We start from the raw sequence: 144,179 nt of genomic DNA, 5'->3' as shown, positions 1-144,179 counted from the left end.
AAAAGAGAGAGGAGGATAAGGTCGAAGTCGAGGAGAAGTCGAGGGAGGAGTGGGGAGACGTCTAGTGGAGAAAAGAGGAGACGAGAAAAAAAAGGAAGAAGTGAAGGGAGGAAAAAGGGAGGAAGGGGAAAGAAAACAAAAAAGAAAGAGGGGAAAAGGGAAGGGAAAAAGGAGAGAGAGGGGAAAAGGGAAAAGAAAGAAGGAAGGGGGGGAATCAACCCGACGGTAAAAACAATTGTATCGGCTACTGGAAATTAATAAAGAGCGATGGTTGACCATAAAAAAGCTAAAAAAGTGACGCTTAACCTTGTTAAAGACCGTGATAACATACACCATATGTTGCGTAGGACAAATAACATAAGCCCAGGATTATTAAATCAATGATTCGAGTACAGTAGTCTAAACCATTGATTCATTGCAAGGCCAATTCCTGATCCACTCACTCAAGCCCTCAGCAGCCTCGCGCAGACAGAACAGAAAAGAAAGATGACACGCGCCAACGAACCGATCACCCATTTATACAGATATACAGTGGCGGGAAACCAACAGCGGGAAAGTATAGTGGGCGGCAACCCTATCGCCCAATCACAGATAACAGTAGGTGCAGGAGTAGGCCATTTGGCCCATCGAGCCAGCACCGTCATTCAATGTGATCATGGCTGATCATCCCTAATCAGTACCCTGTTCCTGCCTTCTCCCCCTATCCCCTGACTCGGCTATTTTTAAGAGCTCTATCTAGCTCTCTCTTGAAAGCATCCAGAAAACCTACCTGCACCACCCCGATAGAGAAGGTCCAGGACAGAAAGGTCAGTGTGGGAATGGGAAGAGTAGTTAAAATCGTGGGCAACTGAGAGCTCCCATAGGCGTTGGCAGACTGAGCATAAAGGGCCTGTCCCACTTACGTGTCCTTGGCACGGAAATTACGCGACCTTGGTGTTGTGTTGAGGCGCACGGGCATCGTATGGTCGCACGTGGCCGGTCCCATTTAGAAACGCGGAGCGGTATGTAGTTGTGCACGACATCGCGTGGGGCTCCAAAATCTTTGTAGTGAACAAAATCTTCGCACACCAATGGCTTGTCGTGGAACTGACGTCCAAAGTGGGACGGGCCGAAGACCCTGGCATAACACAACGTCTCACCTTCAACAGCAGCAGAAGCAGGCAAACAATCGCCGAGCTCGGCCTGGGGCTCACGGCTGTTGTGGTCCGGATCCGCCCCCACTTCTACTCCCAGAGCGGGGCCAAGAAAATTGGAGATAGACACAAAATGCAGGAGTAACTCAGCGGGACTGGCAGCATCTCTGGAGAGAAGCAATGGGTGACATTTCAGGTCAAGACCCTTCTTTTCAGACTGAAGAAGAGTCTCGACACGAAACATCACCAATTGCTTCTCTCCAGAGATGCTGCTGGTCCCGCTGAGTTACTCCAGCTTTGTGTCCATCTTCAAATGACGTCACGCGCTCCAGACAGCTGTGCGTACGCATGTAATCACGCCAGACCTTTGCGGGACCATCCCGGCTCAACGCGACCACCAGGTCACGTAATTTGCGTGCGAAGGACATGTAAGTGGGACAGGCCCTTAAGTATTCAGTGAGCCAGTCACCGAGTCTACGTTTGTTCTTGCCAATGTACAGGAGCCCACAACAGGAACATTGGATACAGAGGATGTGGTTAGAGGAGGTACATGTGAACCTTTGTTTCACCTGAAAGGACGGTCAGGGTCCCTGAATGGAGTCAAGGGTGGAGGTACAAGGACAGGTGTTGCATCTCCTGCGGTTGCAGGTGAAAGTACCTGGGGATGCTGTGGTTTGGGTAAGAAGGGATGAGGGACCAAGGAGCCATGGAGGGAGGCGAAATGGGGTGGAGATGGGAAGATGTGATTAGTGGTGGGATCCAAGCCTTTATGCTTTCTTCACTGGTTCTTTTTTGTTTATACTCTGCAGATGCGTCTAGTTATTGTGTTGTATTATAATTCTCATGGATATCGACACTGAGGTTTGTTAAGAATGAAGTAAAACTGCCATGTCAATCTAGCGTTGAGGATTATTGCTGCCTGGCATTCATGATACAAGTTATGTCAAAACCTAAATTCCTATTTGTGCTTTTGCACCAATGAGATTAGAAAATCATGCCATACTAGCTACTTCACTGCTCTTTAATCCAATGCTTGTGTTAATGCCCATGACTCCCAAGTGTAAAACTCTCTTCCTATATGTTTAAACTTGATATTGACATATAGTGCAGTGTGTAGATACCAAGGTGAACTGAACAGACAGGGTGAAAACAATAAAAAATATTGTTTTAAGGCATGTTTTTTTTCTTACCACAAGAGGATAATTGTATGTACATTTTTTTGTTGCTAACCTATTCACTGAGACGATATATGTTGTATTGTGTTAGGGATGCTTTGTAAATGATTTACAGCACAGGCCATGTAACAAAACTATAATGGTCTTTGTATAATCCATAAAAATCAGAATGTAATTGAAAAACTCAGCTAAGATTTTTAACAGATAGATTTACGATTAAATGGTAACATTGCAGAAACTATTGCCTCAACCTATATTACTGCACTATATAGGAGCAGATGATATTCCTTCTGGGATTCATCATAGCATATAGCTGCAAAATAATATTCCACCCATACCATCCTTAAGGATTCAACAAGACACGGATCAATAAGGTAGCCCCAAATTGTCAAGAATGCTGTCACAAAATTGTACAAAAAATAGAATGTTTTTGCAGTGCATCTTAAGCGAATATTACTATGTGCCTATTTTTGTTTATAACAATCAAATAATGCAGTTCAGAAATGATTAAATGTTTTTGTGTTATATTAGTTAGATAAATTAGTGCATAGAGAAATAATATAATTGTAAAGATGATTTGGCCATGAAAATATTTACCCGAGTAAACATCTATTGCACAGACTTATGTTTAAGGTTTCACGTGAGTTGAAAATCAACGAGTGGGGTGGTTTATGCTTATTTACCCAAAATTGGAAACACTATCTCAGAAGATATGACATTTATACCATGCCTTGTAGTAAATATTTTTAGTACTCTCTGCCTTGAACACAATACCACCTTTTTCATTTGCCTCCTACCACTTGCAATTTTGCTACAGACCAACCTCATTACCCAACACCATTATTTTCCAACTATGGACATGGATTCTCAACAATGAGGTCTTATGGATTGACAAGCATGTTTTTGGTGGTCCTTCGTTTAGTGATCATTTACAGACTCTTGTATTCTGCCCACATTCTAACTCGGCAAATACAGTAGCGCGTTGCAGAATCTGCCCCCTTTGATTTTTATTAAATTGAAATATGAAAAAAAATGTACAATGGGATTTTTTGCATAGCAATTCAGAAACAAATAGCTTGTAAATTATATTACTTATTTTTTACAATATCAATATCAGCACAAATTACTCTCAAAACATTCATTCAGACTGGAGATAAATCGGAGACTTAACCTAATATAAGACTGATGGGTGTTTGTCACATAATGGCTCGATTACAAAATATCATAATTCAAGGGGTATTTTCTGCACCTTACACACAATACATTTAATGAAACACTCAAAGGTTAAAAACAATATTGTTGATGTGGTGGACAAATTGAATTGAATACAAGGAATTTGCCTTGATGCTTTGCTCACAAGTAACAACACAATATACAATAAACAATCAAAAATAAAACATTATAATTTAAACATGTTGGTTGGTGTGGACAAGTTGGGCCGAAGGGCCTGTTTCCACACTATCACTCTATGAATCTATGTGAACAATAAAATAAAATACCAGAATTAAATGTAATAGTTATTTTGTATTCGCAACATTGTCAAGAGCAAGTACAATCCTGAACTGATGCTACAAAACTCAAAGCACATACTCAGAGCCGTTAACTTGAAAGGCCATTGTTAACCTCTTTTCTGAACCTATCAAAATTCTCAGCCTTAACATCAGTATTTGTCTGGCAAAACAACAACTCATTTGTAAAGCCCAGCTTGACAGAACTAACCACAGGATCAACAAATAGCATGGTGAAAACTATGCTGTTGATCTTTCTGATCCTTCTCAAAGAAATATCAGCATCAACATAAATATAATTTTGGTCATGACAGGACAGTCATGAAATTAAATTCAACCCGTTATTTTCATATCTAAAAATATTTAAACTGTGTGAGGTGCATAAAAATATATCTAACGACAGAAATGTTATGTTAATGGGTGAAAATATTTAATTAATCACATCCATGATTTGGAAGTCATGTTCTAAGATCCTGGAGATGTATGTATCTTTTATGGACTTGGCTTGAGAAGGTAAGTTATTTCACATATTTTTCTATTCATCATGAATAGACATCAAATAATATTGAACATTTGTAGGTTAGTAGATTAACCAGAATCTTCAAAAAGCTGTTTAGCTTTCTTTAGATCCTACTTTTTAAAATATTATTATCAAATAATTTCAGAAATGGGTAAGCTCCATATAGAAAGCTACGTTCATAGTCTGCATGTACTCATTGAAAAACAACTAAATGCATTGTACATTATTTTTTTTTCTCATGATTCAGCTTTTGAAGCTTTTACTTTATTTAACAGTTCAAACCAAAATGTTATCTCTTTCCACAGATGATGTCTAACTTACTGAGTATTTCCAGCATTTTTTTTGGCTTTTATTTCACATTTCCATCATCTGTTTTTTCTTTATTTCCACAAATGTCATTAATTCTTACAGCATATCATTGCAGTTCACATGATTGTTCAGAGTTAATAATTATTTTTGGAATAGTGCATGTAATATTACTTATCAGTCCATTAATGTTCTCTTCTTGATTTTGGAGCATAACATTGATCACTTATTTATTTTCCACTGCAGTTTTAAAACTAGTTTTGTGTGCTAGAACATGCTACTAATTTATAACAGGAACCCCACCATACCTGCAGCCATCCCCTCCCTCCAGAGAACTACCCTTCAATTATATAAGGCAAACATCCCACTTGAATCACCAAGCAAGGCTAACCGAATGCAAGAAAACAAAATACACAAGCCTACACCTTGAATGTTAGGTTTGACCTTGTGCTGCGTGACATTTTGATGGAAGCCAAAAGTCACATAAAATAATGAGATTCTTGCAAGGCTGATAATCAGCAGGACAAACAGGAGACAAGTTACCCTTGAGACAATATTATCATATGGAGTACACAAGAAACATCAGATCCACTGTAAAAATCAATGCTGAAATCTCATAGGGCTTTTCAGCACACTTAAATTCTGACCAGCATCTGGCATGAGTGCAAGCATTTCTAAATGTAAGGAAAAGATTAACTTTATTGTTAGCAGTAATCCCACATTGTGGTAATATTTCAATACCTTTGGATCAGATAAATGTCATCACTGCATGGGAGATTTTATTCACTATCTAACTGTACCCAAAATCCCATACACCCCATTGTAATCTTCATGAAGGAACTTCTATGAATTACACAATACAGAGAAGAATAAAATTAATTGAAGGAGATATAAGTAGCTGTCTCAGTTATCTTTAGTTGGCCAGAATTCTTCTGAGTGAAGTAATACTAGTCAAGGCCGACTGGGCAGCACAAACTAGAAAATCTTTAAGCGCAAATGCTATAAACAAAATAACATCATTAAAAGTTCCACAAATAATGTAACATAAGACATCACAAGAAAATACTGAGGATTATACAATATAATATATACAAAATATCTGGACTATTATGATCTCTGAATGCCAACAACCTTGTACATCTTTAACTCTTAGGTGTCTCAGTAACTTTCGAATCATGCAGTCGTACAGAATGGGAACAGGCCCTTCAGCACAACTAGTTCATGCCAATTAAAATCCCCATCTAAGCTAGTCCTATTTGCCCACATTAGGCCCATATCTCTTTAAACCTTTCTAATCCAAGTACTTGTATAACTGTCTTTTAAATGCTGTACACCTCAAATGCCTTCTCTGGCAGCTGATTCCATAAACCTACCACACTGCAAGTGAAAAAGTTGCCCCCGAGGTTCCAATGAAATCTTCCCCCACTCACCTTAAACCTATGTCCTCTGGTTCTTGAATTCCATCCTTGGCAAAAGTATGTGCATTCACACTTGATTTTATACACCTCTATAAGATCACCCCTTAGCCTCCTGCATTCCAAGGAATAAAGACCTAGCTTGCCCAATCACTCCTTATATGTCAGGCCCACATGTCCTGACAACATCCTTGTAACTCTTCTCTGTGCCCTTTCCAGATTAATGACATTCTTCCTAGAGCAGGGTGTCCAAAATTGAACACAATTCTCCAAATTTGGCCTCACCAATGTCTTGTATAACTGTAACATCATATCCATATTTCTGTACTCAGTGTCCAGATGGATAAATGAATGAATGAATGTTGATTGGCCAAGTATGTACAATTACAAGGAATTTGCCTTGGTGCTCCGCTCACAAGTAACAAAACGACATACAGTAAACAATTTCGAATAAAACATAAAACATTAAAGCATTAAGAATAAAACATTACAGTTTTGTATAAATAATGATCTCCAAATGCCAACAACCTTGCACATCTTTAACTCTTAGGAGTCTCTGTAACTTTAGAATCATAGAGTCATACAGTACGGAATTAGGCGCTTCAGCCCAACTTGTTCATGCCGATTAAAATCCCCATCCAAGCTATTATGAAAGCCAATGTACGTAAAGCTTTCTTTACCACTCTATCTACCTGTGATGCCACTTTCATGGAGCAATGTCAAAGGACAAAGACATTTATTGTCACATACACCAATTGGTGTAGTGAAATTTGAGTTACCATGCAGCACACAAATAAGATAAACACAACACTATATCATCACAACACTTAACATAGAACATAAAAACATCCCCCCACAGTGGAGTCAATATTTCCCACTGTGAGGGAAGGCAACAAAGTCCAGCCATCTTCAACTTCCTTCCGTTCACCCGTGGTCGGGGCCTATCGTGGCCTTCACAGTCACTGCAACGGTGGCCTGATGTTTCAGGCCCTCTTGCCGGGATGATGGAGTTCCAGCATTGGAATGGAAGAACACACTCAGTGGCTTGGAGTTTCCAAATCAGCCGCTTCCTACCGGAGACCGCTGCTCCCGAAGTCCACAGGCCGAGCTGGGTGGAGCTCCAATGCTGGCGACCTCAGCGAAAGATCCCAGGCTCCACGATGTTAAAGTCAGAGGGTGCGAAGATGCGGCTCGGAGGAAAGTTGCATCTTCGACCAGGTAGTGACTGAGAATAACAGTTTCCCCCTTTCCCCCTTTCCCCCTCTCCCCCCCCCCCCCCCCCCCCCCCCCACCCCTCACATAAAAAATACTAAAAGACCTCCAAAACAAAACTTTTAAACAGACTAATAATAAGAAAATGGATGAAAGGATGAACAGGCGCTGGTGAGGCTAGATGGTCACACTAGATGGCGCCACCACTCGGCCTCATACTCCTCGACAACACTCCCATTGCCCTACCATTCACTGTGTAGGTCCTGCTTTGATTTGACTTAACTAAGATCCTGGTGTAATTTTTAAAGAACCATCTCACTATCTACAATATTACCTACCTTCATATGGCTCTCAGATGACTGGAGACAGGTGAAAATTGCCACAGGTACCTTGTGTCTCAGAATGAACTGTAAAGAGTCTGCCTTGCAGCAGGGAATAGATTCCAGAATAAACAATGACAACCTTGACATCAGGTTGAAGAGGCGGAGAGAGGGTTGCACCTCAAACAAAAATTCTGGGTGAAGAGTATGCCGTGATAATCCCAAGAATGTCATCTTAGACAGAGTGCAAAAAATGTGGTCAAGGCTTTGGTTGCACCATTACAGGAAGGATGTGGATGCTTTGGAGAGGGTGCAGAAGAGGTTCACCAACAATCTGCCTTGACTAATAGCTTTGAGGAGAGGTTGGACAAACATGGATTGTTTTCTCTGAAGCATTGGAGACTGAAGGGAAACCCCTTTCTCCTTCCATCTACCCATAACCTTTGATACCTTACTAATCAAGAACTTATTAATCTCTTCTTTAAAAATACCCAATGACTTGGCCTCCATCATTTCTTTTATTTTTTAGTCCTCTTGAGATAAATGCTAACATTTCATTTGCCTTCCTTCCCACAAATTCAACCTGCATATTAACCTTTTGGGAAACCTGCACCAAGTCCCTTTGCACCTCTGATTTCTGAAACATCTTCCATTCATCTATGCATTTATTTCTTCTATCAAAGTGCATGACTGCACACTTTGCCACCCTGTATTACATTTGTCACTCCTCTGCCCGCACTTCCAACCTGTCCAAGTCCTCCTGCAGAAACCCTCCTGTAATTCCGATCTTCGCTATCTAGGGTATCATCAACTTTAGTGTCTTCTGTAAAATGACTAATGATGTCCTTTACATTCTCATCCAAATTATTGATATAAACTACAAATAGCAGTGGGCTCAGCAGCGACCCAGTGGCACACACGAGTTACAGGCCTCCAGTCTGGAAACCAACCTTCCACCAAAACCCTCTCCCTTGCATGAAGGCCAATCTCTATCCAGTCGACAAGTTCTATCTGGATCCTATGCGATCTAACCTTCTGGAGTAGTCTACCATACGCAACCTAATCAAATACCTTGCTGATGTCCATATAGAAAATGTCTACATTTAACCTCTTTGGTTACTTCTTTAAAAAAATAGGAAGACAAAATCTCACATGTACAAAACCATGCTGACTATCCCTACTAATCCCCTGTCTATCCATCTGCTATATATCCTATCACTCAGAATCCTCTCCAGTAACTTGCCCAGCACAAAGGTTAGACTCACTGGTCTATAATTCCCTTGCTTGCAGGCCTTCTTAAAGAGAAGCACAACAGTTTGCTGACACCTCACCCATGCCTAATGATGATTCATATTTCACTGCTAGGGCACCTGGAATTTCTACCAGGTCCTCTGATATATTTAATTTAGTTCATTTAGAGATTCAGCATGGGAACAGGCCCTTCAGCCCACTGAGTCTGCAACGACCAACGTTCACCTTTACACTAGCTCTTGTTATTCCAATTTCTCATCCTGCACTCTAGGAGCAATTTATAGAAGTGAATTAACCTACAAACCTGGAATTTGGAATAGAGAGGAAACCAGAGCACCCTGAAGTACAAATCTCACAGAAATCATGGAACATATCATTAATTGCTTACACATGCATTAGAATCCATCCTAAATCTCTGAATGTGATTCAATTTTGGCCTTCAGTTCCTTCATGCCTCCCACAAAGCTAATCAACAACCATCACACATTTACTTTGGAGACTTTGATGCTCTTTGCTGTTTTTACTTTGGAATCTTTTGATGCTCTTTGCTGTTCTTTCCTTAATTAAAACTTAATTTCATCCCTTGTTAAACTCAAAAATTGGAATTGCTTTGCTAGAAAGGATTGTCTATAGCTGTTGACATTATTGGATAGACTGCAAATACTGAGCTGGGAGTGAGAGGCAGTTGTTACCTCCACCTCTACCAGTATTATCAGTCACTATTCATTTTTAACACTATTATTATGATTCATGCTGTATTGTATGTTTATCTCATGTCCGTTGTAAACTCTAAATAACCCATTAAAACATATTGGGTGACACAGTGGCACAGCTAGTGGAACAGTTACCTCACAACTTAGATATCCAGGTCCAATCCAGACCTCCAGAACACATTCTCTCTGTGGCTTCATAGATTTCTTCTGGGAGCTCCTGTGTCCCCTGCTTCTAAGACATGCAGATTGCTAGGTTATTTGGCCAAGGTTAAATGCCCCCAGTATGGCCCTATATGAGTGGTACAATCTTAGAGTGGGAGGTTGATTTTAGGGAGAATGTGGGGAGAATATTAGGGTATTGGTGTAGGTTTGATCTGAATTGGTGCCTAATGTTCAACATGGGTGTGGTGGACTAAAGGGACTATTTCTGAGACGTTTGGTTCTATACAGTAGCTCAGCCTACATCTTATCCTTCCTTCTTGGAGGATTTCTTGGAATGTATGCTGGATAGTTTTCTAAACCAACATGTAGAGGAACCAACGAGAGAGCAGGCTATCCTAGACTGGGTATTGAGTAATGAGGAAGTGTTAGTTAGCAGTCTTGTTGTGCATGGCCCCTTGGGCAAGAGTGACCATAATATGGTTGAGTTCTTCATTAGGATGGAGAGTGACACAGTTAATTCAGAAACAAGGGTTCTGAACTTAAAGAATGGTAACTTTGAGGGTATGAGACGTGAATTGGCCAAGATAGACTGGCAATTGATTCTTAAAGAGTTGACGGTGGATATGCAATGGAAGGTATTTAAAGACCGCATAGATGAACTACAACAATTGTTCGTCCCAGTTTGGCAAAAGAATAAATCAGGGAAGGTAGTGCATCCGTGGATAACAAGGAAAATCGGGGATAGTATCAAAACAAAAGATGAAGCATACAAATTAGCCAGGCAAAGCAGCCTACCAGAGGACTGGGAGAAATTCAGAGTCCAACAGAGGAGGGCAAAGGGCTTAATTAGGAAAGGGAAACTAGATTATGAAAGAAAACTGGCAGGGAACATAAAAACTGACTGCAAAAGCTTTTATAAATATGTGAAGAGAAAAAGCTTAGTTAAAACAAATGTGGGTCCCTTGCAGTCAGAAACAGGTGAATTGATCATGAGGAACAAGGACATGGCAGACCAATTGAATAACTACTTTGGGTCTGTCTTCACTAAGGACGACATAAATAATTTGCCGGAAATAGCAGGGGACCGCGGGTCAAATGAGATGGAGGAGCTGAGTGAAATCTAGGTTAGTCGGGAATTGGTATTATGTAAATTGAATAGATTAAAGGCCGATAAATCCCCAGGGCCAGATAGGCTGCATCCCAGAGTGCATAGGGAAGTAGCCCCAGAAATAGTGAATGCATTAGTGATAATTTTTCAAAACTCTTCAGATTCAGGAGTAGTTTCTGAGGATTGGAGGGTAGCTAATGTAACCCCACTTTTTTTTTTAAAGGGAGGGAGAGGGAAAACGGGGAATTATAGACCAGTTAGTCTAACATCGGTAGTGGGGAAAATGCTAGAGAGTTATTAAAGATGGGATAGCAGCACATTAGGAAAGTGGTGAAATCATTGGACAAAGTCAGCATGGATTTATGAAAGGTAAATCATGTCTGACGAATCTTATAGAATTTTTCGAGGATGTAACTAGTAGAGTGGATAAGGGAGAACAAGTGGATGTGTTATATCTGGACTTTCAGAAGGCTTTCGACAAGGTCCCACATAAGAGATTAGTATGCAACTTAAAGCACACGGTATTGGGGGTTCAGTATTGATGTGGATAGAGAACTGGCTAGCAGACAGGAAGCAAAGAGTAGGAATAAACGGTTCCTTTTCAGAATGGCAGGCAGTGACTAGTGGCGTGCCGCAAGACTCAGTGCTTTGACTCCAGCTATTTACAATATCTATTAATGATTTGGATGAGAGAATTGAATGCAACATCTCCAAGTTTGCGGATGACACGAAGCTGGGGGGCAGTGTTATGTGTGAAGAGGATGTTAGGAGGCTACAAGGTGACTTGGATAGGTTGGGTGAGTGGGCAAATGCATGGCAGATACAGTATAATGTGGATAAATGTGAGGTTATCCACTTTGGTGGCAAGAACAGGAAGGTAAACTATTATCTGAATGGTGGCTGATTAGGAAAAGGGAAGATGCAACGAGACCTGGGTGTCATGGTACACCTGTCATTGAAAGTAGGCATGCAGGTGCAGCAGGCAGTGAAGAAAGTGAATGGAATTCATAGCAAAAGGATTTAAAAAAAAAAAATTTAAATTAGAAGTAAGTACAATAATATGGTACCATAGGTACCTAGTGTATATTGGCATGTTACAATTCATGTACCGCTTCTTATTATTTTAATTTTAACAATAAAAAGGAAAAAGAATAGAAAAGAAATAGAGAAGTGTGTGATATCAGAAAGTGAGAAAAGGAAAATGAGAAAAGAAAGAAAATGAAGAGAAAAGAAGCAGAGGTAGTAAGCAGAAGAATAAAGGAGAGATAGCTATTTGTTGTTCTTGACCACCATTCACCCAGTCCTGAAACAGATCTTTTCTATATTTGTGCTGCACCATATGCTTCGAAGAAGTCGACAAATGGAGAGCAAATCCATTGGAATTGGTCTACTTTGACTGATAGGAGGAATTGCATTTCTTCAAGATGTAGGGTTTCCAACATGTTTGAAATCCACATTTTAAACGTTGGTATCGCTATATTTTTCCAAAATGTTGGTATGTTTTTTTGCCGTTATTAAACCATAATTAAGGAATGATTTTTGAAACATATTCAATTTATTCTCGTCTTCCAGTAATCCAAATATAATCAATTCAGTGTTAGGATCAAGTTTGGACCAATAGTGAATAATCCGGTATTTAAACCATCTCTTATGGATAAAACATAGAGACAATGGGACAGATTGGGAATTAAAAAGGTAGACGACATGTATGAAATGGGAAATCTGTTATCATTTCAACAATTAAAATTAAAATTTAAACTGAATAACAACCAATATTTTAAATATCTACAGATATGTGTTTTTATTAAGAAATAAATACAAAGATTTCAAAGTATAATTTTAGATCCACTGGAAGAAGTAATGAATATTAAGGTGGACTTACAAAAATTAATATCATATCTATATAATAATATTTTAAATAGAGAATTACCATCAACAGAGGCAATTAGATAAGAGTGGGAAAAACAACTAACGATAAAAATTTCGAAAGAAACATGGGAAAAGTATTTGATATACATACATAAATGTTCGATTAATGCTAGACACAATTTAATCAATTTAAAATACTACATAGATTATATTATTCAAAAAATAGACTGAATAAATTCTACCCAAATATCTCTCCCATCTGTGATAAATGTCTTTCTCAAAATGCCAATATTACACATTCTTTTGTTTCTTGCACAAAACTTCATAAATTTTGGTGTGATATTTTTGATATATTCACAAATCTATTTAAGATAAAATGGAACCTAATACTGAAAACATTATATTTGGAGTACTGGGAGACGGGAACAAATTAAACATATCCCAAAATTCATTCTTTAATTATGGGTTAATAACAGCAAAAAAAAAACTTAAATTTTGGAAAAATGCTACTATACCAACGATTAAAATGTGGATTAGTAATATTTTGGACAGCGCACCTGGAAGAAATGAGACTCCTCCTAATAGATAAACAAGACCAATTCTTAACGAGTTGATCTCCATTTATTGATTTCTTGGATTCATGTGGTGCAACGGTATCGTAAAAATTAAAGGTTTCAGGTATGGGTGAAAGATGATCACCAATATAAAAACTCATCTCCTTGCGGCTATTTGATAATCTCCCTCCTGCTCTCTCTTCTTGCTTATTTATTTTCCTAACTATCTCTTTCACCCCCTTTTGATTTACACACACTACACTTTCCTCTATTCCTTACTATCTCTTTCTTTCTTATTTCTCTCTTTAAATTTTTTTTTTAAAGAAGTTGTACAGAGAATGTATTATGTTAACATATTTTTGGCACCTGTAAAAAGGTACCACTGCATTGTACTTACTTCTCAATAAAATTCAAAAATGAAAAGGATCAAGTTTTATCTTAAGTAATTTTGTGAAATTTCAAAGATTTTGCTCCATAATTTGTGTAATGTTATACAAGAAACAAAAGAGTGTGTTATAGTAGCATTCTGAGATAAACATTTATCACAAATGGGGAAGTATTTGGGTAGAATTTGTGCAATGTAGTTTTCGAATAATATAATCTGTGTAGAATTTTAAATTCAATTAAATTATGTCTTGCATTAATCAAATATTTATGTATATATATATCAAGTGTTTTTCCCAAGTTTCTTTCAGGATTTTTATCAGTAGTTCTCGTTCCCATTCTTCTTTAAGTGCCTCTGTCTGTGGTAATTCTATATTTAAGATAAATATGATATTAATTTCCTTGATTCAGCCTTATTGTTCATTGCTTCTTCAAATGAGTCTAGAGTTAAAGTTTGGTATCCTTGTATATATTTTTTCAGGAAGTCACGAATCTGAACATATTTAAAATATTGGTTATTTATCAGCTTGTAACTTGATTGTAATTGTTGAAATGACAGCAAGTTTCCCATTTCGTACATATCACCGATCCGTTTAATTCCTAGTTTTTCACATTGGTTATATGTTTTATCCGAGAAAGATGGTTTAAATGCTGGAATAATAACTAATGGGGTTAAAAGTGATAGATTTCTTAATTTTAAAGTTAATTTTATTTGTTTCCAAATTCGTATTGTATTATGGATGATTGGGTTCTTCTTGTATATTGTGTTGTTCATTTTTATCGGGGAGAAGAAGATCGCTCCTCTATTAAAAGGAGAACAGTCCTCTTTCTCCATTTTTATCCATTCTGGTTGTTGGGCAGAATTGTCCAACCAATAGATTATATTTTTCATATGCACTGCCCAGTAGTAGTACAAAAAGTTCAGGAGTGAAAGTCCCCCAGCATATTTGGGTTTATACAAATGTTATCTTTGGATTCTATGTGATTTATAGTCCCAAATGAAAATTGCAATATTAGGGTCTAGCTTTTTAAATAAGTTTTTTGGTATGTATAAAAGTATTGATTGGAATAGGTATAATATTTGTGGTAAAAAAAATATTTTTATAGCGTTTATTCTGCCTATTAAGGACAACAGCAATGTTTTCCAGAATTTAATCTGTGCATTCAATTTAGTTAATAACAGCTGAGTTGATAACAGTCTATGTCTGATTTTACTTCCCCAGTTGGGAATCTATTGAAATGAGATTGTATGAGCACAAAGTCATTGAATTCACAAATCTAACTGTCTGGTTATCAAACCATCCATAAAAATGGCCACAAAATAGGTATAATCACTTGGCAACATTTGTTACATCATTTTATGGCCATGTTTGAAATGTCAAACACCTATTGGAAGAAGAGTCACTCTGGAATATTGTACTATTACGATGGATAAACACATATTTAGAGGGTAGGTGCATATTTTCCATATTGCGCCTACCCTCTACTTTATGAATAGAAAGAAGCAATGTTGACCATCAAGTCCATATCAGCTCATAAAGCAATCCCATTCCACGGTAATTCTCATGGTAACCTATTCATCCCACTTTCCTAATAATTTCCCCCAGATTCCACTATTTACACACAATGGACAATATTTACATTCGTCAATTGGCTGAATAACTCGCATATTTTCAGATAATTTCACCCGGGTTCAATGCTGTCCGTACGGAGTTTCCACGTTCTCCCTGTGACAGTGTGGGTTTTCTCCAGGTGCTCCGTTTCCCTCCCACAGTCCAAAGACGGCAGGTTTGTAGGTTAATTGCCTTCTGTAAATTGTCCGTAGTCTGCAGGATAGAACTAATGTATCATTGATTGCTGGTCAGCATGGACCCGGTAAGCCGAAGGGCTTGTTTCCACACTGTATCTCTAAAGCTAAAACTAAATGGGATGAAACTAGAGTATTCAGAGGAAACTCGCACATTCACTTCAAAAATGTGCAAACTCCACACAGTCAATACCTGAGATCAGATATGAACCCTGGTTTCTGGAGCTGCGAGGCAACAGTTGTAATCGCTGTGCTTCTCTTTGAATCAAGTTTATTCTTCAGCTGAATCAAATGCTTGGAATATATAAATTGCCAGCTACCCCACAGCTTTAAATCAACCAGCAAATGCTCTTAAGTATCATCAGTAAATACAAATTTGCCAATAATTGAGTTGGTTCTGTGCCGGATTTTGACTTGGATGTTTTGCCAAACTCTGGGATTTGTGAACCTAAGCTGATTAAACAATCAGCCGTGACAGTTTAATGAAAGATTTATTTTTGAATGGTTTTACTCACACATATCATTAGTGAATGGTGTAAAATGGTAAAGGATTTCTTTTTGAAGAGTTTCATAAACTTTACAGGTGAGTTTCTACTCAGAAATACAACTTACCTATGAAGTCATTATTCTATTTCTAAACCCCTTTCATTATTCAGTGGTTATAAAAAGCACCCAGCTAGCAACAGTAGAATAACTTTAGCAGATATACTGAATTTTCCATTAACTATTGTTTTCCAGAAATTGAATTATTGAAGATCTTCAATAATGGTTGCTTATAATTTTAACCATTACAATCAAGTCTAGTTAAATGTTGGCAATGATGAGCCAACCTGTTTGGCTCTTGCCAGCCTCTCTGCTTCTGATCCAATCTCCAGCACAGCTGCTTGCTCAGGCTGAACTCACCGGTGTATAGACACCATATGTTGTATATGAACTCCAGCACATCGGAGCAGCATGCACAACCATCGCAAAAATTGTTATTTTCTACTTACAGTATAATTTCCACATCTTCCATCACTATGCTGTTCCTGTCGCTAAAATCTTCATCCACACCTTATAATTTTTAAGTGTAACATTTAAGATGACATCCTCTTGCTTCCCACAATCACTCAATTCAATGGAAGACTTTGACATTCATTGGAGATATAATGCTTTCACCCATGGATCAAATGCTCATTATGGGCTCCACCTGTTTGAAATACGCCTGCTGATGGGAGAGGGGGGAGACTGCAAAATAGCAAAATGTATAATACAATCGCCGCATTTTCCTCCTATTCTTTATTCCAAAAATGCATCTGAAATGAATTCTTAACATATTTTGAATTATTACTGTAGGGCGGATTCTAGCAAGGTCATTCAGTGCAGTGTGGATCGTCAGCTTCTCTGCACAGGACAGCCAGTGTTCTTTGAAGTGTGCACATTATTAGTAATGAATTTCCAGAAGAACTGACAAATTTGCTCTCCCTAATGTATTATGTAAACATCTTACATAAAACTGCAGAGGATGCTTCATATTAAATTCTCCTATCAATTCCTTCAGCTCCTCACAAAAATAATAAATAGAATTAAAAGTGATATTCCTACATCCAATGACAGTTAATACCTGTTTTAAGATAGATAGGTTTGTGACAGGATGAACTTCTTAATTTAAAAGAGAAAATAATTTCAAATGAGTCTCTCAGAAGCAAGTGGCATTATGTAAAAACAGAACAGACACTAAAAAGGATTTCAATGGCTAAAAATGACAAGTCTAAAAATATTTGGTAAATCTTGGCAAAAAATTGAAGTAGTGACACAAATCACCTTGAAGACTGAGCAATTCTTCAACACTGAGAATAATGATATTTGCACCTTCTAGTCCCATACGCTCATGTCAAATTTCTATTCATGAAAATAAGTTTCCTATTTTATAAGATGTAAACATGCTCTCTGGATATCAAAAATGTCTACTCTGAGACCATTGCATTAGTTCAGGAGTGCCTGGGATGTTGGTGCAGTGTGAGTTAGGACAAGAAGTGAAACTGTTTACTAGACTATTGAACACTATGAGGATGAATAAGCAGCCGAAAACTGCATGTTCCCTCAGGAGCATTGCTAACAAATTCTTCAGAGAGCTTCTCATTGTAAATTCATTGTGCTTTCAATTAGAGGATAGAAATTAAGATACCCTTAAGATCTGTCACGTGAACTTCCCTTATTCGGAATTGGAGCCATTGGGGAAATATTTCTCCTAACATTTGTGATTGACAAGAGATTCAAATTCATTTAAACCTCGACACTCAGCCTGTCTATTTTTAGGAGAATTGGTTCCTAATGTGTCTGATCAGTTTTTTGGTGAATTAATGTGAAATTGTTCTGTTGAATTCTTTGATGGATAGAGGCCTCTTTTAACAAATAAAATAGCAGTTCTGAAATAATAAAGGACGATGAAAATAAAGCAAAAGGTTGTTTAGAAGGCTAGTAATTGCATTGAAATGATCAGTGGCAACAATTTAAAAAAGTGACTACACAGTTGCAAACCATAAAATAGATTGCATTAATGGGCAAATCTTAAAAATCTCTCACAGAAAGAAACATAAGAATTATTTCAGCCAGAATTATAACGCTTTCCAATATATAGTTAAAATTAATTCAGATACAATTTTCACCAGTCTGCTCTTTATTCACCTTTGTCTATTCTGTAAACTACATGTGTCCTGATTCTTTGAGCCATATCTTGTGACAGAAAAATAAATCTTCCAGTGCATTTTATACTGAGAAAGGAACACATGAGCATGGTGGATAATAAATGAGCTAAAGGTAACATTGAGATGGAATCCTCTATTTAATTAGAATATTTATGGCAAGTGGTAGTTTCTTTTTTTTAGAATTATTGCTTTTTGGCAAACACTAGCTTACTCTTCCAGTAATTAGGCTGTTTTTTAACGTAACTAATTTGAAGCCACATTTCACATTAGTCCCGTATGATAAATTACAGGCCAATCCATGACTCAAAGGATTTTAACTGCAATTTATATCCAACGCTGATGAGAAACTGAGTTCCAACCAGTCTCAGAATGCGTTCAACTTCTTTCCCAGTTAGTTTGTCACCACTGAAAGTGTGAGTATGTCTCCCCTTTTTTTCTTATTGTTAATTAGCTTGCAAATGAACTGTACTGGATTTCACCAGCCACTGCAATATTTTTTATCTTGGGTTCTCTCTAATTTCTTCATTATTTATAAAATTCTATTGTTCCTACATTCATCCTAATTTGACACAATCTGCAAATATCACCTGCAATGCAAGAGATGCAGAGGAAAAAAAGATTGGAGGAATGTGGGTCAAGCACAAATAAATAGGACTACCTTACATAGGCATCTTGGTAAGCATTGATGAGTTAGATGCTGGTTAGATGCTGCATGACTATGACATAGGTGAATGAATGATGTCAAACAAGTTACTGGAGAAATTAAAAAAAATCCTAATCATGGTACGCTATACATTAAAAGCCACAATCAAAAATAAATAGCAAGGTTTAAGTCTCTGAATATGCCACTGTATTCAACTAGTGCCACTGATTGCACCTTGAATCTTTTCATTAGTTTATACAATCAGACCCTTCCATTGTATTTTATCTTGTAAAGATATAAAATGGACCAGATAGAGAAGTTAAAGTAAATATCTTGACAGTGATAGATGGGTGTAGTGATAGGAGAAACCTAGATTTCCATGGGTAGATATGTTTATTAGGATGAGTGGCCTCCTAATCTGTTCTCAACAATGTGGTGGAATCCAGGATATTACTTTTCTTTCACTGAAAGGCTCGTATCTCAATATGGAACTTTAATTCCTAGCCTCATATCGAGGCTGAACTTCATAGATTATCTGCACTACATGATGATATAGTGAACCTTCTTTGGTGTTATCATTACCAATGAGTAATAATGATTTGTCGCAAAAAAGAACTGCTATCCTATACTGTAGGATTGGATAGGTGATCAAATAGTGTGGTCCTCATCTTCATTCTGGTGACTCAATTCACACTCCTGCTCCCACTTCCACCCTCACCTTGCTTCTTCCAACCCTCCTCCCCTCACCTTCATCAACCCCATTCTGCCCCTCCCCTTCCCCCTCCCACCCCCCTCCCTTCCCCCTCCCATTCTCACCTCCCTCGTCCCCCACCCTCACCCCCACTTCCCCTCCCCCTCTACCTCACCCCTTCTCCGCAACTCCCCCTCCCACTAGGAAGAAACCATGGATAGAGGCAATTCATTAAAATGGGCAATTTTGTTTTCATTTTCCATTTGTAAAGTAAGATTAAATGCTTATAATCATTAAAAAACAACATTGATTTGAAGTGCTTGTTAATGGCCCAGGAATAAGCTAAGACGAAAGGCTACATTCTGCAATGTTACATCAGCTGATTTATTGGATATGTTTTCAAGATAATGAACATGGAAGACTGATGTGCTCTGTGGGGATATTATATATTTTAAAATTTAAATGTTCAAAAGACAATTTTTCATTGGATATCAGGAGACAGGGAGAACATTCAAGTCCTATAATGTAGCTTCCTGAGGTAAACATGAAGTGCACACATTTTCATGCACGATGAAGAGTTGACTTGCCGTGCCATGCAAGATGGCTCTTCCTTAATAACCAGCGAGCATTTGAAAGCAAAAAAAATCAAAAGCTGTTGACTTTTCATTTGAATAATATGTGTGGGCAGTCAGTATTAATTTAATGAAAGGTCATAGAATTATTGAGAAAAGAACGAGGAAACATTTTACTTTTGAGGCCGACTGAAGCAAAAGATTGATTGATCTTTAAAATCTAATGGTCAGTATCTGTTGGCATAACATATTATAAAATGAAATTGAAAGAGGGATGTAGTTGTGCAGGTGCATGGTTCCTTGAATGTGGAGTCACAGGTAGATAAGGTGAACAAAAAGGAATTTGGTACATTGGTCTTCATCAGTCAGAGTGTTGAGTACAGAAGTTGGGAGGTCATTTTGAAGTTACGTTGGTGAGATTTATAAGGATGTGGCCAGGATTCCCAGCTATAGAGAGAATTTGATTCCTTGGCGTGCAGGAGGATGAAGGGTGATCTTATAGATTGAGTAGATGTACAATCTCTTGCCCAGAGTAGGGGAATCGAGAACCAGGGTGCATAAGCTTAAGGTGAAGGCGAAAAGATTTAATACGACTTTGCGGGGGGCACTTTTTCACACAAAAGGTGTTGGGTGTATGGAAAGAACTGCCAGAGGAGGTAGTTGAGACAGGGACTATCCAAAAGTTGAAGATCCTGGGGAACGGCTGCTAATGAGCAGCTGTCCGTTCAATTCACTTTTTTTAATTAGTTTTTAGTAAATTTTATCCTATGTTTGTTGGGGAATTTGACTTTTTTATGTGGGGGGGGAAGGGGGAAACTATTTTCTAGGTCCCTACCTGGTCAGTGAGGCAGCTTTTTCCCCGGGCTGCACCGTCGACCCGTCGTTGCGGCCTTCCAGCGGGAGTGGAGTGGCGTTTTCCTGGCGGGGTCCGCCCAGCACCTTCAGCTTCGGTGGTGGCACAGCACTGGAGTGCTATCGCGGAGCAGATCGGGCGATACCTTGCCTGGGTCGCCGCGCTGGGTTGCCACGCTGGAACTCCAGTATGCTGAGACTGCCATGATCAACACCGTCGAGCTGCGGGATTGTGGTGCGGCCAGCCACGGACGGCGGCGCCGACTTTAACATCGGGAGCCTCGGAGCACCAACCGACGCGGCCCTGTCGGCTTCGGAATGCCACGGACTCCGGTAGGGAATCGGCCGTTCCAGCCGTCCCAGCCGCTGTGAGGACTCTCCTGACGCCGGAGCAACACCACCCGGCGAGAACGGCCAGGAACATCAGGCCTCCGTAAAGGCAACTGTGGAGGCCTCAATAGGCCTGACTATGGGAGAACTGGGGATGCGGACTGGACATTGTGCCTTCCCCCACAGTGGTAACCATTGTGGGGGGATGTTTTTTTGTGTGTAAATGATTATTTTATTCTATGTCCAAGATGGCTGCCGGAAGGGAGAGTGAACGCTGGCGCGCTTTAGCTGCCGTTGCTCTCTCTTCATATTGTGTTTTTGATTTTTGTCTTTGGATTGAATTCTGTCTTTTATTTGTGTACTGGTGATGTCTTTACTATTTATTTCATTCCGCTTACATGTTTTTACTCTATTTGCTAAATTTTGTAAGGTGTCCTTGAGACTCTTGAAAGATGCCCATAAATAAAATGTATTATTATTATTATTATAACGTCATGTGATAGGAGCAAAATTAGGACATTTGGCCCATCCAGCTACTCCGTTGATCTCCCAACGGCTCAGCACTTCAACTCCCCCTCCCATTCTGAATCTGACCTTTCTGTCCTGGGCCTCCTCCATGGCCCATGGGCAGAGTGAGTCCCGCCACTAATTGGAGGAGCAGCACCTCATATTTTGCTTGGGTAGTTTACACCCCAGTGGTATGAACATTGACTTTTCCAATTTCTGGTAATACTTGCTTTCTCCCTCCTTCCCATCCCCAGCTCACCCACAGCCTACTGTCTCCGCCTCTTCCTTTTTTCTTCCCCCCACCCCCACATCAGTCAGAAGAAGGGTCTCAACACGAAACGTCGCCTATTCCTTCGCTCCATGGATGCTGCCTCACCCGCCGAGTTTCTCCAGCATTTTTGTCTACATTCAATTATGGCTGATCTATTTTTTCCACTTAACCCCATTCTCATGCCTTCTCCCCATAACCCATGATACTTGTACTAATCAAGAATGTTGGGGTTTTGAGGGGACATAAGTCCAACAGAGAACTACAGATTCCTCCAAATTCAGGGCAAGAAATGCCTAATGGTGGTGGTAATTTTCTGAAGTAGTCAACGTGGAACACCTAGAAACATAGAAAATAGGTGCAGGATTAGACCATTCGGCCCTTCAAGCATTCAATATGATCATGTTGGGTCATCCAAAATCAGTACCCCGTTCCTGCTTTCCCCTCCCATATCTCTTGATTCCGCTAACCGTAAGAGCTAAATCTAACTCTCTCTTGAAAGCATCCAGTGAATTGGCCTCCACTGCCTGATGTGGCAAATAACTCCCTGGGTGAAACCATTTTTCCTCATCTCAGTCCTAAATGGCCTACCCCTTATTCTTAAACTGTGACCCCTGGTTCTGGACTCCCCCAACATGGGGAACATTTTTTCCTGCATCTAGCCAGTCCAATCTCTTAAGAATTTATATGTTCCTATAAGATTGCCTCTCATCCTTCTAAATTCCAGTCAATACAAGCCCAGTTGACCCATTCTTTCATCATATGTCAGCCGCCATCCCTGGAATTAACCTGGTGAACCCAGGCTACACTCCCCCAATAGCAAGAATGCCCTTCCTCATATTACGAGACCAAAACTGCATACAATATTCCAGGTATTCTAAAACGCAAATCCTCTTGCAAGAAATGCCATTGGCCTTCTTCACTATCTGCTGTACCTGCATGCTTATTTTCAGTGACTGATGTACAAGGATACCCAGGTCTCATTGAACCTTCCCTTTTCTTAATTTGACACCATTCAGATACAATCTGCCTTCCTGTTCTCGCTACCAAAGTGGACAACCTCACATTTATCCACATTATACTGCATCTGTCATGTCATGCATCTGCCCACTCACCCAACCTATCCAAGTCACCCTGCAACCTCATAGCAACCTCCTCGCAGCAAACTCTGCCACCCAGCTTTATGCCATCCGCAAACTTAAAGATGTTACATTTAATTCCCTTATCTAAATCGTTAATCTATATTACTAAAAGTCTGATCTTGACCACTTCCTGTTTTTCTGTATATTGATATTAGAAAAACGCTGCCACTTACGGCTGTGATTTTTGGGCATCTTACTCGGAGTCCCATCCGCTGCACAGGACAAGAGGATTTTTCTCATCGATGAAAAATAAAAGAGTTTATTTTAGAATATTAGTGTTTAAAAAAGTTGAGATTCTCTCTCCTGAAGTCCAGGCCCCTTCCGGAGGGACTATACAACCCGGATGTTTTGAGTGCCTCAGTCAGTCTCTGCAAGATGGGAGAAGTGAGAGGGTCACATCTCTCAGTCTGAGCTGTGAATAACACTCCACACATGTCTACTAAACTGTGAATGCCCTTAATGTGGTTTGAAAATGTAGTTTGAAAATGCCTCAGTGTTTTTTGCTTTGAAAATGCCTCATTGGAAAGTGGTTGGTTATGCCTCTGCTCTGAAAGTGCCTTATTGGAAAGTGGTTGGTCTTGCCTCTGCTTTGAAAGTGCCTCATTAGAAAGTGGTTGGTGTTGCCTGCTATATAATTAAAATTCTAATCTTGACTCCTTCCTGTTTGTGCTGTATATCGATTTTAGAAAAAAACGCTACCACGTACGGCTGTGATTTTTGGCCATATTACTCACAGTCCCCATCCGCTCATCAGGTGCTGAGGACCCATCGATGAAAAATAAAAGAGTTATTAGTGTTTAAAAAATGTTGAGATTCTCTCTCCTGTCAATCACGCCATGAAGGCTACACCCCTTCCAGTGGGAGGGGGAGGTACTATAAAACCCGGAAATGTGGGCGTGGCTTAGTCTCTGCAAGATGGGGGAGGGAGACGTCATGACTCTCTGTCTTTAGTGGCCTTGCACCCTCCTTGAAGTGGCATGACACTGCACTTGAATTTAGTGGCCTTGCACCCTGCTTGAAGTGGCATGAAACTGCACTTGAATTTGGTGGCATTGCACCCTGCTTGAAGTGGTAAGAAACTGCACTTGAATTTGGTGGCCTTGCACCCTGCTTGAAATGGAAATTCAAGGAATAGCCGTAGGTCAACTGCCAGCCCTCCAGCCGTGAGTGAGTGAGCTGCCAGCACAACAGGCTTGAGTGACTGAGCCGCAAGCCCAAGAATCCATCCGGCCACAATGTCCATACTAGCCCTCTGGAAGCCAGTCCCTTCAGCCCACAACGCCCATACTAGCGTTCCAGAAAGCACCCCCCCCCACCCTCCCCCCTCCCGCCCCCCCACTGGCCACCGATATTGGTGGAGAGGTGGAATATTGTGTTGTGGAACCAGCCCTCCTGTGTGAACATGGGACCCAACGGCTCCCACTTAGTCTAGTATATATTGTAAATAACTGGGGTCCCACCACTGAGCCTTGTGGCACCCACTAGTCACTGCCTGCCATTCTGAAAAGGGCCCATTAATTCCTACTCTTTGCTTCCTGTCTGCCAACCAGTTCTCTAACAATGTCAATTCCCTACCCGCAATACCATGTGCACTAATTTTGCACACTAATCTCTTGTGTGGGAACTTGTCAAAGGCTTTTTGAAAATCCAGATACACCACATCCACTGGCTCTTCCTTATCTATTCTAATTGTTACATCCACAAAACATTCCACAAGATTAGTCAAGCATGATTTCCCTTCATAAATCCATGCTGACTTTGACCGATCCTGTTATTGCTTTCCAAATGCGCTGCTATGACATCTTTAATAATCGGCTCAAGCAACTTCCCCACTACTGTTGTAAAGGGCTTGTCCCATTTACGTGATTTTTTTCGGCGACTTGCCGGCACCCATCCTAGTCGCAGCAGGTCGCCAAAAATGTTCAAAATGTTGAAAATACAGCGGCGACCAGAAAAAGGAACATGTCACAGGGTGACGCCTGTATGGTCATTAGTAGTGGCCCAAAGAGTCGTACCTTTTTCGGGTCGCCGCTGGATTTTCAACATTTTGACATTTTTCGGCGACCTGCTGCGAGTGTGACAAGTGCCGGCAAGTCGCTGAACAAATTGTGTATGTGTGACAGGCCCTTAAGGCTAACTGGACTATAATTCCCGTTTTTATCTCTCCTTTCTTTCTTAAAAAGTAGGGTTACATTGGCTACCCTCCAGTGTGCAGGAACTGATCCAGTCGAGAGAACATTGGGAAATGATCACCAATGCATCCATGATTTCTGGGGCCACCTCCTTGAGTACTCTGAGATGCAGCCCATCAGGCCCTGGGGATTTATCTGCCTTCATTCCCGACAGTTTACTTAACACCATTTCCTGACTATGTGGATTCCCTTCAGTTCCTCCCTCCCACTGGACCTCAGTCCCCTAGTATTTCTGGAAGATTGTTTGTGTCTTCCTTTGTGAAGACAGAACCACAGTACTAGTTTAACTGTTCTGCCATTTCTTTGTTTCCCATTATAAATTCACCTGTTTCTTACTCTAAGGGACCTACATTCGTCTTCACTAATCTACAGTGTGATCCTTCTGCCATCAATGCCGAACTCCTGTGTGGTTCTGATGTCTGGACTCGAGATTCTCAACACCCTTCTGAATGCTCCTACTCCTTTTATTGGCTATGGACCAGGGCCACCCAACAGGAGGTGGGGTTAATGCACTTTTACATCACAGAAGATTAGAACATATCTTTAAATATAACAAGATTCTTGACCCGAAACGTCACCTGTTACTGTTCTCCAGCTGTCTGACCCGCTGAGTTACTCCAGCATTTTGTGTTTATCTTTCTTTGAACATCTTCCACTGGTTTGTCTGCCTGGTAATCTCTTCCCTTGACAGACACTCTATATTGAACCCTGCTACAAGACTCTGTCAAAACAGCCTAAAATCTGTGGAGCAATACAACAAAGCTTATCATTTCAATTACAGAGCTGGAGAATAATGCAAGAGCCAGCTTTGATCACTATTTCTGATTTGTAAAACATTTGAGGCATTGATAAGTTTTTCATAGCATCTCTCATCACATTTGATATACTCCAATTGTGAGCTACCTGCAGTTCAAGCAGTTACACGCTGTTAAAGAGACTACGTAAATACACATTGTCAATGCACGCGGTTTGAACATAGTGTGCGTGATGTTTTCAGAGCCCTCTAAACCTACCTGTCAGTAAGATGAGTTGTATGAGCTTCACGATCATGATGGAATGTTTTTTTGTCATTGATGGCTGATGTAGTTGAGGACAAATGAACTCTTAATTTCTTTAGACTGGGGAGTCTAAATACTTCACAATTGACAGGGAGAGCCTTGTGAATGTTAATGTAATTGAGTTACCATGGTTACTGATGATGGCTAACATTCAAATCCATCCATGTCTGATGACATTTTTCAGTTCCTTGCTAAGCTGGACTTTGAGTGAAAGTGAAATGACAAAAAAAACATCCTCTCCTCCTCCCATTTCATCAGGTGTCACACGTATGGTGCAAACTGAATGGCATTGAACTCAAAAACTGAAATTGTCAGTTATGTTTGTGCTTGCTGACAGAACCGACTGTAGATTGAAGGAGGGGCAAATATAGAGATGGAAACAGTCTGGGATGGCAAGTATAGAGAATGTTACCAATGTGTTGAAGGCTTATTTGCACTTAAATGGGGAAGAAGTATCAGAGCTGGATTATTCATAGGACATCAGAGCTGGGTATACAAATAGGACATGAGCCAACTCTACTAATTGCTCGCACAAATTTCCAAAGTGCAGTTTCATTAACTAATTGTACTGGGATGGTCATGGTAAAGTCCTAGTTATTGGGAAGGCAATTGAAATCACTTAAGGGCCTGTTACACTTACGTGTCCTTGGCACGCAAATTACGCGACCTCGTGGTCGCATTGAGGCGTACGGGCATCGTATGGCCGCACAAGGCCGGTCCCACTTAGAAGCGTGGAGGGGTACGTAGTTGTGCGCGACATCGCGCCGGGCTCCGAAATATTTGTAGTGAACTTGTAGTTGGCTTTTAGGTGTCCCGGCCTTTCTGTTAGTTTGCATTTAAGCGTCCCATCCTTTCGGTTATTAGGCGATTCGTCTTCGGACTCTTTCGGTTCATTGGCGTTTCAGCCTCGTTTCTATTCGGTTCTTTGGCTTCCGCTTCTTTGCTTCGGCCTCTTGTCTGTCAGCGCCGCGTCCGGTTACCACGGTCCCAGCACCGAGCCTTGCGGTACCCCACTAGTCACTGCCTGCCTTTCTGAAAGGGACCTGTTAATCCCTACTCTTTGTTTCCTGTCTGCCAACCACTTCTCTATCCATGTCAGCACTCTACCCCCAATACCATGTGCCCTAATTTTGCCCTCAATTGCTGAAATGAATTCACTCACAGCTGTGTACATCTTCCAGGTATTGTTTGCACTGGCTTGAACAATCCCCACTGTTAAATGGATTTCAGTGCTAAAATATTTTTCCTTGTAAATCGGTTTCAACAGCACTTTCTTTAATAACTAGCATATCTTCCCCTGATCTCTTGTATGGAAAAAGCAGGATACATGATCTGAAATAAAGCTTTTATTTGGCAGTTGGTGAAGGCAGCTGCTGTGTCAAAAGAACAAAAGGAAAATTCTGTGAATGATGGAAATCAAATAAAAATTAAAAATTAGAATAATGTATCGTGAAGAAAGACACGAAGGCTAGCGAACTTAGGACATGCAACGTTCCAGGAAAATAACATTTCATCAGAGTACTAATGATCAGTCATTGATTTAAGATGTTAATTGTTTCTATCTGCAGACAGTGTCTGACTTGCTGAAATATTCAGTTTGAAGAAGTGTCTCGACCCAAAACATCACCTATTCCTCTCGAGAGATGCTGCCAGACCCGCTGAGTCACACCAGCCTTTTGTGTCTGTCTTTGCTGAAACATTTCTGTTTTTATATCCTCATTTTAAAAGAATTGGTCTTCATACCCACTTCTATCATTCTTAAGAAAAGGAAAGAGAGGAAGATGACTGAACTTTATTGCCTTCCTTCACAGTGGGAAATGTTGATTCCACTATGGTGGATGTTTATGTTAAACTCTATCGTGTATTGTGTTATTTTTATTTGTATGGTTGTATGGTAACTCAAATGTCACTGTACCAATTGGTGCATGTGACAATAAATATCAACTTGAACTTGAACTTGAGATGGCAATAGTGCAACCAATTGTTCTCCTATTCTGATTTGAGCAAATAAAGGCTCAACATTTGGGCTTGTTACCCACATCCCCTATTTGCCTGAACCTATATCTCCCGACTGATAAAGCCAGACTTACAGGTTCAGAAGGTCGTACAACAGAGCAGTAACAGGAACTTTATTGACACAATCAAAAATGGGAGCGGCACAAGTACAAGCCCATTCAGTAACTTGAAAAATGAATACTAATAAAAGAAACATTAACAAACTGAAACAAAAGAAAAATGTTCTTTAAATACAAAAGTAAGATGAATGAAAAGAAACATTCCAATGCTTTTGGATGGTTTAAATTATTAAACTAAGCACAAAGAACAAACCATGAAGCTTACCGTATTTTTTCCATTGTACCCATAATCAATTGAACTGTATTCAAAGGAATAGACTTGGAAGAAACTTGTCTGGTCTGGTGCGAGATTGGAAAGGAAACAGTTTAAATGCTGGGCAATCTCAGCAAGGTCACTACGGAACTCCACGTGAAGTTACTAAGTCAGGCCATTTGCATTTGCTGGGCAGGTTGCTAGCAATTTTGGTATATTACACCACAACAAACTAGGTGTCATGGTCTCACTCAAGAATGAGTGACACAGACTATGACTAAATGTGGACTGATTTTACTCAACATTTACAACAGAAAATTGCAATTGTCGTTGTGTAATGTGCTTGGCTTTAGTGCCTGAATATTTAGTTTGTTATTTCTACTTTCTGAAGACATAACAGAAATGGAAAATTGATAATTACTTGCATCTGAGGTGGAGGTCGACCTTTTTGGAAAGTGTTCCAAACAGAAACTATTTATTGTGATTGTGCAAACAAACTGTTGTGCCACAAGGTTAGAACCTATTTTTCTCTTTTATGCCTGTACTGAGTTTTATTAATATACAAATCTGTTGTGTTGAGAATGACTTGGTGCTGATTTGCTTTCTGCAAGCATCTGTCGTTCCTGCAATGCATTCTGGTACTGTGCCATTTCCATTTCAGCAATTCGTTCCTATCAGATGATATGATGTTACTTAAAAAACTTAACAGCTTCTTCTGGACTGCTGAAGGATTGTTTAGCAATTCCACCATGTGATCAGCCAGGATTCAGTGTAGTATCTCTTTCTTCTTCTTCACTTATTTTATCTGCCACAGATATGTTAATTATATCTTTTATCACCTGAGCTCTGTTCAGCCCAGCAGACTCTTGGATCTCATAATGTTGGATCTCACACTGGTTTTGAAAACTGAGCAATCAAATAGCTAACAACATTCCTTATTAGGCATACGATCAGATCTGAGTGAGTGCTGGGTTTGTGTTTGATTAATTTTCGTCTGCCTCGCTATGTAACCCCACAAGCTTGAATTATTTCTGAAAAAAAGTTTGGACACTTAACTCCTCTTTTAGTAAACTTATTTATATATTACATTTAGTTTGATTTAGAGATACAGCGCGGAAATAGGCCCTTTGGCCCATTGAGTCTGCGATCACCTTACACTAGGACTATCCTACACACGGGGAACAATTTACAGTTGAATAAATGCATACTCTATTGTCACATGTGACAAGTCACAGTGGAATTCTTTGCTTGCATACCCAAGGTATGTAATGCCCCTGTCCCACTTAGGAAAAATGAACGGAAACCTTTGGAGACTTTGCGCCCCACCCAAGGTTTCCGTGCAGTTCCCGGAGGTTGCAGGTGGTTGCCGGAGGTTGCAGGTAGTGGAAGCAGGTAGGGAGACTGACAAAAACCTCCGGGAACCTCCGGGAACCGCAAGGAAACCTTGGGTGGGGCGCAAAGTCTCCAAAGGTTTCCGTTCAGATTTCCTAAGTGGGACAGGGGCATAATAGTCGCCAAATAAAGGTTGCCGACAAAGTTACAGAGTATCCCGTGCCAGGCCCACTTTTGTTCTTCCCCCCACCACCACCCCATGCCGGGTCCTCCTTTAATTGATTTTCTGGTAAATTCATTTTGCAGTGTGTTAAGGCTGTCTGGAAAGCTGGAGCTGTGTGGAATATGACCAGCCTCTCAAAACACTTCCCCCATAATGACATACTGAGATTTACAGCATTCTCCTCATCATCTGATATCTAATTAACAAGGAAATCTAAACACAGCACCTTTCTGCAAGTGTACCACAAAGAAACAAATTTTGGATGAAATAGAAACATTTTATTTGGCGTCTTTCATAGGTTCAGCACATCACAGATGGTTAACAGCTGATGAACACTTGTGGTGAAGTCACTGATGGAATGTTGTAAAGGTGACAGTTAATTTACTACAAGATTCTACAAATTATAATAATCTGATGATTTGTCTTGGCATCATTGATCATGGGGGAAATAGGGCTTTATGTTAATCCACCATCTGGAAACTGATAATGGGTAGTTTACACGGGGCGACTTGACGCAAGATGTAGCCAGAGTGGAGTGGTCGTGGTCTAGCACGATATCACACGATATAACGGGGGGGTAGACCAAGAGTTCCCACGGTACTCGGCAATTCTGTCATTTGTGCGAGTGACTTGTCCGTCTCCCGATCTTTCCTGAATGAACATCGTGGACTGTAGTGTAGTTAATCACGTGGCACAAATGATGTTACTTTGTTGTCACACACTCTATTCGTTTTTTTCACCCGAGCTCTTTAATGAGCTGAAGAATAATCTGTGTTTTTTTAGACAAATGTTGTTTGGTGTGATGCACCTTCTCTCAATATGTGCAAGAAGTCGTCTTTTTATTTTGTCAAATATGAATAAAGACTGTATCTCACATTGACCGTGATTATTGTGTTATTTTATGATCTACTGAGAGGTGAAACTTTCAGTCTGAAGAAACTTTCAGCCCGAAACGCCACCCGTTCTTTCTCTCCAGAGATGCTGCCTGTCCCGCTGAGTTGCTCCAAGCAACTGGTGTCTATCTTCAAAGGACTGACCAGGACACACTCTCTCTCTCTCTCTCTCTCTCTCTCTCTCTCTCTCTCTCTCTCTCTCTCTCTCTCTCTCTCTCTCTCTCTCTCTCTCTCTCTCTCTCTCTCTCCCCCCTCTCCCCCTCCCCTCTCTCTCTCTCACAGAGGCATGAATGGATGAACTCCGCGGGCCAGGCAGCATCTACAGAGAGAAAATGGACAGACGACCCATTCTTCAGGCTGCCTTATGTCTCTCTCCCCCCCCCCCCCCCCCCCTCCCCACCCCCCAACCCCCCCCCCACCACACACACACGCGAATGCTGGAGAAACTCAGCGGGTGCAGCGGTGCCGAAACGCTGTCTATTTTCCTTCGTTCCATAGATGTTGCTGCACCCGCTGAGTTTCTCCAGCATTTCTCTCTGTAGATGCTGCCTGGCCCGCGGAGTTCATCCATTCACGCCTGTGTGAGGGAGGGAGGGAGGAGAGAGAGAGAGAGAGAGAGAGAGAGAGACAGTCCTGGTCAGTCCTTTGAAGATAGACACCAGTTGCTTGGAGCAACTCAGCGGGACAGGCAGCATCTCTGGAGAGAAGTAACGGGTGGCGTTTCGGGTCGAGAGCCTTCTTCACACTCTCCCTCCCTCACTCTCACACAGGCATGAATGGAGGAACTCCGCGGGCCAGGCAGCATTTACGTTCCTTCTCTCCAGAGATGCGGCCCGTCCCGCTGAGTTGCTCCAAGCAACTGGTGTCTATCTTCAAAGGACTGACCAGGACTGCCTCGCTCTCTCTCTCTCTCTCGTCTGTCCATTTCTCTCTGTAGATGCTGCCTGGCCCGCGGAGTTCATCATCCTTTCCCCCCTGTGTGATTGGGAGGGTGGGAGAGAGAGAGAGAGATACGCACACACAAGGTGGATGCGAAATCTTACCTGCCTGTTTCAGTGACAGACACCCACCGCCAGTAAATGAAGACACCCCCATCTTTCAGACAAAAAGAGACACACTGACATTAATGAAATGCTTAGCTAGTTTTATTAGATTTGTATGTAAATAGCAAACTGGCTGGATTCACTCTATCCAACTTCCGGGTTCACCGTTGGCAGGAGTTCCCACGGTGACCGCAAGAGTTACTACGGATATCGCACGGGACACTTCGTTCATAAAATGTTGCAATGCTCAACCACAAGTGCACAAGACACTCTTGGACAAATTCAAACACGTTTGAATTTTCTCCCGAGTACCCAAGGTACACGATTAACTGCCGTTAGCGCCACGGTGGTCCACGAATGCCGTATTGTTACCGCACGAGGTTCCCACGATGTCAAACTCTGGTTACCTCTTGCGTCAAGTCGCACCGTGAAAAGGGGGTTTAACTCTGACAAGACAGGACTCTTGTGGCACTCTGCTGAAGCCTCTACCACTATTTTTACACTTAAGTCTATCGAAAATTATGATCTCTCCAACAAAACAAATGTACTTCTGATAGAATATAGGATAGATTTAAATATTTAACTCTCTTCCAAAAACAGCTATCCTGAACCAGATAATTTCAATAGTTGGACGGATAGAAGGATTCCATAACATCTCTTAGATTTCACATTTTCCTTTCCTCCACAAAGATTATACATAACTGTTCAAATGAATTCTGCTTACAAACCATTGGTATGAATATTGAATTATCCAGTTTTAGGTAAACAAACCCTGCTCCTTTCTTCCCCTTCCCTTGTTCCCTCTCTCCCTGTGCCCCACCTGGAGATGCACCCATTTCTCCCATTCCCTTGCCCCTAATACCAACATCGCGGCGCTGCCTTAGCAGCTGCGGCTCGCCTGCAGTCCATTTGTTTTTTTCTTTTTTTGGTGTTCTTTTGTCCTGTTTTAGTTATTTTTTAGGTTTATTAGGTTGTGTATGTGTGTGGGTGGGGGGGAGAAACATGTTTTTGGTAACTTCCTTCGGGGGGATGCGACTTCTTTTGTCGTATCCCCCGTCTCTGTCTCCGCCTGCGCCGAGGACTAATAGCTGAGCTGGCAGCCTCGGAGTTGTGGCGTTCCAGCAGCAGCGGCGACCCGACCTCGGAGCTGTTGCATTATGGCGGCAGCGGTGGCCTGACCTCGGAGGACAGGCCACGGGCCCGGTGGACAACATCGTCGGGAGCTCGCAGGTCACAGGTTGGTGACCTGTTTTTACTGGAGGGCGGCAGCTTCAGCAGCTTCGACCGCCTCGGGCCGTGGAGTTTGAACCAGCCCGTTCGCGGTGCTTGGATTCAGCCGCGGGGCTGACTTACTTACCATCGCCCGGCGGGGTCACAACATCCGAAGCCTGGATCGCCTCGGCGCAGAGGGAGAATAAGGAGGGAAGAGACAAAGACTTTAAGACTTTTGCCTTCCATCACAGTGAGGAGGTGCCTGGGGAACTCACTGTGGTGGATGTTAATTTGTGTTTATTGTGTGTTTTTGTCATTTTTATTATATGTATGACTGCAAGGCAACAACATTTCGTTCAGACCGAAAGGTCTAAATGACAATAAAGGCTACTTTGACTTTGACTTTCCACATATACTGTACTTCTTCCTATAGTTTAGCTATCACTTCTCTTCTATACTTAGCTCCTTATCTTATACCTTTTCTCTTTTCATCTCTGGCTTTAGTACAACCATCTGCCAATCTGTAAAAAAATACTCTTCTGTATCCATCAATCACTTGCCAGACTTTTTTCCTGCCCCCACCGTCTCGTCCAGCTTTCTCCCTCTGACTACAATCAAACTAAAGAAGAGTCACAACCTGACATGTCACCTATCCATGTTCTTCAGAGATGCTGTTGGGCTCAGAGTTACTCCAGCACTTTCTGTCTTTTTTGGTAAGTCAGCAGCCATCGTTCCTTGTGTCCAAATGAATTATTTTGTTTCTGTTTTGCCAACTTTTTTTTTCTTTAATATTCTCTTGAAACACTAATCCCTTATTTTGGGAGCAGCTCTTCTTCCAGCTGTACTTTGCCTGTGTTTTAATCATTAGTGGTTCAGCCACAATAAATGTTGATAGATCGTTAAACTGAGTAGAAGCATCATGGTGCAATGCAGTCCTGCCCAAAGATCGTAGAGGGACAAGATAGACCACTCCTCGAAAAACGCGTAGTATGACGTGTGTGACCGTCGACGCCATATTGTTAAGCATTTATTGGGCTGTAATGGCGTCCTCAGCTAAATCTACATCTCACTGCTCCGCTATCAAGTATTCTAATCGTAAATCTAAACGACCCAACCTGTCATTCTTTAGGTTCCCCAATAAAAAAGAAAGGTGAGAAAATATTTTTATTATTTTCAGTCGATATTCTGTCGTGAAAATGGTATTTTCTGTTCTCCCATCAACGGCCATTGGGAAACATTAGTCGGTACATTAGAAAGTTCTTAGACTTATTTTTAATAGTTCTTTACTCACCACAATAATAAAGACAATTTTAACACTTCTGTACGTTTTTGGTTTTGTTTTGTAAGGGATTAGTCTGCACAATATGGCCCGCGGACACATTAGGTCCAGTGACCAGGAGATTTTTCGAGTCCGAGAATGGGCGGCTGTTACCCATTATATTCCTCGAACATAGGGACATAGCAAACAACACTCACATACATTCAAGATATCACAAGCCCGCCGTGAAGAAGGGGTGCAATCAAATATTATATAACTCTGCTCTATCATCTTTGGGTGCAATGGTGGGTCGGCGAGTTCGGCAGCAGCGGCGGCGATGATCGCAATCAAAGATACTAGTGGAGCTCTGCTCTATAATCTTTGGTCGTAATGGGACGGCTGCGCGTTATAATGTGCTATCGTTCCACTCTCCCTCTCCCTCTTCCCCCCTTCTCCCTCTCCCCTTCTCCCTCCCCCCTTCTCCCTGGCCCCCCCCCCTTTCCCCTTCTCCCTCTCCCCCTTCTCCCTCTCCCCCTTTCTCCCTGTCCCCCCTCCCTGTCCCCCTTCTCCCTTCCCCCCCCCCCCCTTCTCCCTCTCCCCCCTCCCCCTTCCCCCTCCTCCCCCCCCCCCCTTCTCCCTCTCTTTCGATCTCTCTCTCCCCTCCTCTCGATCTCTCGCTCTCCCTCTCTCTCTCTCTCTCTCTCTCTCTCTCTCTCTCTCTCTCTCTCCCCCTCTCTTCGCGCTCTCCTTCCCTTCCCTCTCTCCCACCCTTCCATCTCTCCCTCCCTTACCTCTTCGTGAGAGTTGGCAGCTCTGCTATGCCTTGGGTCCAAAAGAGGATAGATAGAAAATACTTAATTGTCTTTGTAAGAAGATTTTAATAAGCTCTTCTACATTTAAGGTAAATTGACATATTAGAGGCAAAACACATTTTCAATATACAGGTCTCTCCACACAACTGAAAACAATTGCATTTAAGTGATATATCATCCATTGTTCAGGCAAGTAGCACTAGGTTACAATAAACTTCCTGCATATTCCAGGAATTCATCTCATAAAAATGGGAGAGGCTTAAATGCATTGTAAAATCATAAATCCATGTTGACTTGGACTAATGCTTTTACTGCTATCCAAATGCCCCATTATTACATCTTTAATAATTGACTCCAGCATCTTTCACACCACCAAAGTCAGGCTAACTGGTCTGTAATTCCCCATTTTCTCTCTCGCTCCTTTCTTGAAAAGTGGGATAGCATTAGCTATCCTCCAATCCACAGGAACTGATCGTAAATCTATTGATCGTTGGAAAATAATAGAAACATAGAAATTAGGTGCAGGAGTAGGCCATTCGTCCCTTCGAGCCTGCACCGCCATTCAATATGATCATGGCTGACCATCCAACTCGGTATCCCGTACCTGCCTTCTCTCCATACCCTCTGATCCCCTTAGCCACAAGGGCCACATCTAACTCCCTCTTAAATATAGCCAATGAACTGGCCTCGACTACCCTCTGCGGCAGAGAGTTCCAGAGATTCACCACTCTCTGTGTGAAAAAGGTTCTTCTCATCTCGGTTTTAAAGGATTTCCCCCTTATCCTTAAGCTGTGACCCCTTGTCCTGGACTTCCCCAACATCGGGAGCAATCTTCCTGCATCTAGTCTGTCCAACCCCTTAAGAATTTTGTAAGTTTCTATAAGATCCCCTCTCAATCTCCTAAATTCTAGAGAGTATAAACCAAGTGTATCCAGTTTTTCTTCATAAGACAGTCCTGACATCCCAGGAATCAGTCTGGTGAACCTTCTCTGCACTCCCTCTATGGCAATAATGTCCTTCCTCAGATTTGGAGACCAAAACTGTACGCAATACTCCAGGTGTGGTCTCACCAAGACCCTGTACAACTGCAGTAGAAACTCCCTGCTCCTATACTCAAATCCTTTCGCTATGAAAGCTAACATACCATTCGCTTTCTTCACTGCCTGCTGCACCTGCATGCCTACTTTCAATGACTGGTGTACCATGACACCCAGGTCTCGCTGCATCTCCCCTTTTCCTAGTCGGCCGCCATTTAGATAATAGTCTGCTTTCCTGTTTTTGCCACCAAAATGGATAACCTCACATTTATCCACATTATACTGCATCTGCCAAACATTTGCCCACTCACCCAGCCTATCCAAGTCACCTTGCAGTCTCCTAGCATCCTCCTCACAGCTAACACTGTCCCCCAGCTTAGTGTCATCCGCAAACTTGGAGATATTGCCTTCAATTCCCTCATCCAGATCATTAATATATATTGTAAATAGGTGGGGTCCCAGCACTGAGCCTTGCGGTACCCCACTAGTCACTGCCTGCCTAATGAAGAACTCAACCATATTATGGTCACTCTTGCCCAAGGGGGCAGTACAACAAGATTGCTAACTAACCCTTCCTCATTACTCAATACCCAGTCTAAAATAGCCTGCTCTCTCGTTGGTTCCTCTACATGTTAATCATATGTATAAATATATATGTATGTGTATATATATGCATGTATATGTATATGTGTGTATATATGTATGTATATATATGTTTATATGTGTGTATGTATGCATATAAATGTATCCATATGTGTGTGTGTATTTGTATGTGTGGATATGTATGTGTATATGTATGTATGTATGTGTATATATGTGTGTGTATATATGTATGTGTATATATATGTGTGTGTAAATATATATATGCATATATATATTATTACTATATAATTATATATATAATTGCCTTTATGGTTTATGTATATCATCTTACAAGACAAATAAATTAATAGCGATTATTTAAATCAAAGTAGCTTCTGATACATGAGAATAAACTATTATCTCTAACTTGCCTCTCACACACAGACACACATTCATATAAATATATTAAATATATATACGTTAAATTTAATTTTTTGCAGTGTGTGTTAAAGCAATACAATGCAAGGGAAACTACACAAAGGAGGGGTCTGTTCCCGCTACAAGATACTTGAGGATCTTTGCTTTGGATCAAAGATTATAGCGGAGCTCTATAATCTTTGCTTTGAATCACAGCGGGTGGAATACCGGAAGTCGAGTGTCGCTGTAACAAATGGCGGCCGTGACGTTCCGTTGCGTACTACACGTCAGCCCATTGAATTTCGAAGGAGTGGTCTATCTTGTCCCTCTACGATCTTTGGTCCTGCCCATGTGCATCATTCCAGCACCGATAAGCAATGGCCACAAGTAGAATCCTTTGCCACCTTTTCGACCACAACCTCTCCCAACTTCCCTATCACAATCCCTCCCCCCACCTCCCAAACCTCCCCTACCATCTCTCCCTTCCCCCCATCTCCCCTTCAGCCCCACCATCCAGCTCTCCCTCACTGCCCTCCAACATCTCTAATTTAAAGATACTAAGATCAGTGAAGTGGCTCCAATATCACCTCTGGCTGACAACAGATCAGCCCAGAGCAGCAGTCAAAACTCTAAAGGCCCTGCCCCACTTACGTGTCCTTGGCACGCAAATTACGCAACCTCGTTGTTGCATTGAGGCGCACAGGCATTGTGTGACCATGCGGCACCGGTCCCACGGAGAGGCGCGGAGGGGTATGGAGTATGGCACTCCGGGATTTTGTAGCGAACAAAATCTTTGCGCACCTCTGGCCTGACATAGCGCGTATGCACACAAGCGTATTGGGGTCGCACGCAAGCGTCTAGACGTCATATGCGTGGCACATGGCGTTGCATCAGTCGGCCCGCCTTTTTTGCTTGAGCAGTAAAAGCGCGCGCGATTTGAAAATCCTCACCACACTTACTGCGTTTCTTGCCACGGAGTGAGGGCCTGTTCAGCAATTCAGAAACACCATCAAAAAATGATGAACTGTTCATCCATCTCTTTGCTTTCTATGTGTAGTAAGGAACTGTAGATGCGGGTTTAAAATGAAGATAGACACAAAAAGCTGGAGTAACTCAGCGGGTCAGACAGCATCTCTGGAGAAAAGGAATAGATTGCATTGCTGTTGTAGCAATGCAATCTGTATCTCTTTCATGATGATCATGGAATAGCAGCCAGCAACCCCCTTTATATGCGTAAATGATGTCACGCGCTGTGTGATGCATGGAGAAGCGCAAAGGTCGAGCGACTTCCGCTTCCGGCCTGTCGCGCCAATCGCACGTAAGTAGGACAGGCCCTCCACTGCAATTCGTTGTCTCTGTACTGTACACTGCACAATGACAATAAAAGTTGAATCTGAATCTGATCTGAATCTTAACTGTCCTTGTTCGTATTGGTCAGTTCCAGCTTTTCAAATACAATTCATGTTTAACCGAGAAATATTATCTATTTGGGATCCGATTAAATAGAACACGTTGGTGCACTATGCCCTTGGACAATGATAAGAAATGTAATAATTGACACTTAAGGCAAATGTTAAATATTTTGAACAGAAAGAATCATGACAAATTTGTGACCTTGTAAATGAAAATCTTGGAGCCTCTTTCACACAACTTGTTGAAAAAGCAGCCAGCCAGCCAAGACTGCAGATCATGCATCAAATCAGCTAATACAAAACCACTGTTGCTGCTGAATGAAATGAAAATGCCCGAGGGAACTCGTCAGCTCAAACCTCATCAATCGTGCTTCCAACTTTATTTGCAATGTGGTTTTCTACCATATCCGAATGGTTATTGTTTGAAACAAATGCAGCACTTGCACTGCCAAGAAGCCACTTTGTGGTAAATATTACAAGCATTTGTATGAACTTTGCAATGAATAGTGATCAAATCTTTCAAGGAACAATTAAATTTAATGCTAATAATAACATTAGACCACCAGTCATTCTGTCACATATCAACATAGAGGGATGCAGCTTTATAAAACATTGGTTAGGCTGCTTTTGGATTTTTGTGTGAATTCTGGTCACCCCACTGCAGGAAGGGTGCTGAGATTTTGGAGAGGGTGCAGAAGAGGTTTTGGAGGGTGCTGCCTGGATTAGAGGGTAATGTCTATAAGGAGATGTTAAACAAACTTGGATGGTTTGAAACAACAGAAGTTGAGGGAGACCCGATAGAAGTATGGAAAATTATGAGAGGAATAGACAGAGTAGATAGTCAAACCTTTTTCCCCAGAGAGGAAATGTAGCTTTAAGATCCAAGGGAACAATTTTAAGGATATGTCAGGAATGACATGGGTGGTGGTGGAAGCAAATATGACAGTGTTTTTTATGGCTTTTAGATAGACACGTGGATATGCAGGAAATGGAGGAACATGGATCATATGCAGGCAGAAGAGATTAGTTTAACTTGGCATCATGTTTGGCATGGACATTGTGGTCTGGAAAAGCCTGTCGGTACTGTTCTATGTTCCAACAACGATGCTGCTTTGGAGGACTAAAACATGATGGAATGGAGTTGATGCAAGTACGCTTTATTGGTTTATTAATTTTCAAATTTGAGTCGTTTTAAAAAAATATATATATATTAATTTTTTTTTTTTAAATTAGAAGTACAGTAAATTACAGTAATACACTTCACATATATATTATTACGTTTGTTGTATCACTTCTTTTTTCGAGCTTTAAAAAAGGTAGAAATAAAAGAAGTAAGGAAAGTGAGCAAGAATCGTGAAGGTGCAGGAAAGTGTTGAGCGAAGAAAGCCCCTTAGGGAAGAAGTTAGAGAAGGAAGTAAAGAAAGAAAATAGACCCTAGAAAGAAAAGAAAAAAAAGGAAAAACAATCGCTCTATTATAACACAAAACTCACAAAAAAGGATATACCAACTGTGTTTTTATTTTTTATTTTTTATTTTATACCCCCCGTTACCAGATCCTGGTACCATTTATATTTTAAATTACTATTGCACCTTATGCTTGTAATAGTTCCATAAATGCAGACCACGTCTTTTGGAAGTGGTCTGCTTTGCCTGCTAGGAGGAGTCTCATCTCTTCCAGGTGTAGTGTTTCGAACATGTTTGAAATCCACATTTTTATTGTTGGTATTGGAGCATTTTTCCAAAATTTGAGTGTAAGCTTTTTTCCCCATTATTAGCCCGTAATTAAGTAAGTTCTTTTGAAACACATTTAATTCGGAGTTACCTTCTGATATTCCAAAAATGATCCATTCTGCTTTTGGTACAAGTTTTATTTTAATTAATTTTGTGAAGATTTCAAATATTTAGTTCCAGAATTTTTGGATTTTTATACAAAAAACAAAAGAGTGCGCTATGGTAGCTTCTTGTGACTGGCATTTATCACAAATGGGTGAGACATTGGGGAAAAGTTTATTTATTTTAGTTTTTGAATATTATAGTCTATGTAATGTTTTAAATTGAATTAGAGTATGTCGTACATTGATCGAGCATTAATGCACATATAGTAAGTGTTTATCCCAGCTCTCTTTTGAAATTTTTATAGCTAGTTCTTGTTCCCAGTCTCTTCTAATACCATCGGTTGTAGGTATTTCTATATTTAAAATAATGTTGTATAAGTATGGTATTAGATTTGCTGATTCCGCCTTTGTCTTCATGGCTTCATCCAATAAGTCTGGGGGCATGTTATGATAGTCTTTTGTGTATTTTTTCAGATAGTCACGGATTTGAAGATATTTAAAATATTGATTATTTTTCAAATTATATTTCAGTTGTAATTGTTGAAATGATAATAATTTTCCTAATTCATACAAGTCTCCGAGCGTTTTGATTCCCATTCTTTCCCATTGTGTAAATGATTTATCTATAATTGAAGGTTTAAACAACGGGTTATTGACTATTGGCATTAAAACAGATAGATTTCTTAATTTTAGATTCTGTTTTATTTGTTTCCAAGTTCTAATTGTGCTATCTATCATTGGATTTTTATTATAATTTTTGTTATTCAGATTAATTGGTGAGAGGAGAGTCGCTCCTGTATTACACGGAGAGCAGTCCTCTCTCTCCATTACAATCCAGTCCACCTGCTGGGCAGAATTGTCCAGCTGGTGAATCATATTTTTAATATTTACTGCCCAATTATAGTACATAAAGTTAGGGAGCGCAAGACCACCCATCTCTTTTGGTTTACAAAGGTGTGCTCTTTGTATTCTGTGGGATTTATAATCCCATATAAAATTTGTAATGTCTGAGTAGTTTTTTGAAAAACTTTTTTGGAAGATATATAGGTATTGATTGAAATATATATAGGATTTGTGGTAGAAAGATCATTTTTATAGCATTTATTCGACCTATTAAAGACATCGGGAGCGTTTTCCAGAATTTGATTAGATTATTTTGTTTCTTAATTAAGGGGCTATAATTGGCATTAAACATAGCGTGATAATTTCTAGTGATTTCAATTCCTAAATATTTAAATTTTTCTGTGGCTATTTTAAAGGGGAATTTCAAGAGATGTGTTGAGTCTTTCGGTTTTATCGACATCATTTCACTTTGTTCCAGTTTATTCTGTATCCTGAGAAAGATCCAAAGTCCTCAATTAGATTTAATATGTTTGGTATACTGATTTGGGGTTTTGTGATATACAGTAGTACTTCGTCTGCGTATAAGGATATTTTGTTATTTGTGTATTTTGTATTATAACCGTAAATATCCGGGTGTGTTCTGATTTTTTCAGCTAAAGGTTCAATTACCAGAGCAAATAACAGCGGTGATAATGAACATCCTTGTCTATTGCCCCTTGATAATTGGAATTCCGTAGATAGTATATTATTAGTTAATATTCTAGCCGTGGGTTTGTTATATAATAATTTTATCCATGCGATGAAGTTCTCTCCCATTTGAAATTTTTGCAATACTTTAATCATATTCTACTTGATCAAACGCTTTTTCTGCGTCCAATGAAATGATAGATAACTCTTGTTCTTGAGGTTTGTGAGAGTGCATTATGTTAAGCAGGCGTCTCAGGTTATTAAATCAATGTCTCTTAGGTATAAATCCTGTTTGATCCTCATTTATTAATTTACTAACATATTGACTTAGTCTTCTAGCTAGTGTTTTCGCTAATATTTTTTGATCCATATTTAACAAACCAATAGCTCTATATGAGCCTGGTTCTATATCTTTATCTTTTTTAAGTATTAATGTGATCGTTGATTCTGCTAGTGTTTCAGGTAAGATTTGTTCTTTAAAAGCGTATGTATACATTTTCTGTAGACGTGGTGTAACAATGTTGTAAAAACATTTATAAAATTCATTACTGAATCCGTCTGGTCCTGGTGTTTTTCCATTCTTAAGTGTGTTTATTGTGTCTTCTATTTCCTTAGATATAATTTGTGCTCCCAGTTCCTCTTGTTCCTTCAGTTCTAGTTTTGGAAGGTTACAATTGTCCAAAAATTCTGAAACTTTATTATTCTCTATTTGCGTTTTCGATGTGTATAAATTCTTGTAAAATTGACCAAATCTTTTATTGATATCATTAGGTAGTGTTAATAATTCCCCTCTATCTGATTTAATCTTTAAAATTGCATGATCTTTTTCCAGTTTTTTCAGTTGGCGTGCCAAAAGTTTATGGCGTTTATCCCCAAATTCGAAATGTTCTTGTTTTGTAATTTGGAATAATCTTATAACATTCTCTAACAATAATTTATTTAGCTTAAATTTCAGTATTAAAATTTTATTATGTTTATCCATAGTTGAATCTTTAGCATTATCTATATCTAGTTGTCTGATTTGTTCTTCTAATTGTCTTTGTTCATTCTTATTCTTTTTGTTTTGAAAAGCTTGATATGAGATAATGATTCCTCGAATAAATGCTTTGAAGGATTCCCATAGTAAAGTTGGCGATATATCTGATGTATCGTTTGTCTCAAAAAATAGGTCCATCTGTTTTTTTAGATATATACTCCCTTGTGGGTCTTTCAGAATTTGCGAGTTAAACCTCCAGAATGATTTGTTTGTAGACATTCCTTCTAATTTTAAAACAAAAGTTAGCGGGGTCATTTGAGTCGTTTTGAAGTCCAGTTTACCGAATGTCCTCTCTCTCTGGTGGAGAATTTGTTACAAAACATACAATTAAAATGCCTGTCACTTGTTTGGAGTGGTAGAATTAAGTGGCTGTCCCACTGCGGCGAGCCGTCTTTTACCTTTCTGTTCATAGCGAGTATGAATTTCAGACAGCGCTTCCCCTGGCCCCCGCCTTTGCGATGTGTTCATGTGTGCGTGTGCGTGCGCGGTTGGTCGATCCAGCTCGCAGTTTCATCGCTGACGGTTGATCCAGCTCAAGGTTTTCCAGGCGAGTGCCCTCGAGCTTGAAGGTCGAAGACAGTCCCTGAAAGGTTGTGTCAGTGGGACAGGCCCTTTACTACATTTACCACTTTGCATTTTATTATTCTCATGGCTACTTTCAAATCTCTCTGTGGCCTCAACTTTCTTTTTCTCTAGCCCTATAACCTACCAAGATATGTGTAGTCCTCCATTTCTGACCACTTGATCATCTTTGTGACTGCATACTAAAGCATTTGCAGATATGCCTACGATTGTTGAGACTAGGCCGGATTCCCTCGTTAAATCTTTCTGTCTCTTCAACTCTAGTTCCTGCTTTAAGACAAAACATACCTCTATTGATGAAGCACATAATTATCCACTTACTTAGCTCAGTGTTCTTTTATTTTGTTTGATAATGTCCCTTTGAAATGGTTTGACAATTTTGCTGAGTTTTTGAAGGCACGTTAACAAAATGCAAGTTATTGCGTGTAACGGCAATTTCTTAACTTTCCAATGTCCAACTTTTAATTACCATTACTACTACTCGGGAATGGCAGAGTGAAAGAACTTACATAGTCACCGATAGTAAAAACAAATCTTCCAGTCATTATTTCCAGTTTAATTGGTCCTTTATTGAAGTATTAATACAGATAACAGATGAATATATCCAATCCTCTTAATTCTTATACAAGCTGTAACTTTTTGTTCTTCCTAACTGTGTTGGGTGGTAAGAACTGTTGTCTCTTTAATCCCCGAGGCTAAACTGATCTGACCTCTCCCTGTGACTTCGCTAGCCTCCTAAAATGTAGACACGCCCATCTACATATCAAGTCCCTCCCCCAAGCATACAAAAAATATACAGCTAGAAATATCTATACAAAATACTATAATATACTAACAATAACTAACTTAAGCATGAATGACTCCTACATTGTGCGTTCATTATCAGTATGACCATTGAGGCACCTTTTTGCCTTAGTATTTAATCTCACTGGGGTGCAATATTATCCATTTCTCCCAACGCCAACATGGCAGATTGGTCAGCTATAAGAACTACAAAATCAATATTTGACTCCACAGTCTAATCAGAGATGTAATTTTTACTATGGGCAGTACTTTCCCCAAATGTTCTTGAAAACATCACTGATTTCAGCACATGCGAAACAAAATAATAGTACAAGAATATGTTGAGGATCTTAAAAATTCTGAGGAATTAATATTTCTTCCACCTGCTTTGCTTCTGATTTCTCTCTATTTTTTCTCTTAATACTTGTATTGCCACTTTGGCAGAACATCTTGTATTCATGTAGTACATGTAAGGTATGGAAACATTAGTAACATTTCACATCAGAAACCATATGAAAATATAAAATCAAGACGATTCATAAGCATGTTACAATTTAGATAATCTCCTCGTCATTGCCAGTTTTCCACAGCTCTCAATTATTATTAAAACATATATAATGACTATGTAAGACCTGGGTTAGGGACGGAAACCTGCTTGGCGAGAATAAATCATGGCATTCGGGAAACATGGAACTGGATTTGACAGGCAGCAGCATGTTCAAGGGAAATAAGGGCTTCCTCCGTGACTTCAGCTTCATTTGCCAGTCCTGATCAGCAACTGGTTGATTGTAATTGCATGAGAATGGTACGAAATGAGCAAATTCCGCAATTCGATTTTATTAGCCACAACTTGTTTGGATTCCAGCTGGAAACTGACAAGTACAACTAACATATTGAAGTTGAACAACATGAAAACATACCAAAGAACATTTCATTTGAAAGAAGCAAATTAAATAAAAGTGCTTACCTTTCATCTGTTAATGGCTGTCGTTTGATTGACTTTCTATGACTGATGGCTAATTTGTCCTTTTAAATAAAGATACTTTGAAAGTAATTTCGTCCCAATTCTTTTGAATTCAGTTCTTCAACAAGGCTTTTCTTTCACAGCCCAATTGTGTTATGGTTTTTTTTTCCCATTTTCAATAGATTCAATTTCCTTTTCCCTGATGACTGCCTCTTAAGAATTGAAACAAACCCCCATGTAGACAGTATCATACCAAATAATGCAACTGTGCTCATGCTTCATTTGCTGAACAATTCAGAAGTCTAAGGCCATGATGATTTTTGTATTTCACCCTTTTACCTCTTATTTTCCCTGGATGAACAAAGCTCCTTCCAGCTGCTTCAGTTACCAAACAAAACAATTCAATTTATTTTAACAGGCAGCTGGTTAACTTCACTGAGAAACCAATGATGGTGTCATCTCCCAGCAAAAAAAGTTTATTTTAAAGTTATATCATGGGACTTACTTTAGAGATGAGAAAATCCAACTCTCAACCACTAAATATATATGTCAAACCACAATTAAAACTGTCTATCATCAGAAACGTTATCAGATTCATAAACGTTTATGTTACCATTTTTCACAATGTAACTATGCGGAACAGAATATGTACCACCTATTAAGAAGAATGTACATTGCCAATTTCATTCAATTCTTGCACTTTTTAATGCACCCGATAAGGCTTCATCATTATTTTCAAAAAGTCATAGTCATAAAAATATATAACTAGAAAACAGGCCCTTCACCCTCCATTTGCGCATGCATCATCAACTGCATGTTGACACTATTCCTGCATTGATGTGATTTCGTTTTTTTAATTCTCCCCAAATTCTCATCAAGCGCCTCTCCAGTAAACTACACAGCAGAGACAATTTACAGTGACCAAACCTATCAACAATTACCTCTTTAGGATATGGAAGGAAACCACTTGGATGAAATCTAGGTGATCACTGGGAGAGCTTACAAACTGTGCACACGGAGAGTACTGGAGGTCAGGATTGAATGGAAGTCTCTGAGGAGGCTGCCTTACTAGTTTTGTCAATGTGCCACTTTGTGCCATTGCCGAACTACAACCAACTGAACAGCTTTGGCAGTATTGCATTTAAACACAAAAAATATCTAACAATCACACAGCATAGAAGAGGTGATTCAACCCATTGAGTCTGTGATTACCATTTAACCTCATTCTGCTAAACCCTACAAAACCCATCTCATTGAGTAGATTTGCAATGAACAGTGACATGCATTAATTTCAGAAATTAACTTGCCTTTGCATAAATAATCTTGGCTGATGCTCCACTGCAGTATCTATGGAGGGTAGCACCATTGGAATAAATGTTAATCCAATGTCCTCTTTCCATAGCAAATATGAAAGGTCCTGCAGTATTATCGTGAAGAACAGGAGAATGCTGCACATCATGTTTTTCATCATTTATCCCCCATTCAACAACATTGAAACAGTTTATCTGGGATCCTACTCCATCCAAGTTTGCTGTCACATTTCTTATCTTATAAAATAGCATGAGTAAACCTTGAGACAGCTCAAAGAATAATCACCATTCAATTAGTTCATGATGAAACTAGAACATCCACTTTCCTTTCTGATTCTCATACACTTTACTTCAAGTGTCCAAAATTCCATTGATCTCAGACTTCAGGATACTTGCCAGCGGACCCCCCATAAATTCTGGGGCAATGAATTCTAAAGCTGTATTACCCTCTGAGTAAATTATAATGGTGACTACATTTATGACCAATGTACTTCATTGGTTGTCACATGAATGGAGGTTTTTTAAGGTCGTAAAAGATAGTACAGGTGCACAACCTTTTATCCGAAGTTCCAAATAACGAAAAGCTCCGAATAGCGACATTTTTTCGGTCCTTGAAAAAAAAGGTCCTTGAAAACGTTCACCGAGGGCGGCCCGCAGAGGTGACAGCGGAACCTCCGGTCGGTCCTCGAAGAAAGGGGAACTAAATCCCCATTCATAAAAGAGAAGGTGATGGTATATTGCGCGGGAGGGTTAATAATTGACAATCTGCTGCTCCCTGCCCGTTGAGTTTAAAATGTTCCCACGGTAGACTCACGATACACAGTGTATCGTGAGTCTTGCGTGGGAACGTTTTAACTCAGCGGGCAGGGAGCAGCAGATTGTCGCTCCCTTCAGTTTTACCCCACCTACACCCCTCTGCTTCCCGGCCATGTGTGTGACCCCTTCCCTCCCCTCTCCAGCTCCCCGCCCATTGCACCGGTGCGGGGGTTTTGCAACGTCTTCACGTCGGAGCTAGTGCCAGTCACCGGAGACGTCAGGACCAACGGGACACCGACCCCCAGGCCCACTGCAAGCACGGAGATCCCAGAGACCCACAGCCAGCAGCAGCCCAGCCCCGCTCCAACTACAGAGGAACATGCTCCCCGTAGGGACCGAAGCTGATGGTGTGCAAGGTGCGTCTTGGTCTTGAGGTTGCGGATGAGGGGGCGCAGCTCGGGCTGTGACGTCTCCGGCCACCTCCTTGTACAGGAGCTGAGACTGGGAACTGTGGGGTTGTTTGCAGTTGCAGAGGGAGGGGGTAAGGGCGGTACAGTTCCCAGTCTCAGCTCCATTCTAGGGGGTGACCGGAGACGTCAGGACCAACGGGACACCGACTGCAAGCACGGAGATCCCAGAGACTCACAGCCAGCAGCAACTCTAGCCCAGCCCCGCTCCAACTCCAGAGGAACCCGGGTTGCGGATGAGGGGGCGCAGCTCGGGCTGTGGGCGAACTGCCACGTCGCTGTAGCGGCCCCCATCGGGGAGCGGGTTCTTTTGGTCCTGACGTCTCCGGCCACCCCCCTGGACAGGAGCTGAGAGACGTCAGGACCACCAGAAGCCGCTCCCCGATGCGCCGCTACAGCGACAAGTGGCAGTTCGCCCACAGCCCGAGCTGCGCCCCCTCATCGGGACACCGACCCCCAGGCCCACTGCAAGCACGGAGATCCCAGAGACTCACAGCCAGCAACAACTCTAGCCGAGCCCCGCTCCAACTCCAGAGGAACCCGGGTTGCGGATGAGGGGGCACAGCTCGGGCTGTGGGCGAACTGCCACTTGTCGCCGTAGCGGCCCATCGGGGAACGAATTCCTCTGCAGTTGGAGGGACAGGGAGACACCGGCTTTTGAGAATGGTGGGCAATCACTTCCAAAGATCTGCCCACACAGTCAGTACACCTCTCCTACACTTGTCTCCCGCACTAAGATCATCTCACAGAGAATAATCTCAGCCTAACCCTCCCTATTCTCTCCTATTCTGCAAGAAAAAACAACATTGAAGACTCAAACTCGCGATCGAGTAACTGCCGGGATCGAGGCGCAAACTCGCGACCTTGCGGATATGAGCCGAGCACTCTACCACTACGCTAAAAATCTTCCATTCCGAAAGCCGAAAAATTCTGAATTACGAAAAGTGCCTGGTCCCAAGGCTTTCGGATAAAAGGTTGTGCACCTGTAATTGAATAAAATCATAGAAAACAATGTTTTGGTCCACCAAGCCTGTGCCCACCATCAAGCACTCATTTAAACTAATCCAACACCAATTCCATTTATTCTCATCACATTCCTATCAACTCCCCTCAGATCTCACCATTCACTTGCACCAGTGACAATTTACTGCAGCCAATTAAACTATAAACTCACAAGTCTTTGGAATGAGGGGAGACAAGCAAACTCCACACAGACAGCACCATGGACCATGGACCATGAATGAGCCAGAGTTGCTGGAAACACTAGAGACTGCAGATGCTAGAATTTTGAGCAAAATTCAAACTGGTGGAAAAAGTTGGTGGGTCAGGCAGTAAAGGGCCATGGGGGGAAATGGACAGAATACGTTTTGGGTTTGAAGTCTTCTTCAGACATCTATCAATTGATAGTAGACGTTAGGAGAAATCCTCCTCCCCTCAACCCACTCACCATCAACAACACCACAGTCACATCTGTGGAGTCTTTTAAGCTCCTGTGAACCATCATCTCCAAGGACTTTAAATGAGGAGCTACCATCGACTCCACAGTCAAAAAGGCACAACAGAGGATGTACCTCCTGCGGCAGCTGAGGAAGCACAATCTGCCACAGCCAATGATGGTCCAATTCTATATGGCCATCGTAGAGTTTGTCCTCACCTTCTCCATCATGGTCTGGTTTGGCTCAGCCACCATGCACGACATCCGGAGGCTGCAGCGAATCGTCCGATCAGCTGAGAAGGTTATTGGCTGCAACCTTCCCTCCATTGATGAACTGTACACTGCAAAGGCCAGGAAGCGAGTGGGTAAGATCATCTCTGACCCCTCTCACCTTGGCCACAAAGTCTTTGAATCATTTCTGCCTGGAAGGCGACTCAAGACCGTCAAAGCTGCCACAACCAGACATAAAAACAGCTTTTTTTCCATGAGTAGTAGCTCTACTCAATAACCAAAAATCTGTAGCCTCCTTTTGCTCTGATATTTTATTTAATTTGCATGTTTAATCAATAATGTTTTATTATTAATGTTTAATGTTTTATGTGTCATTCCTAACTGTCACTGGATGTTGTTGTCATTTTCGGGCAGAGCACCAAGGCAAATTCCTTATTTGTGAATACTTGGCCAATAAACTTATTCATTCATTCATTCAGCAGCAATCTTTGTCAGCAGTTTTTTCCTTGCCTGAAGCACTGGAACTGTGAAGTAGCAGTTCCACCAGCTGCACCACTGTGCTGCTCTGAGTCTTTTCTATATTATTGAACCTAGTTTTACTATTTTTCATCCACAAATTAACAACTGATTTAATTAATAAAATTAGTTATAAATCCCCTTAAAGAAATGCTCGATAATTGTCTTAAACCTGTCGTCTGAAAAAGCATTACCACCTTGACCCTGCACTTTTCCCCTCACAACCACCTATCTCTCCCCTCTCCCTAAACTATATTTCTGGAATCATTTGCTCCCTGCACAATTGTAAAATTTAGAATTTATTCTTCAGCAAGAATTAAAATGATTCTGGCTCATTATCATGTTAATTTTTGATGTGCACCAACATTATCAGCTACAAAATACATCATTGTGGATATGTTAATGGTATCAACTGAGGTATTTGCCACAAAATTATCATTAGAATACCACAATTAGTAAACAAACGGTAAAATTATAATTGTTATTTAAGTCACTAAATTATGCTAAATTAATAATTAAACAAATGAAACTAGATTAATGCTGGGTTCTCTTGTAGACAGGTTACAGTTTCAAATAGCTGGTCAGCAACCTACATTTACTACTTTATAAGTACCATTCAATACTCACTGTTGCTCTGTAAAATTGTGCAATGTTATTATATGAATAATTCTGAATGTTGGCAGAGGTTGCTCCAATGGTTAAAAAAAGGGGAAAATGAATCATCCTATATTTCTGCTTAAAAAAAAGCTAGCAAATTTCTTGTAGAACTGCCAATGTTATTCATTATAATAGGTTGGGATTCTTGAGCCAATGTGATTATCTCTATCTTTTTGACTGCATTTCTATGGCAAACTCGTCCTGAAGTCCAGTGACAGAATCTGAAGTTCCACATGTTCTCACCAAGAACACTGGGAAATCTTCCCAATGAACCTGCATGTTCATTCACCCTATTCATTTATATAAATAGGGGTGGCTTTGAGTTGGAAAAGCATATTTTAAATTAGCAATTTATGTTATTTCATTGGTTCCTAACGTTTTATAAAGGTTTAAGTGCTGTTTTGTTATTTATATTTATCAAATACTTTTTAACATTTGGACAGTGTTACTTTTTTTGGTGTTCTTAAATGCTTTTGAGGATATTTTGACCATCTGTTCTTCATGAGAGTATGCTTTAACCTACTGGCAAAAACACTTTGGTGGTATTCACAATCAGCAAGGTCCATACCGGCAATTATCAGGGGCTTGTTGACTTCTTGGAGCAAATTATTGTTGGCGAACTCACTCAAGAAGTAATTTGATAATTGATCCAATCTTGACTTCCACACCATTTTCCATTTCTCCCCATATCTCTTGATTCATTTGTAGCTTAAATGTCTATGTCCCACATTCAATATATCCATTGAATCTGCCTTCACAACTTTCGAGGCCATACTAACTTAATCATTACTGTGCTGCATACAATTCTCAACAAATAAATAAGTTTCATATAGAACTCCATAGATCAACAAATATTCTAATTTATTTTCAAACAGTCCTTCAGTGTGTATCCCAGTTAGCCTAGCAATCAGAATGGAAATAATAATAATAATGGAAAGGGAAACATATGCAGATTTTTATCATGCACTGTTCAAAATATATATTAAAAAGCAGAAAAAGCTGAAAACAGTTGAGCATCAGCAGAGAGAAAAACAGAGCTCACTTGAGCATCAGCAGAGAGAAAAATAGAGCTAAACTTTCAGAACAGCAACTTTTTGAAAGAAATGTGAACTCTTTTCATCTCAGCATTTGCTGTCTGATTTTTGGGGTATTTCCAGCATTTTCTGTTTTTATTTCAGAAGAAAACATCAAGCTGGTCAACAGCCACGATACAACATGTCAAATGATTCATGTGTACATTGATAGTGCCTCATTGCAAGTCTGACATAACTTCTATATACTGCACTCCTAGTGGTGGTTTATGCTAAAGGTGCAAGGAATCGGTGAGTGGGAGGACATTGTATAATGGTTGTACTTCACTACCATAAAATGTTGCTACTCATTTCTTATTAGTATAAGTAAAAAAAACTTTTTCTTCGTGATTTTTTGTCAAAATGATGCAAGTGTTATGTTTCACCTATCTCCCCAATATCATTTTAATTCTTAGTATCGATGTTTTTGAAAGTGATCAGTTGACATGAACTAAAAATAAAAATGCATCACAGAAGTCAGCGATCCTCACAAATCCAAGAGCTTTATAGCTCTCAAGGCAGGTACAGGATATTTTGGAAGATCAGCCATGATCATATTGACTGGCGGTGCAGGCTCGAAGGGCCGAATGGCCTACTCCTGGACCTATTTTCTATGTTTCTATGTTTCTATAATAATACACTTTCTGCTTTTGTATATAGAATATAAATATATACTTTATTTGCTCAGCACTTATACTTTTAATCATTTATTTTCAAGTTCCAAGTTATTTTGAGTAAGGTTTACTTTGTATAATTTCAGCTGATACATTAGCTAACTAGCAGAATTGGATTTTATTTGAATAGTGAGTAATCAATAGATTACAGATCTATACAGATATATCCTTGTAAAGAAAAGGAATTATAAATAAATTGAAATTGCCCCTACAGTATTTATCATTTAATTATAAATGCAATCCTTCTCCATACTTTTATTAAATGATGTTAATCTTAATTATGATCCATATAGTGACATGATGATTCATATCTTAATAGAGAAAATGAGTAAAATATATATAAATATTTTAAAAATATATGATTAGGAAGATAAGCATTTGGCTTAAGGTTTAAAATGAATAACAGGTCTTATTTAGAGTATTACGAGAGGTTAAGTAACTTTTAATTATTTTTTTGTACATTGCTATCATTTTTTTCAGAGGTAAAGCCCTGCAATGTGAGTAGTGTACAGGAGTGACTGAATTTACATACAGTAGAGAATCATAATGAGACCATTAACACGTCAGTGAAAGTGCCTGTACAAAAAGGATAAAGGTTAATACTCAAAACATCTTGGCATGAACATTCATTTCATTGGAATGGAGGAAAAAACATTTGCAGGTAAAGGCACCAGTGCCATTTATGCTCGCAGCAGTCAGTTTAAAATGATCCCTAAATATGAGTAGAATTTTCAGAATAATCATTGTGAAATTAACAACTGTGTTAAGTGTAGATTGGCGATTTATGCGATTTATATTACCAAGAGCTTGCTTACGCAAGTCAGTCTGAGTAGCTGCTAGTTACTGTAATGTCCTGCAGACCAATTCTGTAAGTGGACTTGGCACCGGAGACCCGCCGGGTGGAGCTGGTGAAATGGGCGATCTGGGCACTGAACATTGTGGAGTGGCTGTGGTTCTGAAAAGCTTCTTTGATATGAATAAGTTTTGTATAGTCTATTACTGTACAATTATTTACTGTTGCCCACTTTCTTCTTATACAGCAAAGTAAGTCCAACCATTTTTTTAAATTTTGAGTTTTGACTCTCCTCATGTTGTAATCATAATGTCCATAAAATTGTAGTAACAGTCTTGCAAATGGCAGACCAGTTTTATGGTGATTTTATTGAAAAATTATTCAACATGCATTTTTCTCCAAGGAAAACAATATCAATAAACTATTATGGGGCATCTATAGATTCTTCTATAATAATAATAATAATAATAATAAATTTTATTTTCGAGCGCCTTTCAAATCTCAAGGACACCTTACAAAGATTAACAGAAGAGAAAAAAACATATAGTCGGAGAAAAATAAATAATAAGAACATCATCAATATACAAATTAAAGATAGAAATCGCTCCAATGACAAAATCAAAAAGGCACAGAGTCCAGTCCCCAACCCCAGTTCTCCCAAAAGTCAGGCCTATTGAGGCCACCGCTATTGCGTCTACAGAGGCCTGATGTTCCTGGCCGTTCTGGCCGGGTGGAGTTGCCCTGGCGTCGGGAAAGTCCTCACAGTGGCTGGGCCATCTGGAACGGCCGCTTCTTAGCGGGGGATTGTCGGCTTCAAATTCTATAGTGTGTGTTCTTTATTTTTTTTATTGTATGGCTGTATGGGAATTTCATTTCACTGTGCCATCTGGCACATGTGACAATTAAATGTATCTTGAATCTTGAATCTTGCATAGAGTCTTAAGCCCCTGTCTCACTTAGGAGACCTAAACAACAACCTCTAGTGACCTTGCCCTCCATCCAAAAAGAAAATCAAGGTCAAGGTGACCTACAACCTCCTACCATCTCCCACGCATATGTTGAAAACCTTTCACAACTATGAAGAAAACTGGCTTCGACTAGACCTGTGACCAAAAAATTATTGATTTTTAAAACGGCAACCTATTTTTAGTCAAGGCCAATTTTAATCATGATGAAAAAATAGCTGCAACCTAGAGAAAGTCTCGATCATACGGAAACCACTTTCGACTATTAGGGAGAGTGACCAAAACCTCTGGTGACCTCATGGAAACCTTGGGTGGTGGGCAAGGTCACCTGAGGTTGCTGTTTAGGTCTCAAAAGATAATAGACAATAGACAATAGAGAATAGGTGCAGGAGTAAGCTATTTGGCCCTTCGAGCCATTCAATGTGATCATGGCTGATCATCCCCAATCAGTACCCAGTTCCTGCCTTCTCCCCATTTCCCCCAACTCCACTATTTTTAAGAGCCCTATCTAGCTCTCTCTTGAAAGCATCCATAGAACCAGCCTCCACCGCCCTCTGAGGCAGAGAATTCCACAGACTCACCACCTTAATGATCAATGAGATACCCTCTCATCCTTCTAATCTCCAGCGTGTAAAGCCCAGCCTCTCCATTCTCTCAGCATATGACAGTCCCTCCATCCCGGGAATTAACCTTGTAAACCTACGCTGCACTCCCTCAACAGCAAGAATGTCCTTCCTCAAATTAGGGGACCAAACTGCACACAATACTCCAGATGTGGTCTCACTAGGGCTCTGTACAATTGCAGAAGGTCCTCATTGCTCCTATACTCAACTCCTCTTGTTATAAAGGCCAACATGCCATTCACTTTCTTCACTGCCTGGTGTACCTGCATGCTTACTTTCATTGAGCATGCAGGTACAGCAGGCAGTGAAGAAAGAAAATTATTTAGAAAACATTATTTGGAACTAGTTGTGAACAAAAGTACCGAGTGGCTGCAATTACCTTTTCACTGATTTCACTGATTTTTAACCTACAATACATTTCCTTATTTTGTGCTGTTATCAATTTCCATGTCTGTTCCAAATCTGCAATGTAATAACACAAAATAACCAATCCAGCAGTGAAATGGCAGCTTAAGTAAAAGTCGAGAGGAAATGTAGCAGGCAAAGGGCTTACTTTTCATACAGCAATCTGTGTCAAGCATTGCACAAAATCAGGGCAGGGAGAAGAGTTTATCTAAGGTCAGAGTGCAAAAGAAGGGGAGAGAAGGGGAGAGAAGGGGATAAAAGGGGAGGGAGAGGTGGGGGGGGGGGGGGGGGGGGGGGGGGAGAAGGAGTGGAGACACTTTTAAGAAGTATAATAAAATTTACCGGGCATTTTACCTACCAGTTGGTTTTCCCTGGTCCTGAAAACTCCAATGAGCCAATCAAAATGCCCAGTCAGCGAAGGAGATTGCCTATGGCTGCCCTTGACTGCCCATAGCGACCCCACTCCACTGCACCACGAGTTAAATAGAACCAAGCCGACCAAGTTTTACTTGCAGGAAATTTATCAACATGCTGAAACTTTTTCCACGACCTGGCTGTGGCCATGAATATATTCGGGAACTTCCCTCGAGCAAGAAGGAGAGTTCCAGTGACCTCATAGGACCTCCTAGGACCACATGTCGACCATGCTGCGAGTTTGAGTTGAGAGCAAACTCTTCTAAACTCGCAGATTAGGATGCCGCAGCGGGACATCCCCTAAAGCAAGAACTACCTGAAATTGGAGAGGTCAATGTTCATACTGCTGGAGTGTAAACTAACCAAACAAAATATGTGCTGCTCCTCCAATCAATTTGTGTTGGGACTCACTCTGGCCATGGAGGAGGCCCAGGACAGAAAGGTCAAATTTGGTCAAAAAGGGGGAGTTGAAATACTGAGCCACCGGGTGATCAGGTTGGTTATTGCGAACTGAACTGAGGTGTTGGGCGAAGCAATTGCCAAGCCTGCGCTTGGTCTAACCTAAGTAGAGCAGTTAACACCTGGAACAGCAAATGGAATAGATGAGGATGGAGGCGGTGCAGGTGAACCTCTGCTTCACCTGGAATGACTGCTTGGGTCCTTGGATGGAGTTGAGGGGGGAGGTAAAGCGGCAAGTGTTGCATTTCCTGCGGTTGTAAGGGAAAGTACCAGGGGAGGGGGTGGTTTGGGTGGGAAGGGACGAATTGACCAGGGAGTTACGGAGGGAACGTTATCTGCGGAAAGCCGGGATGGGAAGATGTGGCCAGTGGTGGGATCCCGTTGGAGGTGGCAGAAATGTCTGTGGATTATCTGTTGTATGCGACGGTTGTTGAGGTGGAATGTGAGGACAAGGGGGACTCTGTCCTTGTTATGAGTGGGGGATGTGGAGTGAGAGCAGAGCTACAGGATATAGAGGGGACCCTGGTGAGAGCCTCATCTATAGTCAATGAGGAGAACCCCCGTTCCCTAAAGAATGAGGATATCTCCGATGCTCTGGTTTGGAACACCTCATCCTGGGTGCAGATGAGGCATAGATGGAGGAATTGGGAGTAGGGGATAGTCCTTACAGGAAGCAGGATGGCAAGCAGTGTAATCCCGATAGCCATGGGAGTCAGTGGGTTTGTAGTCTCTAAGCAGTCGTGGAGTCGTTCCTCTGCCTTTGTTGACCATCTCTGTGCCATCCTCACTGCTGGAGCTGCAATCTTCAGTCACTGTTTTTATGTATCAATAAAGAGCATAGCCAGGTGCTTTGATTTCCCAAAATGGGGGGGGGGGGGGGGGGGGGGGGGAGGGAGCGATAGGCATCTTTGATGATGGAATAGCAATGGTCAAAGATGTTTGATCCTCTGGTGCTGCACAGGCGCAATCAGAATATAAAAGGACTTGAAAAATATAAAAATTGAAACAATTGTTAATAAGAGAAAAGTATCATGCAAGGGAAAGAATTGGTTTGAAAATATTAAATTAGTAAGCATCTATCACAACCTCATTATATAATGTTAATAAAAAATTCTGCTAATGATTCCTCTGATTTCCTGACTTTGTTCTTGCCTATTACTTTTCTTCTACTGATAATGTTTAATTGCACTTATGTTAGTTTCATACATTAATCAACTGTGTTGCAGTTGCACAATGCAACATTCTGAGTGCAATTATGTTTTTCAAAATTTCATATTGCCTTTGTTCAGAAAAGATGAGTCAACTGTACTTAACTGAGTACGTTATTAGTGAATATTCCCAACACTAAGATGCACTTGCTTTCCGTGTTAATTGGCTATATTTTAGTTCATTATTGCCCAATTTCTTTGATTATGTGTTTGAAAAATGTATTGTAGGAGCCATTCATGCTTAAGCTAGTTGCTGTTAGCATATTTTATTATCTTGTCTAGTTATGTCTAGCTGTATTGTTCTGTACGCTTAAGTGTGGGATTTTGATACGTAGATGGGCATGACAGATTGAACTAAGTGATACGACAGGGAGTGGTCAGATCAGACGGGTGCTGGCACGGGAATAGAAGACACAGTTTTTACCAGTTCAGATAGTAAGAATGGAAAGCTACAATTTTTATAAGACACTTCTTTGTATTTACAACAACTTCAATTAAAATCGATTATACTGGAAATTATGACTGGAAGATTTGTTTTTTAACATCGACTGCGTAAACTCCACTCCTCCTTGCCAGTGTAGTAACGGCAAATAAAAGTTGGACATTGTAAAGTTAAATAATTGCCATTACATGTATATTCATTAAAAATATAGAACATAGTGCTGAGATTGTCATCATTTCTTCATCTAATTATCAAGTTGAAAATTGCTGAATATTTGATTTTGACTTATTTCAGGAGTTTTATAGAGCTCTGTTTTTTTTTTTCTATTGGCTTAATGCAGTGTTAAATAGTAATTGAAGGAAATAAAAGCATCGGTTTAGTCAACTGTTCAGGGAAAAAGCCCATTAAGATGACTTTGTCAACCATAACATTCATAGGATCTCAAATGGGATTACACGCTGGAGGAAACAATGTATGAAGCAGAGCAATTATGTTGGACTTTCAACACTACAATCCAGAATTTGAAACTATCCCATACAAGGAGAGTCACCTTCTTAATGTCAAGACCTTGGGAGTGGTTGTGAGGTTTGGAAAACTAGCAGTTCATGATGAGGATAATGGGAGTGCCGGACATTGATGTGGGTGGGGTGGGGGAAAGGTATTTTGCAAACTTCTAGTTAGAAAAACCTCTGGCATAGAGGGAGACGTCCACTCAGAACTTCTGGAAATTGATCTTTGAGTAATTGAACTATGACCCTGAAACCAGCTCACATTGTCCTGTCACTATCTGCACTTACTCAAACTGTGTTGCATTTTTGTGGTTGCTCAGCTCTTATTGCACTACTCCCATTGCAGCCACGAGCTTCACTGAGGCTTATGAAGTTGTGAGTGGTGGCTCATCCACAGACAACAGGCACAGACATGGCCCACAGACTGCCTTGTGACCTCGTACAGCTCGTTCTGTCCAATGGGTTGTCACTGCTTTTAAATGTCTCATTTAAAAAGTCATGAAACTTCTAATTCACAAAAATAAAAGTTGAAAAAATAAACTTACCTTTAGAATGGTTGCAGCCCTATTCAAATGATTAAAGGCACATGGATGGGCTAGTCACAACTGGTATAAAACTAAAGCATGTTTATAAACCATTTGGACAGGCCCATGGATAGGGTAGGTTTAGAGGGATATGGGCCAAACACATGCTGGTGGGATTAGTCTAGATGGGGCAGGTTTGTCGGCCTGTGCAAGTTGGTCCGAAGGGTCTGTGTCCACGCTGTATGACTCTAAGACTCTATGACACAAGACATGAAGTGCTTCTGGCTTCTCAGATTAATAAATTAGGAAATATCACCCACTGGTGAGTCCAGAGACAGAATTAAAGGTTATGTGTATACCTATCTGGTCTCCAGTATGTTTACAATTTTTGCATCACAAAATACAGACCTGGAAGTCAGGGTTGTGCCCTTGGCTAACAAGCCAGCAGATCCTAATGGACCTGCAACTCAGCATCAGTGTGCTCCAGTCTAATGAGGGAGTCTGAATAATCTACACAAGGATTGTTCACAGTACTCCCTATACAGACTTTTCTAACCTGATGTTGATATTTAATCTGCAAGATATAAATACATATGAATGGTCTTACACCTGATGTGGCCTGACCTGCTGAGTAGTTCCAGCAATTTTCATTTTTATTTTATATTTCAAACATCTGCAGTTTTTGGTTTTCTCTCCCAAACAAGCTATGTGTGCTCAATTAAAATATTTAAGCAAAAGCAAATTGGTTACTGAGAAGGAGTATAAGAAATATAGAACAGAAGCACATCATTGAAATTGATATAGCACCATGGACAATCTGATTGATTGTAGAAGTTACGTGGAGATGATGGCCAACTCATGTTCATATTGCTGGTACAATTGGTGACATTTTCTAGCTAATGAATTGAGCTTCCAAACTTCATAACGTAATAATTAAACACAATTGTAAGATCTTGGCTGCATGATGATAGGTTTTTCAGCTTACTTTTTGAGTTAGCCTCTGCTATTAACCCAACAATAAGATATATTCATATTAAACGGCTTGCAATTTTCTATTGAAGTGGAAACTTCTATCAATTGATCATCTCCTTGAGAAGGTGTGGAGAATCTCTGATTATAATGGAATGCTGTGTGTGGGGTGTCATTTTTTAGAATTTTTAAATGAATAGCTTTGTAGTTTTGAAGTGTGGTGACTGTCATGCTGGAAAGTCAAAATGAATACAGTAAAATCCCCACAATCGTAAAGAGACCCATATTCATTTTTTCTTGTAATATTTGTTGAGGGGAATTTTGGCCCTAAGGTAGGGCAGTAATTAATGAATGAATGGATGAATAAGTTTATTGGTCAAGTATGTACACATACAAGGAATTTGCCGTGGTGCTCCGCTTACAAGTAACAAGACATAGGTAAACAATTAAGAATAAAACATAAAACATTAAAAAATTAAGAATAAAACATTATAGTTTAAACATGTGAATGAAATAAAATACCAGAGCAAAAGGAGGCTACTGAGTAGGACTAGTGCTCGCAGAAAAAAGCTGTTTTTATGTCATGGCTGTGACGGCTTTGACAGTCCAGAGTCGCCTTCCAGAGGGAAGTGCTTCAAAGAGTTTGTGGCCAGGGTGAGAGGGGTCAGAGATGAGATTACCCGCTCGCTTCCTGGCACTTGCAGTATACAGTTCGTCAATGGAGTGAAGGTTGCAGCCAACAACCTTCTTAGCTGATCAAACTATGTCATGCTTGGTGGCTGAGCCAAACCAGACCATGATGGAGAAGGTGAGGACAGACTGTATGATGGCAGTAAAGCATTGGACCATCATTGCTTGTGGCAGATTGTGTTTCCTCGGATGCCGCAGGAAGTACATCCACTGTTGGGCCTTTTTGGATGCGGAGTCGATGGTGGCCTCCCATTTAAGGTCCTTGGAGATGTTGGTTCTGAGGAACTTAAAAGACTCCACAGATGTGACTGTGGTGTTGTTGATGGTGAGTGGGGGGAGGGGAGGGGGACTTCTCCTAAAGTCTACTATCAATTCCAATGTCTTAAGAGCATTGAGCTCCAGGTTGTCACAAAGGCATCAGGATGCCAGCTGTGCCACTTCCTGTCTGTAGGCAGATTCCTCCCCATCCTGGATCAGTCCATCAGGGTTTTGTCGTCCCCAAACTTTTTTATTTTTTATTTTTTAATTTTAAGAGATGGTCTTGGCAACATGTTTGGAACAGACAATGTGAGCCGAAGAGCCTGTTCTTTTGCTGTTCTACATTCTATAAATCTCTTGATGCTTATGAACAAATCATTGTGGATTGGATATAAAGCTGATAAAAACATGTTTGTAAACAAATGAGATTTATTGAGTCAAGATGGAGAAGTTAAGATTGAACTGCTCATGCCAGCCCAGTCATCCCCTATACTTGACATGACTACTCAGCAGTTGGTGAAAGTTGTGCAACAGACACTATGATAGCACTGATCTCCAATTAGACTGAGCTTTATCTGCAGGAAACATTGCACTGGAGGTGGCAACTCAAATACTTGTTGAAGACACTTGATTGTCTCCTGCCAAGCTGTGAAGGATCAGCCACAATACCAGAATACCTTCGGGCTCCTCCTCCTTTTTCCTTTCTTGTCCCCACCCACCCCCTGCCCCCGATCAGTCAGAAGAAGGGTTTCGGCCCGAAACGTTGCCTATTTCCTTCGCTCCATAGATGCTGCTGCACCGGCTGAGTTTCTCCAGCTTTTTTGTGTACCAATCAATACAATATGGGTACTTTTATTAAAATAGTTAAAAGCTGCATGGGTCACCTGCATTCCTTTCCCTCAATGACTAAGAAGAAAGCAATTAAAATGTATAGATTTTTGTCATGCACGGTTACTACAAGCTGCCAGATAGATGAAATCAAGCTAAAAATAAATCATCATTCGAATAGTGGGAGAGGCTGATGCATACAAATTGGATTTATCTTGCTTTGAGTGTTGTACTTAGTTCTAATACCCAATCAAATTACCCATGAAATAAAAAGAATAGTACTAAATTGTGGGTTGCATATTATTAGTCCAACCTCTTGTGCATGCCGACAATATAATTTTCACAAATGATACTGAATAAATGTCAATCGTGCTAGGATGAATCTTGCTTAGAAATGTCCAGTTCAATTTCTCAGCAAAAGGATTTAAATTATGTAAGGAAGCAAACTTACAAATTCACTATTTGTAATGCACAGTGGCATTGGAAAAAAAACAAATCATGTGGTGAGAGTGGTGTGTTTCCCGTGGGAAAGATGAGTAAGTCACAGGGTAAAAACAGTTTAAAACTGACGAATTTGGTTTGTAAATTGGTAAATTTCTAGGGGAGCGACCTTGTGAGTCTTTGTTTCAAGAGTCTTCAGAGAGGAGGCTACGCAAAAAGCTGGAGCGGACGGGACGTGGTGAACACATGACAGGACAGATGAGACAGTGTGATGCTTGCAGAATGTGGGTGCACAGATGAAGCCTCTGGCTGCTACAACTGTGGCAAGTGTGTCCAGCTTCAGCTCCTGAAGGACTGTGTTGAGGCACTGGAGAAGCAGCTGGATGACCTCAGGCCATCTGGGAAAATTAGTTTCCTGGACAGGACGTACAGTGAGGTTACGGGAAGAATGAAGGTGTGTGACTGAGAGAAAGAGTGGTAACTGTGGAGTGCAGGAGACCCAGGAGGCTGTGCCTAATGAAAACAGGTAAGCCCTCTTGGGAACTGTTGGGGGAGACGATGCTTCCAGTCTGAGCGGCGGATATGTCGGTGGCTCCAATCCTAGAGATGGGACTCGACCGGTGTCGTGCAGAGCCATAGTGGTGGGTGACTCCATTGTCCCAGGAGCAGACAGGAGATTCTGTGGCAGCAGACGAGACACGAGGATGGTCTGTTGCCTCCCTGGTGCCAGGGTTCAGGATGTCACGAGCGAATTCAGAACATCCTCGAGAGAGAGAAGGTGAACAGCCGGCAGTAGTTGTGCACGTAGACACAAATGACATCAGGAAGAAGAGGAAGGAGTTCAGAGAGTCAGGAAGAAAACTGAAAAGCAGGATTTCTAGAGTGGTTATCTCTGGATTGCTTCCAGTACCTCATGCTAGTGAGGACATGAACAGGGCAATAGGGGATCTGGATGTGTGCCTGAGGGGCTGCTGCAGGGAGCAAGGATTTAGATTTATAGACCACTGGGATCTCTTCTGGGTAGGGGTGACTGTACAAAAGGGCCGGATTACACCTTAACTGGAGGGGGACTGACATTGTGGCAGGCAGGTTTGCTAGGGCTACACGTGTGGGTTTAAACTAAAACTGGGGGGGGGGGGGGGGGGGGGGGAGGAGAGGGGGGGAAGGGATTGGATTGAAATTGGTAGTATAAAGATGGAGTTGAAGAGGAAGTGAGTACAGGAGTACAGTAAAAATTACAAAAGATTCTCAAATTAATGGGAAGGAAAGTTCGAGAAGGGATAAAAGAGTAAGGTCAGGCCAATTGCGAGTGGTGCAAGGGGGGAAGTGAATACGGAGGTCAAAGTACTGTATATGAATGCACGAAATATAAGGAATAAAGTGGACGAGCTTGAGGCTCAGTTAGAAATTGACAAGTATGATGTGGGAATTACAGAGACATGGCTACAAGAGGGCCAGGGCTGGGAACCGAATATCCAAGGGTATACCTCCTATCGAAAAGACAGACAGGTGGGCAGAGGGAGTGGGGTAGCTCTGTTGGGGAGGAATGAAATTCAGTCCCTTATAAGGGGTGACTGAAACTGGAGATGTGGAGTCAGTATGGATAGAGCTGAGGAATTGTAAGGGTAAATAGACCCTAATGGGCTTATCTACAGGCCCCCAAACAGTAGCCTGGACATAGGGCGCAAATTGAATCAGGAGGTAAAATCGGCATGTAGCGAAGGTAATGCTGTGGTTGTTATGGGAGATTTCAACATGCAGGTAGACTGGGAAAATCAGGTTGGTACTGGACCCCAAGAAAGGGACTTTGTATAGTGCCTTTGTGATGGATTCTTAGAGCAGCTTGTATTGGAGCCTACCAGGGAGAAGGCAATTCTGGATTTAGTGTTATGTAATGAACCGGATTTGATAAAGGAATTTCAGGCTAATGAGCCATTAGGAGGTAGTGACCATAATATGGTCAGGTTTAATCTACAATTGGAGAGGGAGAAGGGTAGATCGGTGGTGTCAGTGTTACAGTTGAATAAAGGGGACTATGGGGCCATGAGGGAAGAACTGGCCAAAGTTGACTGGAAAGATACACTAGCAGAGATGACAGTGGAACAAAAATGGCAGGAATTTCTAGGAATAATACAGAAGGTGCAGGATCAGTTCATTCCTAGGAGGAAGAAAGATTCCAAGGGGAGTAAGAGGCGACCATGGCTGACAAGGGACGTCAGGAACAGTATAAAAATAAAAGAGAAGAAATACAACGTAGCAAAGATGAGTGGGAAGCAAGCGAATTGGGTAATGTTTAAAGAGCAACAGAAGATAACTAAAAAGACAATATGGGGAGAAAAGATGAGGTACGAAGGTAAGCTAGCCAAGAATATAAAGGAGGATAGTAAAAGCTTCTTTAGGTATGTGAAGAGGAAAAAATTAGTAAAGACCAAAGCTGGACCCTTGAAGGCTGAAAAAAGTGAATTTATTATGGGGAACAAGGAAATAGCAGATGAGTTGAACAGGCACTTTGGATCCATCTCCACTAAGGTGGACACAGACAATCTTACTGATGTACTGGTGGCCAGAGGATCTGGAATGACGGAGGAACTGAGGGAAATCCACATTAGGCAGGAAATGGTGTTGGGTAGACTGATGGGACTGAAGGCTGCTAAATCCCCAGGGCCTGATGGTCTGCCTACCAGGGTACTTAAGGAAGTGGCTCTAGAAATAGTGGATGCATTGGTGATAATTTTCCAATGTTCTATAGTCTCAGGATCAGTTCCTGTGGATTGGAGGGTAGCTAATGTGATCCCACTTTTTAAGAAAGGCGGGAGAGAGAAAATAGGGAATTATAGACCAGTTAGCCTGACATTGGTGGTGGGGAAGAGGCTGGTCAATTATAAAAGATGAAATAGTGGCACATTTGTATAGCAGTATCAGGATCGGTCCGAGTTAGCATGGATTTACGAAGGGGAAATCATGCTCATTTAATCTTCTGGAATTTTTTGAAGATGTAACTAGGAAAAGGGAGAGCCAGTGGGTGTAGTGTACCTGGACTTTCAGAAAGCATTTGATAAGGTCCTACATAGGAGATTAGTGGGCAAAATTAGGGCACATGGTATTGGGGGTAGAGTTCTGACATGGATAGAGAAGTGGTTGGCAGACAGGAAACAAAGAGTAGGGATTAACGGGTCCCTTTCAGAATGACAGGCAGTGACTAGTGGAGTATCGTAAGGCTCGATGCTGGGACCGCATCTAATTACAATAGACATCAATGATTTGAATGAAGGGATTCAAAGTAACATTAGCAAATTTGCAGATCACACAAAGCTGGGTGGCAGTGTGAACTGTGAGGAGGATGCTATGAGAATGCAGGGTGACTTTGACAGGTTGGGGGAGTGGGCAGATGCAAGGCAGATTAAGTTTAATGTGGATAAATGTGAGGTTATCCACTTTGGTATCAAAAACAGGAAGGCAGATTACTATCTAAATGGCGTCAAGTTGAGAAAAGGGGAAATACAACGGGATCTGGGGGTCCTTGTTCATCAGTTTAAGCATGCAGGTACAGCAGGCAGTGAAGAAAGCGAATGGCATGTTGGCCTTTATAATAGTAGTATAGGAGCAAAGAGGTAATTCTTCTGTTGTACAGGGTCCTGGAGTATTGCGTGCTGTTTTGGTCCCCTAATTTGAGGAAGGACATTCTTGCTATTGAGGGATTAGCAGCGTAGGTTTACAAGGTTAATTTCCGGGGTGGCGGGACTGTCATATGCTGAGAGAATGGAACGGCTGGGCTTGTACACTCTGGAGTTTAGAAGGATGAGAGGATATCTTATTGAAACATTTAAGATTGTTAAGAGTTTGGACACGCTGGAGGCAGGAATCATGTTCCCGATGTTGGGGGAGTCCAGAACCAGGGGCCACGGTTTAAGAATAAGGAGTAAGCCATATAGAATGGAGATAAGGAAAACTTTTTCTCACATAGAGTGTGAGTCTGTGGAATTCTCTGCGTCTGAGGGTGGTGGAGGCCAGTTCTCTTGATACTTTCAAGAGAGAGCTAGGTAGGGCTCTTAAAGATAGCAGTCAGGGGGTATGGGGAGGAGGCAGGAACGGTTTACTGATTGGGGATGATCGGCCATGATCACATTGAATGGCAGTGCTGGCTCGAAGGGCCGAATGGCATACTCCTGCACCTATTGTCAATTGTCAATTGTCTATTGTCTATTGTTTTCACTATATATGGTTTATTTAGGAAATTCTCGGCAAGACTGAAATACCAGCATCTGTGGAGGAAAAGTACAAAAAAAATTGGAGAACATACTGCAAAGTATCCATTGGAACCAGTCAGGTCTAGGGGATAAAATTGAAATGCATTTTATTCCACAAGGCAGTGAATGCTGTTTTAAGCCTGAAAAGGGAGATGGATGTTTAAATTCTAGCTTCAAGATATGAAAAAATTGAGTTTATATTAGAATAATATTACATTTTATTTAGTCCACGGATAGGTGTTTCATGCGGAAGACCAACATTTATTGCTCTTTCCTAATTGTCCTTGAAAAGATAATGGCAAGCCTCTATTTAATTGGTGCAATCCATATAGATCTTGTAATCCTCTAGTCTGAATCTTTTTGATGGGAAGTTCTAATATTGTGGCCCACCAATTAACAAATAATGGCAGAAGGTTTATTTCCAAGTCAGCTTGGTTTAGACTAGGAAGTAACGGCGATCCCAAATAATTGCTGCTATCCGTTTGAGATTGTGGACATTGGGGTTCTGTCAACATGCTGGGTGGCTGTAAATGAAAAAGGAAAGCAAAAGAAAGAGATTAATCCTCAATGTATTTGCTTCCTTGAGCATCAATACTATAAATTTTCAAGTTTGAAAATTCTCTTCCTTGTGATGCACAATTGACTCACAATTTTACTTCGGAGTCACGTGAGTGACTACGTGAAAGAAGCCCGCTACGACGCATGCGTGTTATATCGCATACACGCATTGAACGAGTCAGACGTGGGAGACGACGTCTCCCTAGAGGGAAATGCAAAGAAGCAGGTAAGAGACTGCAACATTTTTCCCACTTACCTTGCAGGTAGGAAATACAAGAAGCTGCGGGAGCTGGAGGGGAGAACTGCAGAAACAGCGCAGCCAGCAGCCAGCAGCAGCCGATAGCACGCAAATCCTCCAGAGAGGATTCCTAAAAGCTATTTATAGCAGCAGAACAGCTGTGCCCAACGGCGCTCCCCGCACCGGCAAGATTGACTGCTGCCGGGCGGGAAGCGAAGCAACACGTCCCGGGGGTTTTCCAGACCAAGGCGAGTCTATGTTGGATGCAGTCGCTAGCGGCTCCGGAGCTGATTGAAGCGGCTGCACCACCCGGAAGAGAGAGAGCCGACAGCTGGGACAGCAGCCCAAGGACCTACGCTACGGGGTCCGTGGGGCTGCGGGAGGAAGGACGTTCCTCCCAAAACGGCAGGCTGAAAACCAGTACAGGTAAGAACAAACTTCCCTTACCTTTGGTTCTTTTTTCCAGACGTGGCTGCTGTATTCTGAAGAGCAGCAGGCAGCCAGCTAAGGACGTCAGGGCAGAGCCACATACGTTACTGCTGTGTTGCTGAACAGCAGGCAGCCAGCTAAGGACGTCAGGGCAGAGCCACAGGTCGTTACTGCTGTGTTCTGAACAGCAGGCAGCCAGCTACTGATGTCAGTATAGAGCTGAAGTGCTGCCACACAGAGTTTGCTGCTGTTTAATGACCAGCAGCAGGCAGCAATGAATGTCGGCACCAGCATCTCCCATAAGGGAGCGAGTGCCAAACTTCACCCTAAATGGGTAGAGGTGCCCGTGAGTACCAGGACCATGGGGAACGACCAGTGCCCGTAGGCATGGGGACTGGCTGCGGGAAATACCGCGTGCGACTAGTGCCAGAGAGCACCAAGGTCGGGAGGAGCGGTCCCATATATTAAAGCACCCGCGACGACTAGTGCCCGAGAGCATGTAAGTCGGCTGGAGCGGTGGCTGGAGGAAATTTCTCCACAGTGGCAGGCTCCGGGATTGGAGGATAGCCACAGTGGGCAAATAAATATAAGTCCCACAGCAGTTTCCCATAAGGGCTGCATGAAATGTCAGACGCCTCTGAGGAGGGTATGGAAGGTCTGACGGGGTAAAATCTGAGCAGGTGATGGAGCCACTGTCCCCTATTGAAGGGTGGGAAGAAACAACCTGCTGAACATGATGAGCAGTACTGCCAGCAGAAACACACTGAGAATGATCTCGAGAAGGATGGCTATGAGTATTGAACGACTGTGAGTCCACCCATCAACTTCAAGCTAATATTTTTGCTGAAGTGTTGGCAAGGCTTCTATACCCCGGAATATTGTGGTGCTCTCAATGTAGCCATTGTTACAGGTGCATTTGCAGACATGTTGGGAAGGCCGTTAGGAGTTGGGAAAATCCGTAATACTCTGAAAGGTCTCATGGCGGGCATAACAGCTTTGGCCGGCATGTTAAAAAAAGGTGGACAAAATTAGTGACCACAAGGATGCCATTAGCACTATTTTTTGCAATGTGCAGTTTGAAGGGCCATTCAGCCAGCTCTAGACCCTAGTTCGCTATACTATGTAAGCAGAGGGCTATAGACCCCGTTATTTGGGGGGGGGGGGAGACCTGTCTAAACAGGTAAAAGAATTGGCGAGGAGGCTTGACTTTGGGGCTGATTAAAGCATCCAAAGGATATCTGGGGAAGACATTAACCTTATGTGCATCCTAAGAGAGGTAGTGTTTTTGTAATTATACTACAAAGAATTGGGCAGAGGTACCCAGCAGCAGCGTCCTGTTTAGGGTTTGGCCCGGGACGACCACTGTGGAAGATGCAAAAGTAACATTAACCTTTAGGCTCTCCACAACCGCGTATGAAACCAAGAAAAATAACTTGGTTACCACCAATAACCATGGAGGTAGGTGAATTTGGGGCTCCAGCATTAATAGGGAGCACGGAAGTTGGAGGGACATTGCAACTTCATGTTGAAGCTTGGTGTAATATATCTATGGACAGATACATCCTTAGCAGTTTTAAGGGATATCTGATAGAGTTTCTACTCAAACAAAACCCTCCAGTACAACATAAACCGGACAGATATACATGCTGGTAATGGAATAAACCAAACCTGAACAACAGGATTTGTCTCAAACATCTTTATTAAAAATAAGAAAGATGGGGGTTGCCGTATTATTATGGATTATCAATGCTTCACAATGTTGTGCAATATATTCATTTTAAAGATGGATACTTTTAGCAGTGCTAAAGACTTAGTTTTCAGCAGGCTACTGTATGGCAAGTATTAATCTTTAAGATCCTTGCTATTCAATATCCAACAGGGGGAAGAATTTTAAACCAGCGTTGGGACTGCTGCAACACCAAAAATCATAGAGTAATGGTATAGTTGGATGATATCCTTATTGTGGGAAAAACTTATGAATCGGAATGTTAGGCAGTGGTTGCCACTAAACAATTGTTTGAACAGCTGGGATTCATTGTCCATCCACTTAAGTCAAAATTGACACCATTAACACATTTAATATGTTAATGACTTTACTAATATGGAAAGCCACAGAGTTCAATGGGCTCATAATTATAGAGGTCATTTATTTTGGCCAATGGAGCCTGCACTATGGAGGACTGAGTTACAGCACTGTGAATAGTGCCAGAAGTGCATTGTCAACTTATTGGTGGCAAGGAACAGTAAGACAGTCTGTGGGATCACATCCTCTGGTAGTTAACATTTTAAGAGGCAATGTTAACACCAAGCCACCAAAAATAAGATACAACTATATCTGGGATGTAAGTGTGGTCTTGACCTTGCTAAGGAATTGGTCACCGGCTACAGCATTAAATCTGGATAAACTAACTAGAAATGGTAATGCTGATGGCGCTAGTCACAGTGCATAAGCTCCAGTTATTGCAAAATGTAAGACTGGATGGCTTCACTATGGCGGCAGGAAGTTTGGGGTTTGTGATCCAGGACCGTATTATTAAACAATATAGGCCAGGATCAGCGGGGCAGGTCATAGAATTGATGGCCTACCCGGAGGACAAACGCCTCTGTATAGTGAAGCACGTTTTGTTATACAGTGAAAGTACAAAGGCTATCAGAGGCAAGGAATTGGCGTTTTAATCAGCTATAAGAAACTGTACCATAGAGTGTAACTCAGACCATTTCGCGGTGGCTGAAATATGGGTTAAGATAGGCGGGAGTGGACAATAACATATTTAATTATCACTCCACCAGGGCTGCAGCTACATCCGCAGCAAAACGCCTTGATGTATCCATGGACCAAATCCTCAGGATTGCAGGATGGTTGTCGGAGAAAATGTTTTCAGAAATGTTATAACAAACCAGTTAGCAGTATGGGAACGTTTTTCGGGGAACATTTTAAGTTCTGTATGATAATTTATCCCTGAAGAATACAGGGTTATGATTTGAATTAATTCGATATTATTTATCATTTCCATTAAATAATTGGTATGAATGTTTTGAATATAATTAACAATTTCTCCCTAACTACCAAGGCAGTTGTGAAGCATGGACTTGTTTCCACAGCATGAGGTCACAGAGCTTTGAAATCTTTCACGTAGTCACTCACGTGACTCCGAAGTAAAATAGTAAGATTAAACGAGAACTTACCAGTTTGAAGTTTGATCTTTATTTTATGAGGAGGAACGTTGAGGGAATACGTGCCCTCCGCTCCCACCCTCGAATGGTCATATCTTAAACTGGTATCTCTTTAATAATCTTACTATTTTAGGTCATTATAGTGTATCTGTGACCTCACACCGCTGCTTTGAAGGATGACACGCATGCGTCGTAGCGGGCTTCTTTCACGTATTCCCTCAACGTTCCTCCTCATAAAATAAAGATCAAACTTCAAACTGGTAAGTTCTCGTTTAATCTTACTATTACTAGAGCTAAATGAGGTCAATGGAATGTATTTCTGAGATATAATATAATGTATTGACACTAGTATATAATCACATTTATTGGTATCATCCAGGAATGACCCAACAGCTGATAGTTGGTAAATTGGTTAATATGCAAAAATGGATCATATCACAATTACGTAGTTATGAAGTTCTCTGTTATAATGTTAGTGCATGTACTGTAATATTTATATTGATCGAGGAATCGAGCATCGATAGTTTAATACAACCTGAATTAAAAATTTGAGTATTTTATTTTGTGCATTTTGGTCTGTTTATAATTTGGTCTTTGACATGTTTTGAAGCATATATTGTTCTTGTACTGATATCTTAAATATTAAATTGTGCATGTAGCATTATGGATCATTACATTGATGCAAGAAATACAAGAAATTAAATGGAAAATTTTGTGCAAAGTCTTTTCTTTATATTGTCTTATACAATTTATGTGTAATTTATATGTGATTTATGTATAATTTATGTTTTTAATATTGTCTGAGTCCATGTGCTTATGATGCTACTCTAAGCAAGGTTTTCATAGCACCAGTACTTCACCATTCTTGTGCATATGATAATAAACACAACTTGACTGGACTGGACTGGACCTGAATAGAATTGAATTAAAATTAATTTAAAATTTCATTGGCCTTACACTGTTTGCTCAAGATCATAAAAATGGATGGTGAGGCGGCACTAACAATATTTCAGGAGAGAAATTAGTTAATGCTAGAAAACCGACACTTGGAATGTGATGCACAATCAGCCCCTATTTGGCCAAATGTAAGATGCTTACAAAATAATTATTTTGCCTCGTCATCATGACTGCAGCTTCAGCCAGAACTAACTGCATCATTTGCCGTATCATTTGTTGCCTTAATACAAAGCACAATTTAACGAATGGTGGCACTAGCTGAAACTAAGTAACGCTGAGAGAAGCATGCACCAGATAAAGTGGAAGTGCATTTTTTTTTTTACAATAGCTCGTGGAAGCCGCATGGGTGACAGCATGGATAACAGTGCATACCCCAGATTTACACTATGATTATGGATTCTTTGTCCATTGAATTGGGGAAAAGGAAATAAAGTCCTCTGTGCATGGGCCCAAGAGCTATGGGACTTTGCAGAATGTAAGTGGGAGCAGGTTGTATCGCAAAACAGTGCCTCGAGTGAAGTTCAAAACACATTGACACTCCAACTTTCTACATTGAGGTCAGAGAAGGTGGTGAAACCCGCAGCACTGATCTCACACATCTCACATATACTCCGTACTTCCATCATTCACTAGTCAAGACCCTCTTTCAATTAGTCTACAAATGTAACATTGCCATATCTTGCCTACCGTTGTAAGCCTCACCACCGCATATTACATCCACACATTATTTGCCATTCAATCTTGGCAGGCACATCCCTTCAGTGAGTTGCCAGACATGAACACATTCCTGTTTATTTCATTTAAAGGAGGAAATGGTACATAAACATTGAATCCAATAGTCGAATGGTGGAAGACAATCCCACATCCATTGATTCACTTGCATATTGTTTCAATTGCACCAATGACAGAGGGCATGGCCTGTGGTAGCAAATAGACCATTTAAGGCAGTAAAATGGTTACATCAGGTCCACCTTATTACATTCACTCTCTCTTATCTCCCAATATCCTCTCATTCACAAACTTTGGACATAACTTTTATTTGTGCTGGAATAAATCCACTTCAGCATTCTTCCTGATAGTCAAGAACTCCCAGCAGTGACCAAGCAAGAGAAGAGCAGATAGTGGGCATGGCTTCTGGGACTTTCTGATTAAGTTATCATTATGATAGATAGGCATTGGAAAGATTGCTTTGACAAACTGATTAGGGTATTCATAGTATTACAGGTGGCAGCCCTGCTCTTGTTCAGGGAATCTTGTTCAGGGAATAGTTAGGGGTCAAGTGTAGAGGGAATAGCATTTATTTCCCCTGTAGCTTCACTATCTTTTCATTTCATCATTCTCAGAATATTGATGCTTCTGGCTAAGTCAAGATTTAATGCACTTTGTTAATTTTCATTTAAAAAAAGCAGCATTTGGGAATGGTACTCAATAGTGAAGAAATGCTGGAATACGGTACCAAAAAAAACAGAATATTGGAAGATCTGGCAGCACAGTGGTAGAACTGCTCACAGTGCCAGAGATCTGGGTTTGATCCTGTCCTTGGTTGCTGTCTATGTGGAATTTGCAAGTTCTCCCTGTGAGTGCATGGGTTTCCTCCAGCTGCTCCGGTTTCCACCCACATTCCATAGACGTGTGGGTATGTAGGTAAATTGGCCTTTGTGAATTGCTCCAAGTGTGTAGGATGTGAAAAGGGGTCAAATACCGAATGGGTGTGAACGGGTGATTGATGGATGACGTGGACTCAGTGGACCAAAGGGCCTGTATCATGCTGCAATTAAAACTAAAGCTAAAATTCAATGGGTCTGATAGCACCTGGAGTGGCAAAGAGTGTATAGCTTTTAGCCAGGTACATGGATAAGAAAGCTTTAGAGGGATAAGGACTAAATGCAGGTAAGTAGGACAAGCTTAGATGGAGCATCTTGGTTGGCATAGATGAGTTGTGCTGAAGGGCATGGTTCTGTGTTGAATTACTCTGTGACTCTATGACTCATCCTGTTCCATCATGGACACAGCCCTCCCTTTCTTGGAATGCAACTCTATGAAATGTTGTTTCAAGAATACAGTATCTATCATCAAGGATTCCAACCATCTGGACCATGCCTGCTTCTCACAGCTACCATCAAGCAAGGGATACTAATGCCTGAAGCCCTACAACACCAGGTTCAGGAACACGGTGGCATGGTGGTGCAGTGGAAGAGTTGCTGTCTCACAGCGCCAGAGACCTGGGTTCGATCCTGACCAAGGGTACCATCTTTATGCAGTTTGTACGTTCTTCCCATGACCACATGCGTTTTCCCTGGGTGCTCTGGTTTCCTCCTACATTCCAAAGACATACATGTTTGTAGCTTTTAAGAAGGAACTGCAGATGCTGGAGAATCGAAGGTACACAAAAAAGCTGGAGAAACTCAGCGGGTGCAGCAGCATCTATGGAGCGAAGGAAATAGGCAACGTTTCGGGCCGAAACCCTTCTTCAGACTGTTTGTAGCTTAATTGGCATTGGTAAAAATTGTCCCTAGCGTGTAGGACAGGTGTACGGGGATCATTGGTCGGTGAAGACTTGGTGGGCCGAAGGGTCTGTTTTCACGTTGTATCTCTAAACTATAACAGTTACTTTCCTAAACTACCTGGTTCTTGAACCAACTAGCACAACCCTAATTCCAACACAACAACGAAACACAGCTTGAAGTACCATGAACTAGATTTTTTCTCATGGTGTTTGGCACCAATGTAATTAATGTTAGAGATTTCAGTATTGACAATTCTCTTTGCAACTGCCTGGTCCATTAATTTCTCCCCACCTACCTCTCTCCATACACTTAGGAAGTGTATACCTGTCCCTATTCCATCTCCCTCACAACCTAAACAGCCCTTCCAGGTAAAACAGATGCTGTAAACTGGAAGAACCTCATTTTATTGGCAGCTTAGGTTATGAACCAAACAGGCAGAATAAGATGTGTGTTTCTTCTAATTTGCAATGGGCCTCACCATACAGTGGAGAAGACATCCCTCCACAGATGCCGCCTGACCCGTTGAGTTCCTCCAGCACTTTGCATTCTACTTAAGAACAATATTAAAATATCAATTGAACTGTAACTGAAGAGCAAAAGGTTCAGCTATCAATGAATAGAGATAATTCAAGATTGATGTCAGAATACGATTCTTCATACATTCGTAGCTAAATTGTTTGCATGGTGGAAAAGAGGAGCAATTAATACATTGATTTGTCGGGGTTTTAAGAAATCTAATAGTATTCAACTCATTCCTTACACAATCCAAAAGGTGTTGTTTCTTTCTGTTGACTTTCAGTTCTCTGTTGATTAACACAAATAAAATTTCCAGGGAACTTTATTAATGAACTAATTGAAGACTACTAAATTAGCACAGTGGTGGATCATTTTTTCTAACTTTTGCATAAAGACAGCAGTCGCTTTACAGTGATGCACATTTTTAACATGCTGTGGCAAACCACACTCTCGCTCTGCATGCCCATCTTTTTGGCTGACAGATCTTGTTGGTTATTTTTCCTGCTTTTACTTTATCATCTATCTTCTACAAGACAATATCACATACTCGGGAGCAACAATCAAAGCTGCTCTGAGATTTAACTGAAATCTCACCACCACTGAGACCTATTTCCTTTCATCCACATGGAGCCCGAAGGCAAATACAAAACTTGATGGAGGTGGCACATTCAGGGTTATCTACTTACTTAGCTTCATCCCTGCATTTGAGCTGAAAATAAAACTGGCAGACCATGAAATTAGGAGTAAACCGCATATTTTCAGACAAAATGCCATCAATCTTTTTTGCATTATATTTATTGTTTCTACTGCATGTATTTTTCAGATTAAAGTGTGAATTGTTAAAATGCAGGGAGTAGGTTAAAAAACTAGTTTTGAAGACTATTTTTATCAAAGTAGGGACACCAAGAACAAAGCAGCTTACGATTGGCACACTATCAACCTCCTAAAATATTTATACCCTCCACCAACAGAGCACCATTTTGCAGTATGTACTCATTACGAAGTGCACTGCTGTCATCGAATCATAGTCATGGGGCTATGCAGCACCGAAACCCCCCCCCCCCCCCCCCCCCCCCCCCCTTGTCCATGCTGATTATGTTAGCATGTTGCGCGAGTCCTGTTTGTCTGAATTTGGCCTATAATCCTCTAAACTCTTCTTAACCATGTTTCTCTCCAAATGTCTTTTAAAATTCGGTGACAGAGTGGCCCAGCGGTAGAGTCGCTGCTTTACATTGCCAGAGACTCGGGTTCGATCCTGACTACGGGTGCTGTCTGTATGAAATTTATACATTCTCCCTTTGAACTTGTGTGTTCTCTCCAGGTGCTCCAGTTCCTTCCCACATTTCAAAGACGTACAGGTTTGTAGTTTACATAGAAACATAGAAATATTGAAATTAGGTGCAGGAGTAGGCCATTCGTTTAATTGGCTCCTTTAAATTGTCCCTTGTATGTGTAGAACTGATATATATGGGTGATCAAAGGTCGGCATGGACTGTGGGCCGAATGGCCTGTTTCCGTATTTCTAAACTATGTCATAATTGTATCTGCCTCTATAGCTCCCCTGGCAGCTCATTCCCGGTGTGGATTACCCTTTGAGTGCATAGGTTGCCCCCGTGTCCCCAATTCAACCTCTCTTCTCTCATCTTAAGTCTATGCACTCTAGTTTTAGAATTATATACCCTGGGAAAAAGACTGTAAGCATTCCCTTTATTCATGCCCTTCAGGATCTTGTACTCTTCAATATGGTCACCTCACAGCCTCCTCCAGTCACTCACCTAGGCTGCTCAAACTAAACTAGCACTTCCTAAACCCTTAGCATCTATAACAAGGAAGGGAAGAACTTCAGCCATATGTGATTATTACCATGGCTGGTTCCCCCTCCTAATCTCACATTCTCCTGACTAATCACTATCTCTGGGTCTATGTCCTGAAACTCCCCAACATTGTGTGGACTTTCAGCAAAATGATCACTGTATTCAAACAACATGACTTTGGTACTCACCACCTCTTTATCAAAGGCACTTAAAAGATGGGTAATGCACGCTGACTTTGCCACACAATTCCCACATAATAAAAAAAATGAACAGTACTTGTCAAGCATCTATTATAGGCAAAAGTGCATGGTTTTTAGCAGGTGACCTTCCTTGTTTTCTGATTTTTCATTCATTATATCAACAGTTACAATTAATTTTCTGAATGGCAGAAATTATGAATCCGTGAGTAGCTTGCAGGTTTAAGATTTTAGATTTTGAGTACAGAGGTTGTCCCAGATTTATTTGGAATCAACAAAACCCAGTAATAAATGACACTTCAGGTTCTGGGCCATTAATTGCAACAATCTTCCAGGCGATTAGTAAAACGTTGGTATTTTTCTTTTTGTACTAATCACAGCACAGATTTGAAAGTAATTTGATATGTGATTCATAAAGCTATTTCCGATGAGAGTGGCAATTATATTTAAGTATTTACCTACATTTTAATCTCAGGTAAGGAAGCAGGTGAGGGAAATTGAGGCTCTGGTCACGAATAAGGAGGAGGTATAGGGTAGGTATTGGCAGCTAGGATCAAGTGTACTCTGGAGGAATTTTGGGAAATGAGCAACACACTAAAAAAAGGAAATCAGGAGGGCAATAAGGCAACTGGAGATAGATCTCTACTTTGGCATCATTAATGTATACCATGGTGTTTGTACAGCTTTGCTTCTTGAGGATAATCCCAATCTCCTTTGCCTTGCTGACAGAGAGGAAGAGGTTGGTGTCTTGGCACAAAGTTACAAAGTTCTCAATCTCCTTTCTGTACTCGGCTCCATTATTTGATGTCCAGCCCATTACAGTGGTATCGCCTGTGAACATGAAGATTGATATGGGTTGATATGGACTGCAAAGTTGTGAGTGTTTAAGGAGTAAAGTAGGGAGCTGAAAACGCATCCTTGCCAGTGTTGAGAACTATCGTAGAGGATGATTTATGTAGGAAAGAACTGCAGATGCTGGTTTAAATCAAAGGTGGACCCAAAATGCTGGAGTAAATCAGCGGGACAGGAAGCATCAGACTGAAGAAGGGTCACAACCCGAAACGTCACCCATTCCTTCTCGCCAGAGATGCTGCCTGTCCCGCTGAGTTTGGGAGTTCCATTTTCCCTTCAGTCTCATAGTGAGTGTATTGTAGTGCATTGGTTAGACAGAGGTAGATAGTGGCGCAGTTGGTAGAGATGCTGCTTCATAGCACTGGAGACCATGGTTTGATTGTGTCCTCAGGCACTGTGTGTGTGGAGTTTGCATATTCTCCCTATGACTGCATGGATTTCCTCTGGGTGATCCGGTTTCCTCCCACATCCCAAAGATGTGCGGGTTTATAGGTTTACTGGTGCTGTGAGGCAGTGGCTCTGCACCATTATCTGCCCCAGTGGTAGTGTTATGCCCCTGTCCCACTTAGGAAACCTGAACGGAAACCTTTGGATACTTTGCGCCCACCCAAGGTTTCCGTGCGGTTCCTGGAGGTTTTTGTCAGTTGCGATGCTAGTTGAAGGTGGTTGCCGTAGGTAAGACCTTCCACTACCTGCAACCTCCAGCAACCACCTTCAACTAGCATCGCAACCGGCTTCGACTAAAAAATTACCGATTTTTAAAACGGCAACTAATTTTTAGGCGCGGCCTGTTTTAAATTTTTTGAAAATAATCGCTGGAACATAGAAGAAGCGGAAACCACTTTCGACCATTAGGGAGACTGACAAAAACCTCCGGGAACCACACGGAAACGTTGGGTGGGGCGCAAAGTCTCCGTTACCTGAGGCACCAGCTAATCATCTCAATAATGTGGGTTTAAATCCCATTATAACAGATTAAGATGTTGTGTTTACTTATTGCACAATGCAATTATTCTTGGTTTCAAATTTAATTAAAGTATCCAACAAATGAAGAAAAAAACAAGGTAATCAGAAGGTCAGGAAGCATCTATGGAGGGAAAAGACAGATAACGTTTGCGGTCAAGATGCTTTTTCAAATTAATGAAGTAGTGGAGGGAAAGCTGGAAACGAGAGAAAGGGGTGGGGTGAAGCCTGGCAAGCGATAGACAGACAACAGACAATAGACAATAGGTGCAGGAGTAGGCCATTCAGCCCTTCGAGCCAGCACCGCCATTCAATGTGATCATGGCGAATCATCCACAATCAGTACCCCGTTCCTGCCTTAGGTCGCGATAGGTAGATGCAGTGGGGTTGAGGGTGATTTTTCATCCCTGTTCCCTTCCCTGCTGTCCCCCTCCACCCATATCCCTCACTCCTCTTCTTCCCTTATCTGACACCTTTTTGTCCCCTTTTCACCTCTCTTCTTTGCCACTATCTATTGTCAATATTGATTGGAAAGAGTCCCTAGCAGGAATGGCAGTGGAATAGTAATGACAGGAATTTCTGGGAATAATTTGGAAAACGTAGGATCTTTTCATTCCAAAGAGGAAGAAAGATTCCAGGGAGAATAAGGCGACTGTGACTGACAAGAGAAGTCAAAGGCAGCATTAAACTAAAAGATGATTTCACCGCTAAAGAAAAGATGAAATATGCAAGTAAGCTAGCCAGTAATATAAAAGAGGATAACAAAAGTTTTTTCAGATATATAAAGAGTTAGAAAGAGGCAAGAATGAACATTGGACCGCTCAAAAATGATGCTGGAGAAGTGATAATGGGGAATAAAGCATTGGCAGCTGAATTAAATAATTTTTTTTTGCATCTGTCTTCACAGTGGAAGACACCTGCAATGTATCTGAAATTCAAAAGAGTCAGTGGATAGAAGTTAGTGGGAGTGACTATTATTAAAGAGAAGGTGCTTGGGAAGTGGACAGGTCTGAAGGTGGACGTCACCTGGACCCCAGTGTTCTGAAAGAGGTGGCTTTCGAGATTGTGGAAACATTAGTAGTGTTCTTTCAAGAATCACTATTCAGGAGTGGTTTAAGAAAATTGCAAATATTACTCTGTTGTTCAAGAAGGCTGAAGCAGCATGGTTTTGTGAAGGCGAGATCTTGTCTGACAAACCTGTTGGAATTCTTTGAGGAAGTAAGTAGCAGGATACACATAGGAGAGTCAGTGTATGTTGTTACCTCGATTTTCAAAAGGTCTTGGACAAGGTGCCGCTTGTGAGGCTGCAAAAGAAGATTAGACCCCATGGTATCAGATGGAAAATATTTGCATTCATAAAGCTAATGCTAATGCCGCATGGTAGAAGGCAAATTCAGAAATCAGACGTGCAAAGGGACTTGGGAGTGCTGGTGCAGGATTCCCAAAAGGTCAATTTGCGAGTTGAGTTGGTAGTACGGAAGGCAAATACAATTCTAGCATTTATTTTGTGTTGACTAGAATATAAAAACAGGGGTCATGCTGATGCTTTATAAGGCAATTGGAATTAGAATTTGGATTTGGAACTGCATTTGTTAATATTGTTTTATGCCCCATATCTGAGGAAGAATGTGTTGGTGTGGAAAGGGTCCAGAGGAACTTTACGAGAATGATTTTACATTCCAAAGACCAATGGCAGAAATCCAGGGGGGGGGGGGTGTGGACAGGTGGGACATGTCCCCCCATATTTTGAAAGGTGGGGGACAATCCACCCCATGTTTTGTAATCCGGATTTTAAAACTCGGTGAAAAGAAAATCTATTAAAAACCTCCGCTTTCTGCGAGACAGTGGGGGTGGGACTGGTGATCGAGGATAGAGCCTGGTGATTGGAGGAGGGAGACGTCCAGGTGCAGCAAAGATTGTATAGCGGAGCTTGAATCACCCGGCCTGGTGAAGTATAAAATCGGCCGCGGGATCTTCCACTGCCCCGCAGTCAATTTGCTGTGTCGAGGTGATCGAGGCTCCCGATATTGAAGCCTCCGCCGGGCGATGAAAAGCCCCACGAATGGGCCGATTGATGCCCCACGATTCGGGGCGGACAAAGCTACTGTTTCTGGAGTTCGGAGTCGGTCACTAACTAGGTGAGCTACCGATATTACTGTCCACAGGGCCCATGCCTGAAGCCTCCAAAGCCTCGGGCGCGCGTGTGTGCGCATCCGTGCTTGGTGCGAATAAATTGTGTGTCCCCCATGTTTTGATTGCGATTTCCTGCCCTGCGAAAGACTGCTGAATGTGTGGGTTTAAAGAAGGGTTTCGACCCTGTGTTACCTTTGGTTTGGAAATTCTAAAGCTGTGTTGCCTTTGATTTAGAAATGCTAAAGCTGTGTTACCTTTGGATTGGAAATGCTAAAGCCGTGCTGTCTTTGGTTTGGAAATGCTAAAGCTGTGTTGCCTTTGGTTTGGAAATGCTAAGGCTGTTGCATTTGGTTTGAAAATGCTAAGGCTGTGTTACATTTGGTTTGGAAATGCTAAGGCTGTGTTGCCTTTGGTTTGGAAATACTAAGGCTGTGTTGCCTTTGGTTTGGAGATGCTAAAGCTGTGTTGCCTATGGTTTGGAAATGCTAAAGCTGTGTAGCCTAATTAAAGTTGCCTTGCCTTCTCTATAATATAAATGTCTATTCTTGACCACTTCCTGTTTTCGCTTTAAATTGATTTTAGAAAAAAAAGCTACCATGTACGGCTGTGATTTTTGGGCCTTACTCAGAATCCCCCTCTGCTAATCATGCGCCGAGGATCTTTCCCATCGATGAAAAATAAAAGAGTTATAAGTGTTTACAAAATGTTGAGATTCTCTCTCCTGAAGGCCACGCCCCTACCGGAGAGACTAAAAAACCGGAAGTGTGGAGGTGCCTCAGTTCTCTGCAATATGGGGGAGCGAGAGGTGGAAATTCTCAGTCTGTGAATAATACTGAACACATGTCTACTAAACTGAATGGTTTTACTGACCTGTCATTGCCCTTAATGTGGTTTGAAAATATAGTTTGGAAATGTTGCCTGTGCTTTGGAAATGCTAAAGCCGGGTTGCCTGTGCTTTGGAAATGCTAAAGCTGACTTTCCTAATTAAAGTTGCCTTGCATAATTAAAGTTGCCGTGCCCAATTAAAGTTGCCGTGTGCAATTAAAGTTGCCGTACCCTATTAAAGTTGCTGTGCCCAATTAAAGTTGCCGTGCCGAATTAAAGTCGCCGTGCCGAATTAAAGTCGCCGTGCCGAATTAAAGTCGCCATGCCCAATTAAAGTCGCTATGCCCAATTAAAGTCGCTATACCCAATTAAAGTCGCCATGCCCAATTAATGTTGCTTTGCCCAATTAAAGTTGCCTTGTCGAATTAAAGTTGCCTTGCATTCTATATAATTAAAAATCTAATCTTGACCACTTCCTGTTTGCACTTTACATTGATTTTAGAAAACAAAAACACTACCACATATGGCTGTGGTTTTTGGCCATCTTACTCAGAGTTTGTTTATTGTTGATCACAAAATCCACACTCATTTTTTGTTAGAATTTTAACAGTAGGTTTGACAATCTAGGCATATTTATTTAATCTTATTAACTCCAGATGTGCATTTGCAATTAGCGGTGAAAAGTTTACTAAGTAGGGACTATTTGAATGTAGCAGATAGAAATAATCTGAATTTCTGCAGTACTTTTCACCTTTCATTTGTGTGCTACGGGCATCCAAAGTTAGTTGCCATGGATAAACTTGGTGATTCATGGGTTTTTGGATAAAATATGCTTAAACCAATGACAATATTACTCTGGAGGAATAAATATGTTTCCTTTAAACTTCCTTTAAGAGTAGTACAGTGGCATGGCTAATGGAGCTGCTGCCTCACAGCTCCAGCGAACTGTGTTCAATGTTGACCTCAGATGTTGCTTGTGTGGAATTTAGTTTAGTTTAGAGATACAGTGCAGAAACAGGCTCTTCGGCCCACCAAGTCCGCACCGACCAGCGATCCCTGTACATTAACACTATCCTATACACACTTGCAATTATACAAAGCCAATTAACCTACAAACCTGTAGGTCTTTGGAATGTGGGAGGAAACCGAAGATCTCGGAGAAAACCCACAAAGTCACGGGGAAAATGTAAAAACTCCATACAGACAGCACCAGTAGTCAGGATTGAACCCGGGTTTCTTGCACTGCAAGCGCTGTAAGGCAAAAAATGGCTGCGCCACTGAATTTTTATCTTCTTCTTGTGACTATGATTTTCCTCTAGGTGGTTGATTTCCCCACACATCTTAAAGATAAATGGGCTGGTAGATTAATAGAACATTTTAAAGTTGATAGGAATTCTTTGGAGAATGGCATTGCTCAACTAGAATTATAATAAATAGGTGGCTGATGGTGGCATTGATGGACTGAGAAGCCTGTTTCCCTATGACTATGACTCTAACTTCTACTTTGGGATTTAACTGTGGTAAATCCCAGCATTTTATAGGGAAAAAAATCAACTTAGAAATGTACAGCAAATGTGCTGATTCAAAGCTCACAACTAGCCAAGTAGAAAACATTTCTACCTCATATCATTTGCATTGAAGAAGGTTTTTCCCCCTCATCATCACTGCACTCATCTAGAGAAATACTTCAGTCTTGCTTAATGTTAATGATCTTCTTCTTCTTGCGTATGGTGTGCACAGCCTAAAGTTGTAGGCCAACTTGTTCTATTTGATCTTATTTGATTATGCACACCAGGTTGATTCCATTCGTTGAAACAGAGCGGACCACGTGAAGGTTGCAATCTCCCACCCCAATGTTAATGATGAGACATGAGTTACGAATGGGCTGATCATATTTTGTTTTAACTTTGTTTAGTTTCTTTCTTTCTTTGCAAAATTATGCACTTCTATATCAAATTTTCATCTGGGAAGCAAGTCAAAAACTTGTGGCTTAAAAGATTGGCCTTGCCAATATTCGTCCCCATAATGGCATATCTCAGCATGCAGTTTGACTGAAAGTTAATGGCACCCAGATAACAACAGCAGAATGTCTGGCAGATGCTTATACTAGATGCATTTTTTTAGATGATTAAAAATCATTCACAGATTATGTTGATTCAAGAACTAATTCACCACAAAGGATAAAATATATAATGACTGCATGACACATCAACTATTATTTACATTACCATTGTGATAAACATTTTGTTTGATTAATTGATAGGCACAATACCTGGTTCATTTGTTTTCTTCCACTTAACTTAAAAAAAAAATCTCAGGCCTGTTAATGCTGGAATAATCATATAATTTCTTTAAAATCTCTATATTGATAATCACAGAAACTAAAAATTTCCATAAAATGTAGCAACAGTTTTTTTTTAAATTCAGTGTTATTTTAAGAATCGTTTCAGTACTATTCATTACTTAAAATGGTACTAAACAGTGAGCTGGGCTCTCTGCCACTGCAATGTGATAAGATGTGGAAGTTGCATCCAGCCTCAAAGCCAACCCTTAAAGTTCAGGCAGAAATCATCCCTGAAGATGGGCTACAGCAGTAGTGCTGACAGATCACAACCGCAGCTGTAGCACTGACACATCCGACTACCCTTTCTTATGGATCCAAAAAGTCACCACAGTCTGAGAGTTGTATTAATGTGCGGAGGGGCCAGACTGCTGGAATGTGATAACTGAGCTTGTCAAGAACACACTGAAGGTCAGCGCATATCTGGACACAAACTATTGCAAATAATTTATTGGCTGATTCAACATCCATCAACAGTGGGCTGCCATTTATCATGGTTCCACAGACCTGACATGTATAAACTTGATTAATATGTTTTTACTGTTTTCAGGATTTCATTCTATCAATCATTTCAAATTCAATACATAATGGTTATGAATGTCTGACCAATTAGAACATCCCTATCTGTAATAGAGCTGTTTTGAACTTGGGGCTTGCTGTTTACTGTATTGACTTGAATGGAGATGATATGCCGACTTTTGCTTTACTCAGGAAACTGTCCTTTAGATCAGAAGGTAGAGAAAGATTTCTTGGATAGTGTTGACATATTGTCTTCCAGAAAGATAAACTGTCAGTTTTTAATGGCTAGTTCAATAATTCAGTGTCCAAAGTAGGTGTCTCAACAAAACAGGAGAAGATCCATGAATAATAAACAATTCTATTTCAAGAGGTTGATTTTTTTCCATATGTATTTGAGCATCTTAGGAGTAATTTAATTATTATTTTTTACCGAATTGACTCCCTGAACAATTGGGCAGTAGAACAATGTCCTTACATAGAGGAAGATTGCATCCATTCTACCTATGTAGATTTCACAGAAGCTTGGTTTCGGGAAGTTTTTCCTGGTTGTTGAAAATCATTGAGAAAGTTGTAGCAATATTAATGAGATGATAACCTCTTTAATTCAAGTCCTTGCTTCTGCTGTTGTTTGTTGTTAATGGGGATGTAGGCACATCTGATAAGGGTAGAATTCATATCCACCTATCCACAAGTATAAGGCCATCTCAACTTACGAAAGCTATTTTATGTAAATAGTTTCCACATGATTGTATTTTGATGTAGCTGTTGACCTACTTTTAAATGTCTCTGAAGATGATTTAGAAACACTTCAAAAGATTTAAATAATTAAAAAGGGATTAAAATAGCATATTTATTTAATTTGCTTTCTATAAAGTAATGAAATTAATATAAAGAAAAAATTAAATCTAAGATGGTGAACTGATTCTTGTGTGATATTAATGTGTCTGCCCAGTGTAAAACTGAAGGTGTGGATTGAAAGCTTACCTGACCCTTCAGCCCAGAATATTTACTTTTCATCTCTGGACTTAATGCAAGCATCTCATCCTGAAACTCTTTCTTGACTATTGCTTTCCAATGCACAGTTGCCATGTCAGAGACACGCTCCCTACACTCTGAACTCAGCCTATGGTTCTCAATGGCACAGTTATATGCTCCAGCTAAATTTAAAATTATTATTAGGTTATTTATGGTTGGGAATCTAAACCTACTGTCTTATAAAGTTTATGGTTAACTAATATCTGCATTTTTAGTTTTATGTTATTCTATATAATTCTATCCTTCAGAGTTTGATGTTCCTTGGAGTTTTCAGATGCTTATAAAAATTGCAATCCATTAGCCTAGAGTTTCCCCAACAGTCTTACTATCTTCTTTCTCCAGAAATGTTAATTCATAGTTTCCCCAGAAACCAAGGCTCTCATGTGTCCCAGATAGGACAGTGAAATTCTTGCTTTGCTTCAGCACAACAGAATATAGAAGGCATGAATACAGAACAGATCAGTGTGTCCATATACCATTGTATAAATATATACACACATGAATAAATAAAACAGATAAAGTGCAAATAAACAGATAATGGGCTATTAATGTTCTGAGTTTTGTTTGAGTTGAGTTTAATAGCCTGATGGCTGTGGGGAAGTAGCTGTTTCTGAACCTGGACGTTGCAGTCTTCAGGCTCCTGTACCTTCTACCTGAAGGTAGCGGGGAGATGAATGTGTGGCCAGGATTGTGTGGGTCCTTGATGATACTGCCAGCCTTTTTGAGGCAGCAACTGCAATAGATCCCCTCGATGGTAGGGAGGTCAGAGCCGATGATGGACTGGGCAGGTTTACTACTTTTTGTAGTCTTTTCCATTCTTGGGCGCTCAAGTTGCCGAACCAAGCCACGATACAACCGGTCAGCATGCTCTCTACTGTGCATCTGTAGAAGTTATAGAGAGTCCTCCTTGACTTACCGACTCTCCGTAATCTTTTCAGGAAATAGAGGCGCTGATGTGCTTTCTTTATGATTACATCAGTGTTCTCGGACCAGGAGAGATCTTCAGAGATGTGCACGTCCAGGAACTTGAAGCTCTTAACCCTTTTCACCATCGACCATTGATATAAACGGGACTGTGGGTCCCTATCCTACCTCTTCCAAAGTCCACAATCAGTTCCTTGGTTTTGCTGGTGTTGAGGGCCAGGTTCTGGTGCTGGCACCATTTGGTCAGTCGATCGATCTCTCTTCGATACTCTGACTTGTCCCCATCAGTGATACGTCCCACAACACTGGTGTTGTCCGCGAACGTGATAATGGAGTTCGCACTATGACCAGCTACTTAGTCATGAGTATAGAGTGAATACAGCAGGGGGCTGAGCACGCAGCTTGAGGTGCTCCTGTGCTGTTATCAAGGTTGACACCTTTCCACCAATTCGAACAGTCTGTGGTCTGAATGAGGAAGTCGAGGATCCAATTGCAGAGGGATGCGCAGAGACCCCGTTCTGAGAGTTTGATAACCAGCTTGGAAGGGATGATTATATTAAATGCTGAGCTGTAATCAATGAATAACAGTCTGACAAATGAGTTGTTGTTGTCCAAGTGGTCCAGAGCGGAGAGGAGAGCCAGCGAGATCACATCCACCGTTGATCTGTAGTGGGTCCAGGTTTTTGTCGAGGTAGGAGTTGATTTGCGCCATGATCAAAGCAGTTCATCACCACCGGCGTTAGTGCCACTGGTCGATAGTCGTTGCGGCACGTCACCTTGCTCTTCTTGGGCACCAGTATAATTAATGCCCTTTTAAAGCAGGTGGGAACCTCAGACCTGAGAAGTGAGTGGTTGAAAATGTCCGTAAAAACTCCAGCCAGTAAGTCCGCACAGGTTTTTAGAACACGACCGGGTATACCATCAGGTCCAGGTGCTTTTCGAGGGTTCACCCATCTGAAGAATTTTCTGACGCCAGCCTCTGACTGGACTGAAATACCATCACAGTGAATGGGGGCTCGAGAGGGCATATCAGTGTTCTCCCTATCAAAGCGTGCGGAAAACGCATTGATTCGTTAGGGAGTGATGCTACGCCGACATTCGAGCTACCTCCTGATTTTGCCTTGTAGGAAGTGATTACTTTCAGGCCCCACCACATCTGCTGATCATCTGTCTCATCCTCCAGCTTGGAGCAGAAGTCCATTTTGGCCTTTTTGATGGCCTTACCAAGATCGTATCTGGACTTCTTGTAGACCACTGTATCATCAGACATGCATGCCCAGTGTCTGGTCTGCAGGAGAGTGCAGGTCTCAAAGTTCATCCAAGGCTTCTGATTGTGAAACCCTTCTGATTGTGAAACCCCCCCCCCCCACCCACCCACCCCGACCAGCTCTCATAATCATTGCTATAATTAACTCCCACACCCAGCCATTTTATTCTCGGCCTGTCTCCTGGATGTTTTTCAATGAGTTGTCATTTAATAGGCCCTCACATTCTATCCTTTCTTTGCTCTCAACACAGCCGACTATTGCAGCTTCCTTTCATAACAACATGTAATGGCTGAGTGGTTGTCAATGCTTTATGAGGAATAGCTTGACAATTCCTGGCACTTATTCTTCATAGCTGGCACAAACATTTCACTGCAAGATGTTGATTAAGTGGATTTTCTGGTAGGTTGCAGCATCTTTGAAGCAAAGGTTAACTTAGAAATGACAACTGCATGCGCATCAAAGATCCTTATCTGAGTTTCTAAGGACATGTTTCTCTAAGCCAGCACTCAGTTTCGGAGAAACACATTACATTTTGTGTTCACACTTCTTGTGAGTTCAGCTCCTTCTCGTATCTTCTTGTTAACTTAACACATAAATATTTAAAAACATTGCTTGTTGTTATGGTAGTCGCTGAGATTCTGCTGCGAATCCAAAGTCGGACCTCCATATTTTTGGACAAGAACAGTCAATTAAAAAATACGATCAAATTTGATAAAGACAGCTGTCAGTTTTATATGCTGGCCTGCAAGAGTCAGAGAAATCCACAAATATGTTTCATGCAGTGAGAGTTTGTGAGGGGAAGAAATTGTTAAATGCTTACTCTAAATGCTTACTCCAAGTGCGGCCTTGCAAATCAGTGGGAGAGAGATGAAAGTGGAAGACGGAATAAAGGAAGTTGTTATCTTCTATGGTTTCATTTGCCGCTGGCCACAGGCACATTAATATCTGTTCCAATGATGCCAGACATGCCATCTACACAAAATAAGATAATTTAACTGTTTCTTTTCCTCACTGGCCATGTGTCTTGGGTATATAGTTGCTATGATTGAAGACAATGTTTTGTACCTGTTTTGTGAGGAAGGCCTGGGGACTGCTAGGCGCTACATTTGTGAGGGTGCAGTGGGGCTTATAAATGATAGGCAAGTCCAGATTGACAGCAATTGATGGGGTGAATGAGTCATGGAGTGTGGCCATTGGGCATTTGGTCAAATGATTCACTAACTGAAAAATACCATCTGAAGATGCATTCACTGACCTTGAAATTGGGCTTTGAAATTTTAAGAGACAGCAGCTCAATGTAAAATTGTAGCTATGTTGGTGGTCCTGACACATAATATTAGATGCCATGCTAAGACAATGATGTTCAGTACTTCCTGTATACCAGTAAAGCAGTCTGAAGAAGGGTCTCGACCCGAAACATCACCCATTCATTCTCTCAAGTGATGCTGCCTGTCCCGCTGAGTTAACCCAGCTTTATGTGTCTATCGCCTGTATACTAGAATCATATCAATCAGTAGCCAGCAAATGTTTGGAGTTTTGCAAATATCAGATGCAACGGATGTTAATTGTTGATTGTGATTACTTAACCTGCTCTTAAAAATTAACATGATTTTTGTTTGCATGGTATTTCAGCTAGGAATTTTAAACTGAGTCCTCAGCTCACACCAAAGATGCTATGACACAATTATAAAGAAGAGCAGCAGACTTATCCCCAATTGTAAAATAATGTTTAAACATCAATGAATGTCACAGAAACACATCATCTGATCATTCGTGCATTGTTGTTTGTGGGAACTTGTAGCGTGCAAATAGGTGGCAGCGGGAATAACCGGTGGGGTGGTAACTCAGTGTTAGCGAATGCCTTTGACCAATTACTACAGCCTTTCCGCAGAAGCACTGAAATTACTGGAGAAACAGATGTAAGTAACGCTGCTTTTAACACTCCACAAACACATTTCGATTCAGCAAAGAAGCATCAACACGCCTGCCTCAAAAATGGGAAAGCATTTTCATGAAAGATAAACATAGTTATATCACTGAAGAACACAAGTGCTGCAATAACTCTGCTGGCCAGGCAGCATCTCTGGAAAATATGGATAGATGACGTTTCGTGTCAAGACCCATATCACTAATTAATTTCTCATTCGCTACCTATTTCATGTCTTCAGACTCTTCCTGCATTTCTGCCATGGGAGTACTTTCTTCAAGATAGGCTCCCAATGACCCACAACCAGCCAACTTCATCTCTTTTAGCAGCTGCAGGCACTTCAACCTCCTCTAAACCTTCCTTACTCAACTGGGAACCAAGCCTGTCAGTCAGGCTGACCCCTGGCCAGGGTTTATTTTGATAACATTACAAAGTTCACTGCAAAGTGAAAGCTCTCCAACTTCTAGGTGGTCCTCTGAAAACACACTCCTGTCAATATCAGAAGTGTTGAACTCAGTTGCATGATGCCACAAACATTTCTGAGGTCCGCATTTTCTTAGTGAAGTCATAGATCTCTTTACACACATCAAATGTATCAAGAAGTACAGTTATTATCTTATCATATCAGGAGATTTGTGGTAACGGGTGATGTGGACTGGTAATTGTAGTTGCCATGTTGATGAGCTTGCATCACTAGATTTGCTTTTTTTGCATTGCGTGTGTTTCTAAAAGAAGTATAAAAATCAATCTGGTAAACGCTTGGCTTTCTTACATTATACAAATCAAGTTCAAATTGTCTTTGTAGGTGTGTTTATTATGAATGGGGAACTTTATACGGAGGCATTAGTGAGTGCAATTGTTGTAAACAACTCACACTTTGTTTTGGTAACTGATCTAATTGTAACTCAAAATGGAAGTGTGTTATTTTCACGATGTGAAATACAGGGGAAGGCAATTAAGTTAACCTGGCAGAATTATGCTATTGCTATGGATTAGGAGAAGGAACAAGGCTTGGTAAGAACATTTCTTACTGTGTCAAGAGTCAGTAATATGTATTCCACTTGAACAGCTTGGATCAAAAAATGATACAAGGTAGTTGGCCTTTGGAAAACCTCTAACACAAAGCACATCCCAATTAGCATAAACTACCAGCATTACCTTTTTGGAAAGAATTGAGGACATTTTCTCACTGTTGCCAATTGTGAAAAAAATATTCCCTTTAAGAATTATATATTCAACAGAAGAAGACAAGATACTTCTGAGTGTGTGCACTGCTTCACAGTGTACATTCACTGAAGGTTATGAGCTTCATCGAATCACACCACAGGCAGAGACATACTTTAATTGTAATTGCAGACTCATGGGTGAGAGAAAGATTGCGTCAAGAAACTTAGAGACAACAGATGAGGTTTATCATGTGGCACTGTGGCAGAGAGTAATTAGTAAGTCAACAGGCCAGATTGGGCAAGGCAATGCCTGGGGCTTGCAGAGAATAAAAGCTGTACATCAAGCCACAGAAATGGACAAAAGAGTTTTGGAATGACAACAGGAAATTTGTAATCCACAGGAGAGAATTTGTTCTTGTTTTTAGTAACATTTGAATTGTGTGAAAAAAAAAATTACTTTTTAAGGAAATGCACCGGAAAAGAATTATCCTCATTATCTTCACATAAACTATTGTTATAATGAATGTAAAATCAGCAAGAACATTTTTTATTGCTAGTCAGGTCAGCCCTAATGCTTTAGACAATGCTTGAATTAGAGTCAGCCAACTACGTGAGTTTTCAAAAAGGAGCCAAATGTAATATAATTCTACACTTATTCAAAAAGCAACAAGATATTTTAAACTTGAAAAGATGAAATACTTAAAACTATAATTTTAGCTTATCATGAAGCTAGTCTTCCTATCAGTAAAGGTAGTGAAACTTGGGACAAAGAACATGTGTTCATTGGACATACCAGTAAAAAGCAAGGAAGTTGTATGGATCCAACCAAGGTTATAAAGGTTTTGAAAATGTCAAATATAATTTGTGCAACGATTTTGAGACGTGTTCCCTTTCTATCGCCTATCAGAGATGTTAATACCACTCATGAAAAAATATCAAAAGTTTGTGCATATTATGCCAAAAAGTAGTGCTGAAATGATTTGTTACAAATACATAATTACTTAGATATAATAATTTATGGAGGAAATGTGAAAAATGGACAGCAAGTTGTCCAAGTGTAAAGTGTATTACCAGGTACATAGATAAAATATGCGCAATGAAAGAAGAAGACTTATTAAACAAATACAGAAAATGCTGGAGACACGTCAGGTCAGACAGCATCAGAGGATAAAGAAACAGAGTGAACGTTTTGGCTAGTGGTAGAGTCATAGGATAGAATCCTCTAGGGGCGCTGCACTGGCAGCAGCCTCTGCCTACAGCCTGTCTGTTATTTCAATCTTTTTTTAATTTTTAGTTAGTCTAAAGTTTTGTGTTGGGGGAAACTTTAACTTTTCTATGTGGGTGAGGGGGGCAGGGTAAGGGGGAAACCATTTCCCAGTCTCTTCCTGGCGGGGACGCGACTATTTCTCCGAGTCGCGTCCTCGCCCCCCACCTCACGGCCTACCAGCTGGATCGGAGCGGCCTTTCCTGCCGGGGACCGGGAACCAGACCAGGGCTGCTACAGCGGCGGCGCAGCGCTGGAGTCACCGCGGAGTGGGCGATGCCTACCTGGGTCGCCGTTTGAAGCTCCGGAACGTTGGGCCGTTGCTCCAACATCGTGGAGCTCTGGTGCAGAGAGCTTCCAACGCGGGCGGCGCTGACCGTCATCGTGGAGACCTGGGGCGCCTTGCAGAGGGCCGCCAGCAGCAGTCTCCACCCGGCGCGGCCTGCGGATTTTGGAAGCCACCGACTCCGGTAGGAGGGGGCCGACTCTGGTGTCCACACCGCTGAGGACGTCCCGCAGCCCCAACGTCGGACTTGTATCACCCCGGCGAGCGGTCCTGGACATCGGGCCGCCCATAGCTGCAACTGCGGAGGGTTTGGGGAGGCCCTGACCACGGCGAACAGTGGAGGAAGAGACTGACTTTGGTGCCTTCCCACACAGTGGGAAACTTTGATTCTGCTGTGTTGGGATGTTTTATGTCAAATTCTATAGTGTGTGTCCTTTATTTTTTTTTATTGTATGGCTGTATGGGAATTTCATTTCACTGTGCCATCTGGCACATGTGACAATTAAATGTATCTTGAATCTTGAATCGTGCATAGAGTCTTAAGCCCCTGTCCCACTTAGGAGACCTAAACAGCAACCTCTAGTGACCTTGCCCTCCACCCAAAAAAAAATCAAGGTCAAGGTGACCTACAACCTCCTACCATCTCCCACGCATATGTTGAAAACCTTCCACAACTATGAAGAAAACCGGCTTTGACTAGACCTGTGACAAAAAAATTATTGATTTTTAAAACGGCAACCTATTTTTAGTCAAGGCCAATTTTAATCATGATGAAAAAAGAGCTGCAACCTAGAGAAAGTCTCGATCATACGGAAACCACTTTCGACTATTAGGGAGAGTGACCAAAACCTCTGGTGACCTCATGGAATCCTCGGGTGGTGGGCAAGGTCACCTGAGGTTGCTGTTTAGGTCTCAAAAGACAATAGACAATAGAGAATAGGTGCAGGAGTAAGCCATTTGGCCCTTTAAGCCATTCAATGTGATCATGGCTGATCATCCCCAATCAGTACCTAGTTCCTGCCTTCTCCCCATTTCCCCCAACTCCATTATTTTTAAGAGCCCTATCTAACTCTCTCTTGAAAGCATCCAGAGAACCAACCTCCACCGCCCTCTGAGGCAGATAATTCCACAGACCCACCACTCTCTGTGAGACAAAGTGTTTCCTCATCTCCGCTCAAAATGGCTTACTCCTTATTCTTAAACTGTGGCCCCTGGTTCTTGACTCCGCCAACATCGGGAACATGTTTCCTGCCTCTATCGCGTCCAAGCCCTTAACAATATTATGTTTCAATGAGATACCCTCTCATCCTTCTAAACTCCAGAGTGTACAAGCCCAGCTGCTCCATTCTCTCAGCATATGACAGTCCCGCCATCCCGGGAAATAACCTTGTAACCTACGCTGCACTCCCTCAATAGCAAGAATGTCCGTCCTCAAATTAGGGGACCAAAACTGCACACAATACTCCAGGTGTGGTCTCACTACGGCTCTGTACAACTGCAGAAGGACCTCTTTGCTCCTATATTCGATTCCTCTTGTAACAAAGGCCAACATGCCATTTGCTTTCTTAACTACCCACTGTACCTCCATGCTTACTTTCATAGACTGATGTACAAGGACCCCCAGATCCCATTGTACTTCCCCTTTTACCAAATTGACACCATTTAGATAGTAATCTACCTTCTTGTTTTTGCCACCAAAGCGGATAACCTCACATTTATCCACATTAAACTTCATCTGCCATGCATCTGCCCACTCCTCCAACCTGTCCAAGTCACCCTGCATTCTCATAGCATCCTCCTCACAGTTCACACTGCCACCCAGCTTTGTGTCATCTGCAAATTTGCTAATGTTACTTTGAATCCCTTCATCCAAATCATTGATGTAAAGAAGATTGAGGGGGATCTTATAGAAACTTACAAAATTTTTAAGTGTTTGGACAGGCTAGATGCAGGAAGATTGTTCCCGATGTTGGGGAAGTCCAGAACAAAGGGTCAAAGTTTAAGGATAAGGGGGAAATCTTTTAGGACCGAGATGAGAAAAACATTTTTCACACAGAGAGTGGTGAATCTCTGGAATTCTCTGCCACAGAAGGTAGTTGAGGCAAGTTCATTGGCTATATTTAAGATGGAGTTAGATGTGGCCCTTGTGGCTAAAGGGATCAGGGGGTATGGAGAGAAGGCAAGTACAAGAAACTGAGTTGGATGATCAGCCATGATCATATTAAATGCCGGTGTTGGCTCGAAAGGCCGAATGGCCTACTCCTGCACCTAATTTCTATGTTTCTATTGCTACACAAAAATGCTGGAGAAACTCAGCGGGTGCAGCAGCATCTATGGAGCGAAGGAAATAGGCGACGATTCGGGCCGAAACCCTTCTTCAGACTGATGGGGGATGGGGGGGAGAAGGAAGGAAAAAGGGAAGAGGAGGAGCCCAAGGGCGGGGGGATGGGAGAAGACAGGTCGAGGGTTAAGGAAGGGGAGGAGACAGCAAGGGCTAGTAAAACTGGGAGAATTCAACGTTCATGCCATCCGAACGCAAGCAACCCAGGCGGAATATGAGGTGCTGTTCCTCCAATTTCCGGTGTTGCTCACTCTGGCAATGGAGGAGACCCAGGACAGAGAGGTCAGATTGGGAATGGGAGTGATGGGGGGAGGAGATGGGGGGGGGGGGGGGGGGGGGGGTTGGTGGGAGGGGGGAGTGGGGAGAAGAAAGTAAAAAGGAGGAGGAGGATCCCGAGGGCTGAGGGAGGGGAGGAGACAGCCCGAGGGCTGAGGAAGGGGAGGAGACAGCAAGGGCTAACAAAATTGGGAGAATTCAATGTTTATGTCCCCAGGATACAGACTCCCCAAACGGAACATTAGGTGCTGGGGGCATGAACATTGAATTGAAGAAGGGTTTCGGCTCGAAACGTTGCCTATTTCCTTCGCTCCATAGATGCTGCTGCACCTGCTGAGATTCTCCAGCATTTTTGTGTACCTTCGATTTTCCAGCATCTGCAGTTCCTTCTTAAACACTGAGTCTATAGAACATTGGAAACTTATCACCAATGCATCCACGATTTCCAGAGCCACTTCCTTAAGTACCCTGGGATGCAGACCATCAGGCCCCTGGGATTTATCAGCCTTCAGTCCCATCAGTCTATCCAACACCATTTCCTGCCTAATGTGGATTTCATTCAGTTCCTCTGTCACCCCAGATCCTCTGGCCACTACTATATCAGGAAGATTGTTTGTGTCCTCCTTAGTGAAAACAGAGGCAAAGTACCTGTTCAACTCATCTGCCATTTCCTTCATAATAAATTCACCTTTTTCAGTCTTCAAGTATCCAACTTTGGTCTTAACTATTTTTTTCCTCTTCACATACCTAAAGAAGCTTTTACTATTCTGCTTTATATTCTTGGCTAGCTTACCTTCGTACCTCATCTTTTCTCCCCGTCTCCTGTGGGATAGGGGCTTTACAGCATAGAAACAGGTCCTTCATCCCAACTTGCCCATGCCGACCAAGATGCTCCTCTACACTGGTCCACCTGTCAGCATTTGGCCCATATCCCTCTAAAGCCTTCCATGTACCTGTCCATGTAACTGCCTCAACCGCATTCTTTTGTTAGCTCATTCCATACACCCACCACCCTTGCGTGAAAAAGTTGCCCCTCAGGTTCCTATTAAATCTTTCCATTCTCAATATATCTATGTCCCCTGGTTCTTGATTCCCTGCTTTGGGTAAAATACTATCCCACTCATGATTTTATGCACCTCTATATGTTCACTCCCTCAGCCCCCTGTGCTCTAAGGAATAAAGTCCTAGCCTGCCTATAGCATAGGCTCTCAAATCCTGGCAATATTCTCATGAATCTTCTCTGCACTGTTAAAGACACGTTGTCAGAACTCTCGGTAATTGTGTTTGCCAGGGACAAGCTTGAATTGTATACTTATGAACAGGAGCTGGTAAATGTTGAAACAGATCATTGAGCATTCAAAGCAATTGTTTTCAAGTCATTAAATAATGTATCTCCCAGATATTGTACCTGTGAAGGTTCACACAAAGTAAGAAACTGATCACAGTGAAACACTTCTGGTTGCAAAAGCTCATTGAGAACAGTTTAATTGGGCAAAACACAAAATGCTGGAGCACTGAGTAGGTCAGGCAGCATCTATGGAGGACATGGATGGGTGATGTTTTGAGTTGAGATCCTTCTTCAAACTGAAGAAGGTGTCTGAAGAAGGATCGCGACCCTAAACATCACCTATCCGTGACCACCAGAGAAACTGCGTGATTCGGTGAGTTACTCCAGTTCTTTGTGTTGTGGTCAATATTCCAGCATCTGCATTTCCATTTTAATCATCAAGCTGCAAATGATCCAGTTCATAAGCAACTGTGAGATATTAATCAGCAGGTTTCACCAGCATCATGATCAAACGTGTCCGAAAATCTACATGTTTACTTACTAACATAGAATGCTGAAATATTCAGTGGGTTCGGCAGAATATTTGAAGGGGTGAACAGAATCAATGAACTGAGAAAAAATTGAAAAATAAGCACATTTGAAGTTCCCAAAGTAGGGAACAGGTGTGGGAAATAAAATTCCTCTGATAGCCTGGAGACCAGGAGAGTCTGAATGGCCCATAAGGTGACAATACCATCAGAGAGAAGATTGTGTGGAGATAGACCCAAAAAGCAGGAGAAACTCAGCTGATCAGGCAGCATCTCTGGAGAAAAGGAATTGTGTGGGTTTGTTAATCACAAGTGATCGGTCTGGAAGAGATGTGAATAGGAGAAAATTAATGAAAACAGGAGAGAAAAAAAAGTTGGAAACAACATTGATTTTTGAGATGAATTAACTATCCAAAAAAAACCTGATATTCAGCCAACTTATGGCACCAGCTGTATTACATACAGAATGATTGTTGCGTGCTTGTTTAACACAAATTGGTACAGAAGTTTGAGATTGCATTGATCGGCTGTGGATGAGATCTAAGCTTTAACAAAACTTTTCAAACTGTGACATTTATTTGGCAAATTGACCTTTGCCAAGCAAAGGTACCTTTATTTCAACACAGTATTGTGGCTAGGCTGCAAACAGGGGCTGTGCTGATCTTAGTGAGTTACATGGCTGTACTTGATGCATGTGATCATGACAGTAAAGATTTTGAAGAGGCAGAGGCTGCGGATCTTGGAACTGCAGATGCTGGAATTTTGTGTAGAACTGGAGTAACTCGGCAGGTCAGCTAACATCTCTGGAGGACATGGAAAGGCTATGTTTTGGGTTGGGACCCTTTATCTGACTGATGGTAGTACTGGAGTGAAAGTTGTAAAAGGGGTGGGGATGGGATAAAGACTGGCAAGTGATAGATGGATACAGGTGAAGGGGTTTTGATTGACAGATGGGTAGAAAAAGTTTAGATGTAAAGGAGACAAAAGGGAATAAATGGAGACAAAATGGAGGCAAGAAGACAAAAGGGTGTTAGATAAGGAAAGAAGACGAGCGAAATGTGTAGCCAGAGTGAGAAATATAGATAGAGGTAGATGGATGGGGGGTGGGGGGCGTGGCGGTGGTGGGGGGTCAGGATAGTGGGTGCTCACTGTGGTGGGGGAAAAGGCACTAGGCAGAGAGGGGGAAGAAAAGTGGGCGATGTTACATAAACTTAGAGCATTCAATGTTCATACCAATAGGTTGTGAGCTACCCAAACGGAATATGAAGTTCAATTCCTTAATTTTTCAGATGGCCTCACTCTGGCAACAGAGGCCTAAGACTGGAAGGTCAGTATGGGAATGTGAATGAAAGGCAAATGATTAGATTTGGAATACCAGGGATCCTAGTTACTAACATTGGAGAACAACTGTCAGGGGGAGATAACGGGACTCCATACATGTCTGTAAATCTTCATGTGTTTGCCAAGTCATGGAATCACCAACATGTAATATCATCGTATGTACACTACCAAATAGATGAACGGAAAATGCTATGAAATGGTTAAAAGACCTCATAATATGCAAGAAGGCGGTAAATCTGAACTAATAGCTTTATTAGATTGGACCAATACACCCTGTGAATCAACAGGAACTAGGTCTGTACAAAACTTAATAGGTTGTAGAGGCAGCTCTACAATCTCACTAGTCTATTGAAGAATCCTCTTGAATATGTATTAGATGATGAACTGCCCGGAGTTGAGGGCGGCTCTGATCTCCATAGTTTCCATGAACCATCAACAATTTCCAAAGTAAGATACAAAAGGTAACCAGCAGCCGTGGATCATAAGAGTTTAACAGCAGTCACAGATCACTGATCTGGAAAGGAGCCCCTGTTGAATTAAAGCAAGCCCTTTGATAGTGCCTTTTGCAATGGTGTATTTGCTTCAGTTCAACTGAGCCATATTTTAAAGAGGATAGAAGTGAAAAGATCTACAATTTTACTAACTACCATTGTCATGGCCCATTACTTAATTTTAGTATGTGTGTTTATTTCCATTTTCCCCAAAAATTAGTTGGTATGTTTCAATGAAAGCAGCAAACAAAGCTGCCTTGCATCTTACAATTGTACGTATTTACTATATTATACCAAATAAAAGCCAATTTCTCTTCATAACTTTGTGCATTTGTTATTAAAGACAAATCAATACAATGTGCAAACAGCATAATCACAGTGAAGCATAGAAGCTTTTAGTGAAGCTTTTTGGTATAAAATAGTTGTGTTAATGCTGACATTCTTCGGCAAGAATGGGATATTCTGTCTGGTGACAGCTATTGCTCAGCGCATCAAAAATTCCAATCCACTGTCATTTTGAGCAAACGTTAGGAATAATTTCCTCATAACATTGAATGGAAAGACCCAGAGGCAGCATTTGAATGGCTTTCTGAATACAGCCCACAAAAATGCAGTGAACCCATGCTAAGATTTATTTGTGTATGATATTGAAAATAAATCAATGCTTTCTAATTAAAAATGCTCCTTTTCATACTGATAATAATTCAAATGTGTCAAAATATGATGGCTTCAAAGATGCTTAGCAAAGCATCTGTAATTGTTGTGCAGCTGTATAAATAAAGATAAGAGCTACTGTTTGCCCTGGAACCAGGCAGAAGATAACAGTTTACCTTTTATAATGTATGAGAGACTTAATTTATATTCTACAGTATTTTTTTTACCTTTTCACCAGTTTCTTCTTTACAGTTATTTTCCCCCCATTTGGATGAAATGAAGCGTTTAGACAGTGGAACGGGCTAAATTGGTTGCTCTAAAAACTTGTGTGGGGATGATATACCTGGCTTCTATTAGATTAATTTATTGTCTGGAAATGGGGTTCAGTTTTTTCATTAGGATGCTCCTTGAGGGACTTCATGAGTACAGCACAGATAGCACGCTGGCGCAGCGGTAGAGTTGCTGCCTTACAGCACTTGCAGCACCAGAGACCCGGGTTGGATTCAGTCTACGGGTGGTGTCTGTACGGAGTTTGTACGTTCTCCACGTGACTGCATGGGTTTTCTCCGAGATCTTCGGTTTCCTCCCACACTCCAAAGACGTACAGGGTAAATTGACTTGGTAAAAGTAAAAGAAAATTCCCCAGTGTGTGTAGTATAGTGCTAACATGCGGGGATCTCTGGTTGGCACAGGCGCTGAGGGTCAAAGTAGGTATGTTACAAAACTTACCTTCAGTGGCGTTGCAGTTCTGTCACTGGGCCGTGTGCGCAACTTTGGCGCCTTTGAGGGGGGGGGGGGGGGGGGGGGGGGGGGGAGGGGGACGGGATTAAAATGCCATTTTCTCCTCCTGCCTGTCTGAGATATATTTTCTCAGGCTACTACCTGATGATGAATAATCGTTCCGACTGCCGTTCTCGGAATGTTTTTTTTAAACCGCGGGCCAATTTAAGCGCTACAGTAAATTAAAAATCTACTTCTAACGCCGTCAACGTCGACAACGGGACGGATCTCACGTACGGGACATTACATAAGATAAGTCGTTTATCTTACATATAAACGTGCTTCTTAGGATTAGAAAATGTCATTGGCGAAAATGTCATTATGTAAATGTACGAACCGGCAGTGTTTTTCCTGCCGATATAGGGTTTAAATTCACCGCAAACTGCAATGTTCCAATTGATCGAGTTCCACAAAATCTTACTCGCAAGATGATTTGAATGTCCATTAATTTACAGCAGTTAAACACTAAATTCCTTCCATTTGGCCTATAAATTCATGACAATGAGATTTAAAAATCATGTTATATTGTGAATTCTTGTGTGAATATTATTTGGACACTTAGGCTATTAAAAAATGTTAACCTTTTCTTAAGAAATGGATAGATGTTTAGATCTAGTAATTGAATTTTGTAATTAGCTACAATTAGGTAACTAACTAATTATAAGCTTTAATTTCAGATCATCCAAGTAAGATTGTTTCATATTTGTTTCAGAATGCTTCAATCTATAATAACTGAAAATTTCATTCAGATACATTAATTTTTCGTATTTAATATTTTTATTATTTTATACAATTTTTTAACAATACAGAACAAAAAAAAAAAAAAAAAAAAAAAAAAAAACTGAAAAAGACAACAGGAAAAAAAAAGGAAGGAAAAAAAAAAAAAAATAAAATAAAATAATAATAATAAAACAAAGCCGCCAGACATAACAGTATTGGTACAATCCACATGGTGCTACAGTCATGCATTGCAAAAGCAGAAGTGAAGGTCACAGGACTACATCACTGCAGATAATATGAAATTATGAAATTATTGGACTTTGAGATGGTTGATAAATGGTCCCCAAACACTTAAAAAGTTGTTTGGTACCTTGGAGTTGTAGAAGCGTATCCTTTCCATCTGTATGATTATTATCATTTCATTGAGCCATTTTTCGAAGCAGGGGGGTGTAGATGATTTCCAGTCTGTTAGGATCATTTTCTTGGCTGCCACCATACCAAGCATCAGTGCTTGTTGTTCTTCAGACGTGAAGTACAAAGCAGTCTCTGAGCATCCAAAAAGTGCCAGTTCTGGATCAGGGAGAATATCTTTTCCATAGACCCCAGAAAACCACTTAAATATTTTAGACCAGTATCTTTGTATATGAGGACAGAGCCAGAAAATATGTGTTAAAGAACCATCTGCACTTTTGCATCTGTCACATAATGGAGAAATAGCAGGGTAGATTCGATGTAATTTGGTCTTTGAGTAATGGAGTCTGTGGATGACTTTAAACTAAATCAGTTTATACCTGACATTGATCGAACAAGTTTGGATTCTGGTCAGACCTTCATTCCAAGTGTCGTCAGACACCTCGAAATTCAGCTCAGTAGACCAGGCTTCTTTCAGATGGGTAGGGGATACAGAGGTGGTGAATAGACTCACAAAGCGAGATATTAGATGTTTGGAGTCTGGAGGAAGCTGCAGAAGCTCATAGAGTGGGCAACTGTCAGGCATGGTTTGAAAATTTGCAATTTGAACTTCAACGTAGTGCCTAATTTGGAGATAGCGAAAAAAATGAGAGTTGGAAAGGTTACATTTTGATTTCAGCTGATTAAACAAAGCAAACTTTTTGTCAATATATAGATCTCTGAGGGTCGCAAGGCCCTTGTCCCTCCAGACAGCAAACACCCCATCCGTCTGTGATGGCAAAAAGGAGTGGTTGTGACATATGGGGGTGTAAATAGAGACATTTGACAATGTACTGAAACTTCTTTTTAAGAAGGGAGGGAGAGAGAAAATGGGGAATTACAGACCAGTTAGTCTAACATCGATAGTGGGGAAACTGCTAGAGTCAGTTATTAAAGATGGGATAGCAGCACATTTGGAAAGTGGTGAAATCATTGGACAAAGTCAGCATGGATTTACAAAAGGTAAATCATGTCTGACGAATCTTATAGAATTTTTCGAGGATGTAATTAGTAGCGTGGATAGGGGAGAACCAGTGGATGTGGTGTATCTGGACTTCCAGAAGGCTTTCGCCAAGGTCCCACATAAGAGATTAGTATACAAACTTAAAGCACAAGGCATTGGGGGTTCAGTATTGATGTGGATAGAGAACTGGCTGGCAAACAGGAAGCAAAGAGTAGGAGTAAACGGGTCCTTTTCACAATGGCAGGCAGTGACTAGTGGGGTACCGCAAGGCTCAGTGCTGGGACCCCAGCTATTTACACTATATATTAATGATCTGGATGGAGGGAATTAAAGGCAATACCTCCAAGTTTGCGGATGACACGAAGCTGGGAGGCGGAGTTAGCTGTGAGGAGGATGCTAGGAGACTGCAGGGTGACTTGGATAGGCAGGGTGAGTGGGCAAATGTTTGGCAGATGCAGTATAATGTGAATAAATGTGAGGTTATCCATTTTGGTGGCAAAAACGGGAAAGCAGACTATTATCTAAATGGTGGCCGATTGGGAAAGGGGGAGATGCAGCGAAACCTGGGTGTCATGGTACACCAGTCATTGAAGGTAGGCATGCAGGTGCAGCAGGCAGTAAAGAAAGCAAATGGTATGTTAGCTTTCATTGCAAAAGGATTTGAGTATAGGAGCAGGGAGGTTCCACTGCAGTTGTACAGGGTCTTGGTGAGACCACACCTGGTGTATTGTGTACAGTTTTGGTCTCCAAAACTGAGGAAGGACATTATTGCCATAGAGGGAGTGCAGAGACGGTTCACCAGACTGATTCCTGGGATGTCAGGACTGTCTTATGAAGAAAGACTGGATAGACTTGGTTTATACTCTCTAGAATTTAGGAGATTGAGAGGGGATCTTATAGAAACTTACAAAATTCTTAAGGGGTTGGACAGGCTAGATGCAGGAAGATTGTTCCCGATGTTAGGGAAGTCCAGGACAAGGGGTCACAGCTTAAGGATAAGGGGGAAATCCTTTAAAACCGAGATGAGAAGAACTTTTTTCGCACAGAGAGTGGTGAATCTCTGGAACTCTCTGCCACAGAGGGTAGTTGAGGCCAGTTCATTGGCTATATTTAAGAGGGAGTTAGATGTGGCCCTTGTGGCTAAGGGAATCAGGGGGTATGGAGAGAAGGCAGGTACGGGATACTGAGTTGGATGATCAGCCATGATCATATTGAATGGCGGTGCAGGCTCGAGGGCCGAATGGCCTACTCCTGCACCTAATTTCTATGTTTCTATGTTTTTTCTTGTCTGATTTAAAATTTGAATAGAATTTCTTAAAATGAAGTTCTCACCAACCAACATGTGAGGATTCTGTTTTTGGAAAAAAGCAAAGTACAGAGGGAGGAATTTTTCACTGCTGTGTTTTCAATGTTTAGCCACAAAGGGGTATTATTATTATTATCCAAAGGTTCATCTGGGAATCCCCATTGCCAGTAAATCAGAACTCTAGCATTGGCTGCCCAATAGTAGTGCCTAAATATAGGAAGGCTCATGCCTCCCTCATATTTTGGCTTTTGAAAATGTGCTTTTGATATACGGTGGGCTTTATAGCCCCAAATGAATGGAAGGATAATGGAATCCAATTTTTTTTTAAATGATGAAGTAAGAAAAATTGGAAGATTTTGGAATAAATATATGAATCTAGGAAGAGACACCATCTTGATATCGTTAATACGCCCCACTATAGACAAGGGTAAAATCCTCCATTTCTCTATGTTCAGTTTTAACTTTGTAATCATATCAGCGTAGTTAAGTTTGAATATAAGTTTGGGGTTTAGGGGTATTTTGAGTCCTAGATATGTAAAGTGGTCATATACTATCTTAAATGGTAGAGCCTCAAGAAAATCTGAATCTATATTGTCTGATAAAGGCATGAACTCACTCTTACTCCAGTTGACTGTGTATCCAGAAAGCTTGCCAAATGATTTAATAAAATCTAACAAGGGAAGAACAGAGGCTTCTGGATCGGAGAGATATAGTAATGTGTCATCGGCGTAAAGCCCCACACGACTTTCCCCACCTTTATACCCCTGATGTTGACCCGTTTTGGCCATCTGTGCTGTGATTTCCGAGAGAACGCCGCCACTTACGGCCGTCATTTTTGGCGACCTTGCTCAGAGCCCCCCTCCGCCATATGTGTGCCGAGGATTTTTCCCGTTCCAGAAAGGCATGTCATGCATGGTTTGAATAGCAAAAACATGTAGTTTACAATGCCAAAACTGAAAAGTTGAGGAAAAACAAGGTGTACAGAGTTGCTTATTGGTTACAATCTGAGGAGTATAACAATGCTACTGATTATGATATGGTAATGTACCAGCTAGCAACTGATCTTCTCCATAAAGACATGGTCTATTGCTAGAAATTGTAATTTATTTACCTATCTTTTATGGACTTACAGCATATAATGCAATAATATTAAAGTTCTGATCTTGAGAATATCACATTTTTGAATTTTCAAGGCAGTCTGGGTGTTTATTACTATTTCCGTCACAACGGTCAATTTTGTAATTAACTACAATTAGGTAATTAACTCATTATATGCTTTAATTTCAGGTCATCCAAGTAACATGTTTTATATTTGTTTCAGAATGCTTCAATTTATAATAACTGAACATTTTATTCAGTTCTCTTGATTTTTAAGAAAGTTATGGGCTTTTGACTCTCCTCGATCACAGCTTTTGTATTAAGTCAATGGAAAAGCAATAGGGAAGAAGATGCTAATTTCCGAGTATGAAAATACCCATAACTTTTTTAATACTGAAGATATGAAAGTGAATTAGGTGTCAAATTAATTATTTTTGTGCTTTATCTGATGGGATAAATTGCAGACTTGAATTTTAAAATCTCAAAATTTTGTAGCATTGCTAATTGATGTTGATTATGGAGGTTATAGGGAGAAGGTTGGTGTGAGTTGTTATCGGGAGGCAAAGTCAGTGGATATATTTAAGGCAGAGTTAGAAAAATTCTTGATTAGTACGGGTGTCAGAGGTTATGGGGACAAGGCAGGAGAATGGGGTTAGGAGAGAAAGATCAGCTATGATTGAATGGTGAAGTAAGTTCGATGGGCCAAAGGGCCTAATACTCCTATCACTTATGATTTTATGAGTGGGGCATGCCCTGCACCATGCTTTCTGAAGTCAATAACTAACTCCATCATCTTGCTGACATTGAGGGAAAGTATATTGTCCTTCCACAATGTTATTAAGTTTTCTATCTTCTTCCTGTATTCCATCTTGTATTGTTTGTGATCCAGCCCACCGTGTGGTGTAATCTGAAATGTTTGCTTATCATTTGCCATATTGTACCCATGTGGCTCAAAACCACTCTTTCCACACAAACACACACACATACACACACACACACACAAACACACACACACAAACACACACACGGTCGGACTTAATGAAGCATTGCAGTTTCAAGCACAGGCAGGGCAGCAGGCCAAACAATTCATGGCATTGTCATTTTATTTCATTTCATCTCCAATTAAGCATTGCACTTTCAAGCACAGGCAGGACAGTAGGCCAAACAACTCATGGCATTGTCATTTGGTTTCATTTCATTTCCAATTAAGCATTGCACTTTTAAGCACAGGCAGGGCAGTAGGCCAAACAACTCATGGCATTGTCATTTCATTTCCAACTAAGCATTGCACTTTCAAGCACACGTGGGGCAGCAGGCCAAACAACTCATGGCATTGTCATTGAGGGCTAACAAATTATTTATTGCAAGTACATTGCAGACTCACAGTTCAGTTGATTCACAGCTTAGAATGACAGTTGTGGCCTCTCCCTCGCGATCTTGCAGAGTGACTGACTCACGTCCAGGCATCTGGGGTTTTATAGCCTTCCCCCCCCCCCCCCCCGGAAGGGGCGTTACCTTAATTGCCGTGATTGACAGGTGAGAGGACCAATCAGCCGATCTCAAGGTTTTTTAAACACTCATAACTTTTTTATTTTTCATCGATGGGAAAAATCCTCGAGGCTGTCTAGGGCGGAGGAGGACTGTAAGTAAGATGGCCAAAGATCACAGCGATACAGGATAGCGTTTTATTTATTTTTTTATTTAGCGAATGCAAAGTCCTTTAGCCAAGCAGTTGCCTCTTGATCTGATGTATGAAGGGTGAACCGTCCTCCTTTAAGTCTTTGTTGAGGGCATGCTTCAATGATGTGTTGCATTGTTTGCTGCTCTCCACAAGCACACTGTGGGGTTGGACTGCTGCCCATTTGTGAAGGCTGGCCAAGCAGGGGCAATGTCCAGTCCTGAATCTATTCAGCGTCGTCCACTGCTTCCTTGGGAGATTGGTGCCAGGGTGGGGTCTGACACCAGATGTTTATTTGGGACATCCTTGGACTCCCATTCCTTTTTCCAAGCTGATTGGATGGTGAAATCAGCTGGTGGTGGGTTCTTCCAAATTGGTCGTCTAGATGGAAGTCGAGCAGTGGGTGGGTTGAAGATGTCCATGTGAATTGGCAGGTGAGGGGAGTTTTTGATCTTTTGAAGCATCCTTTGAGTGAGGGCTACTCGCCGGATGTGTGGAGGGGCTATGTTGGATAGGACAGGGAGCCAGGGGAGTGGTGTTGAGCAGATTGTTCCTGTGATGATCCTCATTGTTGAGTTCAGTTGAGTGTCCACATGGTGTGTGTGGGATGACCTGGACCAAACAGGGGCACAATATTCGGCTGAAGAAAATGCAAGGGCTAATGCTGAAATGCGCAGTGTGGGGGCTGCTGCCCCCCACTTTGAGCCAGCAAGCTTACTGAGGAGATTGTTTCTGGACTTCACCTTAGCTGCTGTTCTTTTGAGATGTTCCTTGAAGGATAGGGTCCTGTCAAGGGTCACTCCAAGGTAGGTTGGAGTGGGGGCATACTTCAGTTTGGTCTTTCTCAGATAGATGTTTGGTTCTCATGTGGCTTCTGCATTATGGAGGTGGAACACACTGGAGACCGTTTTTTCTGGGCTTGATTTTAGGCGCCAGGTTTTGCAGTACTTGTCCAGTTTATTCTAAAATCAATATACAGCACAGACAGGAAGTAGTCAAGGTGAGACTTTTAATTATACAGATATGCCAGATTGCACCACACACAACATAACATTTCACATCTGATCCATACTGCCAACTGAGAGGACATCAAATATATGCTAGATATTCATGAACAAATTCCTTTTCTCTTGTAGCACAAGGTGGCACATGATCACAATCTGTATAAACTAACCAACGGGAGAAAGAGAATGTCACAATTGCAGCAGCAACCACTGTCCATAGCTAGAATTAGGTTATAATAATTATCGAACTAAAACAGACTTGTTACAGCTAACTTCCTCCTCTTCCCTCATTTCTTTTGTTTTGCAAGCTGAATGTGATGTTGACATATATCTTCTTATCCCATCTCTTTTTGCCTTTCTGCACTTGTGACTTTCACTTTTGCACTGCAGCCTGGCCACGATGTGCTAGAGGGGCAAGAAGCCAGTGAAGATTAAGGTAAACCGTTGCTGGATTCACCATTCACAGGCAGAGGCTCAGCTACAAACTTTGTGTGTGTGTGTGCCTTTTGGTTGGAGTTCAGCGTACTTGGAGGACCTACAGATGGTGAATCGTCAGTGTCGGGTGGAAGAATCCCAAATGTGAAAAAGGTAACATGCTCTGGGGACGAGAGGAAAAAGTGGACAATAAAGGAGAAATGTGGGACTCGTGGATGGGAGCTGACCGAACCGATGGAGCAGGTAAGGCAAAGTTTGATGAGATGGTGGGAGATGGTGAGAGAAATGTACTCGTGTTGAGGAAGGCAGATAAAAAGTAGGGATTGGGAGATATAATTTAAATTTTATATCCACTCGCCCCTTCCATGCATATCCCTCCTTCCACCCTTACATTTCACTCCTCCTTATATTTCTTTATCTGACACCTGTTTCACTTCTAGCCGTTGTCACTTAATCTAACCATCAGCCACTCATTTGCAATCATCACCCCTCCTACCACTTCTGTATCCACCTATCATCTCTCAGGTTTTGTCTCACTTCCACCTCTCTTTTTAGCTTTCTTTCCCCTAATCTAATCGGTCTGAAGAAGATTCTTGACCCAAACCATTGTCCGTCGACTCCTACTCAGATACTGCCCACTGAGTTGCTCCAACACTTTGTTTTTTGATCAAGATTCCAAGATCTGCAGTTCCTTGTGTCTCAATCTTTCCAATATTGAAGTGCTAGGCACTTGCATCAGTATTATGGTGAACAATCATAATGCAGACATTGATGGCCCAGTTCCCAGACTGCCATCACATGCCTTAGAATATTTATTAGTATGCCATTATTTACGCACACATTTTCATCATTTGAATCAGACAGCTTGTATGTATAATCATATTTTAAAATGATTTGTTTACAGATAGGAATAAATTAAAACTAATTTTACACTTCTGTTGAATCATTATTATTTCCTTAACGATAAATAAGACAGCCATCTGCAGTTGACAATAAAGAAACTGGTTTCAATAAAGGGTAAATTATTTGGTGTGGTATTTCAATGAAAATGGAAAGAATATATTGCAAAATAATATTGTCCTTTTTGTCAATACAACATTAAGAAGTTATAGAAACATAGAAACATAGAAAATAGATGCAGGAGTAGGCCATTCGGCCCTTCAAGCCTGCACCGCCATTCAATATGATCATGGCTGATCATCCAACTCAGTATCCTGTACCTGCTTTCTCTCCATACCCCCTAATCCCTTTAGCCATAAGGGCCACATCTAACTCCCTCTTAAATATAGCCAATGAACTGGCCTCAACTACATTCTGTGGCAGAGAATTCCAGAGATTCACCACTCTCTGTGTAAAAAAATGTTTTTCTCATCTCAGTCCCTAAAGATTTCCCCTTGATCCTTAAACTGAGACTCCTTGTTCTGGACTTCTCCAACATCGGGAACAATCGTCCTGCATCTAGCCTGCACAACCCCTTAAGAATTGTGTAAGTTTCTATAAGATCCCCCCTCAATTTTCTAAATTCTAGCGAGTACAAGCCGAGTCTATCCAGTGGTCTGAAGTATATGTTTTGAGTTTGACTATTACACGGATTGAGATAACACGTTAATGCTCCATTTTGAACAATCCATTGCAAAGTGCAGATGGTTTGCAAATTCCCACAACTTTCATACTGTAGATGAACTGTGATATTTTCTATTAATTATAGTTGTTAAATTCCTGAATAGTTTAAAATATTTTCAAAGTTAAAGTCAACAGTTACTTCTGCCACAAATTAACAAATAAGGCTGACATTATATTTTCAAACAGAGAACAGATGCTCAATGGAGCTGAGAAATCCAAACTTTTCATACATCTCATTGATTTACTGAGCCATTGATGGATAAAAACCGCTGGCTTCTTCAAATATCATATTTTAATTTGTCATGACCTTAGAATGAACCAGAATTATTTATTTGATATTGCAACTGCAACTTGCTTTACAGATTATTTATTTTCCTATTTATTTTTCATTTGACAATATTGTGCTAGTTGAAGGGAACAGTACTGCTTGTTTACTGCATATAGTGCAGAGGCCCAGAGGTTTATGTGTGGGTGAAGTAAAGGGACAATTGAAATAAAGCAATACTTACATAAATTTACTGGGGAAGGTGAAGTGATAATTAAAATCGGAGAATAGCATGCAGGAGAACTACCGAATAACTCTATCGATGGGAGTAGTGCTGTTCAAGTCAAGTCGTCAACTTTATTTGTAACATATACATACAAGATGTGCAGTGAAATGAAAGTGGCAATGCCTACAGATTGTGAAAAAACAACTGAACAACAGAACAGAATATAACAGAACCAGTATTTACATTTTTGGAAAAAAAATTAAATAGACATAACACAACAGTAAATTAGTCCCTGGTGAGATAAGAGTTTACGGTCCTGAAGGCCTGTGGGTAGAAACTCCGTGTCATCCTCTCTATTTTCACAGTGTGACAGCAGAGGCTTGACTGATCATAGCAGCTGGAAAAGTCCATTGCTGGGGCGGTAGGGGTCCCTCATTTTGTTGCTGGCTCTGGATCTGCACCTCCTGGTGTGTATGTCCTGCAGGGGGTGAGTGTAGTTCCCATATTTGGCTGAACGCATTACTCTCTGCAGAGCCTTCCTGTCTGGGCAGAGCTGTTCCCAAACCAGATTGAGATGTTGCTGGACAAGATGCTTTCTACAGCCCCAGAGTAGAAGCACTGAAGGATCCTCAGAGAGACTCTGTATTTCCTCAGCTGCCTGAGGTTGTAAAGGCGTTGCTTTGCCTTACTCACCAGTGCAGCAGTGTGTGTTGTCCATGTCAGATCCTCTGTGATGTGGACACCCAGGTATTTAAAGCTGCTCATCCTATCCATAGTAGTCCCATTTATCTCCAGTGTACGTCCTCGGATGTTGAGGCCTTCTAAAGTTCACAATCAGCTCCTTAGTTATTGTGACATTCAATAGAGGTGGTTGAGGGCAGGGGCTGCTCTGGTAGTTAGTTATAGTCCGTAGCTCCTGCCAAAGGCGTCTGTCTGGCTGCTCCATCTGCGACTCCATCCTGCCCCTGTACCTCCTTTTCGCCTCCTTCACCACCCTTCGCTGTCTGTAGGACTCTGCCTTGTAATCATCCATATTGCCGGATGCCAGGCCAAAGTTGTAAGCAGCGGTGCGAGCATTCAAGGCAATGCGAATGGACCTGTCCACCCAGGGTTTTTGATTAGGAAAGATGCTAACCCTTACCGTGGGAATGATGTTATCGGCTATTGTTTCCGCGAACTCACAGAGGTCTCTGTAACTTGCTTGGAACATATTCCAGTTGACATCGCTCAGTACATCATGCAGCATAACCTCTGAATGGTCAGCCCACTGCTTTACATTCCTCCTCACTGCCGCTTCCCGTACTGTTCGTTGTTTCTACTCCGGCTGCAGGAAAATGGCAGTGTGTTCAGATTTTCCAAACGGAGGGAGAGAAATGGCCTTGTAGCCTTTCCTCAATGGCATGTAGCAGTGGTCCAAAGTTATTTCCCCCCTGGTGACACACGTGATATGTTGGCAGAAGTTAGGCATGACCTTTTTGAAATTTGCCTTATTAAAATCTTCAGCCACCATCATAGCCGCATCAGGGTTCATGTTTTAGTGCCAACATAACACATTGTGTAGGGCCGATAGTGCCACATTGGTGTCCGCATTTGGTGGTATGTAGACGGCTGTGATGATCACTGAGCTGAAATCCCGAGGAAGGTGAAGTGGACGGAATGAGATATTCAGATGCTCCAGGACCGGCGAGCAGGATTGAGAAAGTGTCTTAATATTCCTAGGGTTGCACCTGTTATTGTTGGTCATGAAGGAAACTCCTCCACCCTTTGATTTCCCGGATTCTTCTGTTCTGTCTGCACGGCAAACAGTGAAGGACTCAGTTGGGCAGATGACCTGATCTGGCACCAGCGGGGTCAGCCATGTCTCGGTCTGGCAGAAGATGTTGCAGTCTCTTATGTCCCACTGGAATCTGACCCTCGCCCTGAGGTCATCCAACTTGTTATCCAGGGACTGGACGTTAGCCAGAAGAATGCTGGGCTGAGGTGGACGGAAGGCTTGGGCTCTCAGCCAATTCCCCCGCGCTTACCTTGCTGTTTTCTCTGACATTTTCCCAGAGCTTCGCTCCCATTGTTGTTGCCGCGGTGGGCTCTTGTGACCTCTGCCGGCCACGCTGGATCGGTGAGTAACGTGTCTAAAAAGCCTTGGATTACGCCAAACTTTTGTTTTATGAGTGTTTTCCGATCGTACATTGTTAGTGCTAAGTGTTACTAGTAAGAAATAAATTTAAAATGTACATACAAGTTAAAAAAATGCACAATCTCTACGGAGCTACCACGACGGCGACTGGACCCGGCTGTGCCATCTTATAAAGGTTCTCTCAAATGTAACAGAATAATCAAGATTAAAAAGGCCAATGACCACAGAAGAGCTTGCAAAATATTGGACTATAGAGCTTGATCTTATTCTGCAAAATTTGGGTCTATGTATGAATCCAAATCGGATTCATTCATGTTCTATGCTGTACTACTCTACAGGTCGAAAACAAGTCTAATGCCGGAAGTAATTGAAAATGGGCTTAAGATAATGAAGCTGCAAAAACGTCATTAGACTTGCAGTAGGTTAGGCTTGCCCTGCTCTTCAATGTGTTCATGACTGATCTGTCCCAAGCTTCCACTCCTCAAGCCTATCAATTTCCAAAGTTCCATGATATTGCAAAAATGTAATTATTTCACCATTAAATGTCTTGCTTCCACAACTCTGGGGTGTAGAGATTTTACATCCTCGATAAGTCGTTCCTGTGTTAAGTGACTGCCTCATAGAAACAGAAACATAGAAACATAGAAAATAGGTGCAGGAGGAGGCCATTCAGCCCTTCGAGCCAGCACCGCCATTCATTGTGATCATGGCTGATCGTCCCCAATCAATAACCCATACCCATCATATCCCCATATCCCTTGAATCCACTAGCCCCTTCTATCAGAAAAAAGAGGGAATTTATAAGGCCTCCTGACCTTGTAACTATGTCTCCTCATTCGAGATTCCCCTACCAGTGGAAACACATTGACATCTACCTTGTCATTGCCTCCTAGAGATCTTATATGTTTTGATAAGATCACCCCTAATTCAATACTACAAAAAAATGTAGATCTACATAAATAAAAATATTTTTATTGACTATGTCCATTTCTACACATAAATTAAAATCACTGAAAAACAGTTAAAATAATCATCTAATGGCTTCAAAGGAATATACATTAGATTAATTTCAACCAACTTCTGGAAATAAATGTGTGGAATTAATGATTTCCAAATACGTGAAAGTTGTAAATATACAACATTGCAGCTTTCAATCTTATGGTGTTGATGAAGTGAGATTGCTGGCAATAAATTAATATCATTCACATTAACCTAGTACTTGTAAATGTCAGTAGCAGCATCTCTGGAGAGAAAAGGATGGGTTACATTTAGGGTTGAAACATCTCTTCAGACTGAAAGTAGAGGGGGTTGGGGTGGGGGGGGGGGGGGGGGAGCTGGATGTAAGAAAAGGTTCTGGATGTAAGAAAATACCTTTTTTTCACCCAGTTTTATTCCACCAAGGAGGTCTTACCTTCCACTACCTGCAACTTCCGGCAACCACCTTCAACTAGCATCGCAACCGGCTTTGAATAAAAAATTACCGATTTTTAAAACGGCAACCTGTTTTAGTCGCGGCATGTTTTGAATTTTTTTAAATAATCGCCGGAACATAGAAGAAGCGGAAACCACTTTCGACCATTAAGGAGACTGACAAAAACCTCCGGGAATCTCTGGGAACCGCATGGAAACCTTGGGTTGGGCGCAAAGTATCCAGAGGTTTCTGTTCAGGTTTCCTAAGTGGGACAGGGGCATTAGGAGAAATGTTAATACAAATGAGTATTAATCCAAAAATAACAGCAGAGGGAGGAAGAGGATACATATTTTTTAGAACTTGCTGTTATAAAGGTAGTGAAATTCAAAGGAGCTTGCAAAACAGGTAACAGTGACTCTGGGAACCCAGGCAAGAAAGGGAGAGACGAAAGATGAAAATGGTTGAGCAGCGAACCAACTGTTTCCTCAGTTTTCCCATGAACGTAATCAACATGTAATAGCGGGAGGAGTACTTCAGTTTGGTTATTCGAGAAATTAACAATTGAACTGAGGACTTGAAAGTTGCTGGAGGGATAAATATGTGCTTTTTGCTTCTTGATGAGAAAGGAGCAGGCAGTGTTCAAACAGCGGCTCATCAGAACCATGTTACACATTTTATCAACTAAGGCTTCCATGAACAAATCACAGAACAGCAGATGCCTAGGAAGTAAAACAGTCTTTTCAATTTTTTGTTCAGTCAGTCATGAAAGCCAGGAAGGGTAGCAATCTTCTTCCTAGGTCTCCTAGGTCCCCTAGTGCTGCAGCACAATTTCAATGTTTACCCTGCCATTTTAATGTGCCCACTCAATGACCACCACCCTGACATCTTTGATAGTAACTTCAAATTAGACCATGGATTGAAATGAGAATCTGGAGATAAAATTGCTTGGCCCTAAAGGTGGTTGATATAATTTGGTTGATGTTCAAATGTGATGCCTTTAGCACATGAAGAAGCAACCTGTGCAATAAAAGGACGGTAGATTGGAAAGTTGTACAACCACCAACACAAAGTCAATTAAGTGTGCTCATGATTAATTTATTAATCAGTTGTCCGATACGTACAGTAATATTACAAACATTATATGTTAAATATTGTCATAGTCAATGGACAACATCTGTTCAGATGTGTAGTATATTAATCAAGTTACATTTGTGTGAGCTGTGTAAACCCGAAATCTGCTGGCTTCCTTCTATATATTTGCTCTATATTTTTGCTTGAAGAACAAGCAGTGTTAGTTTCCTTGAACATTTGTAAGCCAAATACCTAGAAGTTGGATTGAGTAGCATTTTGATTTTGAACACAATCATGTGAACATTGATGTGTTGTGAGTAAATTGCAAAAGCACTGTTGTTATGTGCGAATTGCAAAATTTGGGAAATCAGATCTGGCGCCTCCAAATACAAAGTGTTCCAGCACTTAGAAATGTTAAGATATAGTTTGGCATACATCTTCATTGTGCAATGTTGTTTCAAATGTTACTGGTTGAAATAGGGTCTCATTTCTCTGAAGAAGAAAACTTGTTGGAGCGCATAGCTAGCTGCATATTTATTGCATGTCATGCAGCACGGCTGCAGTATGTAAGGGGAAACTCAGCCATTTTCCACCTCCACCCAGCTGTTGGCAAACCTTTAGCTGGTCAGAAATTCAGGAGGATGTTTAGAGCTTCCATTGTGACTCTAAAGAAGGAGTAATTAATTGTAGAATTACTACCCTTTTGCTACAGTGATGGTCATGTTAGGTGTGTTTTGTTCAGGTATAATTACTTATGAATGCTATTACCAATGTCTACAGTCAAACATGCCTGGCAGATTACTGCCACTCTCTTCATTTCTGCTTGTCACTCCTGGCATGTTCTCTCTGCACTAACTCATGCAGCAGATGTGCAGATTAGAATCAGTAAAGTGCAGAGCACACTCCCATCCCACACAACCTACCTTGCACCCTTTTCAGCAGAGAACATCAGATTCTACACATCCTCTGTGCCATAACCCATTGGAGAATCCCTTTTGGTCAAGAGCCTTCATGGCATTTCATGCAGGAAGAATTCAGCAAGTGCAGACCACTGAATAGTATGGGAAGATGTATGAATAGTATGGGTGTTAGCGGTTATGGAGAGAAGACAGGAGAATGGGGTTGAGAGGGAAAGAGAGAGATGCCATGATTGAATGGCGGAATAGATGTGATAGGCCAAATGGCCTAATTCTGCTCCGAAAACATGAAGTTATGAACATATGAGGCCCAGTGAGAGCGATCTACCCACTCAAAACACACATATTTATTTTCATTCCCATCATAGTCCAAGCCAATACCTCACCTACACTAGCATAAATACGTATAGGTTTTAACTGTGCCCTCAATTTAACTTCCTTTTAGAAATGGTCCAAATTTTAAGCAAAATATTTTCTTGCACAATTCCTCATGTTAACACCATGTGCTATTTGTAAACAAAAGCTGTGCATCTGAGCTGTAACCAACTTGAAATGTTGGGTGAATAAAGAGTGTTGTGAAGTATCTGAATTAGGCATGCTAAATTCATGTATTCACGATAATAGGGAGAACAGATTCAACATCTTGAATGGAAGCCAAAGAAATATGTTTTAATATCATTTCAACTAATTTACTGAAAATTTGTGTAATGTTAGAAAACAATTGAGATTGCTGCCAATCATTTTATTTCCACAGTTTATTACTTCAATTACTCATTTCTGGGGCAGATCTGAGCTTAGAACTTTGGCAGAAGCTGTTATATTTTATTGATTTTCAAAGCTTCCCTGTCAATCATTTACCTTTTTACCCGTCTCTTTTTAACCCAGTGAGTCATATTGCAATCTTGCAATGTGACAAAGAATCACAGGTCAACCATGATTATGGTGGCCGTAGCCATATCTGGACAATAAATTTAAACTGTTGGTCTATTAAGTGTGAACAGAGATCGCATATATTTCTCCACGTTCCATCACCATATTTACTTTGATAAACAATTCTGCGAATACCTCTTCACAGGTTTTCTTCCTGTTAAAACTTCACTTCTGCTTAATAACCATTCCACTGTCACATTCATATCCTACTTAGCACTACCTCACAGTATGCTGATTCATTATAGCCTTCCATTCCAAACTCCCTGGTGTACGTGCTTTGAAAAAGCCAGCAACTTATGCTGTGCACTGCTATACTTGAAACCTGAATGAACTCCTCTACTCTTGGTTCTATGAGCTGCTGTATTGGAAAACGTGGCTTATAGATAGGTTTTTAATCTAAACTAGACTAAGTGGGACCCGTTGGGTACCAGCATCACACGAGAGGGCTGGCCCCCCAACGCAATATTCCACCTCTCCACCAATTCCAATATTGGTGGCCAGTGAGAGGGGGGGGGGGGGGGGGGGGGGGGGTGGGGCTTTCTGGATCGCTAGTATGGGTGTTATGGGCTGAAGGGACTGGTTTCCAGACGGTGGGTATGGACATTGTGGGCCAAATGGAATCTTGGGCTGGAGGCTCAGTCACTCAAGCCTGTTGTGCTGGCAGCTCTCTCACTCACGGCTGGAGGGCTGGCAGTTGATTCAAGGCTTTTCCTTGAAATTCCATTTCAAGCAGGGTGCAAGGCCACCAAATTCAAGTGCAGTTTCTTACCACTTCAAGCAGGGTGCAAGGCCACCAAATTCAAGTGCAGTTTCATACCATTTCAAGCAGGGTGCAAGGCTACTAAAGACAGCTAGTCATGACCTCTCCCTCCTCCATTTTTCAGACTGAGCCACGCCCACACTTCTGGGTTTTATAGTCCCTTCCCCTCCCACCAGAAAGGGCGTGGCCTTCATGGCATGATTGACAGGAGAGAGAATCTCAACATTTTTAAACACTAATAACTCTTTTATTTTTCATCAACAGGAAAAACCTCGACACCCGATGAGCGGAGGGGACTCTGTGTAAGATGGCCAAAATTCACAGCCGTACATGGTAGCGTTTTTTCTAAAATCAATATAAGGCGCAAACAGGAAGCGGTCAAGATTAAACTTTTAATTATATAAAGGCAAGGCAACTTTAATTGGGCAAGGCAACATTAATTAGGCAAGGTAACTTTAATTAGGTAAGGCAACTTTAATTTCTCATCACAGCTTTAACATTTCCAAACCAAATGCAACACAGCTTTAGCATTTCCAAACTATATTTTCAAACTATATTAAGGGCACTGACAGGTCAGTAAAACCACTCACAGTTTAGTAGACATGTGTTCAGTGTTATTCACAGCTCAGACTGAGAGACATGACCCACTCGCTCCCCCATCTTGCAGAGACTGACTGAGGCACTCAACACTTCCAGGTTTTATCGTCCCTCTGGAAGGGGCGTGGCCTTCAGGAGAGAGAATCTCAAAATATTTTAAACACTAATAACTCTTTTATTTTTCATCGATGTGAAAAATCCTCTTGTCCTGCGCAGCGGAGGGGGACTGAGTAAGATGGCCAAAAATCACAGCCCTAAGTGGCAGTGTTTTTTCTAAAATCAATATACAGAACAACAGGAAGTGGTCAAGATCAGACTTTTGGTAACATAAGATAGGAAGGGGTACAAAATAGGACATTTAACAAGTCAAGATGAAATACGAGAGCGACGGTACAGGATAGGAGTAGAAGTCCTTTCCGAATGGCAGGCAGTGACTAGTGGGGTACCGCAAGGCTCAGTGCTGGGACCCCAGCTATTTACAATATATATATATTAATGATTTGGACGAGCGAATTGAAGGCAATATCTCCAAGTTTGCGGATGACACGAAGCTGGGGGGCAGTGTTAGCTGTGAGGAGGATGCTATGAGGCTGCAATGTTACTTGGGTAGGCTGGGTGAGTGGGAAAATGCATGGCAGATGCGGTATAATGTGGATAAATGTGAGGTTATCCACTTTGGTGGCAAAAACAGGAAAGCTGACTATTATCTAAATGGTGGCCGATTAGGAAACGGGGAGATTCAATGAGAACTGGTTGTCATGGTACAACAGTCATTGAAAGTAGACATGCAGGTGCAGCAGGCAGTAAAGAAAGTGAATGGTATGTTGGCATTCATAGCAAAAGGATTTGATTATAGGAGCAGGGAGGTTCTGCTGCAGTTGTACAGGGTCTTGGTGAGACCACACCTGGAGTATTGCGTACAGTTTTGGTCTCCAAATCTGAGGAAGGATATTAGTGCCATAGAGGGAGTGCAGAGAAGGTTCACCAGACTGATTCCTGGGATGTCAGGACTTTCTTATAAAGAAAGACTGGATAGACTCGGATTGTACTCGCTAGAATTTAGGAGATTGTGGGGGGATCATATAGAAACTTACAAAATTCTTAAGGGATTGGACAGGCTAGATGCAGGAAGATTATTCCCGATGTTGGGGAAGTCCAGGACAAGGGGTCACAGCTTAAGGATAGAGGGGAAATCCTTTAGAACCGAGATGAGAAAAACATTTTTCACGCAGAGAGTGGTGAATCTCTGGAACTATCTGCCACAGAAGGTAGTTGAGGCCAGTTCATTGGCTATATTTAAGAAGGAGTTAGATGTGGCCCTTGTGGCTAGAGAGATCAGGGGGTATGGAGAGAAGGCACGTACGGGATACTGAGTTGGGTAATCAGCCATGATCATATTGAATGGCGGTGCAGGCTCGAACGGACGAATAGCCTACTCCTGCACCTATTTTCTATGTTTCTATGTTTCTATGATAGTGGGGGAGACATTGACAAGCAATGTGACAGGCTGGGGTAGAAATTGTAAATCAAAATCTACAGCATGTATCAAATCTTGATTTTGTATAAACTGCAAAATATCAAAGCTGTACTGCCTTTATTTGAATGAACATAGCATTTGCAATCGTCAGATGAATTGACAGTACAGAGATTCATGTCTAAGTATGACCCAATTGCTACCGAAGGAGACATGGTTACAATGTGACCAGGGCTGAGTGCTCAAGTTAACATGATATTCCAAAACCACAGTTCAAAAGGGCATGAAGGCGGCGTAGATTTGATTATCAAGGAAAGTATCAAAGCCGTGTTGTGTGTGATTGAGAGGCAGTGGATGGAAATGTGGAATAATTTGGGTTGAAATCATAAGCAACAAAGGAAAGAAGACCCCCCCAAGATGTGATCTCTCAATAGGGGAGAACATATCAAATGAGAACAAGAAATTGTGGAAAGATTCAAGATATCAGTCACTGTTTATAGGGATAGGGGCATCACTAACATTTCAAGTCGATGCTTTGTCATCAGAACTAACATCTCTGTAAGAGAAGTGATAGCAAATTAAATAGTTACACCTGACTGGTGCTGATATCCAAACTAAAAACGGAAAACATGGTAGATTAACAAATCTGATTATACTTATGAGGAGAGAAACATTGTTATACAGTTTGAGCATTATCTTCTTTTATTCCAGAATTCTACAGAATGGGTTTTGCTTCAATGTTTATATGTATCTTGGTGATTAATAGATTTGCAGAAGTCAAGTTAAATCCAGTTCATTGTCAAACATGGTGAGGTATTTGGAACAATTAAAATCTTTGCAGCAGCTTTAAAGGCATATAGACTCAGACAAACATACAAAAACATAACTCAAACATAGATTATCCATACATTACAGATAAAATCTGCAAATGTGTTAAAGAAATAGACTGCAAAAAGAAACAGTACATCAGTGCAAATGTTTTTAACCAAGATAAATATATATTTTAGGATGGAAGTTTTGAACAAATCTTGAAGTCTCATGTCAATGAACAATTGAGCTACATTCCTAATTGTCCTTTACCTTCCCAAATGTTTTCTGAAGATACCTGCTTCATGACTCTTAATGTGCCCTCGCATCCAGTTACACAGGTTACAGCTGCACTTATGGTGTTCTAAAGTGCACAGGCAATTACTTTATAGGTAAAGGTCAAAAGAATTGCAATTCACAACCGAGGGAAATGAATCATTCTTTACACATTATAACGTTAGGGGAATCCTAATGCATATAGGTATTGCAGCAGTGAAGAATGTCAGCAATTCACAATGAGCATCGTCTAAGTGAGCAGACTGAGGATAAACTTATTTTGAGATGCAGAAATTATAACAGTTTCAAAGAGAATAAGTAAGATGGATCTATTTCCTATAACTGAAGGCCAAAATCCAAGAGCTAAAGATTTCATGTAGTGGTAAAAAGAGCAGAGGAAAATACACAAATTAATCTGAAAATCTTTGCCTGAAAGTGTGGGTCAAGGTCAAAAATCCTCATCCCAACTAAAAACGTGTGTGGATGTTTTGTTGAAAGTGGTGACCTTCAGGATTTTCTATTACTAAAAAGTGGGAGGCAGTTGTGTCTTTTATTAAGCATCACAAACATGATGGACCCAATGCCCCCTGTGCCATTAATTTTATTTAATTCCCGAGAACATGGAGAGGGAAAAATCATGATAAATGCATTACCCAAGAGAGAGAAATGCAGCTTTAGAAAGGGAAGTGTGTAAATGAGAATCTGCTCCCAGTTGAGATTGTCTTCTATGTTCAATTCCAAACAGTTTTGATAATATATGTTTTGAGACAAAACTCCCAATAAAATGTTGTACTAATGCAAAGTACCATGACTTCAATAAAAGTTTATGTATATCTATCTGGATGGTACATAGATTTTGATGTTATAATATATGGAACTATTATAAAAAGAACCATCTTTTTCCCACCTTCCCAACGTAAATACACTAAATTCCAATTTAAAAAAAATTGCGATGGTAACTGAAAGCATCTGGAGCACGGGAGGAAGCTTTAGAACCATATCATTTTGTTTTTCTTTTCTCTTTTTTCATCTCATAGACACCACCATTTTACAGAGCATAGGGTTTTTTTTTTCTCAGTTGTTTTGACATTTCCAAAGTATAATTAATTTCAAGTGGATAGCATGTTCTGATATGTATTTTTCTGGCCAACTGATTAAAGAGAATTGAGGTCCACTGTGGAAGATTTCATGGTCCCATTCCACTCTCAATGGTAAATGCTGATCAGTACAAGGGTAGAGTTTGGGGGGAAATAAGCATAAATTTATATGATAAATTGTGACGACCACATTATCTTGGCAAAAAAAGAATTTAGCTGGAATGTCCCGCATAGTTGATGGTGAGCTAGTCTGGCAAGTTAGATCACATGGAATCCAAGGTAAGCTCACCAATTGGATTCAAAATTGGCTTTGTGGAAGGAATCAAAGGGTAGTTGTGGAGTATTGTTTTTCTGATTGGAGGCTGATTGGAGGCCTGTGGCCAGAGGTGTACTCAATGTGTCAGTGTTGGGTCCACTGTCATTAGTTGCATAATTAACAGTTTGGATAACAATATAGTTAACATTGTTCGTAAATTTGCTGATTACACCAAATGAATGGTATAGTGGACAGTGAGGAAGGATATCTAAGTTTGTAACAGGATCGAGATCGGTGAGGAAGATGGGCCAAGGAATGGCAAATGACAGATGAGGTATTATGCTTTGGTATATCAAACTAGGGAGTACTGGAGAGTGTTGCAGAATAGAGAGACTTTGGAATACAGGTGCCTAGAACCCTAAAACTGATGGGCAGTGTGCTGAAGAAGGCATTCGGATGCTTTCTCGAGAAGGGTTTGAGGCAAAAAGTTGGGACATCATTATACAGCCGTACAAGATATTGATGAAATCGCTTGGATTATTGTGTGCTGTTCTGGTCAACCAGTTACAAGAAGGGTCATTAAGTTGGAGAAGGTGCAGAAGAGATTAACCAGGACGTTATTTTGGTTTGTGGGCTTGAGTTGTCGGAAGAGATAGAATTGGCTGGAAAGGTTAGAGAGGTAGACTGGTACTTTTTTCATTGGAGAATAAGAGTCTGAGAGGTAACATTATTGAGGTGTACAAGGTCATGAGGAGAGCGGATGAAGTGAACAATCACAGTCTTTTTCCCCAGAGTAGCAGATTGTTAAACAAGAGGCCAATAGCTTAATGTGAGAGGGGAGATCCTTCAGAGGGACCTCAGGGGCAGCGTTTTCACTCTGAGTTTTCTGGAATGAGCTGCATGAGGAAGCTATAGAAGGAGATATAATTATGACTTTTAAAATATATTTGGAGAATTATAGTGATTGGAAAGGTTTTGAGGGCTCCAGGACAAATCCAGACAAATGGAATTACCCAGTATGCCATCTTGGTCAGCATGGACAAAGTTGTTGAAGCTCCAGTTTCCATACCGTGTGGTTCCATGACACTATGACAACGAGTATATTCCAACGTCTATTTATTCTACACTGATCTTCCCATTTTGGGTCTAGCTATATTACAAATATATGTCAATTATATCTTCTGCATTGTCATAGTCATAGAGTTATGCGGCACAGTAACAGACTCTTCAGCACAACTTGTCCAAGCCAACCGAACTGCCGAACTGAGTATGTCCACTTGCTTGCTAGCTAGAACTACCCAAACATGCACAAACCCAATGTTGTTGTCCAAATGTTGCATGCACCTTGAGGAAAACTAGAAACATTAATTTTATCATATGGCAGATAACCAAAATCTTTGAGATTGCTGCTAAACCTTTTTTATGTGAACAATAGATGGCAGTATTACCATACATAACAACCATGTATGGCATGGATATGTAATGATCTAAAAAACAGGGTTAGAGAATCAAGGTAAAGAGTTAAAAAACTAATCAAAGTAATTAAGCAAGATATGGAAAATTTGGCCAAACAATTTAAATATGATGGGATAAACACATTATGCTGCAGAACAGTGGGCCAGGCAACTGTGCCTCCAACCTTATCATTCCCAAACCCCACATTGCCCGCTTCCTTTTCCTTCCCAAAATTCACAAACAGGCAGACCATGGCAGACCCATCATCTCTGTCTGCTCCTGCCCCACTGAACTCATCTTCACATACCTTGAAACCATCCTATCCCCCACTCATCCAGTCCCTTCCTACGTTCATCCGAGACACCTCACACATCCCCATTGCCTCATCTTTACCATGGACATCCAGCTCCTTTACACCTCCATCTCCCACGAAAAAGGTCTCAAGAGCCTCCAGTTCTCCAGGGCCTCCAGACCCTATCTATTTCCTTTTACTAACACCCTTGTCTGTCTGGTTGAAACTGTCCCTACCATCAACAACTTCTCGTTAGACTCCCCTCATATTCTCCATGTTAAATGTGTGGCCATGGGCATTTGCATAGGCTCCAACTATGCCTGCCTTTTAGTCTGTTATGTCAAACAATCCTTATTTCAGGTGAATGATGGCACCTTCCCCTTACTTTTTCTGCGCTACATCAACAACTGTGTCAGGGCCGCCTCCTGCACGCATGCAGATTCATTGATTTGATTAACTTCACCACTGACTTCAGATTCAGATTCAGATTCAGATTCAATTTTAATTGTCATTGTCAGTGTACAGTACAGAGACAACGAAATGCACTTACACCCTGCCCTCAAATTCACCTGGACTATATTTGCCATTTCTCTTCCCTTTCTTGATCTCTCTGTCTTCATCACAAGGGACAGACTATCAACTGACAACTACTGTCAAACATACTGACTCCCAGAGATTTCTGAACTACACTTCTTCCCAACCTGCCTCTTGCAAAGACAATATTCCCGATAATCAACTCCTCTGTTCCCACCGCATCTGCTCCCAAGATGAGGCTTTCCATTCAAGAACACCCGAGATGTCCTTTTACTTTAGTGAAATTGCTTTACTCCATCTGTCAGATATGGATCCCACACCTGCTACTCCTCCGTGTCCTGTAGTTCTGCTCTCACTCTCCCTCCACCCAGATGGAACAAGAATAGTTCCTCTGGTCCTCACCTTTCCTCCCACTACCCTCTGCATCTAACACATTATACTCCGACATTTCCATCACTTCCAACGTGATCCCATCACTAGTCACATCTTCCCATCTCTACCCCTTTCCACCTTCCGTAGAGACTGTCCTATACATCTTTGTTCGCCTCCATCCAGGGACATCAGCAGACCCTCCTGGTGAGACAGAGGTTCACGTGAACCTCCTCTAACCTCATCTACTGCATCTTGATGCGGTCTCCAGTACATTAGCGGAACCAAGCGCAGGCTTGACAAATGTTTAACCAAACACTTGCACTCTGTCTGACATTTGCTAACCATTTCAATTCCCCTTCCCATACTGATCTTTCTCTCCTGGGCCTCCCCCTTTGCCAGAGTGAGATCACATGCAAACTGAAGGAACAGCACCTCATATTCTGCTTGGGAAGATTACAATCCAACTGTATGAACATTGAATTATCCAATTTTAAGTAATCTCTAACAACCCATTCCCCTCCCCTTCCCTTTCTAACCCACACCCCCCTATCTAACTCCTCCCTCCCTTGTCCCCACCTGGACACCCAACTATTTCTATCATCTTCCTCCTACATTCCATCCTCTGGCTGCACAAACTGCTCTTCAACCTACATGCTTTATACCTTCTGCTTTAATCTCTGCCCATTGTTTCAACCATCTGCCTATCAATACCCCTGTTGCCTCTCCACCTGTTACACGCCATGCTTTGTCCTGCTTCGTGTCTCTTCCAGTTTCTTCTCCCTTCACTATTAGTCTGAAGAAGGATCCCGACCTGGATCTTCACGTATTCATATTCTCCAGAGATGCAGCCTGAACCACTGAGCGACTCGAGCACTTTATGTCCCTTTTCTTCTATCTCCTTGTGTAATAAGCAAGCCATTGACAACAATATCAAACAACATGCTGCTGACCACACTCTGGATGTTTATTGCAGGTGATGAAGTAGGGGTTTCTAAGTCACTTCCCTAAGTGTGTAAGAAATAAAAAGAGCTTTGTGAAATGTACAAAAATACTTTTGTAATACGGAAATGAATTGTTAGCAGGTTCCTAAATGACCTAATTGCAATTCCAACAATTTGAAGCGCTTATTTTTCTCTATCCTGCTTTTTGGCAGGATTAACTCGATCCCCATGGATCATCATGTGATCTGATCATTTTTTTGCCAGGTGCCTATGATATCATGCCCTACTTTGCACGAGTAGCAATCTTTATCCCAGTGTTCCGGCTTTACTCCCTTATTCCACAGAGTCCACTCCCTTTCCCTATCGTCATTGTGTACAATTGTGCCTCTTGTAACCCAACCTTTTAGTATTTTGTGACCTGTTTTCTGCGTACCTTCTCGCTGCTATTTAAAAATCCATGTTTGTTCTCTTTATATTTAATTTTGACCAGATTCCCTGCTCTCCATCTATGGTTTATGTGGCTTAATTTCCTTCATTTAATCTTGTCCCCATAGTTATGATTGCAACCAAACTGTTTGCCCTTGTTGTTACCATTATCATCTCTGGCCTTAAAAGCAATTAACCTGTGCATTAATCCAGAACATAATTAACATTAAGTAGATTCAGCAGACTTAAAGAGATACACTATAACATTTGGCTGAGCAGTAAACTGTTGTTTCTTTTTTAATGCATCATTTCTTGTTCTTGTGATGAAGTTTAATGCGGATAAATGTGAGGTTATCCACTTTGTTAGCAAAAACAGGAAGACAGATTACTATCTAAATGGCGTCAAGTTGGGAAAAGGGGAAGTACAACGGGATCTGGGGGGTCTTTGTACATCAGTCTATGAAAGTAAGCATGCAGGTACAGCAGGCAGTGAAGAAAGCAAATGGCATGTTAGCCTTTATAACAAGAGGAATCGGATATAGGAGCAAAGAGGTCCTTCTGCAGTTGTACATAGCCCTACTGAGACCACACCTGGAGTATTGTGTGCAGTTTTGGTCCCCTAATTTGAGGAAGGACATTCTTGCTATTGAGTTAGTGCAGCGTAGGTTTACAAGTTTAATTCCCGGGATGGCGGGATTGTCGTATGCTGAGAGAATGGAGCGGCTGGGCTTGTACAGTCTGGAGTTCAGAAGAATGAGAGGGGTTCTCATTGAAACATATAGGATTGTTAAGGGCTTGGACATGCTAGAGGCAGGAAACATGTTCCCGATGTTGGGGGAGTCCAGAACCAGCGGCTACAGTTTAAGAATAATGAGTAAGCCATTTAGAACGGAGACGAGGAAACACTTTTTCTCACAGAGGGTGGTGAGTCTGTGGAATTCTCTGTCTCAGAGGGCGGTGGAGGCAGGTTCTCTGGATGCTTTCAAGAGAGAACTAGATAGAGCTCTTAAAATTAGCGGAGTCTGGGGATATAGGGAGAAGGCAGGAATGGGGTACTGATTGGGGATGATCAGCCATGATCACATTGAATGGCGGTGCTGGTTCGAAGGGCCAAATGGTCTACTCCTGCACCTATTGTCTATTGTTCCCACAATGTTTTCTTCAGCTGGACATCCACAGACCCACTGGAGATTAGTGAATCATTTTAAATGTCTTTAGCTGTTGTTTTATATTATTAGTGTATTATTTCTTATTCAAGTGTTCAGATTGATTTCCAATAGCCACGTATATAACTGAGTACGAAACGGCGCTTCAAAAGCTGATCATGAAATAATAATGTATCAATGTGAATGGTTGGTTTGAGAAGATTCCTCTGCTCATTGTTTGTAAACAGCAAACTTAATAAAGTGAATAGTTTCTCTGTGAAAGAAATAGTGAATGTGAACAATGTTAATATTCTAACATTGCAATGTTATTGCTACTGAATTTCAGATGGAATCTTTCACTTGTGTGGGACTAAAGATCACTGGGTGCATATTGTAGGTTTTCCTGCCATTAATTTTAAAATGTAAGAATCAAGATTGCAATCATGTTTAAGAAAACTTATTCATATTAAAAATTAATCAAGCCTTTCATGAATTTAAAGGTATTGCATTGTCCATTGGACTTCATCCTTTAAGAGAACAGACGTTTCTAATATGTCACAATCTCTTCCTTGTTTTTTTTAGCACTCACACAGCATGGAAATATGCCCTTGAACCCATCAATTCCATGTGAATTATCAAGCAGCCAGCTATTCAAGTCCTGCATTGATCCTATTTTATGTTCTTCCTTGATTCAAGATTTAAGATTCAAGAGACATTTATTGCCACATGCACCAATTGGTACAGTGAAATTTGTGGTCACCATACATCCATTCGAATAAAAAAGAACGCAGCACACGATGACTTTAACATAAACATCCCCACATAGCGGAATCAAAGTTTCCCACTGTGAGGGAAAGTTCAGTCATCCTCCTCGTTGTTGTTCACCCATGGTCGGGGACTCCTGAGCCCCCCCTCCGCAGTCGCCGCTACGGGCGGCCCAATGTTCAGGCCCCCTCACCGGGATGATGGAACTTCCATGTTGGAATGGAAGAATATTCTCAGTGGCTTGGATTTCCGAATCGGCCATTTCTTACCAGAGACCGCGGCTCCCAAAGTCCACAGGCCGAGCTGGGCGGAGGTTCACACTGGCTGCCCTCAGCAAAGGGATCCCAGGACTCCGCGATATCGAAGTCAGTGCTGCACGTGGCTGAACTCCGCAAACCACAGCTCCACGATGTTGAAGCAGCAGGCCCTTCCCTTCAGCTTCCCCAGATTCCGCCATTCACTTGCACATTAAGAATAATTTTGACTGACCGGTGAGCCTATCAACTACCACATCTCTGGCTGTGGGAAGAAACCGGAGCACCTAGAGAAAACCCATGTGGTTTCAAGGAGATTGTGTGAAATCCACAGAGACAATATTGAAGGATAGGACTGAGCTAGGATTGCTGAAACTGTATGATAGCAGAACTACCTGATGAGCCATGGCGATCACAGTTTAAGAATAAGGGGTAGGCCATTTAGGACTGAGTTGAGGAAAAACTTCTTCATCCAGAGAGTTGTGAATCTGTGGAATTCTCTGCCACGGAGGGCAGTGAGGCAAATTCTCTGGATATTTTTATAAGAGAGTTAGATATAGGTCTTACAGCTAACGGAATCAAGGGATATGGGGAGAAAGCAGGAACAGGGTACTGATTCTGGATGATCAACCATGATCATGTTGAATGGCGGTACTGGCGCGAAGGGCCGAATGGACCACTCCTGCACCTACTTCCAATGTTTCTATGTTTCTATGTAACTGACCAAAACATCTCCAATTACTGTTGGGGATTACTATACACTGTATGTTTTCTAATATGAAGCATAGGAATGCATTGTTTTCCAGTGCAGCCTGACAAAGTCTTGATACATACAAAAATAACAACTGTGCTTTATAAATCCTTTCCTATAACTATGAAATCCAGAGTTTTGTTTGAACACTGGATTCATCTAAGTTTCACTGCTGCATCCCAGGGTACATAACGAAGTGGCTCTAGAAATCGTGGACGCATTGGTGATCATTTTCTATTGTTCTGTAGATTCAGGATCAGTTCCTGTGGATTGGATTGGAGCTAATGTTATCCCACTTTTTAAGAAAGGTGGGAGAGAGGGAATTATAGACCAGTTAGCCTGACATCAATGGTGGGGAAGATGCTGGAGTCAATTAAAAAAGAAGAAATAGCAGTACATTTGGATAGCAGTAACAGGATCAGTCCAAGTCGGCATGGATTTATGAAGGGGAAATCATGCTTAACTAATCTTCTGGAATTTTTTGAGGATATAACTCAGAAAATGAACAAGGGAGAGCCAGTGGATGCTGTGTACCTGGGCTTTCAGACAGCATTTGATAAGGTCCCACATAGGAGATTGGTGGGCAAAATTAGAGCATATGGTATTGGGGGTAGGATACTGACATGGATAGAAAATTGGTTGGCAGACAGGAAACAAAGAGTAGGGATAAATGGGTCCCTTTCAGAATGGCAGGCAGTGACTAGTGAGGTACCGCAAGGTTTGGTACTGGAACCGCAGCTATTTACAATATACATTAATGATTTAGATGACGGGATTAAAAGTAACATTAGCAAATTTGCAGATGAAACAAAGCAGGGTGGCAGTGTGAACTGTGAGGTGGATGCTATGAGGATGCAGGATGAATTGGACAGGTTGGGTGAGTGGGCAGATGCATGGCAGATGCAGGTTAATGTGGATAAATGTGAGGTTATCCACTTTGGTGGCAAAAACAGGAGAGATTATTACCTGAATGGTATCAAGTTGGGAAAGGGGAAGTACAATGAGATCTGGGGGCTCCTTGTTCATCAGTCACTGAAAGTAAGCATGCAGGTACAGCAGGCAGTGAAGAAAGTGAATGGCATGTTGGCCTTCATAACAACAGGAGTTCAGTTTGGAGCAAAGAGGTCCTTCTGCAGTTGTACAGGACCCTAGTGAGTCCACACCTGGTGCATTGTGTGCAGTTAAACACCTGTTCCACTGTGGCAAACTAATTTGCGAGTTTAGAAGAGTTTGCTCTCAACTCAAACTCGCAGCATTAGATTAGATTAGATCCTTTATTTGTCATTCAGACCTTACGGTCTGAACGAAATGTCGTTACCTGCAGCCATACATACAATAATATAATAATAAACAACAGAACAGACAGTAAACACAAATTAACATCCACCACAGTGAGTCCACCAAGCACCTCCTCACTGTGATGGAGGCAAAAATCTTAGGGCTGCTGTCTCTTCCCTCCTCTTCTCCCTCTGCGCTGAGGCAATACCCCACCGGGCGATGGTAAAATCAGTCCCGCGACTCACCGAGCTCCGCGAACGGGCCGGTTCAAACACCGCGGCCCGGGATGGTCTAAGCTGCCGCCCTCCAGTCCAGTGGACATAGCTGTTGACGACGTCGTCCACTGGCGTGCGGCCGAACCCCGGACTAGGCCGCCGCCGCCAGAACGCCGTCTCAGCCACCGGAGCACCGTTCCAGCCCCGAGCCGGGTCACCCTCATGTGAGCGTCTCAGCCCCGCACCAGGTCGCCCCGACGGGAGCGCCGTTACCCTCGAGCTGGGCCGCCCCGACGGGAGCGTCTCAGCCCCATGCCAGGCCACCCTCACGGGAGCATCACAGCCCATCACAGGAGCGCCGTTCCATCCCCAAGCTGGGCCGCCCTCACGGGAGCGAGCCCAGGGCGAGTCCTGACAGGCTGCCTCTGGAGACTCGAGGTCGTCAGCTCTGCCATTAGGCCTCAGCGCAGACAGAGGCAGAAAAGGGGGATACGGCAAAAAAGTTGCATTCCCCCGAAGGGAGAGACAGCAAACCCCGTTTCAACCCCACACACACATAAACACAACCTAAAACCAAAAACTTAGCTAAACAAAACACAAAAAAAAACACAAAAAAGTAAAAACAAACAGACTGCAGGCGAGCTGCAGCCATTCACCAGCGCCACCACTTCCGGTATGGTCAACACATGGTCCCACTTGCAATATGCCTTCTCCCAATCACCCACTCTCACTGCCAGAATGCCTAATCATCTGGAGATGTGTGGTTCCCACTCCCTTTCTATCCTGTTATTCTGATATAGCCAAAGTATTCAACTGCCTGAATAAGGCTTCATCCTCTGTGGACAGCCATCAATTAAAGAGTTCCCACCAAGGTAAGCGATCACAAAGCTTCTTGCTTCCTACTGAGCTGTTGAAAGTATTTCCGAGAAATGCAATCGTAGTTGACTGTGCACAATGGCAACACTTGTTTGATCTCTGAAATTCTGTTTGAAGTTGATTACTGCAATAGAAGGGATTGTGTACTACTGACTGTGATGAATATTGAAGTACATGTGTGATTGTTATGCAGAACAGTACTGAAAGTCCAAGAATCCTTAAAAAACAGTTGTTCTCTCCTTCCTTGCAAGGAGCCAGATATGTTTGCTGGTGATGGGTTAGTGAAGCATGTATTCTCATGCCCAAATCTATCTCCAGCCCAAACATCTCTGTTCTAAATGCCTTGCCCCTTATTATTAAACTGTAGCTCATGGTTTTGGAGTCCCCCAACATCAGGAACATGTTTCCTCCCTCTAGCATTTACAAACCCTTAATAACCTTGCATGTTTCAATAAGATCTCCTCTCATCCTAAATTCCAGAGTATACAAGCCCAGCTGCTCCATTCTCTTTGCATATGACAGTCTCGCCATCTTGGGAATTAACCTTGTGAACCAAAGCTGAACTCCTTCAATAGCAAGAATACCCTTCCTCAAATTAGGGGACCAAAACTGCACACAATACTCCAGGTGTGGTCTCACAAGGGCCCTGCAGAGGGGCCTCTTTGCTCCTATACTCAACTCCTTTTGTAACGAAAGCCAACATGCCATTCTTCACTGTCTGCTGTGCCTGCATGCTTACTTTCATTGGCTGATGAACAAGGACCCCCAGATCCCACTGTACTTCCCCTTTTCCCAACTTGACACCATTTAGATAATAATCTGCCTTCCTGTTTTTGTTACCAAAGTGGATAACCTCACATTTATCCACATTAAACTGCATTTGTCAGGCATCTGCCCACTCACCCAACCTGTCCAAGTCACTCTGAATTCTCATAGCATCCTCCTCACAGTTCACACTGACACCCAGCTTTGTGTCATCTGCAAATTTACTAATGTTACTTTGAATCCCTTCATCTAAATCATTGATGTATATTGTGAATATCTGCAGTCCCAGCACTGAGCCTTGCGCGACCCCACTAGTCACTGCCTGCCATTCTGAAAGGGACCTGTTTATCCCTACTCTGTGTTTCCTGTCTGCCAACCAATTTTCTATCCATTTCAGGACTCTACCCCCAGTAGCATGTGCCCTAATTTTGCCCACTTATCTTCTGCGTGGCACCTTATCAAATACTTTCTGAAAGTCCAGGTACACTACATCCACTGGCTCTCCCTTGTCCATTTTACTAGTTACATACTCAAAAAATTCCAGAAGATTAATCAAACATGATTTCCCCTTAGTTAATCCATGGTAACTCGGACCGATCCTGTTACTGCTATACAAATGTGCCTATTTCATCTTTTATAATTGACTCCAGCATCTTCCCCACCATCGATGTCAGGCTAATTGGTCTATAATTCCCTGTTTTCTCTCCCGCCTTTTTTAAAAAGTGGGATTACATTAGCTACCCTCCAATCCACAGGAACACATCCTGAATTCAGATTCAGATTCAGATTCAAATGTATTGTCATTGTGCAGTGTACAGTACAGAGACAACGAAATGCAGTTTATCAAAGACAATGGAGAAGGTTATCAAGAGTTATAGGAGGATCTTAGTTAGCTGGGCAAGTGGATGAGGAATGGCTACTGGGGATTAATTCAGATATTATTAGGTATTGCATTTTAGAAAGTCAAACTAGGGTAGGATCGTCATAGGGCAATGGGTTGGGCCCTGGGGAATGTTCTAGAACAGAAGGATTTAAACATACAAGTCCATAGTTACCTGAAAATTGTGTCACTAGTAGATAGTGCGGTGAGGAAGGCTATAGGGGATGTGCACGTAAGGTCACTGGGTCATAGGGCTTGATGCACGGAGCCGCTCAATCCATCTGGAGGACATCCGTAACTTCCGGTCTATGTTATTAATGCAAGAAACGCGTACTTTCCTACCTGTTAAAAACCGCCAAAATGTTGAATTTTTGCGCTGTAAAAAATTGTGGAAGTCGGGGTAAGCATGACAGACATGAACCCAACTTCAGAATTCCAAAAGAGAACCGAAATAAAGGTAAAGAGAAGTGAGAGCTGAAAGGACTACAACAGCTAAAGTGCTTGGCGAACATTGGCCATGCAGATATCGGAATTGAAAATATTGGGAATTATCGCGTTTGCTCACTGCATTTCATCAATTTCTTGATTCCTTTGGTATCTAAAAAGTCTCAGAAGTGATAAATCTGGATGTAAATTTTGCTTCATAGGCGTTTTCTTTTTGTATGTAAATACCCACTTGAGAACCCTGGGCGATTTTAAAATTTTACAGCCAGATTTATCACTTCTGAAACTTTTTAGATGCCGAAGGAATCAAGAAAAAACACAAATAATGCCTTAGTTGATGAAATGCAGTGAGCAAACGGCTAATATTCGCCAAGCACTCTGGCTGTTGTTGTCCCTTCAGCTCTCACTTCTATCTACCGTCATTTCTACTCACTTTTGGAATTCTGAAGTAGGCTAAATGTCTCTCATGCTATTCCCGATTTCCATAATTATTTACAGCACAAAAATGGACAATTTTGGCGGGTTTTAACGGGCCCGCTACGCTGGAAACAATGGTCAGTGCTTACCTGCAGTTCATCGCGTGTACTCCATTTGGAGTAGCATAGCAACAGTACGGGTCATGGGTCGTGACCCGACTGCCGTGAAACCTCCCTATTGTTATATTGCCCTACATCAGTCAGGGAACTGAATATAGATGTTGATACAATATTTTACAGTTGTACAAAACCTTGGTGAGGCTGCACTTGGAGTATTGTGTTCAGTTTTGGTCACCCTGCTATAGGAAGGATGACATTAAGATGAAAAGGGTGTAGAGATGATTTACGAGGATGTTGCTAGGATACGATAGCCTGAGTTATAAAGAGAGGTTGGACAGATTAGGAATTATTTCTTGGGGTACAGGAGATTGCAGGGTGATCTTCCAGCATGTAAAATCATGAGGGGAATAGTAAGGGAGAATGCACGGAGTCTTATTCTTAGGATAGGGGTATCAAGAACTAGAGGGCATATATTTAAGGTTTGAGGGGAAAGATAGGTACTTGAGGGGCAACCTTTTCACACAGAGTATGATGAGTATACGGAAAGAGCTGCCAGAGGAAGTGGTTGAGACAGGAACAATAACAACATTTAAGAGACACAAAATGCTGGAGTAATTCAGCGGGTCAGGCAGCATTACTGGAAAAAAAAGGATGGGTGATTGATTGATGTTTCACGTCAGGACCCTTCTTCAGGGGGGTGTTGAAGAGCTGTAGGTGAGAAAAGACCAGGACGGACCAATCAGGGCCAGCCACGGTGAATGGATGGGAAATGTTTTGATGGATATGGCCCAAATGGAGGTAAGTGAGATTAGCTTAGATGGGGCATTTATGTTGGCATAGATAAGTTGGACTGGAGGGCCTGTTCCTGTGCTTTATGACTCTATGACTCTGTGATCTTCTTGTTGTTATATTGCCATTTCTGTTCTATGGAAACTAGCTGCTGCCTTCCTACAGTTGAGGCCACACCTCAGAATGTGTTAATTAAGGTCACATTGGGATGCCCAAAACACTATCAACAGAAAGATATATTGCTGAAAATGCTTTCATAAATAATGGTGCTGCATATAAACTTCAACATGGCACTCAAGAGCAGGATGGTTAGATCATGGTATTTAATATTTAATTCCCACTTTCAGTGTCTGAACAGAGTTGTATTTGCTCTGGGGTATATGTTGCTTTGTGCATGACTGATAATCACCAGCCAAATGTTTCCAAGTTTGCTTCTCCTCCTGATAGGAATCCACAAGGATGATCAAAATGCAAAATGCCGGCAAGAGGCTACCTTTTTGCACTCTAGGCTGAAGCTCTGCTGGCTTGCATTAAATGGCCCAGTGCTTTTCAAATACCTTCTGGGATGGATAATCATGTTCCAGATGTGTACTTCAATAAACTGGTGTCCACTGAGCATGATGTTCCAATCATTTACTTCAATAGTCAGTTGATCATGTCTGTATTGCTAATAATTCCTCCTGCAAGAAACATAGTAATTTGCTTGACTCGCTGGTACTAATGTGATTAGATAATGAACAAAGAAGTTGATTTTAAATGTCAACAAGTTACCCTTTTTAGAACAGCTAGCAAGATGATGGCTGAACATCCCTGAACCCAGCTCACTACCCAAACTCACCTTTCAAATGCTTTATGTCCTCACATGTTCTGGGCTGTGATGAAAGATCAGTACTATAAAAACGTTGTCATGCTTTTTAAGCTGTTGGGATTATTTCTCCTATTATCACCCATCTTGGTGAATATATTGAGGTTATATTATTCGGAGATATTTAAGGAGTTTCCAGTGAACAATGTAAGGATGCTATGTGTCTATAGTTACATCAGCTATTAACTTAATAACTTGGAATTAATTATTTTTGGGAAGCAATTCAGAAAGGAAGGCAGCTGGTTTGGGAATAGGTCAAGGTCAAAGTCAAAGTAAACTTTATTGTCAATTCAAATAATGCAACAAATAGTTACACAGAGGATTGAAATTGCATTTTCCCCATACTCCAAATGTGCAAGTAATATTTATAACACATACAGACTATTTACCAATAAAGATAGACAATGGACATATACATTATATAAAATATAAAATATTCACAGTATGCCAGAGGGTAGTAAAATTTTAAGGTATGTTATTAAGGTGCAATAATAAAGGTGCAATATAGAAAAGTGCAAATAGCATACTGCAGACATTGAGTTAAAGTTATTTTGACAGTCAGTTGGTCTTTGTTTGTGTAATGTTCATGGAATTTTCTTGAGTGTGTTGAGTACTCTGATGGCCTGAGGGTAAAAGCTGTTTTTGAATCTGGTGGTTTTGCTCTGCATGCTGCGGTAGCGCTTGCCGGATGGTAGGAGGGTGAAAAGTTTGTGTGCTGGGTGGGTGGTGTCTTTGATGATATTGGTTGCTCTCTTGTGACAGCGAGATGGGTATAAGTCCTGGATTGCTGGTTGGGGTGATCTGGTGATCTTCTCCGCTGTCCTCACCACTCTCTGTAGGGCCTTCTGGTCAGCAGCAGAGCAACTGCCATACCAGACTGAGAGACTGCTGGTAAGAATGCTCTCAATGGCACCCCTGTAAAAAGTGGTGAGGGCAGAAGGGGGGAGGTCGGCTCTCCTCATCCATCGAAGGAAGTGGAGGCGTTGCTGTGCTTTCTTGACTAGGGAGATGGTGTTGGTGGACCATGTCTGATCATCTGTGATGTGCACTCCCAGGAACTTGGTGCTTTTCACAGACTCCACTGCACTGCCATTGATGGTGAGTGGGGTGTGTGCTGTCTGTTTCTTCCTAAAGTCCACAGTTATTTATTTTGTTTTATTGACATTGAGTTGAAGGTTATTGATGTCACACCAGTTGATGAGTTGTTGTACCTCCTCTCTGTAGGCTGAGTCATCATCGGTCCATTCAAGACCACAAGAAATTGCAGGGAATTGTGAATGCTGCCCAGGCCATCGTGCAAACAAACCTCCCTTTCATAGACTCCACCTGCACTTCACGTTGCCTTGGAAAGCTCACCATGATATTCAAGCAAAAGTCTCACCCTGGACACTCCCTCTTCACTCCTCACCCATCAGGCAAGAGGTACAGAAGTGAGAAAATGCATACGTCCTGATTCAGGGACAGCATCTTTCCAGGTGTTATCAGACAACTGAACCATCCTATCATTAACTAGAGAGTGGTCCTGACCTACCATCGACCTCATTGGGAACCCTCGGACTACCTTTAATTGGACTTTACTGGAATTTATCTTGCTCTAAACATTATTCCTTTTATCCTGCATCTGTACACTGTGGTTGACTTGATTGTAATCATGTATAGTCTTCCCATTGACTGGATAGCACACAACAAAAAGGTTTTCACTGTACCTCGGTATATGGAACAATAAGCATAAACTGATGTTCTGTTTTTATCCCACAAAAATCTTGAGTGTGCCACTGTAACACTTTTACTTTCATTGAATAGGATTAGTCATAGAGAATCATAGATAGAATCATAGATAGTCATAGAGTGATACTGATCTCTTAAAATTGAAGGATCTCTTTAATTTCTGGTGAATCTCAAAGCTATTAGATTTTTCTATATAGTTATTGTCATCCCTCAATTAACGGTGAAGCACTCTGAATCTTTTGGAAAATAACTGCAGCGTAGCACAAACATGCAAGTGACTTTAATTTCATTGTTAAATTGTTCATTTGGAGGTCCAATTAACTTTCATGAGATATAATAGGATAAGTAATGGAAGCTGGGAAATAACCCATTAACATTGTCATGGATAAAGACATATGAACATGTCTCCATCATTCAGCATGTCAGTGTAAAAACCCCCTTTGCTGTAAGCATTAAAGGTCTGTCGAACTGCGGTGATCTAATCCGCGAGTTCAGATGAGTATGCCCTCGACTCATATTTGCAGCATGGTCAACACGAGGTCCTAGGAGGTCTATGTAAATGGCCTGGCCCACTTACGTGTCCTTGGCACTCAAATTACACGACCTCATGGTCGCGTTGAGGCGCACGGGCATCGTGTGGCTGCGCGGGGCCGGTCCCACTGAGAAATCTTTGCGCGCCAACGGCCTGTCGCAGAACTGATGGTCAAAGTGGGACAGGCCCAAGACCATGGCGCGACACAACGTCTCACCTCCAACAGCAGCAGAAGCAGACAAACGATCGCCGAACTCGGCCTGAGGCTCACGGCCGTTGCGGTCCGGATCCGCCACCACTTCTACTCCCAGAGCGGGGCCAAGAAAATTGAAGATAGAGATAAAATGCTGGAGTGACTCAGCGGGACCGGCAGCATCTCTGGAGAGAAGCAATGGGTGACGTTTCGGGTCAAGACCCTTCTTTCAGACTGAAGAAGAGTCTCGACACGAAACGCACCCATTCCTTCTCTACAGAGATGCTGCCAGTCCCGCTGAGTTACTCCTCCATTTTGTATCCATCTTCAAATTACATCACGCACTCCAGACGGCTGTGTGTACGCATGAAATCGTACGCAATCTTCACGGGATCGTCGCGGCTCAACGCGACCGCGAGGTCACGTAATTTGCATGCCAAAGACACGTTAGTGGGACAGGCCCTTTACTATCCTTCATGCTCAAGAGTAGGCCCCGCATACTCGAGGCCTCAGCTAGGTTGCGACGTATTGTTCAACATGTTGAAAAATGCCTGCGAGTAAAAAAAGGTTGCCATGGAAAAAAACAATACTCATAGGTTTAGTCGAAGTAGGTTGCATTAGGTCGGCATGTTATTCGTAGGTAATCGAGGGTAGTCATAGGTAATCAAAGGTAGTCGAAGGTAGTCATAGATAGTCTTCAACATGGTCGAAGGGAGGTCGAAGGAGATCGAAGGAGGTCGTCTTCATTCTCCACTATTCGGTGTCCAATTTTCCAGAAGCTAGTCGAAGTTACTCTTCAACATAGTCAAAGGAGGTCTTCTACATAGTCGAAGGAGGTCTTCAACGTGACATTTTTTCAAACTGTCCTAAACTCTTCTAAAACCTCTATTTTAATTTGGTTTATTCCTTTGTCAAAACAACATCAGCACAGCATTGATAATCACAACTGAACATTCAGTGGACCCATTTAACCTTGCTCATTTTAATGTTCTAGTACATGTTGTGAACTAACAATATGTAAATCCCACGTATTTATCAGTGACAATTGCATTTCAATACAAAAATCTTGAGTAAATAACTATATGTTTTGTTGATGCAGATAGCCTTTTGACTTTTTTTGCAACTGCTTTCAAAAACATGATGGGGTCGATATTTCTCTTTGCTTGATAACACTACACTGGTACCAAAACATCGGCTGCTGGTGTATTTGTTTTCAATCTGACTGGAACAAAAGCTTGCTTGGGGCCAGAGAGTATTAAGGCACAAATGCAAGTAACCAAAAGCAAATGTTTCTTCTGTTTCAAATAATTTGTTCAGCAGCAAGTTAAAAGGAAAATGTCATGTTGGGGATTCTGAAAATCACCACTGTGCCCTTTTGTTTACCAGGTGGATTGTCAATAAACTGATTTGTACTAAATAAGAATACTCCTTTGAATAGAATAGAATAGTATGTATTTTATTGTCATTCAAACACCTTGGTTTGAACAAAATTGCATTTCTAGTCTTAACATTGCAAAAAAAAACCAAGACCCACATTTAACACAATTTACACAAACATCCATCACAGTGAATCTCCAACACCTCCTCACTGTGATGGAAGGCAAAAGTCTTATCCCTTCCCTTTGTCCTTCTCCCGCGGTCCAGCAGTCCAACTGCAATGTCGAGGTGACTGGGGCTCCCGATGTTAAAGCCCCCGGCTCCCGATGGTAAGTCCTGCAGCCGTGAAGCCATGCCAGGCAATGTTAGGACCCGCTCCTAGTCATTTAAACCCCGCTATTCCAGCGGGAGAAGTTGCCGTTGCGGGAGCTCCGAAAAGTGGTCTCCCATCAGGGACCTGCGAGCTCCCGATGTTCCTGTCCACCAGACCTGCGGCCGGAGTCTCCGAAACTCTGAAGTCGGGTTGCAGCCGTGCGCCAACACAGCTTTTCCCGTTCCGAAATTGGCCAGCTCCGTGATGGCAAGTCCGCTGGCTCCACGACTGGAGCTCTCAGTTTGGTTCCGGCCGGAGGCTGCCGCCAGTCCATGAAGTTAGGCCCAATGACATCGGAGACCCGACAGGAAAAAAAGTCGGGTCTCCCGTACAGGGAAGAGATTAAACGGTTTCCCCCACCCCCCACATATACACAGCTAAAAAACTAGAATCAACACATACATTTAATGAGTCAAAAAATAAAAAAAAGACAGACAGACTGCATTCGAGCCGCTGCCGTTAGGCACCGCCACAAATCACCACTTAGATGCTGTTTCAGACAGAAAACCTCTTCCATCTGTGAATATGCTCATTATCAATGCATACGGTGTTAGCTTTGATACAATTAGATTCACTGTAACCCAGAACAATCATTAACCATTTGAATTATATTTATCTGTTCCAAGTATTGCAATGATACAATTTTTCATACATTTACTTTCCACAATCTGAACATCCAAAAATATTAATATGCACCAAATGAAATGACATTCAGACTCTCACTATCTTTTACTTACCTGCTCAATCATGAACCATGTGCCTACAAACAGAGACCAAAGACCTTGAATGCACATCTTGTTGTGTTTGCTTAAGAAGATTTCATAAAGACAAGAACATGGTGATACTGGCCATGCAGAAAACAAATATATCTTATCGGTCGGAAATGCAAGAAACCCAAGGTTTTATATCTGTACTTCTATATTGCTCAGGAAATTGGTTGAGGATTTCTTGTTCATTGCTGAAGCTAAATCTCAAAAACAATACAGCTTCCTTTCAGTTTCCTTCACCTGAGTCTTAAACTGAAAGCTCTTGTTATGCTGCACTATGACATTTATGTCACATATTTATCAGCAGTGAACCAGAGAGGATTTATCACCAGAGTACAAACGTATGTTTGGTGATCACAGCAAATATACTGGTGGAATGTTCACTGTGAAATTTTAGTTTAGTTTAGTTCATTGTCACATGTACCGAGGTACAGTGAAAAGCTTTTGTCACATGCAAACCAGTCAGCGGAAAGACTATACATGACAATCGAGTTTATCCGCAGTGTATGGATAAATGAAAAAAGGAATCACGTTGAGTGTAAGATAATTCCAGTAAGATCCAATTAAAGATAGTCGAGGGTCTCCAGTCAGGTAGATAGTAGCTCAGAACATTCCTCTAGTTTTAGATAGGGTGATTCAGTTGCCTGACTACAGATAGGATGAAAATGTCTCTGAATCTGAAGATGTGTGTTTTTACACTTCTACACGTCTTGCCCGATGGGAGAGGGGAGAAGAGCGAGTAACCAGGCTAAGACTTGTCCTTGATTATGCGGGTGGCTTTGTTGAGGCAGTGTGAAATGTAAATGGAAGGGAGTTTGCTTTGTGTGATAGTCTGGGCTGCGTCCACAATTCTCTGCAATTCCCTGCGCTCTTGGATGGTGCTGTTCCCAAACAATGTTGTGAAGCATCCCAATAAAATGCTTTTTGTGGCACATCTGTAGAAGTTGGTGAGAGATGTTGGGGACATGCCAAACTTCCTAAGCCTTCTAAGGAAGTAAAAGGTGGTGGCGTGACCACTCACTTCATTAAGAATCCTTCCAGGGCATGAGGAATGGCATAACTCACTTAGAGAAGGACATTGCAGTTTCAAGCACCCTTGCTGTAATTGCAGAAAGGGTCAAATTCGTATTAAGGTAAGCTACAATTACATTGCTTTGTTTATGGGTAGTTTAATATTAGGTTATATCACACTAGGAATGGGAATATCTAGAATAATAATTTAATATAGTTTCCCTGGGGAAAATAAAAGGCAGATAATTGTCATATTATAATCAATATACAGTATGTCCATTAATTTGACATTAAACATCAATCCTGTAACATTTTGAAGTAGTTTTGTCATCAATACTGACTGTTCAGTCAATCTTGTCATTAACGATATAACAAGACAATCCTTTGTCAATTTGAAGGATATGTATTGAGTCAGCTTGAAAATCCCAGGCATAATTCCCGTTACAGAATTGTACAGCAATGTTTACTTCATATGTAGAATTGCATCTATACTGCAAGTAGAATGCATTTTCCTGAAATCTTTCTAATGAGAAACATTTCTGCAACGTTTTAATCTCTTCCTTGAACGGGGATGTGACCTTTTCCTTGTCGTGTCTCAGTTTAGATGGGGCCTAACATCATGCAGCTGGCGGCCTCCAACCGGAATCGACCTGAGGGCTCCAGTCGTAGAGCCTGTGGACTTACCATCACGGAGCTGGCTGTCATTGGAGGCTGTAGTGGTGGTGGGTCTGTGACTCAAATTCGATGCTTCGGAGGCTTCGGCCGCAGGCCCTGTGGACGGAAAAATCGGGAGCTCTCAGGTCCCGGGTAGGAGACCGATTATCGGGAGCTCCCGCAATCGCAACTTCACCTTCCCTGTATCGCGTGGTTTGAATCGGCCCATCGCAGGGGTTTACATTGTCCGGCACGGCTTAATCGGCCGCGGGACTTACCATCGCTCACCAGGGGCTTTAACATCAAGAGACTCGATCGCTTCGATGCAGCAGTTTGACTACCTGACCGCGGGAGAAGAACAGGGAAGAGATAAGACTTTTGCCTTCCATCACAGTGAGGAGGTGTTTGGAGATTCACTGTGATGGTTGTTTGTGTGCAACTGTGTTAATTGTGTGTTTTTGGGGGGTTTTTTTGCTGTTATAACTGCAGGGAACAAAATTTTGTTCAAACCTTTTTTTGTTTGAATGACAATAAAGGCATTCTAATTAGTTAACATGTTTAAGAAAATTGTGTGTACCAATTGGAACTGAACAGTTAATAATAAGAAATCAAAAGAGAACCAGAAAATGTATCAATGCAGAGAGATATTTACAATGTTTGAGATATTATAAAATGGTTAAAGGATCAGCAACAGTAGAACTTGAGAAGATACAAATGCAAACTATTGAAATAAATGTGAGAGGATAAGGCATAATACAATGAAACTGTGGAACCCAATCGCATCATATTGCAAATGAAATGTGTTAATTCAGTAATTCATGAAGAGTGCCGTCTATCAGAATCTATAGGGAGCTTGGTACCTGGCCAAGTCAACATGTTTCAACTGCCTGCTGTTCTCTACTGGAGGAGGAGGAGGTCAAATCCAAACACTTCATAGCTTCAACAGTGCAAACAATAGTTTTAATTCTGAGGGGGTATGCATCAGCCATGGTAGTTCTGATTGATCTGGAGGCTAAGAAGTTCAGGGCTATTGTGCATATTATCTCCCAGCAAACGCACTTAGAGCTGAGGTCCGGGCCTGGAACGTGTGCCCACCTCACGTAGCACATCTCATTGATGACCAGTTCAGAGAATGTCAGCCTGCAGGTACAGGGTTAGGAAAGTTACTCTGAAATATGCTCCTCACCTGACCTATGTTTGTGATGAATGCTCTCTGCTCAAAGAGCAAACTGCAAACTGCTGGAGGAAATTCTACAGGTCAGGCAGCATCTGTGGAGGGAAATCTATGGCTGATATTTCATATTGAGACTCTGCATCAGGACCTGACAGAGAGGGAGGATAGCCTATAAGAAGGCCCCATGCTCCACTCCTCCCTCTCTGCTGTTTACACTGACTACCCTTTCTCTATGTTCTCAGTCCTGACGTAGGGTCTAGATCTGAAAAGTCGACCATTCCTTACCTTCCACAAATGCTGCCTGGCCCATAGAGTTCCAACAGCTGTTTGATTTTTGCTCTGGATTGTAACATCTGCTTCCTCTTGTGTCTCTACTCAAAGAGTCTGCATTTGACATACTTCTTGATTTGCAATTATCAGGCAGTTCAAATAGGATGATTTGGCCATATAAGAAGTATTTCATATATTCTGATGAACTGCACACTTGAATGACTGAAATAAAATATGTCACTTGCAAGTCGTTGCAATTGCATTCACCTGATTCTCTCCCTCATCACTTGTCCTGTCCGTGCATGGAACCTTTATTCAGAACTGCTCCTATATTCTTGGGCACCTGTTGGGACACTACAAAAGCATCTTTAATCCAAGATCGGCTAAAAACATGTCTGCCAGCCTGGCTGCTCCAAAGTTTGGTCGTGCAAGCACACTCCAAGTCATAAACTTCTGATTCTCTTTAACTGGCACTGGTGTGGGATCACTATCTGCTGTACAGGCCTGAGTGCCTGCTTGATGCCCTTGCCATGTGTCAGATATTCACACAGTAGACAGCAAAGCAGGGTTGCTGCAAAATGAGCATGTTAGTAAACTGAACTCATCCTTGTTTGTTATGAGAGCATGCACAGGTCTTTGACCACAGGAATCAACATCACATGCCTCGTGGCAAGGATTAAAACACCAGCTACTGTTTGTGATTGAGACCACAGAAACAAGGACACCTTGCACATTAAATTACAAACTTCAAAGTCTATATCCCCATAGATTATCAATGTATTTCTCATCGTAACTCTTTACATTTCATGTGTCATAAAAATGAAATATACAAAAAGCCCTCATAACAATGAGGTTTAGAAAATAAAACAGAACACAT

This window comes from Leucoraja erinacea, chromosome 12 (assembly GCF_028641065.1).
Source record: "Leucoraja erinacea ecotype New England chromosome 12, Leri_hhj_1, whole genome shotgun sequence".
In the NCBI taxonomy this organism is placed as follows: domain Eukaryota; kingdom Metazoa; phylum Chordata; class Chondrichthyes; order Rajiformes; family Rajidae; genus Leucoraja; species Leucoraja erinaceus.
The sequence above is the reverse complement of the archived record's forward strand: the minus strand, read 5'-3'. Positions refer to the sequence as shown.